This window comes from Amblyomma mixtum, chromosome 4 (genome assembly GCF_055824585.1).
Source record: "Amblyomma mixtum isolate Tamu chromosome 4, ASM5582458v1, whole genome shotgun sequence".
Lineage (NCBI taxonomy): Eukaryota > Metazoa > Arthropoda > Arachnida > Ixodida > Ixodidae > Amblyomma > Amblyomma mixtum.
This window is the reverse complement of record NC_143015.1, coordinates 54,485,995-54,625,372: the sequence shown is the minus strand read 5'-3', so window position 1 is coordinate 54,625,372 and position 139,378 is coordinate 54,485,995. Positions and strand designations below refer to the sequence as shown.

The 139,378-nt window shown below is 46.2% G+C and overlaps 4 protein-coding genes and 2 long non-coding RNA genes across 15 annotated transcripts; 4 read left to right on the top strand and 2 right to left on the bottom strand.

Annotated features, from left to right (window-relative positions):
* The first annotated feature begins 23,055 nt into the window (after positions 1 to 23,055).
* Positions 23,056 to 38,349, top strand: LOC149346517 (uncharacterized). Of its 3 annotated transcripts, none has more exons than XR_016292399.1 (5): positions 23,056 to 23,250; positions 23,930 to 24,007; positions 29,082 to 29,165; positions 34,464 to 34,595; positions 36,390 to 38,349. XR_016292399.1 is itself a non-coding variant. In XM_089586474.1 (3 exons), exons 1-3 carry the CDS (start codon positions 23,155 to 23,157, stop codon positions 26,093 to 26,095), a joined length of 354 nt encoding a protein of 117 aa, XP_089442600.1. In that variant the 5' UTR covers positions 23,056 to 23,154; the 3' UTR covers positions 26,096 to 26,442. The 3 variants fall into 3 exon arrangements, 1 of the variants encoding a protein (XP_089442600.1); XR_016292400.1 differs by lacking the exon at positions 36,390 to 38,349 and adding an exon at positions 36,125 to 36,358; XM_089586474.1 differs by lacking the exons at positions 29,082 to 29,165; positions 34,464 to 34,595; positions 36,390 to 38,349 and adding an exon at positions 25,916 to 26,442.
* A 3,620-nt stretch (positions 38,350 to 41,969) lies between these two features.
* Positions 41,970 to 87,075, top strand: LOC149346515 (uncharacterized). 8 transcript variants are annotated; one of them, XM_089586473.1, is made up of 6 exons: positions 41,970 to 43,601; positions 44,605 to 44,709; positions 46,743 to 46,824; positions 48,807 to 48,906; positions 53,968 to 54,055; positions 56,111 to 56,155. In XM_089586473.1, the coding sequence occupies exons 1-4, from the start codon at positions 43,597 to 43,599 to the stop codon at positions 48,828 to 48,830; spliced, it is 216 nt and encodes a 71-aa protein (XP_089442599.1). In that variant the 5' UTR covers positions 41,970 to 43,596; the 3' UTR covers positions 48,831 to 48,906; positions 53,968 to 54,055; positions 56,111 to 56,155. The 8 variants fall into 8 exon arrangements, with proteins under 8 accessions (XP_089442599.1, XP_089442597.1, XP_089442595.1 ...); XM_089586466.1 differs by lacking the exons at positions 41,970 to 43,601; positions 44,605 to 44,709; positions 46,743 to 46,824 and adding exons at positions 50,933 to 51,038; positions 60,546 to 60,684; positions 86,300 to 87,075 and having other exon boundaries at positions 56,111 to 56,216; XM_089586468.1 differs by lacking the exons at positions 41,970 to 43,601; positions 44,605 to 44,709; positions 46,743 to 46,824 and adding exons at positions 50,933 to 51,038; positions 57,988 to 58,090; positions 86,300 to 87,075 and having other exon boundaries at positions 56,111 to 56,216.
* LOC149346516 (uncharacterized) lies at positions 69,915 to 81,331 on the top strand. The gene is made up of 2 exons (XR_016292089.1): positions 69,915 to 70,168; positions 81,147 to 81,331. It is a non-coding gene; the product is annotated as an uncharacterized LOC149346516 (long non-coding RNA).
* A 2,450-nt stretch (positions 87,076 to 89,525) lies between the features above and the next one.
* LOC149346514 (uncharacterized) lies at positions 89,526 to 107,633 on the bottom strand. Its single transcript, XM_089541363.1, has 4 exons — positions 107,584 to 107,633; positions 104,469 to 104,613; positions 102,908 to 102,988; positions 89,526 to 89,705 (listed from the first exon to the last, which is right to left on the bottom strand). The coding sequence occupies exons 1-4, from the start codon at positions 107,631 to 107,633 to the stop codon at positions 89,526 to 89,528; spliced, it is 456 nt and encodes a 151-aa protein (XP_089397489.1).
* A 14,103-nt stretch (positions 107,634 to 121,736) lies between these two features.
* LOC149346513 (uncharacterized) lies at positions 121,737 to 132,738 on the top strand. The gene is made up of 7 exons (XM_089541362.1): positions 121,737 to 121,792; positions 122,697 to 122,847; positions 123,694 to 123,806; positions 125,686 to 125,836; positions 128,357 to 128,530; positions 130,159 to 130,284; positions 132,502 to 132,738. Exons 1-7 carry the CDS (start codon positions 121,737 to 121,739, stop codon positions 132,736 to 132,738), a joined length of 1,008 nt encoding a protein of 335 aa, XP_089397488.1.
* Positions 132,739 to 134,607: 1,869 nt separating this feature from the next.
* On the bottom strand, positions 134,608 to 137,092 carry LOC149346512 (uncharacterized). The gene is made up of 3 exons (XR_016292088.1): positions 136,953 to 137,092; positions 136,797 to 136,885; positions 134,608 to 134,882 (listed from the first exon to the last, which is right to left on the bottom strand). It is a non-coding gene; the product is annotated as an uncharacterized LOC149346512 (long non-coding RNA).
* Between the last annotated feature and the right edge of the window lie 2,286 nt (positions 137,093 to 139,378).

Sequence of the window (139,378 nt, the reverse complement as noted above, 5' to 3'; positions counted from 1 at the left end):
GCCAGAAAGGAAATGGCCAGAGAGCTGTTGTCGCCGCCTCAATGCATTTCCCTCTAACGCAACAAAAAAAAGTCCTCGCATCCGAAACTCAAATGCCGTCGCATTCTTAGGTGGTCGGGGAGAGGGTCCATCTCCGCTATAAAGGAAAGAACAAAGGCGGTCGAAGCACATCGCCAACCAAGCGTAAAGGTAAGCTTTCATCCAGCACTGAGCTGAGGGGCCTTCATGGCTCAGCCTTATTCACGCAATGTTGCGCATGCAGGAGGAATAGCTTCTAAGCACCTCCATGTACTCGGACACAGCCATTTTTAGAGCCTGATTTCTGACGTTTTGTTAAAATTAAAACTGGAGGAAATGGCGTGAGACCATTCTTTAGTGCGCCGTATAGAAGACAGGCACTATATATCTGCATGTTTTTGGCCATGACGTGAAAACTGTGAGATTTCACAATTTACTCACCGCCAATAATGACGATGCGAAAAATATAAAGAAAGCTTGATATTGATAAGGAAGCGAATGTGTATCTGTGACGGCGAAAACACGAGATGCCACCCTTTATCTTTGTTAATAAAACGCGTGACAAATTGAGGAGTTTTTTATAATGAGCCAAATCTCATTAAATATAAACGGTCAAAAACGTGAGTTTCAGTCCTCATACACCGGAGTTGTCACCAGTCTTTAATTGACGTGCTTTACATATAAGTTGAGGATAACGTACACCAATGATTAAAAATGTAGATATAATTCAGTCAATGTCAGCACGTAAAATTTGGATTTTGCTGTTTTAATTACGAAGCTTTAGAATTGATTCTCCTCATTCTGAAAAGTTTACATCTACTGCAGCAATTCAAGCTGAGTTTCTGAAAATATTGCCTAAAATGATTTAGCTGTGAATTAAGCACGAAACCAATGAGGACATTAATTGTATGCAATAAGGACCACTGCTCTTTCTCAACATCATTAGCATTTTTTTTACATGTCTGTTTTATGACGCGTATTAAGCCACGCACACCTTGAAAATGTGTTTTTAATACATTTTTATCTCTAGCTTATTCTATAGTCGCAGAGCAACTTATTACCTCAGTGCGAAACTATGAAACCTCACAAATATTGGCAGCATTTGGGCCAAAATACTTAAGGGCCCAGATATCCAACGACCTCTAAGGAAGACATGTGTATACGAGGGGCAGTGCCAGTTTGGTAAAAATTTCTTGAACCTTTTTCTGAGCTGAAACATTTGTCATTTGTGTGCAGCTCGGATCACGCACCGCTAGAAAATTGTTCTCTTTTGCGGGCTTTGCCCCGCCGCGGTGGCTCGGCGGTTACGGCGCTCGGCTGCTGACCCGAAAGACGCGAGTTCGATCCCGGCCGCGGCGGCCGAATTTCGATGGACGCGAAATTCTAGAGTCCCGTGTGCTATGCGATGTCAGTGCACGTTAAAGAACCCCAGGTGGTCGAAATTTCCGGAGCCCTTCGCTACGGCGTCTCTCATAGCCTGAGTCGCTTTGGGACGTTAAACCCCATAAACCAAACCAATCTTTTGCGGGCTTTGTACATTAAAATATATGAAGAAAATTCGAAGACAAGTTCTCGTCGGCGCATGGTGAAAAGAGCAGCTGATAGAGCTTCAGGTTGCAGAGCGATCGCTATCAAAGACGTGGTCGCTAAGAGAACGCACATCAAGCTCAAATAACTCTACTTCCTATCTGTATGTTCATTTCTTGCGTAACTAGAGAGAGAAGTAAGTCGATCAAAGCCTCTGATGAGGACTTGTTAAAAACCAGAAGCTTGCGTAGCAAGAAACACACTCGGAGTTTGCAACTAGTCGGTTTTCTCACACATTTTACCCCTTGATTGTGTTCAAAAATTATCAGAAAACTATTGAATAAACAACACCATGCTAGAAAAGCATTGACCCAATCCAGGAACGAAGCTAAACATATCGGAAATCGTATTTAATTACCATTTGTGTGTTGATGCATTCAAATGGGCCACAGAGGGAAACAAAGCACTGAGAGATATTATAAATAGGAAAGGTGGCGCAGGAAAAGGGCGCATAAGCAGTGCATAAGGTTTAATTACCCCGGAAGATAGAAGTCCGACGTGTGTGTACATAAATTTAGAACTAATATCACCATTTCATTCTACCATCAATTTAGCAAGAAGTGAAGTGAGTGTGATTATTAAAAACAAATTTCGTCTCAGTAGCTTTTAATTAGGTACAGCGCTGCTACACAGCAGTGAGGACAGAGATAAAGTCGAAAATGCATGCCTCGGCAGTCATCAGTATAAAGATCTTGAATACCAAGAACGTTACACATAATTTGACCATAATGAAGCCTATGGAACTTGTACTTATTAAACAGGCAAATAAGTAAACTTGCATTACCTGCAGAACCTTAGACTTAGACATTTGTTTTTTCTCCGTAATGTCCCGACGCATCGCAACTTACGCTACATTTCACAGAAAGGCCTTATTTTTCCCTGAACGAGAAACTGCGTTGTCGCACACAGACAAGTAGTTGTGCTTAATTTTATATCTACCAACTGGTCATTCAAACAGGTGCAGATTACAACAGAACGTAATCGGACGCACGACAAATGCTGGAACACAACACAGGAATGTGGCAAAAGTGTTTATTTTGTCAAAATGTTTCATTGTTTGTTTTATCTGGTTTTCCTGCGCTTCTGTGCGCAGTTTCTGGTAGCCAATTTAAAACCTGAACGGCATTACTACGCGGCAAGTTCGCGTCTCATTAAGCTGTTTCTGTGAACTAAAAATATAAAAATAACCTGAAAAATATCTGCCAGCCACAACACTCTCACCTTCTCTTTATAGCAGATATAGAACAACATGCCACAAATTTTTTCAGAATAATTGAAATCTTGGCCCCAAAGAATCAGGGGCTTTTAACTTCGAAACGTTTTTGTTCTTTAACGTAAACAGAACTCTCGGCACAAATGCGTTCTAGCTCCTCGCCTTGGTCAAAGTGCTGCTGCCGAGGCCAAAATCGGAATCACGAATCCGTGCTAAAAGGAAAACTCCGCAGCAAAGCTACCGGTTAAGAACTAAGAGGATAAAGAGGGTAGGGAGGGAGGAATGAGGGCCAGGTCAACTCAGAAGTAAACAAGCTACAGAGAATGCCATATACACTTCGACCATGTGCTCCACTGCGTAAATGAGCTTCGGGCCACACCGTTGTTTGGAACTATGGTTCGAGGCTGCAGAGCTGCCGGCGCATACATTCCCCAGATTTTCGGCCGGAGGAAGAATTCAGGTCAAACAAGGGAGCACCATTTGCGCAGTGCCGAATGGCGGAATAAGTCTTCCCACCCGAGCGTGTGGGTCATCCTCAGCCTTTCTTTCTTGTGCCTGGCTAAGCTGTCCTCGTTGCGAACCAGAAAGCATGCCTCTCATAAGATCAGTGCATCCCACCTCCGCACAACTACAGCGTCAACAACTGCTCATGAAAGATAATTCCTTGGTTCTCACTGCAACAATGTCTGGGTGGAGAAAACATCTCCATGTTCCCACAGTAGGAGAAAATGACGCTGGTTTTATCACCGCGTCAGCCGTAACCGAATAAGGCAAGTATTACCGCCAGGTAGAAGCACTTCATATACGCCCCACGGTCGAGATAAAGGAAGGACTGGTGCAACAGCGATAATCTAAACAGAACCGTGCTGCACGCTTCATTGCTCGCGATTATAACCGGCATTCCAGCGTCACTAAGATCAAGTTATCGCTATCACTTGAGTCTTTAGAATCACGTCGTACCGTAGCACTTCTTTGCTTACTTTATAAAACGGTTTTCAGTCTTCACAGTCACACACTACTACTACCTTTGTCACGGCTATGTCGCACATCTCATCGCCTCCATAATCATAGCAGCTTTACACGTATTTTTGGTCATACAAAAGCATTCAACAAGTCTGCTCTCCCACGGGCCATAAACTACTGGAACAGCCTTCCTGACGATGCTACTAATACCAGAAATCCTGCTACGTTTCGTGATAAAATAACCGCAATCCTCGCCTAGTGTCTCAGTTCTCTGAATTCTTGCGAAAAATCTCTTTTATTGCTGCTTAGTGTGAACTAACTTGTGCACTTTTCAGCCTCACTGTCAAATCGTGTTCCATTTCCATGTTGCCACATTTTGAAACATGCAATTATCGTGTATTCTATTACTTTATTTGTATTCTACTGAGTGCCTCTTGCTAACTATTGTATAACGCTTCTCTTCTGTCGTCATTTTTTTTTTTGCGCTGTTCTCTAACTTCTATGTACTGCCCCACTCACACAATGCTCCAATGTAAAGGAGCCTCTGATTAACTTGAATAAATAAATAAATAAATAAATGCGCGGTATATTTCTCAGCACAATACCTGAAAGAAGGATGTGGGCGTAGGGGGAGAAAAAAAGATAGTACGAGGACACTAATGAAAAGCATTCCCACATCACCGCCCACACTACGCATGAAATATTAAATCATATGCCTGTAGCGAAAACACAAACGCAGAACAGACACGTGTTTAACCTTATGAATGAGTTATTTCCTTCGGAGTATTGTGCGTCTTTATTGTGAAGAATTTTACAGTTTTTCCCAACTAAACCATTGCATCGTTACGGTTGAACTGCACTCGGAGTTTCGATATTCCAGTACCTTTTTTCGTAGTAAGTTTGACAAAAATACTCAACTGCTTCATTCGAGTATGACGTAAACCCGTAATCATGTACACCAGGATTGACGAACCGAAAGCAGCCAGTGCCATGTTTTCGCCGAAGTATGGTGGTGGCGCCATCTGTTGTCTGCACAGGAAAGTCCACTCCGCGAAAGGCACCGATGCGAGCGTTGGAAGGTGCGCGGGTTCTTTGGTGACGGCAGCGATGCCCTTCGGCGGCACCTCGACGCTGGCGGCTTTCAATTAGTTGGTCTCGGCGCAGAAGATTACGTTTCTTACATGTGTGGCTAAACCAAGGAACTTCTTTGTTAAACTTGCTACGATCCAAATGCTATCACAGTAAGCAAGCTCGCTCCGCTGTTTTACCACAAACCAGTTAGTGGTTGAGATAGAAAAATTTTTACGAATGTTCAGATTAAGGTGCACAGCACTGCATTAACCAAGAGAGACCATGCAGATATAACTGGTTTATTTCTGCGAGTATCATAGTAGTCGAAACGACCAGATATGGTGACCTGCAATGTAAACTCTTTACCCAAATGCTTCACAATTTGCAAGGTGTGGGTTTATTAATAGTTAGCGAGAGAGGAGCTGGATTGAAGCTTATTTTTAATATCTATCGATACCTAAGATGAAAGCGGTGTACTATAGAAAAGTTCTGTGTCTGGTGCATTTGAATCCGCGAGGTGCAATGGTTTGTCGCGTTGGCTGAAGTTGCTACCAAGGTGGAGCTATTGTTAAACCAGGGCTCACTGTGTCTTTTTTTGCTGAGGTTTTTTTTCTGACCTGTGATTGTGACCTGCGGTCTGACATGCGAACTGTGCTGAGCCGATTCCTTTAGTACGAAGAAGCTCGAGAAGGCAAGAAATTTTGCCGAGCGCTCCTACGGCCAATGGAAAAGCTCGAATGTTTCCTGGCAATCGATCCCCTTCTTTCGGCGTAATATCCCGACATCCTAGATATCTACCGAGAAACTTTACCCCATTTGTCTCGTCGTCTACGAAGAAACTGCACGCCTAACAACCTGGAGAAGGCAGGCTACCGTTGTCTAATCTACTCTGAGTGCACTGCAAAGAATAAAGATATTTTTCTTTTCAGTCACTGTTAAAATCACATGTAGCCTTAGCTTGCTGTTGTGAAGATGAGCTGTGGTTCGAGAGGAAATCGGATCCGCTGAGAACGTGACTTCTCCATATCTTGTTCTAGTTGTCTTTTGCGACACACGATGCCCGAAACAGTTATCAACATTTCGATCTTGCTTATAGAGCGTGTTCTCTTCGTTTCAGAGCCTCTCGGCCGCTTCCCCCAGATTTCCTGCACACCAATCAAGAAAAATAAAGGGTTCAAACTTTCCAGTTATTTCGGACTTTCACAGGGGTACAATTTGACATTTTCAGCACTCTGAAGAAATTGTCAAATTAAGTTACGTAGTTGCAACCCCTCGTTACAAAGCACACTTTTCTTCTGCCCTAATCCCGTAGCTGCTGAAATCACAAGTGTTCAAAACTTTCTTTTTCTCTGCCTGAAGCTTAGTAAAACATGGCTCTGAATGCGTCGGAATAAGGGCGTACATTTGCACGCACCTCTCATAAATCTTACTCAACACCAAACTACACTAAAACAGCGAGCTTGCTGAAGCCTTGTAGACAGATGTAAAAACAGCAAATAGAAATTCAGGCGAAGGGATCTAGAACGCAATAACCATAAAGGCTACCTCGGATTCAGCTACCTGTTGGCTCTAGAGGTTCCAAAACACTGCATGGATTGAGCAAGAGGCTCTTGCCCGTGGACAATCTCCTTCAAAATTTACGACTGAGCACCTGCCGGCTTCCCACGGTGTTGAGCATAACAAGACGAAGTACTGGTGGGTTAACGCGCCGACTACGAGCGCACACTTCGCCTTCCCCATCGTGAACACAGAGCCCAGGGATATGAGGGCCGGATAGAAATGACAGCAAAAGTCTGCAGTTGTGGGTGAAGAACAGACATATTTGTTACGCGCAGGACTCAGAGTAAGAATGGAGCTTCAGTGCGTAAAACTCGCTCCTAAGGGAGGCCGTTGTATTTTACAGTGCCTTCCAACGAACTGGTTCTTCAGTTCCGCTCTTTCAATGCGACCGCGCTAAAGCCAGAAACAATATGCTACGATGCAGTGTTCTCACAATTGGCAAACAGGCTTCTGGCTTTCGTATTCATAAAGGGTTTATTACTTTATAAAAAGCAGTGCTTGCAGGACACGGAGAGAAAGGAAGGCAAATGTACACTGCGCTGAAATGACAGCTGAATTTTATTCATGAAGTGATGCATAGCATATACAGCGCAGATGAAACAGTCGACAATCAGCCCCGTCACATGCTGCTTCGTACGCTCAACTTCCTTAATCCAGACATTCCCTGTCCTTCGCTAACAGTTAAAGAGGGGTGCTGCTCACGCATGTGTCTTTACACTCAGATTGTTTTTGCCTCAATCATTTCTTGTGTTCCTTCTGTTTCGATCAATTATCGCTGTATATTCATACCGAAGTTCTCACTTGCGCTCCCAGCAATGGATGATGAGGTTCCCATGTCCTTTTCAATTCTTAAGTTCTTTTATGCTCACTGATGTTTGAATAATCGGCGTTACGTATTTTCGCTTTCGTGGAAAAGTGTTCATTAATAATTGAAGAGTGGACGATGGTAGCAAGCGGCGTTTTGTACGTGCCATTCCCTCAGGACAGATGTGCTTGCTTCGTGAAGTTCTGCAATAGTTTTATTTTTTGTTGCCATTTCTTTGCGAGATATTTTTTAAAATTTTAGTTTTCTTGGTATCCTGTTTATTTTGCTGTGAAGCCGTAATTTGTTTCAGTAGTTTTAACGCATATTCGTCATGCGCGCATATAACAGTTGCTTCCGCTTCCTAGACTCCACAAGGCAACTTACCTACCGATGGAGGTTTGCTGATGGCGGTGTTTAAATTTTAATATTCCATAATTTTCCCGCTGTAATGGAGTGTATCTTTATAACTGTTTTAATGAACCGCTAGAAGGTCGGAATGCACAGAGGAAATATTTTGAGGTAAAATACAAACGTGGAAAGACTGCAAGGTCATTTTGTAAACCAATATTGCTCGTTTCGGAGGCTGAAATTTATTGCTGCAAACGTACAAATGCGTCTGTTGAGCATCCAACATTCAGAAACGTCAGCGAGGAAAAGTAAAACAGTTTCGTTTTTTGTACAGAAAGAAAACATCTGGACTTGAAAGAAAGCAGGCGAAGTCAGGAACAAATGAAGACTAGTGATCACGGTTGTATATAAGCAATGTTTCCACTGGCTTACTCTCTCCAGATGGGAGTCACGTTGTGTCTCAAGTAGACGCATGAGCGGCGACATTATTATTTGCAAAGTTTGGTGAGGCTTGACAAACTTGTGATTAGGAAGAACGCCTGCATAGTTGATTCCAGTACTAGAATCGCGGAAGGCGTGCCCGGGGTACCGTCGAACGCCCACAGTGTTATTCTAATCGCAGACGTAGCCTGCACTACTAACGTTAAGAATCGAATTACAGCCCCGTACAAGGAAAGGAGTACTGCAGTGTGATGATCTTGACCCTTCACTTTATTTGAGAGAGTCATTTGACCCTTGCACGTCTCGATATCGTAAGCGCTTTAACCAGAAACTCGTTCGCCTAAAACAGAAAGAGGTAGCATTGCTCAGTGCACAAATCGCCAGAGACAGCGCAATGGAAGGCTGCATAAATAGAGCGGTAAAAATGCCTCCGTTAAATTGGAATCGTCAATCTGTAACGAGTGGGAATGATCAGAGTTTGAGGAACCTCACATTGCATACCTCTTTTATCCCCTTTCCCTTTAACTTCCACTGGCAGAAATCAGGTGCTTGGAATTAGTACGTGGTGGTTACAGAAACCCCCCCCCCCCCCAACTTTTCCTTTTGACATAAAAATATTTTGAACATAAAGGCAGCGCTACATCAGAAGGCTTCTTCAGTTTCACCAGGGTGGAAATTTGGGCAAGTCGGTATTGATCCATAACGTAAGAATAGCGCAAAACCAGGACGACGGACACAACAATAATAACATGAAGACTTATACCGGCAGCAATCTAGCTTTGCACTGCAAAGATTGCAAGTGCGTGCCTTTTTTGGACAAATGCTCAGTCGTTGCTAAGAGTAGAGATAAGCTAACTCTCGAAATTGTGGAAGCTGCACAGATTGCGGCCTTACAAGATAACTGCGTTAGTACTCCGTCCATTTCCTTGTCTAAACGAGAGCTGGCCTTCTTGGGTCTTGGTCAAAGTGCTGCTGCCGAGGCCAAAATCGGAATCACGAATCCGTGCTAAAAGGAAAACTCCGCAGCAAAGCTACCGGTTAAGAACTAAGAGGATAAAGAGGGTAGGGAGGGAGGAATGAGGGCCAGGTCAACTCAGAAGTAAACAAGCTACAGAGAATGCCATATACACTTCGACCATGTGCTCCACTGCGTAAATGAGCTTCGGGCCACACCGTTGTTTGGAACTATGGTTCGAGGCTGCAGAGCTGCCGGCGCATACATTCCCCAGATTTTCGGCCGGAGGAAGAATTCAGGTCAAACAAGGGAGCACCATTTGCGCAGTGCCGAATGGCGGAATAAGTCTTCCCACCCGAGCGTGTGGGTCATCCTCAGCCTTTCTTTCTTGTGCCTGGCTAAGCTGTCCTCGTTGCGAACCAGAAAGCATGCCTCTCATAAGATCAGTGCATCCCACCTCCGCACAACTACAGCGTCAACAACTGCTCATGAAAGATAATTCCTTGGTTCTCACTGCAACAATGTCTGGGTGGAGAAAACATCTCCATGTTCCCACAGTAGGAGAAAATGACGCTGGTTTTATCACCGCGTCAGCCGTAACCGAATAAGGCAAGTATTACCGCCAGGTAGAAGCACTTCATATACGCCCCACGGTCGAGATAAAGGAAGGACTGGTGCAACAGCGATAATCTAAACAGAACCGTGCTGCACGCTTCATTGCTCGCGATTATAACCGGCATTCCAGCGTCACTAAGATCAAGTTATCGCTATCACTTGAGTCTTTAGAATCACGTCGTACCGTAGCACTTCTTTGCTTACTTTATAAAACGGTTTTCAGTCTTCACAGTCACACACTACTACTACCTTTGTCACGGCTATGTCGCACATCTCATCGCCTCCATAATCATAGCAGCTTTACACGTATTTTTGGTCATACAAAAGCATTCAACAAGTCTGCTCTCCCACGGGCCATAAACTACTGGAACAGCCTTCCTGACGATGCTACTAATACCAGAAATCCTGCTACGTTTCGTGATAAAATAACCGCAATCCTCGCCTAGTGTCTCAGTTCTCTGAATTCTTGCGAAAAATCTCTTTTATTGCTGCTTAGTGTGAACTAACTTGTGCACTTTTCAGCCTCACTGTCAAATCGTGTTCCATTTCCATGTTGCCACATTTTGAAACATGTAATTATCGTGTATTCTATTACTTTATTTGTATTCTACTGAGTGCCTCTTGCTAACTATTGTATAACGCTTCTCTTCTGTCGTCATTTTTTTTTTGGCGCTGTTCTCTAACTTCTATGTACTGCCCCACTCACACAATGCTCCAATGTAAAGGAGCCTCTGATTAACTTGAATAAATAAATAAATAAATAAATGCGCGGTATATTTCTCAGCACAATACCTGAAAGAAGGATGTGGGCGTAGGGGGAGAAAAAAAGATAGTACGAGGACACTAATGAAAAGCATTCCCACATCACCGCCCACACTACGCATGAAATATTAAATCATATGCCTGTAGCGAAAACACAAACGCAGAACAGACACGTGTTTAACCTTATGAATGAGTTATTTCCTTCGGAGTATTGTGCGTCTTTATTGTGAAGAATTTTACAGTTTTTCCCAACTAAACCATTGCATCGTTACGGTTGAACTGCACTCGGAGTTTCGATATTCCAGTACCTTTTTTCGTAGTAAGTTTGACAAAAATACTCAACTGCTTCATTCGAGTATGACGTAAACCCGTAATCATGTACACCAGGATTGACGAACCGAAAGCAGCCAATGCCATGTTTTCGCCGAAGTATGGTGGTGGCGCCATCTGTTGTCTGCACAGGAAAGTCCACTCCGCGAAAGGCACCGATGCGAGCGTTGGAAGGTGCGCGGGTTCTTTGGTGACGGCAGCGATGCCCTTCGGCGGCACCTCGACGCTGGCGGCTTTCAATTAGTTGGTCTCGGCGCAGAAGATTACGTTTCTTACATGTGTGGCTAAACCAAGGAACTTCTTTGTTAAACTTGCTACGATCCAAATGCTATCACAGTAAGCAAGCTCGCTCCGCTGTTTTACCACAAACCAGTTAGTGGTTGAGATAGAAAAATTTTTACGAATGTTCAGATTAAGGTGCACAGCACTGCATTAACCAAGAGAGACCATGCAGATATAACTGGTTTATTTCTGCGAGTATCATAGTAGTCGAAACGACCAGATATGGTGACCTGCAATGTAAACTCTTTACCCAAATGCTTCACAATTTGCAAGGTGTGGGTTTATTAATAGTTAGCGAGAGAGGAGCTGGATTGAAGCTTATTTTTAATATCTATCGATACCTAAGATGAAAGCGGTGTACTATAGAAAAGTTCTGTGTCTGGTGCATTTGAATCCGCGAGGTGCAATGGTTTGTCGCGTTGGCTGAAGTTGCTACCAAGGTGGAGCTATTGTTAAACCAGGGCTCACTGTGTCTTTTTTTGCTGAGGTTTTTTTTCTGACCTGTGATTGTGACCTGCGGTCTGACATGCGAACTGTGCTGAGCCGATTCCTTTAGTACGAAGAAGCTCGAGAAGGCAGGAAATTTTGCCGAGCGCTCCTACGGCCAATGGAAAAGCTCGAATGTTTCCTGGCAATCGATCCCCTTCTTTCGGCGTAATATCCCGACATCCTAGATATCTACCGAGAAACTTTACCCCATTTGTCTCGTCGTCTACGAAGAAACTGCACGCCTAACAACCTGGAGAAGGCAGGCTACCGTTGTCTAATCTACTCTGAGTGCACTGCAAAGAATAAAGATATTTTTCTTTTCAGTCACTGTTAAAATCACATGTAGCCTTAGCTTGCTGTTGTGAAGATGAGCTGTGGTTCGAGAGGAAATCGGATCCGCTGAGAACGTGACTTCTCCATATCTTGTTCTAGTTGTCTTTTGCGACACACGATGCCCGAAACAGTTATCAACATTTCGATCATGCTTATAGAGCGTGTTCTCTTCGTTTCAGAGCCTCTCGGCCGCTTCCCCCAGATTTCCTGCACACCAATCAAGAAAAATAAAGGGTTCAAACTTTCCAGTTATTTCGGACTTTCACAGGGGTACAATTTGACATTTTCAGCACTCTGAAGAAATTGTCAAATTAAGTTACGTAGTTGCAACCCCTCGTTACAAAGCACACTTTTCTTCTGCCCTAATCCCGTAGCTGCTGAAATCACAAGTGTTCAAAACTTTCTTTTTCTCTGCCTCAAGCTTAGTAAAACATGGCTCTGAATGCGTCGGAATAAGGGCGTACATTTGCACGCACCTCTCATAAATCTTACTCAACACCAAACTACACTAAAACAGCGAGCTTGCTGAAGCCTTGTAGACAGATGTAAAAACAGCAAATAGAAATTCAGGCGAAGGGATCTAGAACGCAATAACCATAAAGGCTACCTCGGATTCAGCTACCTGTTGGCTCTAGAGGTTCCAAAACACTGCATGGATTGAGCAAGAGGCTCTTGCCCGTGGACAATCTCCTTCAAAATTTACGACTGAGCACCTGCCGGCTTCCCACGGTGTTGAGCATAACAAGACGAAGTACTGGTGGGTTAACGCGCCGACTACGAGCGCACACTTCGCCTTCCCCATCGTGAACACAGAGCCCAGGGATATGAGGGCCGGATAGAAATGACAGCAAAAGTCTGCAGTTGTGGGTGAAGAACAGACATATTTGTTACGCGCAGGACTCAGAGTAAGAATGGAGCTTCAGTGCGTAAAACTCGCTCCTAAGGGAGGCCGTTGTATTTTACAGTGCCTTCCAACGAACTGGTTCTTCAGTTCCGCTCTTTCAATGCGACCGCGCTAAAGCCAGAAACAATATGCTACGATGCAGTGTTCTCACAATTGGCAAACAGGCTTCTGGTTTTCGTATTCATAAAGGGTTTATTACTTTATAAAAAGCAGTGCTTGCAGGACACGGAGAGAAAGGAAGACACATGTACACTGCGCTGAAATGACATCTGAATTTTATTCATGAAGTGATGCATAGCATATACAGCGCAGATGAAACAGTCGACAATCAGCCCCGTCACATGCTGCTTCGTACGCTCAACTTCCTTAATCCAAACATTCCTTGTCCTTCGCTAGCAGTTAAAGAGGGGTGCTGCTCACACATGTGTCTTTACACTCAGATTGTTTTTGCCTCAATCATTTCGTGCGTTGCTTCTGTTTCGATCAATTATCGCTGTATATTCATACCGAAGTTCTCACTTGCGGTCCCAGCAATGGATGATGAGGTTCCCATGTATTTTTCAATTCTTAAGTTCTTTTATGCTCACTGATGTTTGAATAATCGGCGTTACGTATTCTCGCTTTCGTGGAAAAGTGTTCATTATTAATTGAAGAGTGGACGATGGTAGCAAGCGGCGTTTTGTACGTGCCATTCCCTCAGGACAGATGTGCTTGCTTCGTGAAGTTCTGTAATAGTTTTGTTTTTTGCTGCCATTTCTTTGCGAGATAATTTTTAAAATTTTAGTTTTCTTGGTATCCTGTTTATTTTGCTGTGAAGCCGGAATTTGTTTCAGTAGTTTTAACGCATATTCGTCATGCGCGCATATAACAGTTGCTTCCGCTTCCTAGACTCCAAAAGGCAACTTACCTACCGATGGAGGTTTGTTGATGGCGGTGTTGATATTTTAATATTCCATAATTTTCCCGCTGTAATAGAGTGTATCTTCATAACTGTTTTAATGAACCGCTAGAAGGTCGGAATGCACAGAGGAAATATTTTGAGGTAAAATACAAACGTGGAAAGACTGCAAGGTCATTTTGTAAACCAATATTGCTCGTTTCGGAGGCTGAAATTTATTGCTGCAAACGTACAAATGCGTCTGTTGAGGATCCAACATTCAGAAACGTCAGCGAGGAAAAGTAAAACAGTTTCGTTTTTTGTACAGAAAGAAAACATCCGGACTTGAAAGAAAGCAGGCGAAGTCAGGAACAAATGAAGACTAGTGATCACGGTTGTATATAAGCAATGTTTCCACTGGCTTACTCTCTCCAGATGGGAGTCACGTTGTGTCTCAAGTAGACGCATGAGCGGCGACATTATTATTTGCAAAGTTTGGTGAGGCTTGACAAACTTGTGATTAGGACGAACGCCTGCATAGTTGATTCCAGTACTAGAATCGAGGAAGGCGTGCCCGGGGTACCGACGAACGCCCACAGTGTTATTCTAATCGCAGACGTGGCCTGCACTTCTAACGTTAAGAATTGAATTACAGCCCCGTACAAGGAAAGGAGTACTGCAGTGTGATGATCTTGACCCTTCACTTTATTTGACAGAGTCATTTGACCCTTGCACGTCTCGATATCGTAAGCGCTTTAACCAGAAACTCGTTCGCCTAAAACAGAAAGAGGTAGCATTGATCACTGCACAAATCGCCAGAGACAGCGCAATGGAAGGCTGCATAAATAGAGCGGTAAAAATGCCTCCTTTAAATTGGACTCGTCAATCTGTAACGAGTGGGAATGATCAGAGTTGGAGGAACCTCACATTGCATACCTCTTTTATCCCCTTTCCCTTTAACTTCCACTGGCAGAAATCAGGTGCTTGGAATTAGTACGTGGTGGTTACAGAAACCCCCACCCAACTTTTCCTTTTGACATAAAAATATTTTGAACATAAAGGCAGCGCTACATCAGAAGGCTTCTTCAGTTGCTCTCCTGACGATTAAAACAGACAGCATGTGTGCCAATTAAGAATGCTTTGTGTATTTTATAGCAGATTAGGTGCCTTAGAGAGAAGCTAAGTTTTCGCATACCATTGCGCTAACCACTAAAGCTCCCTTGTTTTGATAGCCGCAGCCCTTTCGCAGTATAAACCTTAATGAAGGTCTGTAACTGCTTTTTCTTCTTTCTCAACTTTCGTTTAATGATCTTTTTTTCTGCATCAAAAAATTAATATCATTAAAACTTCCATAGAAGGCTCAATAGAAATACTATATTTTTTATACCTTGCTCAACCAAATGGCTTCTTGTCGTAAAGTCCATGCTTTAGCTGAAGCTTAGCTGTTGGTGCGATGTATCAGGTGCAAATTAAAAGGTAACTTGCTATAGGTTTATTTTAGCCCTGTGGCTGTATTGAGGACTAAGGCGGGCACCAGGTCAGAGGCAGGATGCTTTAGTTAGTTAATAATTAGCAAAATACGTTAATCATCATTGCAATTGCGGCGGTTATGTTGCATTTGCAGACTTATGAATCGTCCTACTAAGAGTTTACAGCATGAGCATTTCAGTTTATTCTGCGACCTTTACATAGTTATTGACGTTGCACCATTCTATATAAAGTGAGCCTGCTGAGCATTTCTCTTAATTACGGCAGCGTTTCCTTTCCAAGCACATGTTAAAAAATAATTTGAAGGAACGCAAAAGTTGATCTGAAAAGCAGCTGCACCTACTCATAGATTTCAACCGTCTCAGAAAGCTGTTTATTGTCAACCTTTGGCATAGTATTGTGCAACGAGAACATACTCACAGTTATTTTATCTCCTGGACGGTACACAAGGCAGGGCATACAAGCAAAATGCAGCATCCCTCTCACACAAAGGCTGCTGTGCCCATTACACTCAGTGCAGAAAAAATAAATGTTTTATTGCTTTAACATTTCTGTTCACATACACATAAATAACCTCACCAAGAAAAATTTACAGAAGACTAGACACGAATACAAGGTCATTCCAGAATGTCCGAGTATGAAACTAGAAAAATGCGTCTCTAATGAAGGAATGCACTTTAACAAACTTCCTTACTTTTCTCGTACATGAAAACCGTAATTGATAAATGAATTACAGATGAAAAATTAAAGTTATTCTAAAGTATAAAACAATGGGGATATCACATAGTCACATAATCAACAATTACGTTTGTAAAATATTTCCTATATACAATAATAATTTGAAAAATATTTTACTTGCTTCTTAAGTCGCTGCACATAAAACTTAGTTGCGAGTATTTCTATACTTTAATAGAAACCGAGTTTTTCTGGTCTCCTAGTGTCTTCTTTACTTCGTTAGCGTAGCATTGGATTGATGAGCCTTATGTACCACCGAATGAAGCTAATCTTCCTCTTTGCGCTTGTATGAAAGATTTGTTCATCTATTACTTCCAGCAATTCCCGCAGTGGTCAGCTGGTAAAAAAATATGACAACTGCTCTCGCGGCGAAGGCGAAAAAGTATTTTTTTTCCCCTATAGATTCATCCTTCACGCAACGAAACAAAAATCAGAGGCCAAACTGCAACCTTCTTACTAGCTTGTGACTTAAGTTAACAGTCTTGCAACAGCACCCCGAAAATGTCGATTTGCGCTAGCCATAGAATTGGGGTGAGCCTCCTCAAAAAAAAAAAAAACGTTGGTGAAAGGAAAAGAAGCAACGTTTGAAAACCAGAAGAGGGACAGCAAGCGGTTGCAGCTTTGCAGAGGGATTTCGGCTGAAACGATGTTGGCAGGAATACACTGCGCACACCGCAAAGTTCGCGCCTTTTTCTCGTTCGCTGCTTACAGCCGGACTAGCATAGAAAACCTAGCCGCAAACTGTATACACCTACGCTCACGAAAGGAGCAGCCTGAGAGAAGAATCAAGAACCGAGTGTACGCGGAAAATTTTCCAGGTTGCCGGTCGCCGTGTTTGCGATGTGCGTAGCTCGTCTCACTGCTGTTCTTCGCATGTTGCCAGCCCTTGCACCGGACTTAGCGCACGTCGAAACAAGAATTCACTTAAAGTAAGTTTCTTTTGAGGTGCGAGAAACAGGCATTCGAAGGTTGCGCAGGAATTGTTACTGGACCGTGTGCTAATGCTTCGGCTTAGGTCAAACAACATATACAGGCCAATCGTTGAACTTGCTTCTAGAGCGAGAACTCTAATTCTCGGGATAAAACTTCCGATTTCGATGTGGATGAGCCAATGACCTTCAATGCCTCACAAGGTCAAACCGAACTTAACTGCTCGGTGGTATGACCCATGCTATGAAAGTATGACGATATGATCATATGGCTATGTTCATTGGGTACCTGACTTTGACCTTGACCTTTGATCTTGATATTTTACCTTGACACTTAATTTACGACAGTGGGCATCACATCGCCAATGACCTTCCGTGTCTCACAAGGTCAAACTTAACTACGTGGTGCTGTGGCCCACGATATGGTAGTATGTCTACGTGATCAGATGACTATCACCATTAGGTAACTGAACTTGATCTTTGACCATGACCTTGACATTTGATTTCAGAAAGTGGAGACCATGCTTAACAGAGCTTTCGCACGTACAAGTAGGTTCAAGCCTCGTTGAACCCCAGCCTTTTTGAAACAACAGCGCGAATAAGGACGGGGAGGAATGTAAGGACGAAACAAAGAAACGATTCCCACATTGTCAAGCACTGTCTTCAACACAGTAATAGTACTATACGAACACAGGGATAACACCACGAGGTTGGTTGTGGGCATATACCATATCGCAAAAAATCGGGGCAGGTGCATCAGCAAGGCCGCAATAGTTCTTACAGATAATGAGCTCGCATTCCTGTTCACAAGCTGAGGGCTCGGTGAATTGTATGTTGTTTCTTATCTATGACTGCACACTCCTCTTTTTCTTCCTTTCTTCCTTGTGCGTATATAAACTTCATTTCAAATCAAATGAAGTTAGTTAAGAGGCAGCGCTCATTCTGTCGTCTTTACATTCGTCCTCGTCCTTATTCGCACTGCTGTTTCATAATGGACCGATATCAACTCGCCCAACTCGCTCTTCTTCTCCAGATGTTTTATTCTTGTTGCAGCAGACGTGGTTTCATACTTATAAATCAAACCTAGTTGGAGGTTGCGATGCCGTTCACAGAGTTCATCATCGTGCCCTAGTGAGGAGAGGAATAAGCTTAGATGACGGTGCGCCTCGCTTTTTCGGCATACCTTTGATTATGTACGTCCGCCTTGCCACCCAACTGCCAAGACAAAAGCATCGTGCGTCTGCATTCTTGGATCATGTCGCCGGGGCCAAAAATAGGGAAACCGCCACTAAGGTTACCACATCTCACACTTAAGAATGTCTCGTGCGATGTTGCAAGGATTTAAGCTCAGCTATAGGGGCGCAATCACGGAAGAATGCAGGTGAAGCAAACATGTTCGCAACACGTGCTTCATCGTTATTGCCACGAGAATCGATTCCGCGGGTCTATCGGAATCATTTTAATTTGAGGATTCAAACAGAGAGAAACTGAAGTTTATACGAGTCATTCACGAAGTGGCTATTATGGAAACGTGACCGACGCAAACAGGCCCACATTCCACTCAGTGTGTTTCTCAGCGATATAGCCCTCAAGAGAGAGGGTTATTATAGGAGTCCCACCATTGCCCAGGCTAAGCTCACAGCCGCCACTGGGGAGTCGGAATTCGGCGTATCGTCCTGCTTTGCCTAATTGAATCCGTGTACGTACACTGCCTGAGGCGAAGCTTGGCGCGGCGTGATTACGTCTGTTTCGGTCGTAGCAGTTCCCACCTCGAGTTTCTCGGGGTTCGCTGCTTACCAGCGCGTAGTAAGGGGTCCCTGGACGACAGTTTACACAGCCGGCCATGTGGCAGCGCCGGGGAGCGTGGCGAACTACTTGCAGCTCATTTCTCAAGACGAGCGCAGTTGGGAATGTCACAACCACTCGTGTTGTTACTACCCCACGTTGTGTCTGCAGAGTGCATGCAGGATATTTTGTCTTACCGGTGTGCACCACAATTAAGAGGTACTAACGGAACAAAACTAAATGACTAAAGGTACTAAATGAACAAAACAACAATGAGAAACGTTTGCTCTTATCTTCCGCAAGATAGCAAAGTAGCAGTGTAAGCAAGTTTTCATAAGCTAATACTCACCTCTGGATAGAAAGATAGTAACTAAGTAGCACGACACAATCAATGTTTTAGTTCTTCTAACTGTGATTCTACGTAAGTGTGTTCAGCGGCAGTCTATTAAGAGCAGTTATAATATTTTATTAGACTCGTTTACTCTGTGTGTGTGTTCAGAAAACCGGGGATAGATTTACGTTTCATTATGGAAATCACTACATAACGTGACCACGAGGCCATGTAGGAAAGCAGCTCAAGTTGGCGCCGAATACCGACGCTTGTGCTCGGTTACCAGATAAGGGAGCTGCCCACCACCGGAAGCAGTGGACGAGGAACGCTGCCGTCTTTGTTGTCGGTTGTAGAATTGGCATCCACCCAATCAGTCTCGCTGGCGAGCCGCTCCACGAAAACCCGGGATTTTAGTTCTGAACGGTGAAGTGGTTGTATATGATATTAGGATTGCCATCAGCAGAGGAAGGAAGGACGTTTACATGATCATTTTGCATGTGGGTTCAGGCCCCATCCTGTATATGCATCTATCTAGAGCTCTGAAAGCTCTCGATAGATGCATCCAGTCAACAAGATTGCTCCTTAAGGCTGACGAGTGGCAAATGCTTATGCGCGGATGTAGTTTACGGCCACAGTTTGGTCCATCCAATATTTCTGTAGTAACTTTGCTTGTGCGATACCCGGCACTTGGTGCCAGTTCAAGCAATTCTGCATGGCTTGTTCTATGCTCTGCTTAACACGGAAATCTGGTATGTTCTTCGCACACTGAATCTTTTTCACTTGCGTACAGACATGGAGATAACGTGCAAATTTGTCTTTTTAAGCTTGTTTACTTTTTGAAGCGAAGCGCGTTGAGCAGAAGCAGCTGCCCGCCCCAACGAACCATTAGTATCTTAATTTTTCTATCCTGGAGATCAAGTTTTTACCTTGCTTAGACATATAGACTTTCTCACCTCCGAAAAGATTTCTACCTTCTGATAATTTCTTTTTGCTGCTCTTTCCGTTTCACAATAATAAACGGTTTACTTGAGCCTATCACGATTCTCAAGCTTATTGCGTGCCGATAAATTTAAAAATACGCTACTTTCAAATGAAAATGCAAACAATAGTGCCTTCGTGCGCTTTTTTCAATGTCTGTCATACCTGTCCACCGAAGAAATGAAGGGATTCATTACGCAGATAGATCTGGGCCGCAAACGTATCATTCGGAATTTTTATTGCGGAATGGACGACAGCGAACTATTAAACGAATTTCTTAGTTTTTTCTACAAAGTCACATTATACCTAAATCTTTCTAAGAAGGTAATTGACGCTGAGAAAAAAATACGACACAAGTTTGGAATGGCCCTTCTTGTAACTATCCCGGAAGAAAGAGAACGTGTTTGTGGCCAGTCAAATGCGAGGTTCTTTATTTATTGTGCCGGCCTTGAAACACCGCCAACAACCAGACGCGACGCACATGAAGTTTACTTCGATAGACCTCCATCGCATTTCACAGCACAGTTGTTAATGGGCCCTTTCATTCGTTAAGCTTCGGTGGCGAGTACGTTGCTATCGGGAGAGAAGAGGCAGGAAGAGCGAGATGGAACGGAAGATGAGACGACAATGGAGAGAGAAAAGACCCCTATGCGCTCTCGACCCTCTTTTCTCCAGTAGGCCTCGGCTTTACGGATGCGAAATCCCTACGAACACAAGAATGCCTTTCCAGGGATCGTTCGCTTTCGTTTTGGAAAGTTAACTTGAGGCGCAAGACCCATGAGCATAGGGTTGTCTCGTAAGTTGGCATCGTGGGCTGGGTCGCTACAGCCCCACTGCATCCTCCAACCACTCACGCTCAACTCCTCGAAGGGTGTACGACAACAGCACCACAGTGGATTGCCGAAAGCCAAGTCAGATGCTCTTTTCGATTGTTTCGCACAGAAACTGTACGACAAGAGAGGCCGAGTAGCTATCCTTCGGTCTAGAAGTGATGGGGGGCTACAAATCCAGGCGGTCGCTAACCTTCGTCAGTGAATCCCAAACGCCGTGCTGTAAGTTTATGAAAGGTAGAATAGGTCATTCCACACTCCGTGTACTCCTCGGAGCAGTAAGCAGCATCATAAATACAGAAAATAAACCCATTCAAAATACGATCGTGTGGGTACCGGGACTCGCAGGGGTGGCAGGGGACCAGGAGGCGGATAGGGTAGCTTGAGGTTATACTACGGGCCTAGCACCCAATGAACCCGACCTCTAGGTACTCGTGCCGGTCCCGTGCGAGAACTGTGTCCTAAAGCCTAGAATTCTCTTGCTAAATAAAGTTTTCCGTCCATACAGCATAGTGGAATATTAGGGAGTTAGCAGTATAGTGCTCATCATTCGCAGCATTAATTCCTCAGCAGGGAACACGCCATTGAATAGGTGCCGCATCAGACAGGCTATTATCCTAATTTGCGTATACAAAAGATGCGCCCTTCTGTATACGCCAGCCATACTCCATTGTGCCAGGCAAAAGTCACCTTATATCCCATTACATGCGAATGCCAAGACACTTAAGGTGTACCTAAGGTTACGAACTCTGCTGCAGAGCAGTCGGAAGCGCTGCTAGCCAGCGACCGCTGCGAGGACGAAATTTGTCCGGTGCAGCATGCTGAAAAGTCAGTACGGATACTCTGCTGCATTTTCTTTTCCTCAAAAGTCAAACCGCTCTCTGAGCAATGAATGGTGATATTGCAGCGCTGGACGCGCGTCGCGGTAAGCTTCTTCGACGCACCTCATGCAATCAAAAGCTTCTTGTCATACGACGAGAGGGATAGCTGCTCATTGAGTCTGCGGCCTACAGCGTGCCCCTCGCATCGGCTCCGAGGTGCTTCTTCGAGTGGGCCGCGACTGTCACAAAGCGCAACAGTTTCCCCGCTTGAGTCCCAAAGGGCTCTGGTGAAACGGGCGAGAGACGGGGCCTCGTCGTGCGGTGTCCCGGACTAGGGACGCCGACCATGTAGCGGGGCCACTCTGTGGCTCCCAAACTCTTTTTTTACAATATAAAAGTTTTCACCACCACCACCCCGGTACAATGACGTTCTCACCATGCTGTTATCCTGAGAGTCATTGCAGCCTCATGCACATGCATTCCCGACTGGGCCTATCGTTGTGAACCGTTTGTTTCGTCGAGTGTGCTTTAAAAAAATTCATAAAAAATTGCCAGCGAATATGTTACCTCCTAATGCGAAATTTGAGCGCAGCTCATCAGCTGTTCCAGCTTTCCGATAGATTGAGGCAAAAAATTCGATCAAGAGATGTTTCTACAATTACAGACCACTTGTTATTTTTGACACATATTCCTTCTTCAGGAAACACTCCAAAGTTCTTTATTGTCATGAAGGAAGCATTGTGGTCGGAGCAATAGATGGATATAAGCACGACTTGCAGCACTAATGCCTGGTTCTCAAAGACGAGGTCCGTGCAACTATTTCGAGAGCTTGCCACAGCAGTGGGAGGTGTTACGAGCGAGAGGAACAGGTTGTTCCCCCGCATATGGGGCAAGAAATTCTGTTTGTATTTATAACTGCATTGAAGTCCCCACCGACCCTGCCACCCTGGCAGGTAGCAGTTAATGGTTGATCGCGAGAGTTCCCTCATCGTTGTCAGTGCTAATGCATGCAGCACAAATCTCTCTCTTATCACTCCACGTGCCTATAAGCGCGATTCAGCCGTCCACTGACCCAGGGAGCCAGTTATGTGTGATTCCTTTCCTTAAAATGATCTCAGTGTAAAACGTTGCCAACGCCAATGAATGCAACGAACGCCGATGGCCTATAGCTTCTGCGCAACGTTTCTAGCACACCGTTGTCAATGCCAACGCTTGCAGCACACATCTCTCACTAGCGCCATGTAGCTTATAGCACGAATGAGGTGTCCGCTGCTCCAAGGGGGCAGTCATGCGTCTTCCCTCTGGTTCAGGTGTTGAACAAGATGTGTGACAGATACTCCATATTTCCTTTCCTCAAAATAAAATTTACCAATTTTACCCTCTGCTTTCCAAGTCCTCGCTCCATTGGTTTCGCAGCTTAAAGCGCGACTAAGGTGTCCACTGCTGGTTGCAACGGATAACGGCGACGGCCACGAAATGCAGAAACGGGCGCCAAATAAACCACGAGACAGCTGAGAGAAAGAGAGATGGAGAGCACGTGAGCAGGTGAGCACGACTTGTTCTGCTGACGTGGCAGTCCACCCAATCAGACGGAGTCGGGCCTGCGACATCAGTCCAGGAAGAGAAGCCATTGTGTTCGGGTCGTGTCGCTGGTGCAGCGTCTCGGAATGCACAAAAGGGACTGCTTGAAGACGCCGGCAAAACATGGAGGACTTTTCACAATTTTGTGGACTGATATTGACCGGCAGCAGCTTTCCACGACATCTGCCTCGGCGCGGGATCGGTACGTCATCGTGCATGGTGAGGATTACAGTGCCCTCTTAACAGCCCGAAGACATACCATTTTCCGGAACAGCGAGGGCGAGTAGGTAGATCCAAGCCTTTTGAGGACATCCCACGGGAAGTCTGCGGCAGAATAGTTTGCCCGGTAACAGGTCTTCAAGCCATCATTAGATGCTGCCGCATTTTCTTGTTTTCCTTGGCTGTCAAAGCGCTCTCTGCGCAATGCATGTAGGTGTCGTAGCGTTCGACGTGCGTCGGAGCGAGCTTCCTCGACGCACGTTGTGCATTCAAAGGCTTCTCGTCACATAACGAAAGGGTTGCCGTTCATTCCTCGTGCGGCTTACTGTATGCCACGCGCATCCTCCCGATGTACTACTTCTTCGAGAGTTCGCGACTATCACATAGCGCATCGACTTCCTCGGTTCGATCTTTTCAAGGTGACGGCGACGGACGTTCTCATCACCCTGTCAACCTGAGAGCCATTGCATACTCGCGCATTAGCATCCGCGAATAATCCTAGTACTGAGAACCGTTCACCCGACGAGTGTGCCTTAAAAAATATAAAATAACTTCGAATTTTGAGAGTGAGAAATGATTGAATGTCCTTTCGAACGCAGTGTCGGCAGTCCTTGTGGGGGCGTGAAATACTCTTTGAGTGTCCCAGAATCTTATCAGGCCTTTCCTTTTACACTTTTAGGAAGAAGGAATTCGCATCCATGTGAAAGAACCAGTGAAACACACGCAGCATGGCCGTCAGGAAGCGAGCGACGCCGACGTGAGTACAATTTCGACATCGTTAAAACGCATAGCCGGCAAAGCTGGTATCGGGCTCCTAAATTCATGATTACCATGGGAATACGAGACCGCATGACAGAGAATATTAGGACAACAAACTGTTGGTTCTCTGTTTGCTTGTATTTCTTGCCCTAATTTCTCTAATTCTGACACAAAACACTTGAGTTCGATCCCGGCCTTGGAGGTCGAATTTCGATAGAGGCGAACTTCCAGAGGTCAGTGTACTCTGCGATGTCAGTGCACGTTAAAGAGCCCCATGTTGTAGATATTTCCGGAGCCTTTCACTGCGGCGTCCCTCATAGCCTGAGTCGCTTTGGGACGTTAAACCCCCATGAACCCATAAACTGTTTATTTCTTGATCGTGTCTATTTTATTTTGCTCATGACCTGGACTTTAGGAACATTCTCTACATCGCGTCAGTTTTTGGAAAAGCGGCACCTGTTCCATACGCTGCGGCAATTACAAGTGTTCCGAACTCTCGTAACTCTTTTCTGAGACAGCTCATACACGCAGATTTGTGCCTTTATGAAAACAACTGCTTATGCACTTCGCCAAATTCTCTTTACCTCGAATGCTCCTGGAGAAACTTGGGCTGGTAGAAGTTTGCAACTAATTTCCACAGCCTCCGCCGTGGTGGCTCGGCTACTGAGCCGGAGTTCCTGTGTTCGAATGTGGCCGCGGCAACCGTGTTTCGATCGAGGTGATACGAAAGGGCGCCCTTGTGCTGCGCGATATCAGGTCGAAACAGTTGCGGAGCCCTCCACTACAGCACCTCTTCCTCTCTTTAAACTTCCACCTTCCACCAACAGTGCGTTCGGGCGCCCACCAAGGAGGGAAGCAGCTACTGCGACCTTGGGCTCGACCATCTGAAGTCGTAACCTGCAACACGCCCGCGGAATTAGTATACGTTTTGGTTTATTAGGGTTTAACGTCCCAAAGTGACTCAGGCTATGAGGGACGCCGTAGTGAAGGGCTCCGGAAATTTTGACCACCTAGAGTTTAACGTGCACTGACATCGCGCAGTACACGGGCCTCTAGAATATCGCCTTCGTCGAAATTCGGCCGCCGCGTCCGGGATCGAACCCGCGTCTTCCTGGTCAGCAACCGAGCTCCGTAACCACCGAGCCACCGCGGCGGGTGCGTAATTAGTGGTGTTTCAAGAAAATAAATGGCGCAATAACTGTCTCACATCACAGTGCAAGGAGAAAGAGAAAGAAACGCAGTAGTGGAGCGATTGCGAATAATTTGGACCACCTGGGGAAATATAACGTGCCCCGACATCACTTATAGAACTTCTAGCTGCACTCTCGGCGAAAGCCGTGGGATGAATGACGCACTCTTTCCGGGTAACATGACATAAACGCGCCACAGAATAGGCCACCACCAGTCATTGTCGTATTGGCATTGACAATGTTGCACAATCCGCTTATTGAGGAAAGGAAAGGCGCATAAATCGCTCCCTTGTTCAGTGGGCCCCTAAATCGCACTTTGAGGTAGATGGCTGTATTGTGCACCTAGAGAAAAAATTGAAGGCGCTCAATCTTCGCCTTAAGGAATGGAACGCTACAGCGTGTTGCAGCGCTGCCAGGAAGTCCACGTAGCGGAACGCCATAGCCCTTTCGGCAGGACGTCTTGCCCGTCGGAAACACTTTTGAACACCGTTTTTTTTATAATTAGATGGCGCAGTAGTTGCCTCACATATCGGTTAGCAACGCATGAGGCTGTATGTTAAACATAAAAAAATGCCTGCGTTCACCTTTCGGCAATAATTTTCACTACCTGCTCTTCTTTACAAGCGAAAACGTCCACCCACAACGTTACTAGAACCAGGTCTAGTAACGCTGATCCGCCCACACACGGATGCATTTTGCATTTCTTCTTCATCCAGTCGCGGCGACGAGTCCAGCTGCGTATTACAGCAGAGCAACCGAGTGTCCTGACCCTTGAACTAACACTGCGGGTGCGTAAGTCGGCCGACGAAGAGAGGATGAAAAACTTTTATGCGCAAACTGAAATTGTTAGAAGAGTTGGAGGTGTCGCCCAGATCTACGGCGTCTTGCGACCTTAAGCAAACCACAGTGCCTGGGGTGAGAGTGATTGCAAGGGGCTGTTTATTGTAACAATATTCTTGTATAATATTGCATCATTCCTGTGAACCCTGGCGTGAAAAAGGGTAGCTGCAATGTTAAAGGACAAAGGAATGAAATAGGAAAAAATTCGAAGACGCTTAAGCTTCGCGTTTAGGAGTGAAACGCGACAACGTGTTGCAGCGCTGCCAGGGAGACCATGGAATGCCATCGCCCGTCCAGCGTGATGCCTGGCCCGTTGCAAAGAGGCTTTGAATGCAGCGCATTTTTTATTGTTTGGTTTGGTTTACTGGGGTTTCACGTCCCAAAGTAACTCAGGCTATGAGGGACGCCGTAGTGAAGGGCTCCGGAAATTTCGACCACCTGGGGTTCTTTAACGGGCACTGACATTTTAAGGCGGAAGCCTTTAATGCCTCGTCTTTGTAAGCAGGAGCTGTCGACAGAAATGTCACGCTTTTCAGTTGGTCGAAACGGTCGTGACGTCATAGTGCGCGAATTTCAAACGGGCCCAATTGTACTTTGGCTGCTAACCATGCAACCAATTAAAGGGATCGTATTGTGATGCTTTAAGTAAGTTCGACTGAGTTTAGTTAATTGCTTACGTAGCGAATTAGACGAATTAACCTTTCTAGTCAGACCATTTAAATAAATAAAACCGAATAAGAAATTAGCCGAGCTTGGGAATCGAACCCCGGTCTCCGGAGTGCGAGTCGAGCACGCTACCACTCCGCCATGCCAGCTCGATGGTTTGGAATGAACAGAGGTGCGTCTAGTGAATACGATGCCTTCGTTCACTCCCATCTTCCTCCCTTCCCGTTACGGCGAGGTTTAGTTGTCCACCGAGATATGAGAGACAGATACATTTCCTTTCCTCAAGAACCAATTTACCGAAAAGCAAGGCGTATTTGTCCGCGTTTCAGATTGGTCCAAATTGTCGTGACGTCACCACGCGCGAATTTTGACGGGTGTCCACCGAAATATGTGACACAGTTAATGCGTAATTTCCTTTCCTCAAATACAATTTCCATTTTCTTCACTACGGCCCCTCTTCCTTCTTTCACTCACACTTCCTCCCTTACTGTACCGTGCGGCTCAAGTGTCCACCGAGACGACAGAGAATTACAGCCCCATTTCCTTTCCTTAAAAAGCGTTGCGTTCAAAGGGCAACGCATCGCGCCGAACGGATGGTGGCGTTCCGTGGACTCCCTGGCAGCGCTACAACACGCTGTCGCGTTCCCCTCCTAAAGGCGAAGCTTAAGCATCTTTAAGTGGCATTTAATTAATGCACCAACAAAATGTGAAGTGAACAATCGCGTAGCAGAATGCAGCACTCAGGCTTTCGCCTTTGACCACTTTAGCCGCTAAAGTTCCTCGTAATTTTTGAGGAGAGGAAACGGCTCACTAATTGCCTCACATCTCGGCGGATACCCGAACTCCGCCGTCAGGAAAGGCAGGTAGGTTGGAGTGAAATAAGAGAGAGAGAGAAAGAGGTGCCGTATCTCGGTGTCGTAATGAAGGACATGGAAATTGTATTTGATGAAATGAAGTGTCAGTAACTGCCTCACACATCTCGGTGGACACCCACAGCCCCGATTATAGGTTTCTGGTAAGAAATCCTGCCGCAAGCTCTCTAACAAAACCAGGAAGTTTATGCTGCTCGACACGCTGAATGATATTACATCGTCTGGAACATTCTGCGGCGAACGGTTGGCGTGATACTTTTTTTTCCATCGCGATGCCAGCAACTACAGCTACGACGCCGGCGGCTTTTCGACCAAACCCTAGTGCGTAAACGACTAGACGAGCGATACTGAAAAGAGCGCCATAGAACTACACAAACTTGCAGATGCACCCGGCGAACCCTGTAGCCGCACTTCCGTACCGACGAAAACCTGCATGACAAAGTTTTGCACACGTCAGGACGTCCTGGTCGTCAATACACTAGAACAAACCTTCTAGACTAATCCAAGCTATTACCCAAAAGACTGTTATGTATTAATGCTGCTGGAATTTTTCGCACACAGACAACGCCGGGGACGACGACGACACCGAAGAAAGGAGTAACAAAACGCTGCTTTCGTCTCATTTCACGTTATTTTCCTAGAAATACAACACTTAGGACACAAGCGCTTATCTCTGTTTTGACACTTCAGTGCAAAACCGTAAGCAATCGCAACGCAGGGTTAGTAAAATTAGTTTTAGCTGATGCCAGCACTGATGCAGTTTTCAATGCACTTCATCCCAGAGCACGTTATTATTAAATACGGGCAAGGTGTTCCAAAGTATGCCTCACTTGGCACAGACCGAAGCGGACATGTCCAAGACCCCGCCGCGATGGCTCACTGATTAGGGCTCTCTGCTGCTGAGCCGCTGTTCCCGGGTTCTAACCCGGCCAGCCGGCCGCGTTTCGATGGAGGCGAAACGCGAAAAGGTACCCGTGCCGTGCGATGCCAGGACACAGTCCTCCGCTACGGCAGTTCTTTCTTTAGAACTTCACCTCCACCAAAATTCTAATTTTCTATAGGCGGACAATTTGAGTGTACAGGGTCTGCCCTTTCCTGACTGAACAAGGTACGTCGTCTAGCGCGATTTGAAAGTGATCATTTCAGGCTTAACCTACTCAGAATAAACTGCTCTGACACAGTTATTTTCGCATGAACGCTGCAGCGAACATCTGAGCGTAGCTAGATGAAAGAGTCCCCTATCCTTCACCGTCGTGTTTGTTGCGGACTAAGTGACCGCCACGTCAGAAAAAAAAATTCCTGGTCCGTTTAAGCCGGAACGAATGTGATAAGCAACAAATCGCTCTAAACTACCAGCCACAACCTCGCCGTTGTTCGGGGTATTCGTCGGTGACCAACACTGACTTGGTTCCCGCCTTTTATTAGCGTTACGCGCCCCATGCTGCGGGAAGAAAACATTCGCCGTATTTTCTAACCAGCTTCCGAATTTCCGACGCATCCGCAGGTGTGGCTAAAGGACGCAGTTTCTTCGTTGTCACGGAAACAACTGACGACACCACCTGACGAGGATCGATAGTCAAGCTCACAGGTAAATACCTCAGTTTTTCTTGGTGAACACAAAAGTATTGTGTACTGCATGCTTTACGTGGTTAAGAAGGTATTCGTAGTTTGCGTAAGGTGGATGAAAATGCTTATAGTTAGTGGTAAGGGCGCTCGGCTACTAAGTCGGAGTACCCGGGTTCGAACCCAACTGCGGCGGCTGCGTTTCGATTGAGCGCGAAACGCAAAAGGCGCCCGTGTGCTGTGCGATGTAGGTGCACGTTAAAGATCCCCAGATGGTCCAAATTGTTCCGAAGACCTTCTCTACAACACCTCTTTCTCTCTTTCTTATTTACTACCTCCTTTATTCCTTCCGTTACGGTGTTCACCAGAATGGGACAGTTACTACGTCATTTTCTTTCCTCCAAACTAATTTTCAATTTTTTTTTCTCCGGGAAAATGAGGTCCTCAACCTATTGCACCTAACAGAATGCATCGAAATTCATTATTACCGGTCACCGCAACTATTAGCGTCAAAGAAAGCACAATAACTGAATCTCGAGAAGGGTAACAAAAAATTAGGAGACACTTTGGCGACTAAAGTGGTGCAAGTCGAAAGCCTGAGTACAGCATTCTGCCACGAATGTGGTTGCGAATGATGATTCAAGTGCTGCCAGCGAATGACACGTCCATTGGCTGTCTGCTTGTGTCACTGATGTGGGGTTAAGATGTTAAGCTTCGCCTGTAAGAGTGGAACGCGACAGCGTCTTGGAACGCTGCCAGGGAGTCCACAGAACGCCATCGCCCATTCGGTTCTACGCCTTGCTGAACTGTAAATTTATTTTTAAGGAAAGGAAATGTATATATTCTCTCTCTCTCTCGCATATCTGGGTGGACACCTGAACCTCGCCGTAAGGGAAGGTGGGAAGATGGGAGTGAACGAAGACGCCGTATTAGCTAGACGCGCCTTTGTTCATTCCAAACTATTCAGCTGGCATGGCGGAGTGACTAGCGTGGTCGTGTCGCACTCCAGAGACCCTGGTTCGATTCCCCAACTCGACCAATTTCGTGCTCAGTTTTATTGATTTATGTGGTCTGACTAGAAAGGTTAATTAGGCTATTTGATATTTACATTATTGCAATTCTATCCATCGTGTTCTGTCATTCACCTGTCAAATGTTGGAACTGTCTAGGATGTTCCACACAATGTATATGAAACGAGAAACAACGAAACGAGCAACGTCGAACTTGGGGGGGAAGTGGGTGGTGGTGGAGGTTTCGGCCGCTGATCTGTTCTTTCAGCAGCGGTTGTTGCTGCGACGCGCGTCTTTCATTTACTCTTTCTTCTGACCTCTTCGTTCTCCTCTATCTTAATTAGGCTAATTGATTAATTATGCAATTAACTAAACTCAGTCCCACTTAGTTGGAGCATCACTATACGATCCCTTTAATTGCTTGCATGGTTACTACCCAAAGTACAATTGGCCCCGTTTGAAATTCGCGCACTGTGACGTCACGAGCATTTTGACCAATTGAAAAGCGTGACATTTCTGTCGACAACTCCTGCTTACAACGATGAGGCATTAAAGGCATCCGCCTTAAAAAATAACAGCTGGTGGTCAGCTCAGCTCTACCAAGCTCTGTTCACACTTCTTAAGACATATTTGCGCCATCAAATTTTCAGGCAGAAGCCTTTAATGCCTCATCGTTGTAAGCAGGAGTTGTCGACAGAAATGTCACGCTTTTCAATTGGTCGAAATGGTCGTGACGTCACAGTGCGCGAATTTCAAACGGGGATAATTGTACTTTGGCTAGTAACCATGCAACCACTTAAAGGGATCGTATAGTGATGCTCCAAATAAGTGGGAATGAGTTTAGGGAATTGCTTAATCACCCACTTAGCCTAATTAACCTTTCTAATCAAGCCAGATAAATAAAACTGAGTAGGAAATTGGTCGAGTTCGGGAATCGAACCCCGGTCTCTGGAGTGCGTGACGAGCTTGCTAACCACTCCGCCATGCCAGCTTGATGTTTCGAATGAACAAAGGCGCGTCTAGTGCATACGGTGTCCTCGTTTACTCCCATCTCCCTCCCTTCCCTTACGGCGAGGTTCAGGTGTTCACCGAAGTATGCGAGACAGATACATTTCCTTTCCTCAAAACCCAATTTACCGACGAGCAAGGCATAGAACCCAACGGGCGATGGCGTTCTGTGGACTCCCTGGCAGCGTTGCAAGACGCTGTCGTGTTTCACTCGTAGATGCGAAGCCTAACATCTTAACAACGCATCAGTAACACAAGCAGCACCACTGCGCTTAAGGCTTCGGCCTCACAGGTCAACAAAGTGCCCCCCCCGAATTTTGAGTAACTGCTTAAGTGTCCAGTCTCCTTCTGCTAAAATATTTATTTCGTGTTTAATTTATGAGTTCGCATTTTATTTCATGTCTAGAGGAATTTAATATTTTCCGGTTGTTCTATGTCCATGAGAGCGCACGGACATAGCAGAAAGCGTCTCTCAAGCCTCTCAATATCCTCCTAGAATGAACGCTACTTCTTTCACGTTCTTACAATTGCGTATGCAAAACATTTTTGAGGCTGTCATTTAAAAAGGAAATGTGTTTTTTTTGTAAAAAAAAACTGGTTTTGGAAGACAGCAAATGGCGCAATAACTGTCTCTCACATCGATAGATAATCAAACCGCGCCGTAAGAAAAGGAAAGAAGGTGGAAGTGAAAGAAGAAAGAGACAGGTTTGGGATGGCGGACGGCTGGGTAATAATTTCGACCACCTGGAGATCGTTAGCGTGCACTGACATCGCAAAGCAAACGGGCGCCTTTTGCGGCTGGCCTTGGTCGAAACGCGGCTGCCGCGGACGTTATTATTTTTAAGGCATACAAGAAGAACAAAAACAGGGGTTTGTTCAATATAGTTTAAGAGCGTACGTTGTTGGGCTAGTCGGTCAATCATGGTGAATACAAGGGGGGGTACTGCGCACAAAAAGACAAGGACAAGAAGATAACACAACAAGCGCAGTTTTTTATAGGCTTGGTTAATGGCTGTTCCGATTATCCACGAATTATTAGCCACGAATTTCTCCCACCTACTCACCTGGCCGCGGCGGCTGAATTTCTTGAAGGCGAAATTCAAGAGGCCCGTGTGCTGTGCGATGTCAGTGCATGTTAAAGAACCCCAGGTGGTCGAAATTTCCGGAGCCCTTCAGTGCGGCGTCTCTCATAGCCTCAGTCGCTTTGGGACGTTAAACCCCCAATAAACCAAACCAATCTCCCACCTACTCGTAAACCTTAGCACAGCCCGCGGTAAACCACGGTCTAGCAAGGTCCAATGGGGGTAGCACTCTAGGAGTACAGGTGTATGCACCACGGATCGAATCGTATGAATAAGAGCATGTTCAAGAGGGGCTTTAATGATACGTGCTCCTTATATATCCGGAAAATGAGTTCTCCAGATTGGCCGCTTAGAAAAGTTCTTTATTAACGTGTTTTCTAATTCATATATGCTTGCTGAATGCGATATCTATCAGACAGCAAGCTTCAAAGGCTTCGATTAAACTGCTCGAAACCTCACAAAAGGTGGGGCAGAGAGACGGAAGGTATTCCTCGCAGCAACTAACCCAGCGGTAAGACCAATGCAACTAAATGCGCAGCGTCAAACTTCAATCTGAAGAGGTTCCCTCCAATACCCGGATTTTTACGGCGAAAGCCGTTTTGCGTAGTCTACCCTGTGCCGCTATCAGCGCAACCGAACGATGCAGCCAGCGGCACACCCGAGCTTATAGCTCATCCTTAGTAGGCTTGAACTATATAAGCAAAAGAAGATGGAATAGATGACAAGATTGGAGTGGACAATAAAGCACCGCCTTAAGTGTAAGATCATCATCATCATCATCAGCCTGACTATACCCACTGCAAGGCAAAGGCCTCTCCCATGTCTGTCCAATTAACCCTGTCCTTTGCCAGTTGCGGCCACTGTATCCGTCCACCTAACTTTCTGCCGTCCCCTGCTACGTTTGCTTTCTCTTGGAATCGACTCCGTTACCCTTAAGGAGCAGCGGTTATCTTGCCTTCGCATTACATGCCCTGCCCAAGCCCACTTCTTCCTCTTGATTTCAACTATGATGTCATTAACCTGCGTTTGTTCCCTCACCCACTCCGCCCTCTTCCGATCTCTTAACGTTACACCTATCATCATTCTTTCCATACCTCGCTGCGTTGTCCTTAACTTAAGCTGAACCCTCTTTGTTAGCCTCCACGTTTCAGCCCCATAGGTGAGTACCGTAAGATACAGCTGTTGTATACCTTTCTCTTGGGGGATATTGGCAAACTGCCATTCATGATCTGAGAGAACCTGCCATATGCGCTCCACCCCATTCTTATTCTTCTAGTTATTTCCCTCTCATGATCCTGATCTGCGGTCACTACCTGCCCTAAGTAGACATATTCTCTTACTACTTCCAGCAATTCGCTACCAACTGCGAGCTGCTGTTCCCCTGCTAGGTTGTTGAACATTCCTTTGGTTTTCTGCATGTTAATTTTTAGCCCCAACATTCTGCTCTGTCTGTCTAACATTGATCATGCTGTCTAGCATTGATCATGCTTTGCAGTTCTTGTCCTGAGTGGCTTAGCAAGGCAATGTCACCAGCGAATCGCAAATTACTCACGTATTCTCCATTAATTCCTATCCCCAACACTTCCCATTTCAGGCCCCGGGATACCTCCTGTAAGCAGGCGGTGAATAGCATTGGCGAGATCGTGTCTCCCTGGTTTGGTTTGGTTTATGGGGTTTAACGTCCCAAAGCGACTAAGGCTATGAGAGACGCCGTAGTGGAGGGCTCCGGAAATTTCGACCACCTGGGGTTCTTTAACGTCCCTGCTTGAAACCTTTCCGTATTACAATTTTATTGCTGACTTTATGGACAGCTATAACAGCTGTATAATCGTTAAAATATCTTCCATTATAAGACAAATGCGATAAGACAAGTGGGGTACTTCGCATATACGCAGAAGGTCATTCTCTGCATTCCATTCATATATCACTGGGAGTCCTCATACCCCTCTGGCGCAGTGGAGGAGCGGCTAAGCGATGCGCCACTGCCCTGCGACGGAAAGTGCTGCCATCTATGGGGCCTTGTGCTGGCCAGGTTGCTGTTCCCGAGTGACGAATCGTTAACTTCCACCTGCCTGTTCAATAGGTGACTGCGCAATGGCTCCCATCGGAAAGCGAATAATCTGACAAGCATTGATAAGGAAGGCAGCACTGCTTATATTTAACGCACACTCTTGACTGGGTTGTGATGGGCCGCGCCTTTTGAAGCTTCGCATAATCATGCAGGTATCAGCATCATGCAGCGGAGCTGATCCCGCGGTCGATGGCCATTGATTCGTGTGACATACCGGCATCGCGTAATAGCGGACTTTCCGGCGGCGGCGAGTCCTGTAGCATCTGTCGCACTACTATGACCCGGTGAGTTCCTTGTGACGTCCAGCTCCTTCGTTGTTCCAATGCAACACATGTCGCATTGTTTTTTTGTTTAGCTTGAATGTCGCGACTGACTCTAATTTTGTGTGGGGATCTGAGGCTAAAGCGTTTTGGCGGGGCTGTATTTGCGTGCACTGTCTGTCCGCTTTGTTGTCTACTTGAGCTCTGGAAGACGCATATCACGGAGCGAGTGGGCGAAAGGCAAAGGTAACGCATTTTTGGTGCTGTCGCATTCAAGAACAGGTTCGCGTGTAGTAATGAGTTTTTTTTGCCTCTCATGTTTAGAGAACGAAGCAAGAGCCTAAGCTTAATTTGTTCGAGCTTTTTGAATACACATCCTTGCAAGATTGAAGCATTCCAGTGGTTGAGTACATGCTTATTTGAGACTAGAATTGCGGCATCGACTAATAAGCAGCGGGTGGTATCTAAATGTTATAATAGCGGCTGAAATGAACGCCGGGCTCCATTGATTGTGCCTGCCCTATACATTACTCAGGTATAGACGCGCGCGCCAGAGCTCGCGTTTGCCATTTAAGACTCTAGAAGCAGTTATGAATGTTTATGGATAAATAAAGCACAGAAACTGCTTGACTGTGAGCCTAGGAAAAATTCCATATGCTCTTGTGCATTGCAGGGAGCCTTAAAACGCGCTGTACATCGCTGCTCTTATCATGGCGGGCGCTGCGGGAATGTGGGCAGGTTGGCATGAACTGAACTGCACAGGAGATAGTTGCACGCAGAGACGGTAGAAGTGGCCCCAAATTCAAAGCGTCTTAATGTAACCTGGAGCCACATATCTGGAATAAAACACAAGGCACGCCAGAAAATCTCAATGGACCATATGCGTTCGGCCTCGGAAAGCCCTCAGTACCACATCGGTGGACTTCGCGCCGCAACGCACCTCCCGCAAAACTAGTCCCTGGTCGCCTTATGTCACCTCCCACAGATAATGCACTTTTTATAGCGCTCCTGACTTTCTTAAAAGACTCGGGGTTGCATTCCCGCCTATAATCTTTTAGTTTTCAGTGCGCGCCCTATGTCCCTGTGACATGGTGGTCGCTGGACACTTAGAAAACTCATTTCCTTGCCGCTCTTTTTCCTTTTTTCCCCTTTGTTCCCCTCCCCAAGTGTAGGGTAGCCAACTGGGCATCGCCTGGTTAACCTCCCTGCCTTTCCGTCCTTTTCTCTCTCTCTCTCTCTCTCTTTTTTATTGCGAAAGCAACACTACTTGCACTTTCACGCCTTTGCCGTGCCGCGGCGGTGACCACCATTGACCTTCATTTGACCTTAGTTGCATTAGATTGGATTAGTTTGAAATGGACTGAACTGGACTGGACTGGACTGGACTGGATTGGATTGGATTGGAGTGGATTGGATTAGATTATATTACATTAGATTAGAGTAGATTACATTGGATTGGATTGGACTGGATAGGAGTGGATTAGATTCGATTGGAGTGGATTGGATTGAAGTGGATTGAATTGGATTGTATTGGAATGGAATTGAATTGGTAGGACTGGATTGGAGTGGATTGGATTCGATTGGAGTAGATTGGATTGGATTGTATAACCGATGCATCAACACAAGTCTAACCACAAGCACCACCACCAACTACACTACCAGCTGTACCATGGCGTAGGTACGGATATTGCTTTCGCAATTACCGGGCTTAACGAAGCTAATCCACAGCGATTTTTTTTTGCTGATTTCGTTTTACCTTTTCTATGAAACTTATTGTAGTACTTATTCCTCACTTCTTTGCATCTTTTTCTTTTTCAGAGATTCCAGGTAAAGAATTCACCTTTCTTCCATCTTGTAACCAAGTGAAGTTTTGGACACCGGCCCCTTGTTTCGGTATATTTGTTGTTTGTCAGCGCTTTCTCCTCCTGAGAGAATTTATCGTTGAAGTGAGTACGTTGTATGATAACGTTTGAACGCGCTTATGGCTGATCTGCTATTGAGGCCTCTGCGAGGTCTCGTTCCTTCGCTCTAAGGGCCTAGCGCTAAACTACGAACTCTGACACGTATGATTTTGGCCTGTGAAACGACTGCCCAATCAGTTTCATAGTTTCCAGTAGCCTTCACCTTTCATTAACATGGGTTGCCTTCGCCAGATATGAACTGTTAACACCAAATTCAGTTCTCAGTGAGCTCTGAAACTTCCTTGGACGTCCTGTGGATGTTTAGGACGTTGATGGGACGTCCAAGAGAATACCAGCGTTCATTGGGTTGTCCATTGTGCCAATGCAAACCCGGTTTTCTTTCCTGCAGATCGACCAGCCACTGAGCAACCCATTACAGCCGCCGCACTGGGCGCTTTCCGTGTTGTCTGGTACGTGTCTGGGAGCTATGCGTCACGCGCGCACAGCACCCGTTAAAATAAATTCAAAGTGCAAGAAATTGATGAGGGTGAGCTTGAGTACCCTGGTTATCAATGTGCGTTTAAAGGTATGGAAAAGCGAAGGCAGCTTGTGCCACAAAGCACAGAACCAGTGTATTCGAGTTAAAATTTTCATTACTTTTCACTAGTACACTTTTTTTCTAATATGAGCACCGGTCACCTGGTAAAGGTGTATGGGTGGGCCTGAAGTGGCCAAGTAAAAGGTTTTCTAAGGGAAGAGTTTGCTTTAATCCAGCGGCCATGTTGGCTGAAAGTTTAAAAGTTAAGGAATGATTCAAATGCGGTGCGCCTTTGCACCTCAGATAGTATTAAAATTGAATTTTACTCGAGTTATTGCACTCACATATCCGACATATTGCTCGCCTGCTAGACCGCGCTATCTTCTATTCAGTGTTACGCTTCATGCAGAGCTCAAAACACATTCATAATAACGGTTCAAGAGCGCAAACAGACACAGACCAAGAAAAAGACAAGACACACACACCAGCGCTGAACTTGCAACATATTTTTCATTAGGAAGAAGCACGTCATAATATACACACACGAAAAAACATCGCACATGCGAAAGTCAACTAACTCGTGCTCACATAATTGTTGACACAGAGGAACAGCGTTTACGCCGACCGGCGTAAAATGGGAAACCCAGGGATATGTATATCCCCTGTAGGATTTGTGTTTCATCCTTACGCCATACGTTTGCGTAAAACTCACTGCCAGTGAAAGATACAAAATGGTTAGTTAATTGTTTTTCTTTCTGGAAATCACCAACTATATCTCAATTACGCTTGTTCTCTTTTCTTCATTTGAACATTGTTTATTCATGTGACTGGTCTTCAACAACACTCGGCTCCGGCAAGGCTCGATGTGCGCCCGTTTTCCTGTAATAATTCCTGTTCTCTCAATAAGCTGCGAATGTAGTTCTTTATTTTTCCCCATTGATTTCACAACATACCAAAATAGAAATTAACAAGGGTGTATTTTGACGGCAAAAGGACCTTGCATTTCATATATTGCAATTTTTGAAGATTGGCAAGTGAAGGGGTAAGAAACTGTGAAGAAAACGAAAGAAAAATCATTAAAAATTACAAATTTATATAGGTATTCTTTTCTGCATACTGACCGGGATTGACGAGGAAGTTCAACCAATGCTTGGGAACTCAGTATGCATTGTCCTTGAAGTATTTATGATTGAAATATTGTTGTGCTGCATGATCAAACGCGTGATGCCTTGTCCGCTCTGCGACTTTCCACGCCGCACGCAATGCTAAGTGATATCTGTACTCAGTCAGCCCTTAACGTAGCAGGAGCTCTAGAGAGCGCAATATTCGCAGTCAGTCATCCAATCAAGGATCACGGTGCGATTGCAAGAGATGAACGTACTAAAAATGGGATATTACTAAAAAAACTGACAATTTCCCACTGCATTTTGCTGGTGTTCCGTACTAAAGATATCTCATTGCCACAGTCGAGAAAAGCATATCGACCAAATTGCCCCTTGGCCATTTTTACCGCGACCATTGTTCGATTTCCATATTACCGAGGCATATATGCATTGAAAACGTTTGGGTCCTTGCCGGTGAGGCAAGAACGCTCGCATCAGCCATTTTCGTCAGGGCTGATAACTGAGCAAGTTGGTAAGCATAAATTGTGAAGGACGCAAGCGCTACAGACAGACACAAAGGGCGGAACAAAGCGTTCACTCGCAACTAGACGGGTTCTTAAGACACAAAAGGAGTGATACCTCAAGCAATTAGGTAGCACATTGTTGAAACTACAGCAACACAAAGGGGAAAAAGAACGTTCTCCGCTACTTTCGAGAACGAGCGGTCTGTTGGGTCACCGAGATCGAACTGCACTGGAAATAGTGGAAGCGCTTTTCATATCAAAATACAAGACTTATTTTTGCATTAGTGATCCATGTGTCTCACTTTCAGCAAGAAAGATTTTTTAGATACGCGATTTTTATATTCCAGTATCCGATTGTTTTTTACTCATCCTTGGGCTTCGGAAAATATAGTTTTCAACATTACATGCATGGAGTAAGTAATTAGCACTTCACAAGCACTGACACATAATAAAAAGAATTCGGTGACGGGAGGCTGGCATGAGCCTGTCGTCTGGATAGCATTAGAACTTGACCTTTCCGAATGTACAACAGCCCCCTTGATGCGTAACTGAAACTGAACTGTGTGTTATTAGTAAATATGATCAGGACAGTGGCAAGTGAACCGCCAGATTTATTCACCCTCAATTCCATGCAGAGCAACATAAAGAGTGAAAGTAGTCCTTCTTTGTTTGGATCGAATTCTGTGTATTCTTTGCATTTTCTTGTGCTGTTCCCCTCTAACCATATAAAATGAAATTGCACGTAGCATTGTTTCCCTTTGCCTGCACTGTTGGCGGCCACGTGATGAAAACAGGAAACCAGTCCACGGTGGCGGAGTGGCTATGGCACGCGGGTTCTATCGCAGCCGCGGCGGTGGAAATTTCGATGGAGACGAAATTCTAAAGGTCCGTGTGGTGTCCGATGTTGATTCACGTTAAAGAACACCAAGTAGTCGAAATACCCGGAGCCCTTCACTTTGGCGTCCCTCTAGCCTGAGTCGCTTAGGGACGTTAAACGCCCATAAACCGAACCAAACCAACTTGGAAAAGAGGAAGGTTCCGCTGTTCGTTTTGACCTCGAATGCTTCTGATCTGATCAAACCAAATGTTTTAGCATTCGAGATGACATGCCAAAGTTAAGCATAAGATCAGGTCATTCTTACGGAGTTTCCACTCGTGATCCTACTTAGGACTGGCGTGTTATCAACAAACGGTATTTGGTGCTTTCTTCGCGGTTTCTGAGAACAACATATGAATGGTTGTATTGCGGAGTTCGCAAGAAGCTTTTAGCATTTTGCATTTGGAATATGCTTCTGAACTTTGAGACTCCGTCCGTGTTCTTCTCTCTTGTGTAACCTCTACTTTGCCTTTGCACCGTCCTGTGTGCAACGCGGTGTGCGGCGTCTCTCATAGCCTGAGTCGCTTTGCGACGTTAAACCCCATAAACCAAACCAAACCAAACAATCTTGAGTAAAAGTAAAACATTGTGTCATGGCGCTCTTTGGCCACAGATTCCCTTGCACAAAAAAATTATCATCATCATCAAGAAGACTAATTTCAGGCTTTTTGCAGATCGCCCGCTTGTGTCATCTGTGGGTGTCGGCAGCAAACGCCTAGTAACTCTAGAGCGATGGGCGGGTTTTCAACCGCGGTGAAAATTGAAATGGTTCCTGGTCTACACAATGAAGGGCGAGGGCGACTTGCCGCATGACTGAATATACTGCGCCGTAACGAAGCCAACACAAGAACGAAAGTGACAACACAAGCACACACTATCATCTGATTATTGGAAGGAGCACAATTATAACCTCACTCACTCTGTAAAAACGCTCCACCACTCTGAGCCCAGCCTGTAACAAGTGGAAACGTCTTTACAAAGGCCTGTACAACCAACAATAAGTCTTCCTTATTTGGTCTCCTACGCCCGAACCTGAGTGGTATTTTTGTTTTTTCATATGGTACTTATTTTTTGCAATGTCTTTGTTATTTTACTTACTTTTTTCAGCATTTGCGTTTAAGGTGATAACTGCTTTCCCTTCAAATGCATGACACTGCTTCTGTTGAGATTGTCAGACACTGCCATTGCAAATATTTTCTGTTCTTTTCAAGTGTTTCTTATAAACAAGAGCTTTAATTGCAAGAACCATTGTGCGATTTACGTTAAGCCTTGTCATTTGCAGATTACTTGTTACTGACAGGGCTCAGAGCGATACAGGGGACATACATGCTGAGTAAAGGGTTCCAAATATACCCTTTTACTTTTAATAAACAGTTAGCAGTGTGCGCATATGTTCCTTGTTTCTTTGTTGTGCTGTCGTGCTAACGGCGCAGAATTTTCAGCCAATATTGCTGTACTCGTCGCGGCTGTACCCTACCTCCCAATAACTTCACTGTAACACACCCGGAACTCATAATAACCCCACAAATTGCTGAAACTCAAGTGATTTTTTCAGATCTTCAAGGCTTCTGTGGGCATATTGTGCCAACGTACTTTCCGTGTGAGATTGTCTGTGCTCTCAGCGCACATATCTTGTGCGAAGAGTCTTTTTAGACTTAAACCGTCGATCATGCACTTTTTTTAATTCACCTAAATGTTACATATTTTTCATTCTTTTCTAGATGCCGCTTGGACGAGGCTTTTTCTTCAGCCGCTGGTGAGAAACAAATTTGTTTGCTACGTTTACAGTGTAGACTTCGCGCATCTGTGGATAAAAATGTAATTGATTGAGGCGATCAGTAGATGTTTCTCTTCTTATCGTGAGGACATGTTGGAAAAAATCCAACCAGGGCCCGCTAGGCAACTCGTCTACAATGTTTAAATAAAAACAGATGGTGCTACTTGGCACGTTATTGACGCTTCGTCAAGCAATTGATCGTATGCTTCACCTTCGCAGGGCACCTCTGGCGTTTTGGATGTGGTAACGCACTTCGAGCTGCGAATCTCGGCTTGTCAGCACCGAGCTTCGCGGCCTCACCCTTATTGCTGCGTCTGGAGTCGGCATGGCGTGAGTGAGAGGGGAGCGATCTCCGACTGAAGTTAAAGTTTGTTGCTCAGACAGCTGCATATAATGCTGCACATATAATGCTTCTTATACTGCTTCCACATTAACTTTCTTTAGCAACTCTGGGGTAATTCGAGCTCACAATCTCTATAGATATCACTTAAGCCATGTATATAAACTGGAAATCCACATGAATATCAACAATATACGTAACTATCCAAATTGCAGGACAGAACTCCAAGTTACCTTAAAAAACACATCGAGGATTGGTCAGTACCGATGTCACGTTCAAGTTACGGGAAATTCAAAAGCTGTTACACCACCGCCATAGCCGATGCGGGCGGGTTCACTGCAAAGCATCGGTTGCGCTGGATGGAGGACAAAATAAGGTGCTTCTAGGCGGACAGCTTCGCAGCGTACCAGAAAGTCTTAGTGGATGTGAGGGGTACAGGCCTAGGTACTACGCTGAGCTATAAACACTGTCTCAGGTACATGTCGCTGGACAGTTGAGAGCTAACTTATTGCCTGAAGAGAAGCTTAAAATGCTATCTGGGATTTCCGTGTTGGTACGTTCGCCTTCCTTTTTACATTAGCTTTATTTCTGAGAGTTCAGCGAAGACTATCGTGCTCAGTTTGGTCTAATTCGCGTTCAGTCATCATTTGCGTGAGCTGCTGTGTTCGAGCCACGCTGAAGACAAATTTCAGGACCCCCTACGGTGGCCTAGTCGTTTGAGCATCCGCGTCGCATTCGGGATGTGCAGGGTGCGATCCCCAGTGTTGCGTGGTACCCCTTGGTAATACAAAGGATGCAAGCTTTCCCCTGCCTTGTCCTGATATTTCTTGCGGTTAAATGCTTGGGAAATGGGTCTTTAACTCCACTTGCGTTCTTGCGCCATAAAATTTCATCATCATCATTATTCAGACGGTGTTCAGCTGTCGTGCACATCGCCAACTTTTGTCATCTGTCGGTGTGGTGTCACAAGCAAACACCACGTAACTAAACAGCAATTGGTGAGTTTTCATCAGTGCCGAAAAATCTAATAGCTCCTGCTCTACAGATTGACGAGATGTGGGGCGAGATGGTACATGACTGAAAATGCAAGAAAGAGGAAGAACACATGCGCACACTACAAATTGTTGAATGAACGAAAAGGGGCATATTTATAGCCCTAACTCACCATGTACCAAAGCTCTATCGTTCTTAGTCCGGTCAGTAACTACTTAAGTAAAGGTGGAACCCAGAATCCCGTCTTATTTGGCGTCCTTTACTCAAACCCAAGTGGTGTTGTCGCTTTTTTATTTTACTGATACTGCTATTGCTTATATCTATTTCTTTTCTAACGTACGCTATAAGCTAGTGCTTTAAGGGCAGGGTAGAAGAAGCGCTCTGCGATTTGAATTTAGGCGTTTCATTTGCAGATTACTTGCTAATGATTGTGCTGGGAGCGATAGAGCGTTGTTACATTGTGAGTGTGGCTCATAAATCTGCTCTTTTTCTTCCTATAAACAGTTGGTACTTTGCGGATGTGTTGGCTTTTTCTTTCTTTTGGTCATCTTTTCCCGGATTTTCAAGGCTTCTGTGTGCACATTATACAAAAATACTTTCAGTGTTTGATTGTATGCGCCTCTCAGTGCGCACATTTTTAGCCCAGAGTCTTTTAGACTTAAAGCTTCGATCACACGTTTGTTTTGAAAACTAGAGATTTGTGGGATCATAAGAGGTTTCTCTTCGTATCGTGAGGATATGTAGAAGCAAATACTACCAGTGGCGGCTAGACAACTCGTCAACAATTGTTAAACGAAAATAAATGGTGCTATTTAGCGCATTATTCATGCTTCGTAACGGCACTGATCGTAGGCTTCTCCGTCGCAGGGTACCTCTGGCGTTTCAGATGTGGCAACCCGCTTCGAGCTCTGGATGTCGCCCTGTCTGCACTGAGCTTGGCGGTGCTCTTTCACTGGTGCATCTCTAGTCGGCATGACGTGAGTGAAGGGGAGCCATCTCCAACTGAAGTTCAAACTTGTCATTCAGAGAACTCCATACCAGACAGTTGAGGATGGAGCGATTCAGTGCTCCCACTTCATACAGAGCGAATTCGACGCCCGGGTTTCGCCGGCTGCCGTAACAGCTTGTTGAAACAAGGGGCGTTGAATAAGTAGCTCGTCCAGGGAACTAAGAACTGAAAGATTATATTTTGAAAGTAGAAAACACAGGGAAGGGAGAAGGCGCAAGGGTTTCTATTAAGTACGACAGGAGAACAGAAGAGACACCATCGGCATACAATGTCGAAGTCGCCCCTTACGTGATTGGTAAGGCGCTTAAAAGTTCAGCAGAGATTGATTCCACTGCTCCTCAAGATAAAACGCGCTGTTTCCTACATCTCGGGAACATTGCGCACAAGCAGTTAGTGAAAGAATAGTTGCGTCTAATCTACATAGAGACCACTGATTAGAGATTAAGGGAAAAAGTCACCTCTGAACGATGTTATTTGTCGACATTTTCATTCGCTCAGCTTCAGACTGACATAATAGCGACCAGCGCGTGTTAGAGAGAGCAGTCCTTTGTAGAGAGAGGTATGCTGACCGCTCAAATGAATCAGGAGTGGGATAATTCCCCATCCGGTAGGTTGGGTGCGATGTCGGTCCAGCTCTTGTTCTGGCGACGGAAACCCCACGCCTGGTACGTGGTTAAGCTCTTATCCCAGGGGTTGGTGTCGGAACTGCCCATCTGCAGACTTGGATCCAGCCACACCGTATATCGAAAGGTAGGTTGTTGAGCTATTATCCCATGGGTTGGTGTCATAACTTGCCACTGTGCAGACTTGGATCCAGCGACACCGTATATCGAAAGGCAAACAAGCAATAAGATTGGTGTCCTTTCTTATTTCGAAAGCGCATGAAAGCGCCCGAAATTACGATTCACAGTGATTGCAGTACTGCAGCCGAGGTGCCTGTAATACTCAAAGTCCACCTTGTCTTTTCGCAGGCCCCATCCGTTTGGCGGGTCTCGTCGCAGGCGCTCTGATGGCTTTAAGGCGATGCCTAATGATGGGTGCCCTACGGCGCGCCAGTTCCACAATCCAGTGAGCGGGTGAGCAGGTTTTAGTATTGCAGCAGCCTTCAATCGGGTGCAGGAAGGATCGAGAATCAAATTTCTGTATTTTCGAATAAGTGGATGGTGTCATTATTTCCTACATGTGAGGGTACCGTTGTGGCTCATTTCTGGCGAAACTACCTCGTTCCATCTGCGCGCTTCTTCCTTACCGTGGCGCTGTACCCTTTCAACGAACTTTTCAGGCAATGGATAGAAGTAGTCACATCAATTCAACAGATTAGCATTGCTTTACCTCTTTTCATTGTTTGTGAAGCGCTAAAAACTTAATGAGCTTAGTTGAATACACTGAAGGTTCCAGCTTGACTTTGTTTGGTCTTTCGATTCGTATAACCTGGAAATATTTTCGGTAAGGCTTCCGCGGAAATTTCCGCTGTAAGAGGGAAGAGTGATATTTGTATTTTAAGAAGGAGTACATCATCGTGTCTCTTTCTTAATGCAGCTTTGACCCATAAATCAAAGCAAAAAGCTTTGTGAAAATAGAACACCTGACTTGCATGACATTACTTCTTTAAAGTCTCATACTTGCTGGCGTACACCCCTGGATGAGCACGACGACTAGTGGATAGGGCTGTTGGTACCTAGCGCGCCTCTTTTTAACCATGGTTGCGCGGTTGTCACCACCACGACGCCTATATTCGCATGTTTCCTGTCAGCACCGCCTGAATGCATAGCGAAAATACAACGGAATTTCGGGCCTGCCTAGCAGGCAGTCAGCCTACTGAGCAAATAAAATGGCCGTTGCCTCTGCCACTCATTGCGAAATGCGGAAACTCACATAGAATATTTTGTTCCTTGCCCAGGCAAAAGAAATCAAGTACAAATTTCCCGCTGCCATATCTTTCACAGACTTCTGGAGACTATTTGAAAGCTGTTACACCACCGCAATAGCCGATGCCGGCGGGTTCACTGCAAAGCAGCGGTCGCGCTGGATGGAGGAGAAATCATGGTGCTACTCGGCGGACAGGTTCGGAGCCTACCAGAAAGCCTTAGTGGATGCGAGGGGTGCAGGCCTAGCTACTACGCTCAGCTATATAACACGAATTGTCTCATGTACATGTCACTGGACACTCAATAGCTAACTTCTTACTGAAAAGACGCTTGGAATGCTATCGGCGAATACCCAGGGGAAACGTTCACCTTCTCTTTTGCATTACCTTTATTTCTGAGAGTTCAGCAAAGATTGTCCGACTCCGTTTGGTCCAGTTTGCGATCAGTCACCACTTTCGTGAGCCGCTGAGCTGATGAGCCGTGCCGAGGACAAATTTCCAGACCGCCACTGCGGCCCAGTTGTTTGGGCATCCGCGTCGCAGGCGGGAGGTGCGGGGTTCGACCCCCAGTGCCTCCGTGTGCCCACCGCTGATACAATGGCTACAAGCTTTCCCCTATGTGTTGCTCAGCATTTTTAGGGGGGAATGCTTGGGGAATCGGTTCTTGACCCAACCTCGAGTGAGAGAGAAACCTATTGCCATGGCGCTCTTCGGCCACAGACGCCCTTGCGCGATAAAAATTCACCATCATCATCATAAGGACAAAGTTCAGTCTTCGTGCAAATCGCCCACTTGTGTCATCTGTCAGTGGAAGCATCAAACGTGACGTAACTCAACAGCGATGATTGAGATTTCATCCGCCGCGGGCTCTACTTATTTCCGTGCTCTGGGGCGAGTTGGTGTATGCCTGAAAATACTGCTGCGCAACCACAACAAAACAAGAAAAAGACAGCACATATGAATAGTACCAACTGCTTACTGGAAGGGGCACATGTATATCCTCATTAAGCAAGTAACAAGGCTCTATGGTTCTCAGCCCAGCTAGTAACCAGTAAAAAGTGGAAACGTTTTTATAAAGACTTGTACCGCGAAAATTCCGTCTTCCCTATTTGCGCATCCGACGCCTACACCTAGGCGGTGTTGTTCTTACTTTTTATGTTCTTTCGTTTTCTGCGCGTCTAATATGAAGTTATTTTACATGCAAAGCTCGCTATACTAAAACTCCCTATTGTTGACTTACAGTTGCTGCGGAAAAAACCCTGAAAGGCGCTTGGCTACAAGTGAGAAAGATGCTGAAGATGTCAAGAAGCAGGCTTTTTTCAGAGTAGGTCGATGCTTTCGCACATCTCTTGTTTTGCTTCACTCTTGCACTGAAGCTTTTATTGTTCAAAGTTAGTCTACCTCTCTCCGCTTAGCTATTAAGGTATTGACTGCTTTTGTTTACAATCCGACACTGCTTCTGCTACGACTGACTGGCACTGCTACTGCTAATTTTTTTTTATTTTCTAACCTTTGTTATACGCTAGTGCTATAAGTGCAGGATTGAAGAAGCGCTCTGGGGTTTGTATTTAGCCTTGTCATTTGCCGATTACTTGTTACTGGCTGGGCTTAGACCGATAGGGCGCTTTTACATGCCGAGCAAGGCTTATAAGTATTGCCATTTTCTTCTAATAAGCAGTTCGCAGTGTGTGCATGCGTTGCCTTTTTTTTCTTGTGTTGTCATCATTGCGCCGCAATATTTTCATTCATTGATTTTCCATCTGCGGCGGCTGCGCCCTGCCCCCCAATAAATTCAGAATAACGCACCTTGCATACAAAATAAGCACGCGAATTTCCATAGGACATGCTGCTACTACAGAAATTGAAAGTTTTTTAAAGATTTTCTAGGTTATAGTGGGCAAAATGTATCAATGTACTTTCCATGTGTAATTGTCTGCGTGTTCTCCTTGTATCCTGAGAATATTTTGAAAATATCCCAACAGGTGGCCGCTGGACTCCTCGTCCACAATGCTTAAACGCAGACAAATGATTCTATTCGGCACATTTATTCTTCGTCATGCAAATGATTGTATGCTTCAACTTTGCACGGCAGCTCTGGCATTTCGGATGTGTCAACCAGCTTCGGGCTGTCAGTGTCGCTTTGTCTGCAAGGAGCTTGGTGGCCTGCTCTATTGCTTCATCGCGGGTCGGCATGGCCTGAGTGAAAGGGGAGGTATCTCTGGCTAAAGTTCAGGTTTGCAATTCACGCAGCTGCATGACAAAGTTGCGGATGGCGCGATTAGGTGTGTGTGAGAGGTGGCCAGTTCATTCAGAAAGAATGCGACGCCCGGGTGTTGCCGGCTGCCGTAATAGCTTGTTGCAACAAGTGGCGTTGAATAAGCGGCTACTACAGGAAGTAAAAACTCATATATTGAAGTATTGTATTCTGATAGTAGGAAACACAGAAGGAGGAGGGTGGGGGGATGGGACGCTGTTGAAAATTTCAGGAAAGATTTAGTGCCCTATTCCCAAGTATAAGAAGCGATGCTTCCTATAAACACCTGGGTAACACTGCGAACAAATTGTTAGGGCAAGATAAATTGCGTCCAAGTTAACTAGAGACCACTGACTAGGGATTAGGCTTGGTTTCGTTTCTGGGGTTTAACGTCCCAAAGTGACTCAGGATATGAGAGACGCCGTAGTGAAGGGCTCCGGAAATTTCGACCACCTGGGATTCTTTATCGTGCACTCACATCGCACAGTACACGGGCCTCTAGAATTTCTCCTCCCAAAGAAATTCGGCCGCCGCGGCCGGGATCGAACCCGCGTCTTTCGGGTCAGCAGCCGAGCACCATAACACTAAGTCACCGCGGCGCCTCACTAGGGATTAAAAAAAAGGACATCTTTGATTATTACCTATTATAGACATTGTTGCTCGCACTGCTTCAGACTGACATCACACTGGCCATTGCGTATTAGAGAGTCTAGTGCGTAGTAAAGAGAGGTACGCTGACCGCTCACATGAATCTGGAGTGGGGTGATTTCCCAGCCCAAACGTTGGGCGCTGTGTCGATCTAGATCTTGTTCTGGTGATGAAATCCCTGTAACGGGTAGGTGGTTAGCATAGTACCCGGAGGTTAGTGTCATAACTGCGGGCGCAGCATTTCTGTACTCTTTGATCTCGCGACATCGTATATCCACAGGTAAACAAGCAATCAGATAGGTTGCCTTTCTTATTTCGGAAACGCGTGAAAGCGGACGAACTTAAGATTTAGTGAGACTGCATTACTGCCTCTAATCCTCAAACTCCACCTTGCTTTTTCGCAGGCAGCACCCGGGTTCTGGTCGTAGGCACCCTGATGGCTTTTCCGCGACGGGTACAGTGCCCGCCCCGTACAGCGAGCCAGTTCCACAATCTGGTCAGCTGGTGAGTAGTGTTTTGTACCGCAGCTGCCTTGGGTTGGTTGCAGGGAGGATCGAGAGTCAAATTTCGGTATTTCAGAATAAATTACTGGGGCAAATGTTTCTGAAATTTGGGAGCGCCGTTCTGCCTCAGTTCCGGAGAACCTCACGCATTCCGCCTGCGCGCTCCTTGCTTGTCGGGACGATGTTTTGTTTGAACGAACTTTTCAGACAATGGATACAGGGCACTGATATTATTGCTACAGCTTAACAGGGTTTTGCCACTCTTCATTGTTTGCGAAGTGCTATAATATTATTAAGTATAGCATAATACACTAAGTGTTCCAGCATGGATTTGGTCTTTCGATTGGTAAATTCTGAGAATATTTTTGGTTAGGCTTCCACGGAAATTTCTGCGGCGAAGAGAGAAAAGTAATTCTAGTATGTTAGGCAAGAGAATACAGAAGCGAAAAACTTGCTCCCAACGTAGCTGTTTGCCCCATGCATAAATCGAAGAACCAAGCGTTTTAAAAATGAAACACCTGACATGCATGACCGTTTTTTGTTAAAATGCTGGCGTACACCTCTCGAGGAACGTAGCGCCTAGTGGATAATGCTGTTGGTATCTAACGCGCCAATTTTCAACAGTGGCTTCGCGGTTACCGCCACCACGGCACTCATATTCACATGTCTTGTCAGCGCCGCATCAATGGTTAGCGAAAATACAACGGAATTTCAGGCCTGGGTAGGAGGCAGTCAGTGTGCTGAGCAAATAAAATGGCCTTCGCCTCATCCACTAGTTGCGATATGCGGAGACTAACATCAACTATTTTCCTTCCTTGCCCAGGCAAAAGCACTCGCGTACGTATATCCCAAAGCCATACCTCAAACAGACTCATGGACACAATTCAAAAGCTGTTACCTCACTATGCAGAAATATTAAACATGAAGTGTCTGAAGTATACGTGAATGGGCCCGCGAGAGCTAACTCCTTACTAGAAAATACACTTAGAACGCTATCGGGGGATATCCAGCGGAGTCGTTCACCTTCACTTTTGCATCAGCTTCTTTTCATTCTCAAAGTTGGGGAAAGATTGTCTGGCTCAGTTTGGCCCAATTGGAGTTCAGTCATCATTTGCATGGCCGAAGACAAATTTCAAGACCGCAGCGGTGGCCTAGTCATTTGAACGTCCGCCTGGCTTGCGGAAGATGCGGGGTTCTATCCCCAGGACCGCCGGGAACCCAGAGGTGATACAGTGGGTACAAGTTTCCCCTGCCTGGTGTTCGGCTTTTTAAGGGTGATGTTCTTAGCAAATGGGTCTTTCACCCCACCTTAAGTAAAGGAAAAATCCGGTGCCATGGCGCTCTTCAGCCTAAGACGCCCTTACACCATAAAAATGTATCATCATCATCATGAGGACACTGTCCGTCTTTCGTGCACATTTCCCGCTTGTGTCATCTGTCGGTATCAGCAGCAAACACCACGTATCTCAACAGTGATGGGTGAGTTTACATCCAAAGTGAAAACTGAAATAGTTCCGGCTCTATAAAATGTCGGGCAGTACGTCGAGTTGGTGCATGACTGAAAATACTAAGGCGCAACAAAAACAACCCAAGAAAGAACAAGGTTACATATGCGCCCACTACCAACTGTTAAGTGGAAGAAAAGAAGCACATTTACAACCCTCGCTAACCATTTAACAACCCTCTATCGCTCTCAGCGATACTGTCTTGTTAGATGGAGAGGACTTAGAGTAGAGAGAGACATGCTGACACAAATATAGATCTGGAGTGGGGTGATTCCCCAGCCGGTACGTTGGGTGCTATGTCGGTCAAGATCAAGATCTTGTTCTGGGGACGAAAACCCCACGCCGGGTAGGTGGTTAACAAGTTGCCCGGTGGTTGATGTCATGACTGCCCCCTCTGCAGTATGAGATGGGTGTCCTTTATTTCGAAAACGCGCGACTGCGTGCAAACTTACGATTCAGTGTGATTGCAATACTGCAGAAGAGGTTCCTCTAATCCTAAAACTCCACCATGTCTTTTCGCAGGCAACGCCTGTTTCGAGGTTCTGGTCGGAGGCGCTGTGATGGCTTTAGAGCGATGCCTACAGGCGTATGCCCAGACGGAGCGCGAGCACCACTATCCACTTAGCGGGTGAGTAGTCTTAAGTAAGCAGCAGCCTTGTACCGGTTGCAGGGGGGGGGGGGGGGGGGGAAGGATTGAGAATTAAATTTCTGCATTTGTGGATGTGTGGCTGGTCTAATTATTTGTGAAAACTGAGGGCTGCGTTCTGGCTCAGTTCTCGCGAACCTACCTTGTTCCATCTGCACGCTTCTTGGCCCGCGCGGCGCAAAAGTCCCTTTCAACGAATTTTTAACTCAGGCAATACAGTGACATTATTTCTACCAATTAACATGGTTTTTGACCCTCTTTGTTTGTTGAGAAGTGCTACAAGCTTACGGCGTTTAGCACAAAACACTGGAGGCTCCAGCATGACATCGGCCTTTCGACTGGTACATTCTGGGCGTATTTTTGGCCAGGCTTTCCCGGAAATTTCTTTGGAGAAAAGGAAAAAGCAATTTTAATATTTTTAGCCAGGGGTTATATAAACAAAAGTATTGCTTTTTCGCAGCTTTGCCTAATAATGCAAAGCACCAATCGTTGTAAAAATGGAACACCTGATATGCATGAACCTTTTTCGATAAGCTGTTAGACTTGCTGGCGTACACCTCTTGATTAATGTGGCTACTAATGGATAGTGCTGTTGGTATCCAGCATACCAATTTTCAACCGCGGTTTGGACAAGGGCTCGCACGTATGAATTGCATGCAGCCATATCTGATACGAAACTATTCCAAAGCTCTTACGCCACTGGCGCAGGTAATGCCGGCGGTTGCACTGGAACGCACGGCCTGGGTTAGATGCAGGAGAAAATGCGACGCTTCTCGGCGGACTGCCTCGCAGCGCGTCAGAAAGCATTGGTGGATGTGAGGGGCGCAGGGCTGGCTGCTACGCAGAGCTATTAAACACGAAGTGTCTCATGTGGATTCACTGGGCCCACTAGAGCTAACTTCCTACCTCAAAAGACGCTTAGAATGCTATCGAAGTATACCCTACTGGAACATACAACTAACTTTTGTATCAGCTTCATTTCTGAGCGTTCAGCAAAGATTGTTGTGTTCAGTTTGATCCAGTTCTGTTCAGTCATCATTTGCGTGAGCCCCTGAATTTGTGAGACAGGCTGAAGACAAATTTCAAGACCGCAGCGGTGGCTTAGTTAGTCGTTCGAGCATGAGCCTGGGATGTGGGGGGTGCCTGGGGCGATACCCAGGAGGCGGGGACACGCCCATGGCACAACAGATAGCTTTCCCTGCCTGGTGCCGGGCATTTTGTGGTGAAATGCTTGAGAAGTAGCTCTTTCACCCCACCTTAAGTCTCTGTCTCACTTTTTTTGTGGGCTCTTATCCATCGACGTTTCATCATAGCAATCAGTATATCCACTGTCACCCGAGTGCTGGCGACATGGCCGCCATGTTAAGCATAACCATAAGTAAATATTGACCTAATTGGACAATATTGGTGTCCAACATGTCGTACTCATCGAGCCAGTTATGAATATCCATTAGGTACGTCAGAACCTTAGCGGTTAGTAAATGTAGCAAATAAATATAATCATAACCTTAACTAAAAATTAACTTCATTAGTTAATTTCGGGCTGTAACCTGTTGTACTTATATAGAGGATTCAAAATATCTAATTCGTTTTATGATGTCTTATTAATTACTGTGTTAAAAGCAGTTAAACATTAGTAATTTGACCAGTTAATTATAGCAACACCAATCAATCAAAAATTAGGGTCTCTGTCCTTTTACTGTGGGGACCGCAATTTTGAATTCCTCGGACAGAAAATTGCACAAAAAATTTTGCGCTGACAGAAAAGTTGACAGAAAATTTCACTTCGAAGGAAGCTGGTAGCAGACCCCAAGAAATCGAGAAACGTTATGAATAAGAGCTATCACTGTTAAAGTCGAATAATGCCTGTTCTATACAGAATGACAGGCACTGGGTAGTTGGTGCATGACTGAAAATATAGGGGCAAAACTACGACTGCGAAAAAAAGACATGCACAAACTATCAACTGATTATTGCAAGAACATGTGCATATTTATAACCCTCACTCACCATGTAAAAATCCTCTACTGCTCTCGGCCTAGCCAGTCACGATTACAAGTGGAAACATTTTTATAAAAGCCTGTAGCACGGACAATCACGATGGTGTCCGATGCCCAAATCCCGATGGTAGTGTTTTTTTCATTTCTTATCTTAGTTTTTGTTATTTCTTTCTTATTTTATTTTCCTATTGAGCGCTTTCATAGGTGGCACTCCTTTTCCTACGATTGCGTGACACTGATATTGCGAGATTTATTTTCTTTCGTAACGTTTGTGATAAACCAGAGCTGTAAGTGCAGGGTAGCAGAAGCGTTCTGCGATATGTGTTCAGCCTTGTCATCTACATCTACATCTGTCATCTACACCTGCCTACTACATCTCCGGAACACTGCGAACAACCAATTATGTGAAAAAATAATTGCGTCTGAGCCACATAGAGAATACTGATTAGAGATGGAGAAAAAAAATACTCACCTTTTATTATTCTTATCGACACTGTCGTTCGCACTGCATCACACTGACATCACACTGACCAGTGCGTATTGGAGAGACCAGTGCGTAGCAGAGAGAGGTATGCTGACCGCTCACATAAATCAGGAATCAGGAGTGGGGTAATTACCCAGACTATAGGTTGGGCGCTATGCATGATCTAGACCTCGTCCTGGCGACGAAAACTCCGCACCGGATAGGTGGTTAACGCATTTCCGGCTAGTTGGTGTCATAACTGCGGCCGCAGCATCTCTGCAGACTTGGATCCGGCGACACCTTATATCGAGAGGTAAACAAGCAATGAAAGGGGCGTCCTTTCTCATTTCCAAAACGAATGAAAGCATGCAAACTTACTTTTCAATGTGACTACAGCACCGCAGGAAGGTTGCCTGTAATCCTAAAATTCCGCCTTGCCTTCTCGCAGCCACCAGCCGTCTGACGAGGGTCGTCGCATGCGCTCTGATGGCTTTTGCGCGACGGGTGCGGCGCTGGTTCCAGAACCCAGTCTGCGGGTGAGTAGTATTTAGTATAGCAGCAGCCTTGTATCGGGTGCAGGGAGGATCGAGAATCAAATTTTTCTATGTCCGATTAGGTGGCCAATGTATATATTTCTGAAATGAAAAGGAAGCATTCTGGCTCAGTTCTGGCGAACCTGACTCGTTCGGTCTTCTTGCTTGCCACGACACTGTTTCCTTTGAATGACCTTTTCAGTTGATGGATAGAGGGCAGTGACATTATTTTTACAGGTTAATTCGTGTTCACCCCTCCTTATTGTTTGTAAAGCCTTACAAGCTTACTGAGTTCTGTACAAGACACATAAGGTTCCGGAATAACTTCGGCCTTTGAATAGATATACTGTGGGAATATTTTCAGGTAAGGCTCCACGGAAATAAAAGCAATATTCGTATTTTAAGCAAGGGGATACATAAACGAGTCTTCCTACTAATGCAGCTTTGTCCCGTAAACGAAGAACAAAGCGTTATGAAAATGGAACACCTGACATGCATGACCTTTCTTCATTATTCTCTTAAACTTGCTGGCGTAAAACTCTGGATGAACGTGGCGACTAAAGGAGAGCGCTGATGGTATCTAACGCGGTAATTTTTAACCGTGGTTTTCCCCACATTTGCGCTCGCATTCGAATGTGTCCTGTCAGCGCCGCATGAATGGTTAGAGAAAATACTTCGGACGTTCAGGCCTACGTAGCAGCCAGTCAGCCTACTCAGAAAAGAAAATGACCATCCCCAAACCCACTAGGTGCGAAATGCGGACACATACATGAACTATACCTTTCCTTATGAAGACAGAAGCATGCACTTGAGAATTTCGCGCAGCCGTATCTTATATTACGCGATTAGAAACCTGTTAAGCCACTGGTGCAGGACAAACCAACGTCTACAATCCTACACAACGCTAGGGTTGCATCGTGGAGAAATTGTGTCGCTACTAGACGGACGGTGTCAGAAAGCCTTAAGGTGAGGGGTTTCGTCAAGCTAATGATTGTATGCTTCACCTTTGCAGGGTACCACAGGCGTTCCAGCCGCTTTGTACTATGAATGTCGCCTTGTCTGCCCCGAGCTTGGTGGTGCTCCTGTATATCTGCATCTGGAGTCGGCATGGTGTGATTCAAAGGGCAGCCATCTCTGACTAAAGTCCAAGTTTGTCGTTCAGACAGCTGCATGACAGACAGTTGCGAATGGTGCGATTAAATGCTCGTCAGAAGTGACCACTGCTTTCAGAAAGAATGCGACGCCCGGGTGTCGCTGCCTGCCGCAATAGTTTGTTGAAACAAGTGGCGTTATATAAGCGGCTTGTTGAGGTAGTAAAAACTGAAGTATTGTATTTTGAAAGTAGGAAACACAACAGGAAAATGTGGTGGGGAGAGGGGTCGCGGGGAGGAAGGGGGGGGGGGGTGGCTGTCGTGTCTCTTGTGTACGACCGGAGGACAGGAGAGATGCTATCGCCATATAATGTCTAGTATTGCCTGTATTGCCGCCGGAAAATTCAAGAGAGATTGAGTGCAGTATTGCAAAGATACTAAGCGCTGTTTCCTACAACATCGCGGGAACACTGCGAACAAGCGGTTCGCAGTGGTAGTTCGCAGCTTGGTGGAGCACCACCAAGCTCGGGGCAGACAAGGCGACATTCATAGTACAAAGCGGCTGGAACGGCTGTGGTACCCTGCAAAGGTGAAGCATACAATCAGTGTGTATTAGAGAGACCAGTCCGTAGCAGAGAAAGATATGCTGACCGCTCGCATGAATCTGGAGTGCAGTGAATCTACAGCTGGTAGATTGGGTGCTATGCCGGTCTACATCTTGTTCTGCTCATGGAAACCCCACGCTGGGTAGATTGATAACATCCTGCCTGGTGGATGGTGTAATAACTGCTCTCCGTGGAGACTTGGATCCAGCGGCACCGTATATCGACAGGTAAACAAGCAATGAGACGGGTGTCCTATCCTATTCCGAAAGCGTGTGAATGCTTGCGAACTGAGGATTCGGTGTTATTCTAGCACTGTAGTAGAGGAGCCTGTAATCCTAAAACTCCACGTTGTCTTTTCGCAGGCCGGAACCGTTACGCGGTGCTCGTCGGAGGCGCTGTGATGGCTTTAAGGCAATGCCTACAGCCGAGTGCCCAGATGGCGCGTCAGTTCCACAGTCCACTTATCGGGTGAGTAGCTTTAATTAAGCAACCAGCCTTGTACCGGTTCCAGGGAGGATTGAGAATCAAATTTCTGTGTTTCCGAATAAGTGGTTGGCGTAAATATTTCTGAACTGTCAGAGCTCCGTTCTGGCTCAGTTCTGGCGATCCTCACTGCACGCTTCCTTGCTTACCACGAGGCTGTTTCCTTTGAACAAAATTTTTCAGGCAATGAATGGAGGGCAGTGGCATTATTTCTTCAGCCCAACTCTGTTTGACCCCTGTTCATTCTTTTTGAAGCGCTACAAGCTAGCCGCGTTTAGAACAATGCACTGAAAGTTCCAGCATGATTTAGGCCTTTGGATTGGTACATTCTTGGCATATTTTCAGCTAGGTTTCCAAGGAAATTTCAGCGAGAAAACGAGAAAAGTAATTAGTGCATTTTCAGCAGGAGAATACGTAAACGAAAGTCTTGGTGCTGACGCCGTTTTTTTTTTTTCATTAATCGAAGCCCTAAGCGTTGCGAAAATGGAAGTCCTTACATACATGACCCCTTGATTACAATGTGAAACTTGTAAAATGCTGGCGTGCGCCTCTGGATGAACGTGGCGACTTGTGGATAGTGCTGTTGGTGTACCTAGTGCGCCACATCTCACGGGGGCTCGCAGCTACTGCCACCAAGGCGCTCGCATTCGCATTTGTCCTGTCAGCGCCGCATGAATGGTCAGCGAAAATGCATTGGACGTTCGGGCCTACGTAGCAGGCAGTCAGCCTACTGAGGAAATAAAAAGACCGTCCCTAAACCCGCTAGGTGCACAATGCGGACACGCACATCGACTACATCTTTCCTTATGAAGACCAAAGCAGGTACATGCGAATTGCCTACAGCCATATCTTATACGAAACTATTCCAAATTTGTTACGCCACCGGTGTAGGACAGGCTGGCGCTACTCGTGACGCAACTAGTGACGCTACCCGTGACGCTATGACGCTACTCTTGACGCTACGCAGCGCCGCGTGTGGCGCTACTCGTCGGACAGCTTCGCAGCGCGCCCGAAAGCATTAGGGGATGAGAGGGTTTCAAAGCTAGCTACTGCGCACAGCTATTAAACCAGGAGAGTACTCTAACATGCAACTAGGCATGGAATGCTATGGCGAAACATGCAGCGGAAATGTTCGTTGTAACTGTTGCATTACCCTTATTCGTGAGAGTTCAGCAAAGATTGTCGGGCTCAGTTTAATCTTATTCGCGTTCATACATTGGCTTGAGCTGCTCTGCTGGTGAACCGTGCCGAGGATGAAGTTCAGTTTTTTGTGCCCATCGCGAACTTTTGCCAGCTCTTGGTGTCAGCAGCAAGCGCCACGTACCTTAAAAGTTAAGGATTAAGCAACTCGTGCCTATCATCCAATAAAATGAACGGAGTCCACCAAGCATTAAAAAAGCGCTAATTCTCACAGTACGCTCTGGCAGCCGCTGAAATGAAAGGTTTTCTAGATTTTCTAGAATTCTGTACGCACATTCTACAGATGCACTTTCTATGTGCACTTCTCTATGTGGAACCCACTACCCGTATTTTGTGCACCTCCTCCATTTTGGCTTCAATCACGCAATTGTATAGAGACCCTTAGATTCGTTGGATAGCTAGGTGTATCTCTTTGTATTCTGAGGATATTTGGCAAAATATCGAACCAGTGTTCGCTACGCAAACTGTATACAATGTTCAAGCATGGACGAATGGTGCTATTCATAACGTTATTTATGTTTCATCATGCAAATGAGTGCATGGTTCACCTTCGCAGGGTGCCTCTGGCGGCTCGGATGTGGAGCCAAGGTGCGGTCTACGATCGCCTTCTTTGCCCTGATCTTGGCGGGCTGCTCTACTCCTTCATCCAAGTCCGCATGGTATGAGTGAAAGGGGAGACATCTCCGACTAAAGCTGAAGTTAGTCATTCAGGCAGCTACGTGAGAGGCAGTTGAGGATGGTGCGATTCAGTGCTCGTGAGAAATGAAAACTTTATGCATAAAGAATACGTCACCGGGTTTCACCGGCTGCCATAATAACTTGTTATAACTAGAGCGTCGAATAAGTTGCTCGTCCAGAAAAGTATAAACTGAAGTACTTTGTTTGAAAAGTAGGAAAAGAAAGGTGGGTGGGTGCTATGAAGCATCAAGTTATGCACGGCTTGAGTCACTGAAGGACATTAGAAATGTCATCGCCATATGCTGTCCAATGTCTGTCCTTATGGGATTCTTTTGCCGCCACAAAGTTGTCCAATGTCTGTCCTTATGGGATTCTTTTGCCGCCACAAAGTTCAAGAGAAAATCAGCGCAGTACTCCCCAGGGCAAAAAAGTCGTTTTCTGTACAACATCTCAAGAATACTTCGAACAAACAGTTAGTAAAAGAAAAATTGCATCTAAATCATCTAGAGAGCACTGAACAGATATTAGGAAAAAATTGTCACCTTTACTTATTAGTTCTTATGGATATCGTCGTTCAGACTCTTAAGGATACATTATTTACGTGCTCCATGGATCTCGGCGTCAGCGCTAAAAGGAGATTTTCGCGCGGCAGTACCATTTTAAAGGGCTGAGGAAGTGGAATTTGTTCCTGTACACCCCGAGCGGTCTACACTAGAGCCGGCCGTTTGGCCAAAAACAAAAAATGATAATGAAAGAAATAACTGTCGCTAGCAATGACCTAACTGCTTTGTCCTTGGCCTGTTACAGTTTACGGTTTATGTGGGCTTAACGCTCCAAAGCAACTCTTCTATGAGGAACGCTATACAGGACAGCTAAAGAAATTTCGACCACCTGCGGTTCTTTAACCTGCATTGACATCGCACAGCACACGGGCCTCTAGAATTTCACCTACAAAAAAATTCGACCGCCACGACCCCGACCGAACCCACGTCTTTCGGGTCAGCAGCCACCACGGCGGCTACAGTGCTGCACCGATGGGTTTTGATTTATAGGGACACCAGAGCATTTCCTTATCAATAAAAACCCGAGACCAAGCAGGCAATTTTTTCTTCGGTGTTATTTGCGGAGAGTATTAATGGTCAAAGGACGATAAAGGTGAACTAGACAGGCACTAAAAAGTGAAGTTCTTACACCTTCACCGTCTGGCCTCCGCACTATTCTTTTCTGTTCTGTCAAACCAACTACCCAACAAGAACCCACTTGCATTTATTGCCTGTTTTGAATGTTTGGTTGCTTTCTTTGCATTGTCAGTTCCCCGCTGATCTGTTCTGTTTATCACTCACTATAATGAAATGTAATGAAAATAAATTTCGCGGAGTGTGAATTTTAAAAACATTAGCTGAGAAGGGATTTTCCTAATATTGGTATCGCCAAATGATAACGTTTTCTGGTAGTGCGGTTGCATGTCAACTGCTGCCTCTTGAGCTTTGTGACATTTTTCCCCGCCGCATTAATACCGACTCATTCGTCACATTTCAGAGAAAGTCACTTCACAAAAAACTATCTCCGTTCGATCACGATGTATTTTTGCAGCAGAAGCTCTTAATGATAAATCACTGTCTAAAGTTGTAGTTTGGCGTCCATAGAGAGAAGGAAGAGGCGAGGATATGCACACAAGGGAAGGAGACCAGTCAGCGTGAGCCCTTTAGTTAAAAGGGAAGGTGACCAGGACCAAGTCGGCATGTGCCTTTTAGCCGCTCTATAGCGCTTTGCTTTAAGCGGTGACTTGTCGCTCCTATGAACGCGCTAGATATTCCGCCGCACAGCTAAAGCCAGTGGTGTATTCGGGACGCTGCCAGCAAGCGGGCGACAAGATCATACCGACATGCTGCGGGGAAAATGCAGGAGGATGAACATGTTTTGCGCGCTTCCTGCAAGCACTAACACAGACGATTTGTTTTTACCTAAAGACTGTGCAAACTAGACCACAAATTCTGACCCTTCCATAACATAAACACAATTGTCGTAACGTTATTTCCTGGCGTCATTATTGTGCTAATGAAATCGCAAACAAGCTAGCGAGGGCATCACTCGTACGAAAACGCGGGCAACTTTATAACTTCATTCCGCAACTGTAGTTTGGCCGCCTTGTCAGCGCCTTATCACGGCGCGGAATGACGAAACAATGACGCTTAATCTCGTCGTAGCGCGTTACTCCTAAAGATGGGCCATGTGCACATTACGGAGTGCGCTGGTTAATTTTTTTCTTCGCGATGTCTGCGCAAGTTCCCGCGTACGGGTCGCCTAAATTAGTCGGGAGCCTACCACTGCCGTGTCATTCATACCACAAGAGTCGCTTCAGTGCTTTAAACACTTACGAATTAGGGTTTTTTGTAAAACAGCTTGATTTCTAACACTAATGGTCATGATTTGCAGGCTGGCCAGCCTCGCCACAATTTTTGGGGCAGTCTGCCCGCGGAGCGGATTGGATGGACGAGACTGTGCACATCACAGCACCATCGAAGCCTGCCACACTCGAGGCAGCTTCACAGCCTTCAGCACACTACGATGCACTGTGAGCGACTTTTGAGAACCGAGTCCCATATGACCCATTCGACATTCAAATTCAAATTTAGTTTATTTCCGGTCAAAACAATGCGTTCGGTAATCAGGATAGAAGGGCTCTTCTCACAGAGAATAGTAGTGGCTATCGTCACAGCCTTCAGCACACTGCGATGCCTTGTGAGCGACATTTGAGAACCGAGTTTTAAATGACCCATTCGACATTCAAGTTCATGTTGAGTTTGTTTCCGTTCAAAGCAATGCGTTCGGTAATCAGGATAGACGGGCTCTTCTCACAGAGAATAGTAGTGGCTATTTTACTGATTCGTTTGGTGGCATGCCCTGAAGAAATTTCGATGGAAGCAAACATTTAGAGGCCCGTGTACTGTGCGATGTCAGTGCGCGTCAAAGAACCACAGATGGTCGAAATTTCCGGAGCCCTTCACTACGGCATCTCTCATAACCTGAGTCGCTTTGGGACGTCAAACCCCATAAACCAAACCAAACGAATTTTGATGCCAGGTTTCGAGCTACAAAGAAAGTTTTCTTAAGGGCTCGTCGGACATTACGGTATACGACGGCAATATTTCTCACACATATTTGTTTATAAATCTTTCTGTTTATTCCGATTCTTGCGCACCCGTTGATGGCCTTTTTGTAAGGGGGATACGAGAGGAAATTTACCTTGTAATACAGATAACCACAGTAAAAAAGAGAGCGAAAGGAAAATAAACTACTTCCAATTTGAAAACAAAATGGGAGCTAAAAGAGGGTAAAGACGAAGCAAGCCGTGGTAAAAATAAAAATCGCCATATCGATATCCTGTGCAACACCCAGAACAAGAAAGCATGTATTATATGGCAGAAAAACTGTTTATACAAAAGGCGCACTGTATAAAACAAAGAAGACTATGACGCATTCTTATGTAAGAACAATAAAGTGCAAATGGCGCAAACACGATTTCACTCGTAAAATGGGAAATGTTCTGTTCAGTTCAGTGCATTTATTTCAGTCATGTACAATGGCTGAGGAGAAAGGAAAAAAAGCCGCGCACGCGGCTTGACAAAGCTCCCATCTCCCTTAGCGGCTTGGCACGGCGATGACAGACAGCAGTAAAACAATAACAAGAGAATGCATGAAATAACAAATATGTACAATATCTTCATAACAGATCACCAGAATAGTCTCGGTACTGTTACACACACGCAAATGATAGTTTAATCACAGCACATGGACACTTTGTTTATTTTACAGTTGGATATGATTCATTCTTTTGTAAGAACATATTTCTGACAGCGTTATATGAAACGGAAAGAATGGATTGATTAGTGAAAGCGTTACTATTAAGGAAAGATGGCAACACATACCTGAGAGTTTGAAAACCGTAATTTGTGCGTGGACAAGGTACATACCAATATTCGTAGTGTCTTGTGTTGTGAACAGCGGTATTTTCCCGTAGATTCGCAAGGTCAGCAAGAAATGTGGTGTCACTATGTACCTGAGATTTGTACTGCTGAATTACACGGTACTGATGAATAACCCTTGCATCCATAATGCGGTATTTTGCAAACAGAGCACTCGTATCCCTTACGAAAATGGCAGATATGGGCCAGATATATTTTATATATGGCTGTATATACTCATATATGGGATCATATACAGTTAAATAGGTCCATATATGGTCGTATATACGGCCAGATATGACCATGGGAAACCTGATATGCCGCAATATACGGCTATATATGGGTGTATAAGACCACAAATACGGGCAGATACGGCCATAAGGTACCTTATATAGTGCCATATACTGCTATATATAGTCGTATTTGCGTCCTTATATAGATGCTCTTTCTTTATATGGGGACCTTCAAATCCTTATATGGAAACAATCTCGCATATATGGAACATATCCGACCTCATATATGGGATTCTTGTGCCATATACTTCCGAACTTAAATAATTAACTTTGTGTCAAACATGATATTATTGGTTAATTAAGATGGTGAAACACCGCACAACAAGATACTAAGCATTTTATGATTGCGGCTTCAATCAAATTAGACTGCTATTACGTAGTGGCGTTTAATTAATGTGAATTAAAGTACAGTGCTATAAATCACATTAAACTTTGCTATGATTTAAATGCACTAATACATGCATATATGCGCTTTCTATCTTCGGTGGACTTCGAACCTTCCTGACGAACTGAACCTTCCTGACTGGGTCTAAATAAGCGGATTACAAGTCCAGCGAGTTGGTTGCGATCGAAATCATAGTTTCTAGGAACATTGATAGATTATAGAGTCCCGAAAGTACAACAAGCGCTTGGGGATCGAACTCAGCCCTTTCGCAAACATGATGAATACTCAAACCATCAAGCCGGTGGTGCGGTGTACGTTCCTTCTTTGGGCGCTGTTCCCCAAAACTATGTCGTTCTTAAGAAAGGGGAAACCTGCATTGTTTGCGGTAATGCCAGACAATAAACGTTTGCAAAACCGCTGCAGCATACAGGCATTTCTTGTCCAGGAGCCTAAATAACACATCGCTGCTTGCGGCACAGGGATGAAGATTAAAACGATCTGGTATAATTGTCAGAGAAAAAATACAAAATGTTTGGAAATTCATCTATCTAGAGTTGCCAGCAAAACGTTTACAATGCAGACGAGAAAAACTCAACAGCTGCACGCAAATCTTTTACCCATCGCCTGTTCCGCGCCGCCGAGTCTCCGTGGTGTACTGACCAAGCTCGCCATTCTACTCCGACTGTTGTGCCACAGCTGAACAGTTTGTAAAAAATCTTCTGCAAATAGTTTTTGATACTATGCGCGTTGGTCTGTTTCTTTTCACCTCAACTTTTTCTTCCCTTCATAATCCACCCTCCCCTGCCGGCCGATATTCAGATGCCAGTTCTGAGACCGGCAGTCACGGGGAAGCAAGACATACTTTATTTGCGTAATAAATGAGTCGCCGCTGTGTCCACGGTCAGCCACCACTCACGGCAAAATGTTCCTTACCCTACTGAGCGAGAGATGGCGCTGCTGAGGCGGTGAAAAAGCGGACCCTCGAGAACCCCCCTCCCAGAACAGCAGAAAGCGACACATTGCCGCCTTCGGCAGTGCTGCGACCCACATGGAGCGAACTTGCGCTGCGGATTTTGAGCGGCGCGGCGGAACGCGGACGCACAGCCGCTCTGCCGCACCACAAGAGGCGGAAAACGGGCGGCTGCCGCCAAACCGCTGCCGACAAATACAAAAAAAAGATTTGTAAGCTTACTCTAAAGCCATTGTTTATTGGAAGGCGCACTCTCACTTTTTAGTTCAGCGTATGCTATCTCCCCTCTCCACTCGACCCCCACTCGGTTTCACCCTGCGCGCCGAGCCACCGGCAGCTGCTGCTAGCAAAGACGCAAAAATAGACAGCCTATAGTGGCGCCATCTGGTTCTCGGGACAGGAACCATTATTGTAAACAAACCGGCTCTCCTCTTAAGCCTAGAAGTGGGAGATTCGTCACTCTAAATAAAAAAATAAGGCAAATTTATCACTTATAAGTTTTATTATAGGCAAGGCGAGACGAAGCGAAAGACCGGTGCTCCATTTACGGCCAGTGAACGCAGTGAAAAAGGCAGCAACAACGAGAATTCAGTCCAAAGCGAGGGGTCCGGCTTCGAAAGGCAATGTTTGTCGCCGGCGGAAGCTAGATGCGGGAAGAGAGCGCCCTCATTGGTCCGCGCTGACAGCTCGCATTCGCCGCTTCCGGTGAGCGGCTGACCGCCGGGCGAACGTATCTAGCACTGCTTGGTCGGCGGCGAACGGCCGCCGGCGGCCAAGCGGCCGCCGCCGGGCGGCCGTACGCAGGTTTTCCGCGAGAAAACCGCTCCATGTGGGTCGGGCTTAGAAGATAGCTGGCGGGTGGCTAGTCCAGCTCCGTGTCACTTTCTCTCTTTCTTTCGCTCCGGAAGGCACGCCGAGGGAACCAGAGCTTGGCAGAAGGGCGCTACAAGCGCGAGTGAAAAGCAGCGTCTCCCGCGACTCCCCACAATTGACCGGGCAGACCTGTCACCCCTCCCATTGAGCCCTTTCTATTGAAAAAAGACCAGTTCCGCACATGCTTTACACGTGTTGGACTGCCTGGAAATCTGTTTGCGCTGACGCTTGCTTTTTCCTTCGTGCTAGAACGCAGACGAAATTAAGAGGACTAGGAAAATGTACAAGGGCGATAGAAAATAATGTGAACAGCATGTTGCCTACGCACTGCGAAACTGGAATTCATGTCTGTAGCGTACTTATGTTCGAATTAGGCGCCGCGCTGTTCGCATTTCCTTCTATCGCGACAGTACCCTCTCAGGTGTAGGTTTCAAGAAAGAGTGGTCAGCGATTTTTTTTTCTGCGCCGACTTGAAAAAAAAAATAGAACTGACAGTGCATCAGGTCCACTTCGTGGAGCAGATTGTTGACGAAACCGCCGTTACCGTTGCGGCGAAATGTGTCGCAAGAAAATGGCAAGTTTATTTATGACGCGGAATTCGAGCTTAATACCTTTTTTTTATGGCAGGGAAATTTTCCCAAAATACTTAATTTTGTTGGGTAGCTGAGCAGTTCGATGTACGCAACTTTCTTTGCCAAATAGTTCGAATTTCATTACGTTTTTCGCTGAATAATAACGAGTATGTGTTTATTTGGACGTAAAATAAAGATAGGCGAGGCTGAAAAGAAAAACAAAACACGCGCGAAATGCGTTTACCAGATGCTGGCTGACGGCTAACAGAAAAAATGCTCAAGTTTGGTCAATCACTACGCAGTGGTTGTTACATTTAATGTAATGCCGATTGCAGCGCACGTGCATTCCCAAAAGAATTTATTTGCAGAGCCATCTCTCATATTCAAACGCTCGCTCATGTGCAAGCTAATATCTTTACTACTTTTACTTTGAGACATTTTTTACATCTAGCAAAATAACTTCGGAAATTGAGCCGGGCGTCACACAAAGGAACAATGAGGCGATCACTGACCTTGCCTCACACGCGTCTGCCTAACGCAGCTGTTGATGTCAGCCTCCAAAATATTTGTTTGAGTTACCTGACCGGCGGAGGGCTTTACTGGCAAAAAAAAAAATTGTTTCCTTAGCGCGAGCTGTACGACTAAACACTGCATGCTTAGTGAATTACAATGAAAATTCGTCAGAAATAATACACACGCGCAACATACCAAACCAATTTAGCAAGAGAAAACCGCCTACTTCAGCTTGCGCACAGAAGTTATCCAGGCTTGCCGTCTCGTTCTCAATCATTTCACAGACAACAATTCCAAGGAAAACCATTTTTGAATGGGAAAAAGTGTATGAACGCATTTTTTTTATACACTGGAAGATTTCACTATACCAACCTCCCGTCGACATGCTTGCATTGTTTTTGTTTTTTTCTGTCTTGCTATTAAGGTTTTTGTTATCGCTCGATGCGAGCGATGGAAAAGTTCTGCAAGATTTTGCTACACATCGAAAAGATTCACCATTACCTCCAAAATTTCCTCGGCAGTAGATTACAAATTTCGAGTATTGAATTTTTTTTTCAGGAATTTGGGACATATGTCCAGGAAATCTATAGAGTTCCATGGGCTGCTCTTGACCGTTGATGTTGTGAGAACTATTGTGGCAGCACCCGACACAACAATACGTTTCTTCACTCCCTCAACGTCGCGGCATTCCAGTCATGACTCACAACGAGCGGCAACCCCTCTTTTGTGCACCCACGAGCAGGACGGCACGTGCTCACAATGAAAGAGAGTGTCAGCAGCGCGAGCAGCACGGGTACCAGTCGAGGCGTTGCTGACTCCATGCGCTCCGCCGGCGACGTGCCCACACAGAATTTCGAAAATGGAAATGACAAGCAGGCATGAAAAAAGTGCAATATAATCGCTGTTTTACATTAGTTACAAGTCCGGATAGTGAAGCTGGCTGACTGGTTTCAGCATTGTAGTGAATTAAAACGAGGACGCAGCGATTATATCGCAGTTTTTCATGCCTCACTCACTGACGTCCCACTCATAGTTGAGTTATTGAACTTTAAACAGCAAGAGAAAAAATCGGTAATAAATTATTTAGCAGTTGTAGGAACACCACGTGGTACTCCATGTATAATAATGCCTCACGCATCATTACAAAGAAGAAAACACGCACCCAAAAGTTAGGTGTCCACACTCCTTTAAGTGCCCTTGCAGATTGAAGGACAGGTGTCTAATTCACTCAAATAATGAAATCAGCCGCATACCTAACATCCACATACATAACATGGTCGGCTGGAATTGCGAAAAACGCATCGTTACTACACACAGACAATGGTAGTGCTATATACTAGATGTCTTCAGGATGAACACTGCTTTGTTTTATGTACATGTATTCCGCTCAGAGAAGCATTGGTGTAAGTAAACAAAAAAACTAAGCATTTCTTGCTGAGTATGTTACAGGACTTTTGTGTTAGGTATTTCCTCAGGGCATTAATTTAATTAGGGACAGCAAAGGAATTTGGCCGTGATGTATCGCAGTGTGATGGTAAACTTCAGGAAGGGTTTAGCGATGTAAAATTCAATAAATTACGTTACAAAATGTAATGTATTTTCTAGTTTTTATCTATTGATCCAGAAAAGGATTTTAGATGGCGGGAATTCACCGGTATCAATATAAAAATTTTAAATCCGCTCTATGCAACGTGATACAAACCCATACAGAAAAACTTATAAGCGAAACATCGTGAAAAACTGCATAAGCACGCTCAGAAAAACTACATCGTACCCACAACGCGCACGCACGCATGTAAAAAAAACTGCCCTAACCCGCTGAACCACACAGATGTATAAAAAACCGTAGTCTGAAACTAAAGATGTCCTCTCCAAGAACGCCCCCAAAAACCACTGCCTATTATTCAGCGCATTCCCTCTCTTTACACAAAGAAACAAAACAACTCCTAGGACTCCTACCAGTGATGGCACCTTGAAAACACCCCAGATTATGTAAATCCGCTCCCAGTTTGCACTCATGAATTTAGCTCCAAAATAGACTCCGTTCCAGTGGACCCTCATATGCATGCGCAAGCATGCATGGTCTCCATGAAAAGAGATGAAATTTTAATTTTGATATATAAACACAGCAGTAGGTCGAGCCTCCCATCATTAGCGAAATTTGTTTACGGTTTGGGAGGGAATATCTGGGCGCTCTCCTAGCTGACTGCAAACTGAACGAGAGAGCAACGTCCACCTCCCCCCCCCCTTCCCTGTTACCCAGATGACGTCACTCGTGCTCGCCAAACTGCAGCGCATGGTGCCTATACTTAACATCGACATCCCAGCCGGCTATTAAAACCCCATTCGAAACACCATCACAGAAAAAAAAATGCAATGTATATTATTACTGGTCACATGTTAATAGCCCATTTTGTTCCGTCTACAGCATGGCAAGCGAACAGCGCATGTGAAAAAAACAAAATATTTTGCCTGTCTACTTTCAACTGTAGTGCAGAACTAGCCTGATTCCTGTGTCTGGGTGAAGGGTCTACCGAAGTACATATTTTTAAACTGGCTGCAAGTGAACACCTCTCTGCAATGTAGAAAAAGAAGGCGATATGCGTGTTCGCGTTTCATTCCGGCTGGATTGTACAGCCTGAACCTTATAATGAACCTGACGCTCACGATCCTTCTGTTTGCTTCTTAGTATGATGACTCCCCATATTACTGCAAAAAATACTAAATCAGAGAAAGATAGCTTTTGTCTCTAGAATTGAACTCCATAGTGCACGCAACCAGACCATATCACGGCGCTTTCCGAGCTCTCCAGCGCCGTCATTAGCCGCTTCGATGAGACCCTTGCTTTCGACGAATAAGCGCTAGTCGGCATTGTTCGCGTATGTGGTCTCGGCTTTTGTGGAGAGCGAATACACAAGTTTGGCGAATGCAAATGGTCATAAGTGAAGTTTTGGAAACTGCAACCCTTAGCGGAGGATTGCTGATATCGCAGGACGAATAGAACGAGCGGGAAGCACCGGTGTCACCCGGCATGCCGAGCATTGCTTTAGGGAGCCGTCAACAGTCGACCACTGGCGCCGCTCGTGGATAACAAATGAGATCATTTTCGTCGATGGGATTAATCGTCGAACATGCTTCTGGATAAAGCAGTTCAGCACCGAATATTTGTGGTATGGAAGAAAGCGGATCTACCACGACCGGAAAGCGCCAGTTCTCCGGCTATCAAGTGTTTCGTCGCAAACATCCGGTCTTTTTGCAGTGATCATGCTCTGTAAACAAGTACAGTTACAATCCGCGCATCAGAAAGGGAATATTTAACATAGCTTGCGTTTTATGCCATACAAACGATCACAGGTATGCAGACAACGGTGGTACTGCAGTGCAGTCGACATTTGGTGTATTACCGCTGAAATTTCACGCGCACGCTGTAAATGCTGAATGACGAGTCATTAACTTGAAGCACTAAATTAGCGACAACGCAAGCAGTGTGCTAAACAAAGAGGAGAAGAAACAAGTGAGCAGCAGATGTCGAAATCAAGAGGGCCGAAGCAGTTGCGGGACGCGGCTCTGAGGCAAGATAACGGCCACCGCCAATCACAGGGGCGGTCTCTGTTCGCATTTCGTAAGCATTTGAAACCGTCGAATGTCGGCCGGACGCCGAAGAGTGCTCAACTTTCCGCTAAGATATCTTTTTCTCAATTTCCGCAAAGCTCCGTCGACTCGAGTGGCGATCGGTTCGACGGGATTTCAAGCAACGACGCAGCAGGGGTATCGTTAGTTATATTTATTTTGATAAAGATACAGGCGATATAAAGCCCCATCTCGATGTACACTTCTAAGGCATACACGCGAAGCGCCTGCGCGCCCAGCACGTGCCGCGACGGGCGTCGAAAAGTGGCATGAACCTCCATGCTCCTGGTGCTGGCTCGCTCCCCCTCGGGAGCCGACTGAAAAAAATGTCAAGCCGTGAACAAGAGATGGTTGGGGATCTGCAAGGATTCCAAGAAAATTTAGGGGAGGCTGAAAGAGCTTCAAGCCATGAAGAAAAAGAGTCCCCGAGAGCCCCCGCGGTCCTCCCATTGTTGTAAACCGGACCCCGCTTCTGACGCGCGCGTGAGCGCCCGTGCGCAGGTGCCGATGTCTGACATGCACAGATATGCACAGATATCTGCTAAGGAAGGCATTGGTGGCGCCACCCTTGGCTGTCGTCTGTTGCACAGAGCTAGAAGCCGGAATCTGCAGTGTGCTACGCACTTTCCTGCCGGGCGAGCAATTTCCGGTTATACCCGTTGTTGCATCCACTTGTTTTCCCTTTGAAATCATGGTACAGCGCCACACTTGTGCGTTTTGAGGAAGAAGACACTTTTGACGGCGTTAAAATGACCTGCGCCAAGCATGCATGGGATGATGAGCCATCGGAAGGATCCAGGGTGCAAGTGAGCGGGAAATACCAAGGTTTCTGTGAACCTGCAATCATCAATATTTCAGGTAAGCGTGAACAACCATTTACTGTTTTTCCCGTATTGCTTTGTTGTTTACCTTTGCCAATGCTGTCGGCAGTTTTCGATGATAGGGCTATAAATTAAGCTAAATGGTATCATAATGCATGATTTATTTGTAAGCTGGGCTATGTGCAGTCGGAGAGTAATGTCTCATTTTTCAGTAGCGAAATATTTACCGCCACCGAGTTGCGTTCCTGCCAGCGGTAGTTCAAGTGCATGACATGAATTGTGTAACGCAAAAAACATAGACTAACCTCACTAAGCACATTGCGGGGCTAGTTAGGGATGTATATTCTAAGTAACGAGACGTAGAGAGCAAGCTGTAATGGATTCTCTCATATGCACGTGTCAGGAACTGAACCCTTTTAATTGTCGTAAGTAATAGTGCTAATTCTATTTTAACACGTGATCAGCATTGCTGCGTTCTGCGTATCCAATTAGGTTACAGTGGCCCATTACATTTGTCACAAGGCTTGCGCTCTACAGCTAAGCAGGAGCAGTGGAATGAAGAGCTGGTACGCGTTTTATTTCGGGTGGTTAGTGCGAACGAACGTGTTTCAGAAACAATTGGCGTATACCTGTTTCTGTTCGCGGTTGTGCCAGGAAACTTTAATGGTAAAGCCCGAAAAAGGGGCATCGCGATGATTTGCTCTGTACCAGTTGATATTATTAAATAGATTCATCATGCGTTCCAGAGACCAGAGCAAAACGAATTATTGAAATCGGGGCATGCAAGCGAAAGTTATTCCACTGTGAAAATTCGAAATGAAAACCTCAGACGAAAACGCATTTCACTCTCCCATTTCACTCACCCAGTACCGACATTGGGCGCTACAAATCAGAACCGCGCCTAGCGCCCACGCAGCGGAAGCGTGCATGCAGTTGTTGCTTTGTCGGGGCTGTAGACAGCCGCGCATTTTGACGGCGTCTTCCCCCCGTGTACGCGACGCTGTAGTAAGGGCAGGGGCGACTAACGACAAAGGAAGCTCCCCGAATTTACTTTTTTAGTCGGACTGTAAAGGCCGTTGTACGATCGCTTTTGAGCGGATCCGCCAGGCAGGCGGACTGGCGGACCGAACGACCAGACAATAGGCATTCGCCCCGTTCGGCAGGCGAAAGGAAAGTTGGTGAATTTCAACTTTGGGGCGGACGAGCGAACCGCCCGGCGACCGAATTGCAGCGATTGGCTGCTTTTTACGTGACGTAGGCATCCGCTCCTGCCGGGGCAAGATGGCCGTCCGTCGACTGAACTGGGGAGCGAGGCATAGGTCGTGGCTGTAGAGATGGCACCTATGCCGCGAGGCATACTTCTCCGCGTGCAGCAGCGGCGAGCAGCGACAGTTTCCCGAGTTGAAATCGACGCTGATGTAGTTGACAGAGCGCCTCTTCAAACAGACGCAAGACCTACGCGTTGGCGGTGTCACGAAGTGTTTATATGGAGCTGTTTGTGGTTGCTGCAAGCGTTCCTAATTCCTGCGAGGATCATCACGCACAGCGGCGAGCAAAAGCTGCTCACGGTGAACTTCTGTGCGTGCATGAGCTGCCTAGCACAGTGACTAGTGTCCGCGTAGTGAAAGTGATTGCGATCGAAGCGAGTGCTTTTACGTCAAGGCAGTGAAATGTGCATCTTCGAGAGCTCACTACGCACGCCGTGCTTTCCGAATGCTGAAATGAACGTGGCGTTGTGCAGCTAGTCGCATTCGTTGCGATGGTTGCAGTGATCGCGACCGAAGCGTGCACACGACGTTGTTGCTGGCTACGCATTCGTTACCATTTTGTTCGCGATTCGTGTTGGCACTGTGCTTGAGAATTGCCGTGTGTGCGACGTGACGCGACGCGAGCTTGGCTGCACGGCCGTAGGACTGTTTTGCGGCGACAACAGCGATGTCGCCATCCTCTGCGCTTTGGTGCTCCATTCAGTACGTTTTGTGATGCTGGGTGCTCGGGTTACGACTCGCCGGAGAAACTGTGCAACCTGTGTTAAAACATCGGTGCAGTGCAAATGTATCTTCGGGAGCGTCATTTCTTTTTATTTCCTGCCGGCTGTGCGCACATTTGCCTGCAATAAACATATCGGCGTGATGAATGGGTGACTGAACACTTCCGCTAGCCATTTCGGTTTAGGTTGTAACAACATGGAAACAAGAATCATTGCCGCTTTTGAATCGCGACTGATTGACAGTGTACAAATCTCTAATATGTGCCAACTCATAAGTCTGTTTTTCATGAGCATTTCAATTGATGTAGCGCAGAAAAAAAAAAAAGTGTGGCAGCAGCTTATGCAATCAAAACTGACCACAGAGCAAGTTGAGCATAACGAGTCTTGATGAAAAAGAAAAAATAGTGAGAAAACCTTTGCCATTGCTTTTTTTCTCTTTTTGCATAGCAGTGTTAAGTCAATATTGACAAATACTTGGCAGTATTCAGTTCAAGTGGGATGTTGGTTTCCACTGCAATCAGAAAAATACAGTGGTCTTGAAGCACCTCATAGGCAATGACAGTGTCTGTTGTTGATTTTGCTCATGGTCCTTTTCGATCCGGGGATCAGTGGTACGAAACTGGATGTGTTCGCAATGCTATTGTTGCAGAGCTGCTTGCGAAATCGGCCTTATTGGTGTTAAGTGGTTGTTCAGCGGTGCTTCCTGGGTCAGCCGCAGCACTTTGTTTAACAAGCCATTCTCAAAGCTTTGAGAAGATCTCGTCGATGCACTTGCATATGTCTGTCTGCTACCACCTTCATTTGCCTGTGACTGTTTGCTACAGACATGACTACTTGCAGACTGCAAAATAAGCCCTGTGGAGCTGGTAAAGCTACGCTAGGAACAAAGACGATGGTAACAACATCACTGCACAGGGTAGCAATTCTTGCTCTGTCGTCGTCCCTTAGCACAGTTTCGACATGCCAACTTGCCACCGGTGCACCCCACAGTACGCTATGATCAAGTTCTGTGAAATTTACAGAAAGCAACAACGGGAGAGGAAGTAGGTTGTATAGGCATATCTAGTGCATGCTGTACAGATAGCTTCCTGCCTTATTATAGCCTGGCCCCTCTGTTTATAATCCTTCATCACCCAGCACCTATGGCCCTATTTGTGTTATTGGCATGTGCTGCAAATCACCAAACACATTTCATACTCTTGACCCTGCTAGATTGTTTTGGCCCATTAAGTTGTTTGATTCAAATCGGCAAGCTTTTAGAAGACATTTCTGCAATAGCCAACTTTTTCTTGTTCTTCACGACATGCACCGTGACTGCAACATCCCCCTATGATGCTTTTGTTCTTTGCTTTGAAAAAGCATGCATTTCCCCTATTTATGTGAGGCTGGTTTTCTCGTGCTTTAACTTGCATCCAATAGCTCTAAACTGGATCCAAGCTTAAACAGCCAGCCTTCGGCAAATTTCCCTTGCCAATTCTTATGTATCTTGCCTTTTCCTGCAATCTCGGACGTCCGCCAAGGCACTCCTTTGGGCCTCAGCTTTTCATTACTTGCATTATTACCATCCCTTCAGTGTTTTGTCATATGCCTTCACTGACAGCCATATGGTGTGTGCCATATTGCAATCAATACCAGCATTTCAGTTCAAAACAACAATTAGCATGCCCTGGATTGTCCTGTTTGCTAATGTTACTAAGAATGCCGTAATATTGTTTTTTATTTATTTATTTATTTATTTATTTATTGTACACCTCAAATGCCCCTGAATAGGGGTATTACATGAGGGGAAACAGTACAAAAAAAAAATGAATCTGAAATGAATGACATGGGGTTTAAGACAGAACATTTTCAATGGCTTTTTTAAAATGGACGGGGCTGGTGTGGAGTGCGGCATCGGCAGGCAGGCCATTCCAGTCTACTGCAGTCTGGGAAAAGAAGGAATGAAGGTGCGCAGTGGTGCGTGCGCGGGGGGGATAAACGGCTTTGCTGTGACTGGTGCGAGGAGACACGTGATGAGCTGGTTTTAGATCTGCAAGGGATGAATGATAAAACTTGTGGAAAAGGATTAGTCGGCAGATTTTGCGTCGCAGCTCGAGGTCAGGCAGGTTAGCTCTTGATTTCATGGCAGTCACACTAGAATGATAAGAGTAGTCTGAATGGATGAATCTAGCAGCACGGTTTTGCACTGATTCAAGTGCTTTAGTTAGATAAGAAATGTGAGGGTCCCAAACTGCGCATGCATATTCCAGCTTGGGACGAACCAACGTTATGTAGGCGAGAGTTTTAATAGACGAAGAAGCTACTGACAAATTACGTCGTAAGTAAGACAGGACACGATTAGCTTCATTAGTAATGGCAGTGATATGGGTGGACCAAGAAAGATCATGCGATATGTTAATTCCCAGGTACTTACATGTTGATGTCGGAGAAATAACGGAACCGCAAAGTACGTAGCAAGGAGTTGGGTAAGTGCGTCGCCGATGAAAAGAAATTAACGAAGTTTTTTTCACATTCAAGGACATTAACCATGTTTTGCACCAAGTTTCTATGTGTGAAAGGTCAGTTTGGAGGGCATGAGCATCGGCTTGATGGTTAATAGGACGGTAAATAATGCAATCGTCGGCAAATAGGCGAATGGAAGATGAGATGTTTGAAGCAATGTCATTTATATATATTAGAAAGAGTAGAGGACCAAGGACAGTACCCTGAGGCACACCTGAAAGTACGGGAGACCTGGAAGAGGCGGTATTGTTAGCATACACAAACTGCTGGCGGTTAGTTAAGAAATCACATATCCATTCATATATGCGCATATCAAGGTTAAGACACGAAAGTTTTAAAAAGAGCCGTTTGTGAGGAACCTTGTCAAAAGCCTTTTCAAAGTCTAAAAATATGGCATCAACGGGAATGTTATTATCGAGGCTAGAACTAAGATCATCAATGAATAAAGCTAGCTGAGTGTCACAAGAGCGACCCTTACGAAACCCATGTTGGTTGGGATGAAAGAAATTATTAGATAATAAAAAGTTTACGACATGCGAGTGAATTACATGTTCCATTAGTTTAGAACAAACGCAAGTGAGAGATATAGGACGATAATTACTGGGTGACTGTGAAGGGCCTTTTTTCGGGACTGGAATGACCTTGCCTACCTTCCAATCCTGTGGAACAGTGCTTGAAGAAAGGGACTGTTGGAAGATATGAGCTAAAATGATACTTGAGATGTGCTTGGTATTAACTAATATTTTGGCATTAATTCCATCCACACCAGCAGAAGAAGTAAGTTTGAGTGATTCAATTAGTTTCAGGATTCCGCGAGGTTCAAATATTAAGTCAGGCATTAAAGGGTGATCAAAACACGGAAAAACTGGTAAGGTGGTATCGGGTTCACGCGTAAACACAGAGCAGAATGTTGAATTCAAAACTCGGGCAGCGTCCTGGTCTGGTACAGTGGTTCCATCATGGTCGAGCAGAGACAAGGGCTTGGAATAAGTGGGGTTAATAAGTTTCCAGCATTACATTGTCAGCATTACATTTTGCCAACTTATAAGGCCTTCCGATAAAGGTATATTCACTGTATACTGGTTCAAATACCTTATAATCCTCATACACCCACCCACAACCTAGGATATTTACACCATGACGTGTTGTTAGTATCACCGTCTTCCAAGTTACTTGCATTCAATTCCCCTGTGTGTCATCAACTTGGGTATTCTAATGGCACATGGCACAAATCTAACTTAACTAGAATCCTTGAATTAGTTCAGTCTTCAGTCCTGAGCCGCTTGTTTTATTTTCTCAGGCCATTTTTGAAGGTCCAGTGTGACAGCACCAAAAGTGCATATTTGAATGTCTTCATCTTATGCAGGTTTTTTTTGCTCCTTACCAACACGTCCCCAACTAATCAGTCCCAACTTGTAGTCTCTCGTGCACTAGGTGCACTAACACTCTTGTGCCTCGTTTAGCTCATATGCCACTGAATTTCAAGATTCGTTTTTGTTCGTGCCACAGAAGGCTGTAACGGTCTTGCATCCCACAAGGCTGTGTATCTTACTGTCCTGCGAAGTGGTTACTACAGAAATCATGCTATAAATTACGAACTCACTGAGCTCCTACCTGGCACACCATTTTAAAGCTCGCTACTAAAGTAACGTCATTTAGGACCATTGAGGTGTGATAAATATGAAAACAAATAGATCTGATATAGTGCTCAGTCACTCGGTCACCTCGGCAAACCAGTACAATGCTCTCTTATGCATAACGTGTTCATTGAGAACTATCGGGGCAGATTTACACAATAGTAGCATTTGGGCTAACTTTGCGCAAGCTAGCTCTAGCTACCTACATTCGCTCACTGCAAAGCTAAACATGCATTAGTGCACCCACCTGTTGTTGACCAGGCTTCTTTTTGTGTTTGTCTGTTCTGCTCAGCTGAGCAACACACTGACTTCATGATGTGGCTCAGTGAGAATTCTACATCTGTATGCTTATGCATGTAACTTGTATATAGTCACATGTACTAAGGATAGTATTAACTGGGCAATTGGTTCAGCTTAAAAGCTCTCATCATCAGATTGCAGCAAAGAGATAGCAATAAAAGACAAAAGTCATCACTGCCTTTCTGTTTTTCTTCGTCATCCTTCAGCCGGACTTCAACTTGGTTTTTTTCCAACTTCCTTATGACTACTGATGGTTCAGTTAATTCGTTTCCTTGCAACCCAGACTGGCAGTGGAATAAGGATATTTTGCTAAGAAATTGGTAATTAGTAACTAGTACGACATCATTCTATATATAACAAGTGGTGCGGATATCGATTAACAAATACAGATTCTCTCTTTTGCTTGCTGCTTTGGGAATCATAGTTGCCCTTAAAATTTCTCATATTATTTTTTACTGATCAGAAAGGACGTACCTTCAAGATTGCTGTAGAGCTTTACTGGAGAACTTAAGCATCTATGGCCCACACATACTTCAATGGCTTATTTTTCAATTCATTCTGTCCTGAGACATCATAGCTCTTATTTCTGAAAATTAACTTTTTCGCATTCTGCTTGATATGATTGTGTTTGTTTGAGGTAACTGCAAAATATGAAGCAGTTCTCGTTCCCTTGACTATACAACGCATTCTATCCTAGTCTCCGCCAATATTTGCTATGTAAACTTTCCAAATCGGTTCTTGCATTTCCTTAACCTCTAGGCCAGTGTACTTACTCCCTTATCTAATTATGTATGGATTAATGAGGATGGCACATGTATACTTTTCTGAAATATGAAGCAACCACTTTGTTTTAAATTCATGGGACAGTTATGAATGCTTTGTGGTCGTACTCACAATACGCCACCTTGTTTCTGTGCATGTCAACATTGATTGGCTCTCAACAGAACTTTCCACACTTGTTTACTATGCTGCATACTGGTTTGCACAATGTTCACTGCAATGTCACCTCAGGAAGCACTGGTAAAAGGAAGCGGCCTGCCCACTGTCACTGCAGAACAAAATCGTGCACTTCAGTACAGTGATGCGCACCATATCCGCTTTGAAGCCACTGAGCGGTATTTCTATTTCGATTTTCGTAATGGTGTGAAAAACATGACGAAAAAAAATCAGAAAAGAAATCAGTATTATTGCGTCGTCATTTTTCTGTGATATTGTAAACACCTGCAGTTAACACTGATCTTCCATATTAGTAAAGGTTGGGAACATTGTAATTTCCTCATGTATAGATGCATTCATATCTGATGGTAACATGCTAAAATATGCTGATTTTTTCATGCATGCGTAATACACACATACACCTTTTCTTTAATGAGAGACAGTGGCGTGTTTGATGTCATTTGACCACACATACTATGATGTGGATAGAGTTGAAGTGCGGCGGGAGTGAACAGGGACACAAGAAGAATGATATACAGGTGATGCTGGATTTCCCACAGCTGAAGAACCAAGCTGGGCAAAAATGATCTGGTTTGGTTTGGTTTATGGGGTTTAACGTCCCAAAGCGACTAAGGCTATGAGAGACGCCGTAGTGGAGGGCTCCGGAAATTTCGACCACCTGGGGTTCTTTAACGTGCTATGACAGAGCATTGTTAAAGGCTGTGAACAAGCAGTCCACATCAGCAGCAGCAGATGCCCTCTTTACAGATGCAACAACCAATCTTGTCAAGGTCACCTTGACGTCAGAAGCAGTAGCATGGACTAAGCCTCGGTACTATTCCCTTTTATCTAAGAGCACACAGAGGCATCTGCTCTACGTCACCTCTTGTGTAGGACAGTCCAACATACACTGTTCGTGATATCGCTTTGGACAGTTGGCAGTATCTGTGAGGTGTTTGTTGCGGGTTGTCTCTTTTTGTTTCATGTTAACTATGCGTATCTATTCCTACAACAAATATTTTTGTTTGCATTGAATTGGCATCTAAGCTCAGTCAACAACCAATGTTCAGTTTTGGTTTTTGGCTGTCAGAACATGTTATCACCGAACACTATAGTCAGATTCAATTTAAGTCTGCAGTGAAGCTCTGCCATCTGGACCGCCGCACAGAATTCTTCTGCGCCAAGAAAAGTAGTCCGCTGTTAAAACTTTTATTGTATACTACCATAAGAAGCTTATTACAAGAAAAAATGATAACTTCTAGAATTCTGATACCTGGATAGATTAATAAAGTCAAGCATCGAACAACTAATTTTGTTTACTGTTATTGGTTAGTGGAGTAATACAGGATGCCTCGGGCCATGACCGAGTGCTAACAACTGCTGTTTCTTTTAAGTTTTATCCTACTATACATGAGGTACGCGGTATGTGAACCAGAATCATAAAATTTCAGTCACAGCAATTTCATCTTGCTCAGATGTTTGATGTGGGTTCCACAAGGTCACCATCCTCAAATCCAGCAAACCATTGTCATGAAATGCACCATTATTTTTTTACTTGCAGTTATGTTGTAGGTAGGTATACGTCTGTGTTAAGGTACTCCACTCAGGATGTCGGTTTGCTTCTGCAAACAATGGAAACTCACTAAAAGCATGTGTTTGATTGCACAGACGGTTACCAGTTGAAAATAATAACAGTCATATTCACCCGACATCACTGCTATCATTCAGCAGCACAGAGAACCCTATGCAACAATTTGTGGCAACAAACGACAGAGTGCAGGAACCACTGTGTATGCGCATGTATGGAGTGCATGCTGCACGTACTGTTTCTTACTTCAGAATGCTGGCCTTTGCCAGTTACCACCCAGCAGCTATTGCCCCATTTCCATCACTATGCAAGATCAATGCTCAAATGCATGTGCGGTAATTAGTATCCAACTGTACAGCACTGCATACAAGAATTCCCAGTAAGTGTCAGTTCACCCATGATGGCTATCATTAATCCTGCTTTTCAATTATAACCTCAGGAATGCCTTCAGGTACTTTCCCTGGGCCTTTTCACACCTCTGTCCCATTATGGGGACAGTGCTTCTAATTAGCCCCCTCAGTTCATCCATCAATCACTGTTCCCTCTTGAGGCTGTTCACTGGTACATATGTTCCTCCATAATGTCATTTTCCGCCTGTCTTAGTTGTTTTTTGGGCTTCTCCCAATAAATGCAGACTTCATAATCTCTTTTGTCAGTTAAATTGTTATCCTTTGTCATTGTATGACCGTCGGAGCATTCCTTTCTGAAAATTTGACATCCTTCATTTTAAATGCCCCTAGTATGCGGTCTTGACATTGCGCGCATCCATCCCGGCATCCGTGGGATTGGTACGCGTTACAGATTCCGCAAATATGTGCTTCCGAATTCGCTCACGCGGATATGTACAGGTCACAGCCTGCCTTAATTTCGAGTGCTACCATACTGTACATGCGCCCGTTTCTTCGCCCTCCATCACGTGCCCCAGTAGTACGGAAGCTCTTTCGCAGCGGCTCAATGCGCGGGCACAGCGGGGAATCAAGGCATCAACCCACAAGACGATTCACTTTGAAACCGGTTCGCATCTCCGTGGTTCGCCGCGTGGCGTCACCTTTGCGTGTGCAAAGTTCTTCGCCCTGTTGCCGGCTGAACTTCGGCACGCCATGGCTATGCCGAAGTTCAGCCTAGGTGCCGGTCGCCGAGGAGCAAAAAAAGACCACGTTTTCGCGCCGTCTAGGTTGCCAACAGGAGCATGCTATTGGACAGACGGCAATCCCGGGCGCGCCAATCGGAACGCTTTAAACCATCCGCCTCGTCCGCCAGCTCCAAAATGATCGTACAACACCCATTCCGCCCCACGCACGAGCGAAGGCCGAAAGCGAGCGGTTCGCTCGCTGGCGGATCCGCCCAAAAACGATCGTACAACGGCCTTAAGGCTGTCAGCGGTAGCCCCCCTCCCGCCCAAACTCGACTCCCGTCTCCTGTCCGGCCTTTCTCCACATTTTGGGCAAGGTGTGTCGACTGGCTTTTTTTCGCTGCCGTCTTGGTATGGTCACGGCCGGTCTCGACGCGCGCGCTTTCTGGTCTGAGCCAACGTTTTTTGAACAGCGCTGGCCGCCAGGAAGGTTTGAAGCGGAATCGAAAGTGTCGCCCCTAGCTGTATTCTTGTTAGTTTTCGTTCGCTTTCCCTGCTTCTTTCCAGTTTTTGTGGCATGCGAAAAAGCTTGCAGTACTCAGAGACATAATATTTTGGATCCATTTCGCAAGTATGAAGGAACAATATGCAAACTGGACGCCCAACCAGTGAGAAAGGCAGCACCCTATCTAGATGCCACCTCATTTCCGCTGCCGCAAATGGCCGCCGCGTTGCGACGCCATCGGCTCGAAACAAGCATTTCTAGCGAAGATTAAAATATCAAATATTATGATTTCGGTGATCTCATTGCGCGTTCGGGACTCACAATGTCCCTTACTCTGCATACAAAGATTAAAGAACCCATGCTTTATGTACGTCGCAGGGCACCTTTAATAGCCCACAATGGATTTTACGGTAGGCTGTCTCAGATTCAGTGCATAATTCTGCGCAGATTTATATCATGATCGCTCTAAATTATCTCCCACGCAGCCTACACAACGGCCCTGCCGACCAAGAAGGGGCGGGAGCTCTCCGGAAAGCTGCTGTTGCTGGCCGTGGGCACTAAACTCAGCGAAATAAGGAGCGAGAAAGAAAAGCATCGACGATAAGAAGCATACAGAACTATAGAACCACAAGAGCATTAAATGTACCCCAATAAAATTTCCTGCGCAATTTCTGTGTGGTATTTGTGTTACTTGTGTTACCTATGCTATATGATTATCAGGAGCTTTAGAGCAGTATAAAACCGAGTGGTTTTTCAATTTAAAGCAGCGCTTAGAGATGTATTGGATGACATTTTTTAACGTTTACAGATTTTTATTTTACAAATTGCGAGAGATATGTTGGTTTGGTCAGTGAAGGTGGACCGTACAGCAAGACGGGCATTATGTACGTAATAGAGCTCAATAATCTGAAAAATGATTAATTGTATTTAACTAATCAGCTTTCATAATTTTGATTTTGGGACGTAAGTCTGTATCGCGAAAATGAAGGCCGTCAGTAAAGAAAGATAACCTTAGCTTTTAAATTTTCGTAATCGTTAATGTGGTTCGAAATACTGAACATACACACTTGCAAGCTCAGTGAATTGCCTTGTCCGCTTCGCATATTCATAAACGCGTCGATGCGCGTCGTATCATCGCCGAATTCAAAGAAACTTTTTCTACATCATAAAATACACAAACGGTGTCCGTGTTTGATGCATAAAAAAAGTGACCGACAGTTTTATGCATTTTCAATGCGGGTAAACCAACTCAGCGAGCTTTGAAATGCGCAAAATCTGGCGCTCGATATTTCAAACTCCTATACCAATTAAAAAAAAAAGTTAGAAACTGGGCTCACCTTTTACGATGACGGCCTTTAATTTCGCAACATAATATCGCCCCTTAGAATCAAAATAAAATGTTCATTAGCTAATGTTAGTTAATTAATTGTCTATTAAATCAAGTTTATCGCTTACATAATGTTAACCATCCCGTATAACCCCCCTACACAGCACCAACATATCTCTCAAAGTTTTAAAATAAAAATCTACGTCAAAAATTTAAGCTGTATTACATATCTGAAGTAGTAGCGGTAAGGACGTACTGCACAGTCGCTCACGTCTGCATGTGGCGAAAACGGCATATGTATGACAGCATTCTGCAATGGTTGTAACTAATTTCATTACATCTTTTGTTTGGCCGCCCTCCATCACTGTTTGGAGACGCCACGCCCCAGGTTCACTCTTTATTGGCTAATGTGATAGTAGCAGCCTGCAACATTGGAGAAGGGGAGCCTAGGTGCTTGCAGATATTGCAGATGAAGCGCGCCGCAAATCGTTGGATTTCTTCAAATTTTTTTTTGTACCGTCTCCTTCGGTAGATCTCGCCGTATGAGGGCACATATACATAGGCTGTCATTTATTATATATTTCCGTATGAAAGCTTATAAGGTTTTAATAAGGGAGTAATCACTCATTTTCATTCCGCCAAGCAGTCACACGGCTACAAAGGGACCTGACACAGCTTCCACAGAAACTTTTGCTCTTTCTTAAAAAGATTCGTCCTGGTCTGGGGACATGGTGTATGACTGTGCTTGGATGGATGCGAATAAGTAATTAATACCTTAATGGAAGTCTGCTCCGCCTTAGGGGAAATTTCCTCTCAACATTTAACCAAAAGTATATAAGGTTATGTGCACATCTGTCAGTATATGTTCGTATATAGAACTAGCTCCATATATAAGCTCCAGCCAAATATGGACATTACAGATTTATCTATATTTGGCCATATATGGCCCATATAAGTATATTCATCCATATATGACTGTTCGCAGATATGGCTATATACGGATTTGGCCGTATCTGGGTATATAAAGACCATATATAGAAATCCCATATATGGGCTCCATCAGATATGGTCATATAAGGATAGGACATATCTGGCTATATAAGGACCATATATACATATATTTCCATATATAAGTTCAATCCATATATGAATATATAGGGAATTGGGCATATCAGGCTATATATGCCAGATATATCCATATATGAGTTCAATCATGATATGGATATATAGGGAATGGAGCATATTAGGCCATATATGCCAGATATATCCATATATGAGTTCAATCATGATATGGATATATAGGGAATTGGGCATATAAGGCCATATATGCCAGATATATCCTTATATGAGTTCAATCATGATATGATTATATAGGGAATTGGGCATATCAGACCATATATGCCAGATATATTCATATATTGTCATATATGAGTTCAGTCATGATATGGATATATAGGGAATTGGGCATATCAGGACGTATACGACCATATGCACATATATGAGTTCCATTCACATAATGGTATATAGGGAATTGGGCATATCAGGCTATATACGCCCGTATATTCATATAAGACCTTATATGCCCAATTCCCTATTTGTTCATATCTGGATTTTTTCATATCGAACCAGATATGACATTTCCGTACGGGATGTGCTAAGTATGTGGCACCGGCAATTGCTCTGACTGCATTTTTTTGTAATGTCAAAACCTTCTGAATATTAGTTTGCGTCGTTGTACCCCAGACCAAGTGGCAATATTTAACATGAGAATCAAAGAGGGCATGGTATATAACAAGTTTTGTCCTAGTAGGTATCATGCACTTTAACCTTCTGAGTATGCCGACAACGCGAGCTAGCTTACTCTCCATTTGCTCGATGTGGTAGTCCCATAGCATAAATTCATTGAAGTGAACGCCAAGTGTTTTTACAACATTAGTTATTTCTATCATATTACCACCCAATACTAAATCTGTATGTACAGCCCATTTGACATTTTTAGCTCTAAAAAATATCGCCTTTGTTTTCCGTGTGTTTATTAGTAGGGAATTTTTTTCAGACCATGAGTTAAGTTTGTCCAACACGCTGTTAGCCTTTTCTACTATATCATTCGCGTTGGTGCCAGACAGAAATAAAGTAGTGTCGTCAGCGTAAATTACGTATTCTGTTTCGGGGTCGATCTGTACTAAGTCATTAATATATACATTAAATAATAAGGGACCAAGGATACTTCCTTGAGGTACACCATGCTTTATTTTATTATAAGTAGAGCGATGATTATCTATAGAAACGTACTGATATCGGTCAGTTAAATAGCTGGTGATAAGAGATAGTGCCTTGTTCCGGACACCGTATGCAGAAAGTTTAAGAAGAAGAGTTTCGTGATGAATCCTATCGAAGGCTTTGGAGAAGTCTATGTATATTCCAAGGGTTATTTGTTTACATTCAGTGTTATTTAAGATTATTTTTTTTTGCTTCAGGAGAGCCATTTCAGTAGAGGACTTAGGTCTAAATCCAAACTGTCTTGGAGTTATCACGTTGTATTTTTCAAGAAAATTGGAAAGTCGTAAATGTATTGTTTTTTCCAAGCCCTTAGAAAAAATAGGCAATATAGACACTGGTCTATAATTACCAAGATCGTTTTTCGAACCACCTTTATAAAGAACAACTACTTTTGCTATTTTCATGTCCGAGGGGAAAATGCCGGTAGTCAAAGACAAGTTATAAATATAAGTTAAAATTGGGCAGATAATGTCCAAGACGTACATAACAGGTTTCATTTTCAGTCCAAAAGCATCTTCACTGTTTGTATTGTTCATGCCTTTATATATATTAAGCACCTCATTTTCGTCACAACATGTTATAAATATACTGTTACTTGTATGATTCGTAATGTAATCCAATGCCATATTATTGTGTTCACTATCAACAAGTCCACTGAAATAGCTATTAAACTTGTTTGCGAGTGCGAGTCCGCTATAACTAATGCCTTCCATTGTAATACTTTCAATTGTATTTGTAGAGTTAGGGCTCAGAAATTTCGCAACAGGATGAATGCGCAGAAAAGCAGTTATCGCAAGAAAATTTAAGGCATACTCTTTTGAAAAGATGGCGGGGCTGACTTCTCTCCTGCAGTTTTTTCTAATCAAGCACTGTTTTAGAAAAAAAAAGTAGAATTTTTTAAATATATCCTCAACCTTTGACAGAATGCTTGAAACAAGATGGTATAGAGCTGGCGATCTTTCGTATATGTATCTTTTGTAGAACATCTCGTGTCTATAACATTGTGAAACAGCTCCAGCCATAGATACTTACATCTCTTTGTAAGACAGGCCACCATACACTTTCCCACATCTGAGAGGATCAGTTGCAAAGTCATAGTTTGAGGGCACAAACCGTGTCGCACCCTCCTAAATCCCTTCAAGCTAATAAGTGCTTCTGTGTCGGGATTCGTAGTCTCACAAAAATATTGTAGGATGAGACACACATTTGTCTAGTGGGGAGTTTTTTCTCTTACCAATACCTGTTGGAAAATTCGTTTCAATGATATCGAAGAAGACTAACATTAAAAGCAATATTATTAAGCTGATCGTTCCAATAAAGATTGTTAGTGAGGGCTGCACCCAAACTGTAGTTCTTGACAAATGGTATGTTTGGGTCAGTAGAAATTATCGGGTAGTTAAAGGTTGCCTTTTTGTAAATTGGAGATTTGTAAAAATTATGAAAAATTTAATGTCGTGTACCACGTATTGCACCATGTTAAGACTTACGTTAGGCCACGTTGCAGCTGATTAGCTGATTGACAGGTGCCACACAGGTGACAGCACGGTAAATGCAACAGTCCGCGTACGATCTCACCCGACTAGATACTCAATTAACTATAAGACTGCTAAATGTTAAGAAAAGACGGCACAGAAATGTTCGCACTCTTTCTAGAAGAACACGTTGCTTTCTGCTGAAAAGATACGCTTCGAGCCATGTCAACGGGGAAGGTATAATTTTGAATGTAGGCAAATTCACCACCAAAAACGTGTGCGCAACCGAGTTAAAGGTTCTTGGAAGTCCAAGAGTGTACAGTTAACCTGGTTATCATTGTTAACTCAGAGGGCTAATTTGTGACCACATTCTATCAGTTGTGTCTCGTAGAAAAGTCCCGTTCTTAAGGCGTGTTGCATTTGCCCAAAAAAAGTTGCCTTCTTCGATGAGGGTAGAGCATTCATGTAAATGATGTTTTACATTAATTTGCAAAAGACATTCTGAGGAAGATGTCTGTAGTTTATAGCTATTGTTTCGTTTTCCTCTTTTTATGTGGAGCGCGCCGCACACAAGGCGAAGAGGCACCAGAGAGTGCCAGGCAGAAGGAACAGAAAGAATCGCCCCCTGCCGGAGGTCTTCTCCCCTGACCTGCATTTTTCTCCGCAACATTTCGGTGACAACGGTGGGATGATGCTCAATCGCGCCCAAAACCAAGCGCCGGACTCGGCTGACAGCCTAGTTCCACCACCGGCTGATGAAGCGAACGGTGACATTGGCCACCGCCGTTCTGACGGCCTCGACCTCTTCCGGATGCTGGACGCCGCCTTCCACCGCATCGCGGGGACCGTGTCGACCAGCCGATGGACCCGCTGGACGCTCACTTGGCTGCAGACACGCTGGGGTTGCGAAGGTCAGCCGCCCTGCGCCCGGATGATGCACGGCGCCACAATCGTTCCGAAAAATATGGAACAATGGATCGTCTAGAATAAAACATGCTCAAAATTTTTTGAAGGAACTTGAACACTATCAGCATCTGCTTTCCATCGAGTGATTTACTTTCCCTTCATTCACACATTAGATAGCAAACTTTCGATATTTTGTTTACTTCGTCACAATGTCACGCATAAAACTGTTCTCAAAGCAACGTAGAATGTTCGCTGTTTACTACTATTCTGGTTCATGCCACTCCTTGTACCTCTTATTTCTTTCGTTTTCTTGTGTACTGGATGACAGCGCATAACATGATTTCTTTTCCGACGCCGAAGCAAATTTGAGAGTGACGCTGATATGTGCGGTTTATTTGACAAAAATAAAGCGAAGCTATTGGAAGTAGAACAGCCTTAACGTTACTATGGTGAAATCCGTCCTTCAGAGGGTTCTTTGTTAGCGTTTATGATCCAGTTCTGCCCCACACATATGATGTCGCATCACTGAACCGCGAAGAGGTCGACATTTCAGCAAAGAATTGCGGGGGGGGGGGGGGGGGGGGGGGGCACTTTGTTGACCTAAAGTGCAGTGAGGCGAAATCTTTAAGCGTGGTGTTGCTGCTTGTCTCAATGATGTGTGGTTGTTAAGCTTCGCCTCAAAGAGTGGAATGCGACAGCGTCTTGCAACGCTGCCAGTGTGTCCACAGAACGCCATCGCCCGTTCGGCTCTACGCCTTGCTCGCCGGTAAATTTGTTTTGAGGAAAGGAAATATATCTGCCTCGCATATCTCGATAGACACCTGAACCTTGCCGTAACCGGAAGGGAGGAAGATGGGAGTAAACGAAGACACCTTATTCACTAGACGAGCCTTTCTTTCCAAACCATCGAGCTGGCATGGCGGAGTGGTTAGCGTGCTGGTCTCGCACTCCGGAGTGCCTGGTTCGATTCCCCAATACGACCAATTTCCTACTCGATTTTATTTGTCTGGTCTGACTGAAAAGGTTAGTAAGGCTAATTGGTTAATTAAACTTAATCCCACTTACATGAAGCATCACTGTACTAATTAACTAAACTTAGTCCCACTTACTTGAAGCATCACTATTCAATCCCTTTAATTGGTTGCATGGTTACTAGCCAAAGTACAATTGGCCCCGTTTTAAATTCGCCCAGACGGATACATAAGGTGTACAGACGGTTCCATGCTTATGCGTTAAACGCGTACTAGATTATTGAACAAAGTTTCACACAAGGAAGATATAGCCGATTTAAGCTACTGATAATTTGTCACTGGTCCTCTGCAAATGTCTAGAAATGGGGGTCATATGACGTCTTCAGATTTCACAACGAAAGTAAACAAGAACGATAGTAACCGAGTCTAAATTTCAGATGTGCTTACTGTCGTCCTTTATTGGCGCCTTCCTTTTTATAATAGTGTTCTGAAGCTTTCTTGTATGCATTTAAGGCGTCAAATTCGCCCTTGTTCATTTGAACTTCTTTAATGCACTCATAGAACATGCACATCGATGTCAACGAGTATGCATATTTGTGAAACGATACGAAGTAATCCAAGGCGAGAAGTGAAAGTGACGGTAAGGAAATATCTCGATGCTTCTTAATTAAGACTACATCTGTGATCAAGTTGCCACTGCTTTTTAAAAAACGCAGAAAACAGCTTATGTTGTGTTATCAACAATATAGAATTCGCAATTTAAACAAGGTTATCGAAATATTTTAGGACAGAGGTACGTACAGAATGCAAAAAGCCTCTATTACAGCGCCTAGACCTGCCCTCTACACCTCAACCACATCCCAAAAAAGAGGTTGCGACAATGACCAGCTCGATTCGGTAAGACCAGCTCCAACTGAAAGATCGGACTAGTTATAGAGCGCAACCAGTCGAAATCCTAGACTAGCAGTTGAAATCCTAGAAATCCTAGACCCGCTAAAATCAGTTACCGTTTTTGGACTCGACTCGCCCTGCGTCCATTAGTTGGCTCTTGCCGGCTTAATGGATAAGTATATCTATGGCCCTAACTTAGCCATAAATAAAATGTTACCTTAAAGCTAAAGGACGGTGGAAGTGTGCTCTCAAAAGGAAAAGAATTAGTGTAATTTTGAGAGACACAAACTGAGCAGAGAGGATCAAGCAACAAACACGGGGTGGTGCAATGCTACCCGAAATCGAAAAAGAATAATAGAAATGCAATCTACAAGTACTGGGAATGGAAGATAACCGATGACTCCGCCGGGGCTACAAAGTCAACTAGGCGAAAAGGATGAGGAAAATTAAGGGGCTATGACGCCGGCTGGTTTTAAGATCATCGTGAAATGCATTTCTCCTGTCTTAATTGCTTTTCATGGCGATTAAAAAATCAAATAAAAATATTATAGGAAACGAAAATGCATCCGCGTGACTTCGAGTCCTGCCTATTTATTGTCCTCGTTTACTTTAACTGTTAAATTGTGCTGTGAGCCAAGTCGCCCTCAGAGATATTTAGTTAAGATCTACACCTTTTTGACACAAAATTCCGTAGCCTTTTAGGTTTTTCTTTCTAAGCAGTGTAAGCTCTAGCATTTAAATCAAAAATAAAACTGCCGCCGCGGTGGCTCAGCGGTTATGGTGCTCGGCTGCTGACCCAAAAGACGCGGGTTCGATCCCGGCCGCGGCGGCTAGAATTTCTTTGGAGGAGAAATTCTAGAGGCCCGTGTACTGTGCAATGTCAGTGCACGTTAAAGAACCCCAGGTGGTCGAAATTTCCGGAGCCCTCCACTACGGCGTCTCTCATAGCCTTAGTCGCTTTGGGACGTTAAACCCAATGAACCAAACCAAACCAAAAATAAAACTAACGGCGATTTCTTAATGCCCCCGCCGTTCAGGGTGGCCCTTCGAAGACTTGCGCATCTGCCTTGTTGGTACCTTCATCTCTTTCTTCGTTGTGTCAGGCGGCGCTTGTGTGGAATCCATGTCAGTTGGTTTTCTGGCCGTCGGCGAACATTCAGCGGCTGCCCGCGCTTTTGGAGTCTTTCCGGTTGATGTCTGCGGGCATTAAATGAGTCTCCAGTGGGAATTCTGCTTCAACGGTTGGCTTTTAACGCGAGAGCGTTAAAGACCTCGTTACGCAGGAGATCCGGCGTCGGCGATGTCGGCGTTGTGACCGATAAACAGGGTGGCAGAGGGTGGCCCACATAACCCGCCCCGGAGAAGCAACTTAGGTAGACAGCATAGGTCGCGTGACTTTGTGGAGTCATCATAAGCTACCCGCCAGATTGTGGGAATACTAACCACACTGGGAGGTGAGAGAAGTCAACAGCCTCAGAAACCAAGGGACATGAGGGATTTTTTTAAAATCAATTTATTTATTTTGTGCTGTTGTTCGATTAATAATATTACTGAATAAGTTACCGCTTAAAGCTAATTGATTAGAAAAGCAAAAGAAAAAACAACCACATGCCACCGGTGGGATCCGAACCCACGACCTCCGAATTACGCGTCCGGTGCTCTACCGCTGAACTGCGGCGACTGCTGTCAATTCTTCTGCTTTCGGGGGTATTTATGTTTACAAATAACCTAACCTTTAGAGTGTTCACCAGCGCCACCCACGCTCTTGAGCGGCGGACGTAGCACGTCCTGAGTTACCGGTGATGTGACGTAGAACGTCATCGAACGGCGAAAGTGGAAGCTGTGTGAGAACCCTCATCCCCCCCCTCTTGTTTGCTTAATTGTTTAGCGAGGGCCTCGGTTCTGGCAGCCTTGACGCCATAGGAAGCATAAGAGGGTTCTCACACAGCTTCCACTTTCGCCGTTCGATGATGTTCTACGTCACATCAGCGGTAACTCAGGACGTGCTACGTGCGCCGCTTAAGAGCGTGGGTGGCGCTGGTGAACACTCTAAAGGTTAGGTTATTTGTAAACATAAATACCCCGAAAGCAGAAGAATTGACAGCCGTCGCCGTAGCTCAGCGGTAGAGCACCGGCCGCGTAATTCGGAGGTCGTGGGTTCGGATCCCACCGGCGGCATGTGGTTGTTTTTTCTTCTGTTTTTCTAATCAATTAGCTTTAAGCGGTAACATATTCAGTAATATTATTAATCGAACAACATCACAAAATAAATAAATTAATTAAAAACATCCTCAGTGCTCCTTGGTTTCTACGGCTGTTGGCTTCTCTCATATTTATAACGAGCCCCTCATCCCCCGTCTCTTGTTCAAACTGACAGGTGGCAGTTAAATTACTGGTTGATCGCGGGAGGTTGCTTGGGAAGAGCAACTCGGATCGCCCAAGTCCCACGGTGGTAGCATCTCCCATTGCAGGCCAGAGGCGGATCACTTAACCGATGCCACATTGCGCAAAGGGTGATATGAGGACTGCAAGGGACATATGAATGTAAAGTTGAGCCCCGCCGCGGTAGCTCAGTGGTTACGGCTCGGCTGCTGGCCCGAAAGACACGGGTTTGGTCCCGGCCGCGGCGGCTGAATTTCGATGGAGGCGAAATTCTTGAGGCCCGTGTACTGTGCGATGTCAGTGCACGTTAAAGAACCCCAGGTGGTCGAAATTTCCGTAGCCCTTCACTACGGCGTACCTCATAACCTGAGTTGCTATGGGACGTTACAGCCCCAATAAATATAAACCTGAATGTAAATACCAGCCGCGGTGGCTCAGTGCGTATGGTGCTCAAATGCTGACCCGAAAGACATGGGTTCGATCCCGGCCGCGGTGGTTGAATTTCCATGAAGGCGAAATTCTAGAGGCCCGTGTACTGTGCGATGTCAGTGCACGTTAAAGAACCCCACGTGGTCGAAATTTCCGTAGCCCTTCACTACGGCGTACCTCATAACCTGAGTTGCTATGGGACGTTACAGCCCCAATAAATATAAACCTGAATGTAAATACCAGCCGCGGTGGCTCAGTGCGTATGGTGCTCAAATGCTGACCCGAAAGACACGGGTTTGGTCCCGGCCGCGGCGGCCAAATTTCGATGGAGGCGAAATTCTTGAGGCCCGTGTACTGTGCGATGTCAGTGCACGTTAAAGAACCCCAGGTGGTCGAAATTTCCGTAGCCCTTCACTACGGCGTACCTGATAACCTGAGTTGCTATGGGACGTTACAGCCCCAATAAATATAAACCTGAATGTAAATACCAGCCGCGGTGGCTCAGTGCGTATGGTGCTCAAATGCTGACCCGAAAGACGCGGGTTCGATCCCGGCCGCGGTGGTTGAATTTTAAATGAAGGCGAAATTCTAGAGGCCCGTGTACTGTGCGATGTCAGTGCACGTTAAAGAACCCCAGGTGGTCGAAATTTCCGTAGCCCTTCACTACGGCGTACCTCATAACCTGAGTTGCTATGGGACGTTACAGCCCCAATAAATATAAACCTGAATGTAAATACCAGCCGCGGTGGCTCAGTGCGTATGGTGCTCAAATGCTGACCCGAAAGACGCGGGTTCGATCCCGGCAGCGGTGGTTGAATTTCCATGAAGGCGAAATTCTAGAGGCCCGTGTACTGTGCGTTGTCAGTGCACGTTAAAGAACCCAAGGGGGTCGAAATTTCCGTAGCCCTTCACTACGGCGTACCTCATAACCTGAGTTGCTATGGGACGTTACAGCCCCAATAAATATAAACCTGAATGTAAATACCAGCCGCGGTGGCTCAGTGCGTATGGTGCTCAAATGCTGACCCGAAAGACGCGGGTTCGATCCCGGCCGCGGTGGTTGCATTTCCATGAAGGCGAAATTCTAGAGGCCCGTGTACTGTGCGATGTCAGTGCACGTTAAAGAACCCTAGGTGGTCGAAATTTCCGTAGCCCTTCACTACGGCGTACCTCATAACCTGAGTTGCTATGGGACGTTACAGCCCCAATAAATATAAACCTGAATGTAAATACCAGCCGCGGTGGCTCAGTGCGTATGGTGCTCAAATGCTGACCCGAAAGACGCGGGTTCGATCCCGGCCGCGGTGGTTGCATTTCCATGAAGGCGAAATTCTAGAGGCCCGTGTACTGTGCGATGTCAGTGCACGTTAAAGAACCCTAGGTGGTCGAAATTTCCGTAGCCCTTCACTACGGCGCACCTCATAACCTGAGTTGCTATGGGACGTTACAGCCCCAATAAATATAAACCTGAATGTAAATACCAGCCGCGGTGGCTCAGTGCGTATGGTGCTCAAATGCTGACCCGAAAGACGCGGGTTCGATCCCGGCCGCGGTGGTTGAATTTCCATGAAGGCGAAATTCTAGAGGCCCGTGTACTGTGCGTTGTCAGTGCACGTTAAAGAACCCAAGGGGGTCGAAATTTCCGTAGCCCTTCACTACGGCGTACCTCATAACCTGAGTTGCTATGGGACGTTACAGCCCCAAGAAATATAAACCTGAATGTAAATACCAGCCGCGGTGGCTCAGTGCGTATGGTGCTCAAATGCTGACCCGAAAGACGCGGGTTCGATCCTGGCCGCGGTGGTTGAATTTCCATGAAGGCGAAATTCTAGAGGCCCGTGTACTGTGCGTTGTCAGTGCACGTTAAAGAACCCAAGGGGGTCGAAATTTCCGTAGCCCTTCACTACGGCGTACCTCATAACCTGAGTTGCTATGGGACGTTACAGCCCCAATAAATATAAACCTGAATGTAAATACCAGCCGCGGTGGCTCAGTGCGTATGGTGCTCAAATGCTGACCCGAAAGACGCGGGTTCGATCCCGGCCGCGGTGGTTGAATTTCCATGAAGGCGAAATTCTAGAGGCCCGTGTACTGTGCGTTGTCAGTGCACGTTAAAGAACCCAAGGGGGTCGAAATTTCCGGAGCCCTTCACTACGGCGTACCTCATAACCTGAGTTGCTATGGGACGTTACAGCCCCAATAAATATAAACCTGAATGTAAATACCAGCCGCGGTGGCTCAGTGCGTATGGTGCTCAAATGCTGACCCGAAAGACGCGGGTTCGATCCCGGCCGCGGTGGTTGAATTTCCATGAAGGCGAAATTCTAGAGGCCCGTGTACTGTGCGATGTCAGTGCACGTTAAAGAACCCCAGGTGGTCGAAATTTCCGTAGCCCTTCACTACGGCGTACCTCATAACCTGAGTTGCTATGGGACGTTACAGCCCCAATAAATATAAACCTGAATGTAAATACCAGCCGCGGTGGCTCAGTGCGTATGGTGCTCAAATGCTGACCCGAAAGACGCGGGTTCGATCCCGGCCGCGGTGGTTGAATTTCCATGAAGGCGAAATTCTAGAGGCCCGTGTACTGTGCGTTGTCAGTGCACGTTAAAGAACCCAAGGGGGTCGAAATTTCCGTAGCCCTTCACTACGGCGTACCTCATAACCTGAGTTGCTATGGGACGTTACAGCCCCAATAAATATAAACCTGAATGTAAATAACAGCCGCGGTGGCTCAGTGCGTATGGTGCTCAAATGCTGACCCGAAAGACGCGGGTTCGATCCCGGCCGCGGTGGTTGAATTTCCATGAAGGCGAAATTCTTGAGGCCCGTATACTGTGCGATGTCAGTGCACGTTAAAGAACCCCAGGTGGTCGAAATTTCCGTAGCCCTTCACTACGGCGTACCTCATAACCTGAGTTGCTATGGGACGTTACAGCCCCAATAAATATAAACCTGAATGTAAATACCAGCCGCGGTGGCTCAGTGCGTATGGTGCTCAAATGCTGACCCGAAAGACGCGGGTTCGATCCCGGCCGCGGTGGTTGAATTTCCATGAAGGCGAAATTCTAGAGGCCCGTGTACTGTGCGTTGTCAGTGCACGTTAAAGAACCCAAGGGGGTCGAAATTTCCGTAGCCCTTCACTACGGCGTACCTCATAACCTGAGTTGCTATGGGACGTTACAGCCCCAATAAATATAAACCTGAATGTAAATACCAGCCGCGGTGGCTCAGTGCGTATGGTGCTCAAATGCTGACCCGAAAGACGCGGGTTCGATCCCGGCCGCGGTGGTTGAATTTCCATGAAGGCGAAATTCTTGAGGCCCGTGTACTGTGCGATGTCAGTGCACGTTAAAGAACCCCAGGTGGTCGAAATTTCCGTAGCCCTTCACTACGGCGTACCTCATAACCTGAGTTGCTATGGGACGTTACAGCCCCAATAAATATAAACCTGAATGTAAATACCAGCCGCGGTGGCTCAGTGCGTATGGTGCTCAAATGCTGACCCGAAAGACGCGGGTTCGATCCCGGCCGCGGTGGTTGAATTTCCATGAAGGCGAAATTCTAGAGGCCCGTGTACTGTGCGATGTCAGTGCACGTTAAAGAACCCCAGGTGGTCGAAATTTCCGTAGCCCTTCACTACGGCGTACCTCATAACCTGAGTTGCTATGGGACGTTACAGCCCCAATAAATATAAACCTGAATGTAAATACCAGCCGCGGTGGCTCAGTGCGTATGGTGCTCAAATGCTGACCCGAAAGACGCGGGTTCGATCCCGGCCGCGGTGGTTGAATTTCCATGAAGGCGAAATTCTAGAGGCCCGTGTACTGTGCGTTGTCAGTGGACGTTAAAGAACCCAAGGGGGTCGAAATTTCCGTAGCCCTTCACTACGGCGTACCTCATAACCTGAGTTGCTATGGGACGTTACAGCCCCAATAAATATAAACCTGAATGTAAATACCAGCCGCGGTGGCTGAGTGCGTATGGTGCTCAAATGCTGACCCGAAAGACGCGGGTTCGATCCCGGCTGCGGTGGTTGAATTTCCATGAAGGCGAAATTCTAGAGGCCCGTGTACTGTGCGTTGTCAGTGCACGTTAAAGAACCCAAGGGGGTCGAAATTTCCATAGCCCTTCACTACGGCGTACCTCATAACCTGAGTTGCTATGGGACGTTACAGCCCCAATAAATATAAACCTGAATGTAAATACCAGCCGCGGTGGCTCAGTGCGTATGGTGCTCAAATGCTGACCCGAAAGACGCGGGTTCGATCCCGGCCGCGGTGGTTGAATTTCCATGAAGGCGAAATTCTAGAGGCCCGTGTACTGTGCGATGTCAGTGCACGTTAAAGAACCCCAGGTGGTCGAAATTTCCGTAGCCCTTCACTACGGCGTACCTCATAACCTGAGTTGCTATGGGACGTTACAGCCCCAATAAATATAAACCTGAATGTAAATACCAGCCGCGGTGGCTCAGTGCGTATGGTGCTCAAATGCTGACCCGAAAGACGCGGGTTCGATCCCGGCCGCGGTGGTTGAATTTCCATGAAGGCGAAATTCTAGAGGCCCGTGTACTGTGCGTTGTCAGTGCACGTTAAAGAACCCAAGGGGGTCGAAATTTCCGTAGCCCTTCACTACGGCGTACCTCATAACCTGAGTTGCTATGGGACGTTACAGCCCCAATAAATATAAACCTGAATGTAAATACCAGCCGCGGTGGCTCAGTGCGTATGGTGCTCAAATGCTGACCGGAAAGACTCGGGTTCGATCCCGGCCGCGGTGGTTGCATTTCCATGAAGGCGAAATTCTAGAGGCCCGTGTACTGTGCGATGTCAGTGCACGTTAAAGAACCCCAGGTGGTCGAAATTTCCGTAGCCCTTCACTACGGCGTACCTCATAACCTGAGTTGCTATGGGACGTTACAGCCCCAATAAATATAAACCTGAATGTAAATACCAGCCGCGGTGGCTCAGTGCGTATGGTGCTCAAATGCTGACCCGAAAGACGCGGGTTCGATCCCGGCCGCGGTGGTTGAATTTCCATGAAGGCGAAATTCTAGAGGCCCGTGTACTGTGCGTTGTCAGTGCACGTTAAAGAACCCAAGGGGGTCGAAATTTCCGTAGCCCTTCACTACGGCGTACCTCATAACCTGAGTTGCTATGGGACGTTACAGCCCCAATAAATATAAACCTGAATGTAAATACCAGCCGCGGTGGCTCAGTGCGTATGGTGCTCAAATGCTGACCCGAAAGACGCGGGTTCGATCCTGGCCGCGGTGGTTGAATTTCCATGAAGGCGAAATTCTAGAGGCCCGTGTACTGTGCGTTGTCAGTGCACGTTAAAGAACCCAAGGGGGTCGAAATTTCCGTAGCCCTTCACTACGGCGTACCTCATAACCTGAGTTGCTATGGGACGTTACAGCCCCAATAAATATAAACCTGAATGTAAATACCAGCCGCGGTGGCTCAGTGCGTATGGTGCTCAAATGCTGACCCGAAAGACGCGGGTTCGATCCCGGCCGCGGTGGTTGAATTTCCATGAAGGCGAAATTCTAGAGGCCCGTGTACTGTGCGTTGTCAGTGCACGTTAAAGAACCCAAGGGGGTCGAAATTTCCGGAGCCCTTCACTACGGCGTACCTCATAACCTGAGTTGCTATGGGACGTTACAGCCCCAATAAATATAAACCTGAATGTAAATACCAGCCGCGGTGGCTCAGTGCGTATGGTGCTCAAATGCTGACCCGAAAGACGCGGGTTCGATCCCGGCCGCGGTGGTTGAATTTCCATGAAGGCGAAATTCTAGAGGCCCGCGTACTGTGCGATGTCAGTGCACGTTAAAGAACCCCAGGTGGTCGAAATTTCCGTAGCCCTTCACTTCGGCGTACCTCATAACCTGAGTTGCTATGGGACGTTACAGCCCCAATAAATATAAACCTGAATGTAAATACCAGCCGCGGTGGCTCAGTGCGTATGGTGCTCAAATGCTGACCCGAAAGACGCGGGTTCGATCCCGGCCGCGGTGGTTGAATTTCCATGAAGGCGAAATTCTAGAGGCCCGTGTACTGTGCGTTGTCAGTGCACGTTAAAGAACCCAAGGGGGTCGAAATTTCCGTAGCCCTTCACTACGGCGTACCTCATAACCTGAGTTGCTATGGGACGTTACAGCCCCAATAAATATAAACCTGAATGTAAATACCAGCCGCGGTGGCTCAGTGCGTATGGTGCTCAAATGCTGACCCGAAAGACGCGGGTTCGATCCCGGCCGCGGTGGTTGAATTTCCATGAAGGCGAAATTCTTGAGGCCCGTATACTGTGCGATGTCAGTGCACGTTAAAGAACCCCAGGTGGTCGAAATTTCCGTAGCCCTTCACTACGGCGTACCTCATAACCTGAGTTGCTATGGGACGTTACAGCCCCAATAAATATAAACCTGAATGTAAATACCAGCCGCGGTGGCTCAGTGCGTATGGTGCTCAAATGCTGACCCGAAAGACGCGGGTTCGATCCCGGCCGCGGTGGTTGAATTTCCATGAAGGCGAAATTCTAGAGGCCCGTGTACTGTGCGTTGTCAGTGCACGTTAAAGAACCCAAGGGGGTCGAAATTTCCGTAGCCCTTCACTACGGCGTACCTCATAACCTGAGTTGCTATGGGACGTTACAGCCCCAATAAATATAAACCTGAATGTAAATACCAGCCGCGGTGGCTCAGTGCGTATGGTGCTCAAATGCTGACCCGAAAGACGCGGGTTCGATCCCGGCCGCGGTGGTTGAATTTCCATGAAGGCGAAATTCTTGAGGCCCGTGTACTGTGCGATGTCAGTGCACGTTAAAGAACCCCAGGTGGTCGAAATGTCCGTAGCCCTTCACTACGGCGTACCTCATAACCTGAGTTGCTATGGGACGTTACAGCCCCAATAAATATAAACCTGAATGTAAATACCAGCCGCGGTGGCTCAGTGCGTATGGTGCTCAAATGCTGACCCGAAAGACGCGGGTTCGATCCCGGCCGCGGTGGTTGAATTTCCATGAAGGCGAAATTCTAGAGGCCCGTGTACTGTGCGATGTCAGTGCACGTTAAAGAACCCCAGGTGGTCGAAATTTCCGTAGCCCTTCACTACGGCGTACCTCATAACCTGAGTTGCTATGGGACGTTACAGCCCCAATAAATATAAACCTGAATGTAAATACCAGCCGCGGTGGCTCAGTGCGTATGGTGCTCAAATGCTGACCCGAAAGACGCGGGTTCGATCCCGGCCGCGGTGGTTGAATTTCCATGAAGGCGAAATTCTAGAGGCCCGTGTACTGTGCGTTGTCAGTGGACGTTAAAGAACCCAAGGGGGTCGAAATTTCCGTAGCCCTTCACTACGGCGTACCTCATAACCTGAGTTGCTATGGGACGTTACAGCCCCAATAAATATAAACCTGAATGTAAATACCAGCCGCGGTGGCTCAGTGCGTATGGTGCTCAAATGCTGACCCGAAAGACGCGGGTTCGATCCCGGCTGCGGTGGTTGAATTTCCATGAAGGCGAAATTCTAGAGGCCCGTGTACTGTGCGTTGTCAGTGCACGTTAAAGAACCCAAGGGGGTCGAAATTTCCGTAGCCCTTCACTACGGCGTACCTCATAACCTGAGTTGCTATGGGACGTTACAGCCCCAATAAATATAAACCTGAATGTAAATACCAGCCGCGGTGGCTCAGTGCGTATGGTGCTCAAATGCTGACCCGAAAGACGCGGGTTCGATCCCGGCCGCGGTGGTTGAATTTCCATGAAGGCGAAATTCTAGAGGCCCGTGTACTGTGCGTTGTCAGTGCACGTTAAAGAACCCAAGGGGGTCGAAATTTCCGTAGCCCTTCACTACGGCGTACCTCATAACCTGAGTTGCTATGGGACGTTACAGCCCCAATAAATATAAACCTGAATGTAAATACCAGCCGCGGTGGCTCAGTGCGTATGGTGCTCAAATGCTGACCCGAAAGACGCGGGTTCGATCCCGGCCGCGGTGGTTGAATTTCCATGAAGGCGAAATTCTAGAGGCCCGTGTACTGTGCGTTGTCAGTGCAGGTTAAAGAACCCAAGGGGGTCGAAATTTCCGTAGCCCTTCACTACGGCGTACCTCATAACCTGAGTTGCTATGGGACGTTACAGCCCCAATAAATATAAACCTGAATGTAAATACCAGCCGCGGTGGCTCAGTGCGTATGGTGCTCAAATGCTGACCCGAAAGACGCGGGTTCGATCCCGGCCGCGGTGGTTGAATTTCCATGAAGGCGAAATTCTAGAGGCCCGTGTACTGTGCGTTGTCAGTGCACGTTAAAGAACCCAAGGGGGTCGAAATTTCCGTAGCCCTTCACTACGGCGTACCTCATAACCTGAGTTGCTATGGGACGTTACAGCCCCAATAAATATAAACCTGAATGTAAATACCAGCCGCGGTGGCTCAGTGCGTATGGTGCTCAAATGCTGACCCGAAAGACGCGGGTTCGATCCCGGCCGCGGTGGTTGAATTTCCATGAAGGCGAAATTCTAGAGGCCCGTGTACTGTGCGTTGTCAGTGCACGTTAAAGAACCCAAGGGGGTCGAAATTTCCGTAGCCCTTCACTACGGCGTACCTCATAACCTGAGTTGCTATGGGACGTTACAGCCCCAATAAATATAAACCTGAATGTAAATACCAGCCGCGGTGGCTCAGTGCGTATGGTGCTCAAATGCTGACCCGAAAGACGCGGGTTCGATCCCGGCCGCGGTGGTTGAATTTCCATGAAGGCGAAATTCTAGAGGCCCGTGTACTGTGCGTTGTCAGTGCACGTTAAAGAACCCAAGGGGGTCGAAATTTCCGTAGCCCTTCACTACGGCGTACCTCATAACCTGAGTTGCTATGGGACGTTACAGCCCCAATAAATATAAACCTGAATGTAAATACCAGCCGCGGTGGCTCAGTGCGTATGGTGCTCAAATGCTGACCCGAAAGACGCGGGTTCGATCCCGGCCGCGGTGGTTGAATTTCCATGAAGGCGAAATTCTAGAGGCCTGTGTACTGTGCGTTGTCAGTGCACGTTAAAGAACCCAAGGGGGTCGAAATTTCCGTAGCCCTTCACTACGGCGTACCTCATAACCTGAGTTGCTATGGGACGTTACAGCCCCAATAAATATAAACCTGAATGTAAATACCAGCCGCGGTGGCTCAGTGCGTATGGTGCTCAAATGCTGACCCGAAAGACGCGGGTTCGATCCCGGCCGCGGTGGTTGAATTTCCATGAAGGCGAAATTCTAGAGGCCCGTGTACTGTGCGTTGTCAGTGCACGTTAAAGAACCCAAGGGGGTCGAAATTTCCGTAGCCCTTCACTACGGCGTACCTCATAACCTGAGTTGCTATGGGACGTTACAGCCCCAATAAATATAAACCTGAATGTAAATACCAGCCGCGGTGGCTCAGTGCGTATGGTGCTCAAATGCTGACCCAAAAGACGCGGGTTCGATCCCGGCCGCGGTGGTTGAATTTCCATGAAGGCGAAATTCTAGAGGCCCGTGTACTGTGCGTTGTCAGTGCACGTTAAAGAACCCAAGGGGGTCGAAATTTCCGTAGCCCTTCACTACGGCGTACCTCATAACCTGAGTTGCTATGGGACGTTACAGCCCCAATAAATATAAACCTGAATGTAAATACCAGCCGCGGTGGCTCAGTGCGTATGGTGCTCAAATGCTGACCCGAAAGACGCGGGTTCGATCCCGGCCGCGGTGGTTGAATTTCCATGAAGGCGAAATTCTAGAGGCCCGTGTACTGTGCGTTGTCAGTGCACGTTAAAGAACCCAAGGGGGTCGAAATTTCCGTAGCCCTTCACTACGGCGTACCTCATAACCTGAGTTGCTATGGGACGTTACAGCCCCAATAAATATAAACCTGAATGTAAATACCAGCCGCGGTGGCTCAGTGCGTATGGTGCTCAAATGCTGACCCGAAAGACGCGGGTTCGATCCCGGCCGCGGTGGTTGAATTTCCATGAAGGCGAAATTCTAGAGGCCCGTGTACTGTGCGTTGTCAGTGCACGTTAAAGAACCCAAGGGGGTCGAAATTTCCGTAGCCCTTCACTACGGCGTACCTCATAACCTGAGTTGCTATGGGACGTTACAGCCCCAATAAATATAAACCTGAATGTAAATACCAGCCGCGGTGGCTCAGTGCGTATGGTGCTCAAATGCTGACCCGAAAGACGCGGGTTCGATCCCGGCCGCGGTGGTTGAATTTCCATGAAGGCGAAATTCTAGAGGCCCGTGTACTGTGCGTTGTCAGTGCACGTTAAAGAACCCAAGGGGGTCGAAATTTCCGGAGCCCTTCACTACGGCGTACCTCATAACCTGAGTTGCTATGGGACGTTACAGCCCCAATAAATATAAACCTGAATGTAAATACCAGCCGCGGTGGCTCAGTGCGTATGGTGCTCAAATGCTGACCCGAAAGACGCGGGTTCGATCCCGGCCGCGGTGGTTGAATTTCCATGAAGGCGAAATTCTAGAGGCCCGTGTACTGTGCGTTGTCAGTGCACGTTAAAGAACCCAAGGGGGTCGAAATTTCCGGAGCCCTCCACTACGGCGTCTCTCATGGCCTCAGTCGCTTTTGGACGTTAAACTCCATACACCAAAGTAGAAAATGACTAATTCCGTATTTATGGGCCATAACTGATCAACGCTACCGCGTCATTTCCTTGAGGTGGATGTTAAGTGTCCTTGTAATGTTTGCAAAATGGGATCGATGGAAACTGATTTGCCCCTTTTTGTACCGCTAGTGATTACACATGTTTTGCCTAAGTAAACATCGCTCAACAAAAATGGCCAATCAGAGGCTGACCTTCGTATACACAATTAGTGTTCGTAGCGTTCCTAAACACATATTTCGCAATACTGAAAATTGCACGAATGGGGTGTACCTGAACCCTGAACAATTTGCTCTCCTCCTTTTAACGCAAGGATACTTCTAGGGTCCAAATTTTTCCTGTAAGGTAACGGATAACCGCTTTAAATATAGCGCAGTTATACAAGGACACAAAAAAGGTACCTGGGAGCAGGTGTGCGCGGCCTATTTCTTGTTCGCTTTTTTCGAGTAATTTCCTTGTAAGTTGTGCCGTGAAGCAGCGACTCTCATTAGTTTCTTCAGTATTGACTTCTTCACGAAAATAAAATTCTGCCTCCGCGGTTGCTCAGAGGTTATGGTGCTCGACCACGGACCCGAAAGACGTGGGTGCGATCCCGGCGCGGCGGTCGCATTTTGATTGAGGCGAAACGCTTGAAGCCCGTGTACTGTGTCATGGCAGTGCCCATTTACCAACCCAAGGGGGACGAAATTATCCAGTGCCCTTCACTGTGGCGTGCCTCATAGCATGAGTCGATTTGGGTTGTTAAACTCTATAAAACCAAATTCAAACAAATAAAATTACGTAGCCTGTATAGACTTTAATAGCAGCATTAGTGTCTGTAATAATATTCCTAAAAGCGTAATGTGGCAATTGTTTGCTTGCTCTATGCTTTTTGTGGTTATAACTGGCACTCTAGTGTCTATATCAAGAGCACACACCCTTAACATAAGGTGGCTTACCGTTTCCACAGTGTCGGGTGCTCTTTGCTCAGGAAGACCGAATTCTTTCTGGGCACTGCCCTTCACGTCCTCTCCCCCTGGCTGGGGAGAAAAACGACAGGTTAAACTGCTCCTCATGAAAGACTACAGAACGTACAAGCCTAGAGGCATTCACGAAGCGCACTTTTATTGCGCAAATATGTTCTTAAAGAATTTTTTTACGCAAGCATGACAGGAGGTTTTGGGTCTGAAAGCCGCCGCGCTAGCTTAGTGGTTATGGCGCTCGGATGGTGACCCGAAACACGCGGGTTCGAATCCCGGCCGCGGCGGTCAAATTTCGATGGAGGCACAATTCCAGAGGCCAGTGTACTGTTCGATGTCAGTGCACATTAAAGAACCACAAGTAGTCGAAATTTTCGGAGCCCTCCACTACGGCGTTCCTCGTTGCCGCAGTCGCTTTGGGACGTTAAACTCCCACAAAAGAACACATCGGATAGACTGATACTCATTACGGCTGACTTGTCCCTGCCACTTCGTGACCCCCCCACCCCCCCCTTTAGTGGTTTCATAATTAGTACCGCAGGGCCAGGACACCTTTTTTTTGCCATTTTTTTCTGCCACCATAGTATTACAGTACCGCAGAAGACGCGACGTGTACTTATTGTCTTTCTCTGTCAAGCACAACGCGCAGTTTAGTTTCGGCGCCGCATCACTGGAGTGGATTACACTTCGAGCGCAGTGGTTATAAGCAATGAGTATAGTCAGTTGAGTATGAATATAGTTAGGTAACCAGGAGGGCACGTATTCGAACGACAGTTTTCATTGTCAATGTCCAAGCTAATAAATTCATTTGACATTGCCATTGCGTACTATTGTATTTTTACATTGGAAAATTAGAGGCAGTCGTGGTTGTTGACTAAAGCATTCGATATAACTCACTTATCCTGCTCATATATCATCCCTCCTTTGCTTCTAATTCAGCCAGCGAGAAAGCTAGAATCAACGCGAAAAATCCCCGTGATTACTCGCAGCTTTCAAGGATCGAGTAGTCTTTTCCACTTCGCTCGCCCTAAGTTAGGAGAGCTATTACCAGTTTCTGCCATCGCTCTGTATTCATGGCATAAAAACAAAAACGCCATACGCAGGAGCTGCTTGAAACCGGGAAGAGTTTTAAGCCAATAATCACAGCTATTACGCTACTACGCTCCTGCGCTACTACGCGGTTGTAGCTAAAAATTCCCAGGCTACTATCCGTAAAACCAAGAATACTACGGGAATCCTATCGAATCAAAAGATTTTAGGTCTAGGATCGCCACTAGTTTTTCAATATAAGCATGCAGGCTAATTACAGCGGGGAAAGCGTTTAGTAATTCACTTCAAGTAATAACATACTTCCGAAGAAATTTAATTCGTTATTTTGTGTCCACTTGTTCCTTTGAGCAAAGTGCACAAATGGCATTTGTTCACGGTTCTTTGTTTGCCTTGAGAATTGAATTGCGAAAGACTAAATTTTCGATACCCTGTTCAGTACGAAGGCTAGAGATTCCTTTAAAATTTCAGAGGGTAGGAATACATGCCGTACGGTGGTTCTCATTAGGCCGAAGATCAGCAACGCCGCGATGATGAAGCCGAGGAGGACGAACGCAGACAAAATTTCCTGACGGTACTGCATTGTCGGGTTGGGCTGCTGGATGTTCTGCGGCTGGTAGATTTTGTTCTGAGGAGCGCTGGGGGAAACATAATTACAGTAGAAGATAGGAAGGCTGAGAGCTAGACGAGTCAGCTGATGCATGGCACCAAACAAAACAATGGTGTGGATTGGCATGGTATCGTGCGGTATGGTATTGTAGAGTATGGTAATATGTGGTACGGTACAGCAACGTATTGCTATGGTATGCTCTGAGATTGCATAGTTTGGTATGGTATGGTATGGTATGGTATGGTATGGTATGGCATGGTATGGTATGGTATGGTATGGTATGGTATGGTATGGTATGGTATGGTTTGTGGTATGGTATGGTATGGTATAATATGGTATGGTATATGGTATGGCATTGTATGGACTTTTAAAGTTCCGAGAGTTGCGCACAGGCTGTCATAGATGGCGTAGCGGCGGGCTCGCATCGCATTTCCCCTTTAGATTTTTTAACGTGCTCTGACATCGCACAGCACACGGGCGAGGTCAAGAAGGCACATGTAGGCGATGCCCATCTGATACAACATCAGATTTTTTAAACAGAATCCATTCAAGGGCTGGTTCCTGAGGTACTCTGTCTTCAGGTTTTCAAGAAAGATGTCAGATGTTCCAAAATATGCACGCACCTTGAACTATCTTAATCATCACCATCATCACCACCAACCTAACTACGCCCACTCCAAGTCCTGTGCCAAATCCAGCCACCTTATCCCCGCAAACTTTCTACTCTCCCTCGCATAAAAAACTTTCTGCCGCCACCTGCTGCACCATAAAGTCATACGTCCGCATTATTTAAGGCGGTAATTTTGAATTTTTAGCTTAAGTGATAAGAGGTGGTATATTTTTCATAATACCGTATTTTTTATTACGCCTTGAAATAAACATAGACGTTTCGAAGAAACCATCGACAACTTAAACACTCTTAATAAACAGAAGAAATGCACCTAGCGCAAGTCAGAATCTGCATAATGTACAGTGTTTGCCGAAAGTAACCAGGCTGCATGGTTTACTTTCATTCGTAAAGCTGGGCCCTCACGGCTTCCTTAAAGATAAAAAAAACTATTTGTAGGTGAGGACAGGGGTACTCCTTACCATAGAGAGATTTAGAGCTCGAGGGCTGGCATAATAGCTCTACTATACGACTGAGAAGCAAAATGTGCAGCCTGGTTACCTTTGGCAAAGACTGTACATTCGTGTCACTGTATTAGAATGCAATTTGTTAATTCAGCTATAATTAGGTTACAATGAACAGCGAAATAATTCCTGGTGATAATAGAGGAAATACATTCTTCCAGACCCTTCGGGTGTCAGGATATCACTTATAGCTTTGAGAGTTTGAGTATGACAGAATGTTATGCATAATGTAACAGTAAAATGCATGGGGAACGACAGGTTTGGTCGTTCGGTCTATTTTTTTTTTTCATAAGGTACGCCGTTCTTTAAGTCAATATGCATTCATGTAGAGTTAGGCAGGTGAAGTCGTAGGTTGTCAACATCATCACTTTTTAATGGAATTTATTAAAGTACGAAAGCAAAGTGAACGTCAAGAAAGAAAACAACGCTAAGGCTACTTAATTTTGAATTACATTAACTGCAGAACTATGCTTACTTTGGCATTTTGCCTTTCCTTCGTTTATAAATTTAGGATGCATGTTTGCATTCTGTTTGCATTAGAACGTCTAGTAATACGTTTTCAGCATTAGGAACCGTGAAAAAAATCGAGCGCCAAACGCTGCAATCCAGTTTTTGAAAATAGAAACTATGTTTGCGCTGACCCAAAAGACGCGGGTTCGATCCCGGCCATGTAGGTCGCATTTAGATGGATCGAAATTCTAGAGGCCCGTGTACTGTGCGATGTCACTGCACATTAAAGACCTCAGGTGATCGAAATTTCCGGAGCCCTCCACTAGGGCGTCCCTCATAGCCTGAGATGCCTTGGAACGCTAAACCCGCATAATCCAAACCGAAAGCTATACAGGATAGCTTACTGAGGACGCCGTCTATCTGCGTGTTGCCTGTAGTCACTGCACCTTACCGCTCGCACAGTACAAGGAAAGGCCCCTATACAAAAATATGACTACAAAGAGCCAGGCAGCGGCAGACCAATAGAGGTTTGAAAATCCGTTTCAGTCTTGAGCTCAATACAGCAGAAAGGTTTTGTATGAATTCAATCGTCGCGCAAGATATTTGCACCATCTTCTTCCCGAACTTCATTACAGACTCAGCAGACTGAATGCACAGAGTCGGTAGAATTCATTGTCCTGAGGAGCACTCGAGCATGCAATAAGTACATGTGGAGAACACAGTTTGTGCCGAGTTGGGCACAGTTTGTACAGAATCTTTACGTGCCAAAATTGCATCTCCTCTCTTTTTGTGACAACAATGAGAATAGCGATGAGGCTTCTGCCATGCAAAATATGGCACACGCGTTCGTGTGTACACAAGATCCCCTTTCCTAACCGCCATTCTTTGAAAACGCCTTCAGATACATTGAATGCTAACCACCGGCGCAACGAACCGAACGAAAGGCAGGTGAAGAGGGACACAAACACTGATTCTCTCTTCCTTCTCTCCTGAAACCAATTTTTTTTCACTTCATGCACATGAGCCGCCGCGGTGGCTCAGTGGCTATGGTGCTCGGCTGCTGGCCCGAAAGACGCGGGTTCGATCCCGGCCGCGGCGGCTGAATTTCTTTGGAGGAGAAATTCGAGGCCCGTGTACTGTGCGATGTCAGTGCACGTTAAAGAACCCCAGGTGGTCGAAATTTCCGGAGCCCTCCACTACGGCGTCTCTCATAGCCTTAGTCGCTTTGGGACGTTAAACCCCATAAACCAACCAACTTCATGCACAAGCCTCATATTAATTTCGGTGCCAACTCATCAGCTGACTCGGCATTGATTTCGGCGTGAACGGTTGATAAGAGTCGCCTTCTGCCCACTAGAGGCTGCACACAAGGGTTGTTGCTTCGACAGAAACTGCCATAGTCAGTGGGTGGTCTTACCTGAGTGATGCCAAGGAGGGCTGGCGAGTCTGCCTGAACACTTGTGCCATGGCTGCCCAAGGCAATCAGCGGGCCGAGAGACTCACGGAGAACAGGATTCGCGTCTTGAAGAGCGGCGTCGCAAGAGTTGCTTGAAGCTTCGGTAGATTTCAGCTGCACGAACGGCGCTATTGTTGTTGTTGTCCTCTAGATAATGGCTCGTACCCACTGCGGGGGATTGGCCGAGACGCAGGCGGCAACTGATAGGTGCACAAAATGTTAAACAAGAAAATAATGGTGGTGAAAAAAAATACTTATGATAATAATAGCAATTAGGAAATAAATGAAAGGTTCTCAGATGTGTAATTGAAATAGGCTAAACAAATGCTGTGAGATCGGTGACTGAAATAGAGAACGGGGCTAAATATTCCACGTTTCTGAAAGCTTTCGTTCCAGAGAAATATTGATCATGAGAAAGAGCAGAGCTTAAGACGGCAGCCGTTTAGTGTCTGTAAGGAAGTTTTGCATGGCGGAGAGCACATTCCAGCCCAAGGGAGGAAGCGCCAAGAGACAGAGCAACCCCGGCTGACAGACTTAGACCAAGCTGTCGTAACGGAAGCTCCAGCAGGCGGCTCCGTAAAGATGAGAAACGGTGGCAGGTCAACAAGAAATGATCTATCGTTCCGGGTTCTCCGCAGAACGGGCACAATGGGGAGACCGCTAGACCAGATCTATAAAGGTAGAAGTTTAAGTGAGGCACGCGACAATGTAGACGCGTGAAGGAAACCTCAAGCTTGCGTGATCGCCATCCTTTACTGCACCACGGGTAAAGGAGATGCCGGAATTCGGGAGAGGAGGTCAGAGCTGCATGATGCTGCGAATTCTTTCAAGAGGAGATACCTGCGAAACCTGGCGCTATTGATTAGTTGGCCTCGACTTCCTTTACTACAGCCAACCCCAAAGCACTCGCCTAGTGGCCTACTAGTTTCGTCACACTATTTGGTCCTACTAGTTTGCGCATTAGACCAACTTACACCTTATTAAGCAGGTAAATATTTTGATTTTTATGCGTAGCATATTGCAATCACTCTGTTCAGCCCTTCGGCGCGGCCGGGCAGCCATCAAACCACGTGACGTGACGTCACCAAGCCACGCAAAAATACAGAAAAAAAAGAAAACAAAAACAGAACAAAAAAAAACCGACTGAGCATGGTGGCGGTTGCCACCGCCCCGTTTCAAAGGGGGCGCTCCTATCCATCCATCCATCCATCCATCCATAAGTCACGGAGGAAAAGCTGCTAAGAAAATCGAGTGCCGCCAAGCAATACCTCGTGCAAAAAGACCGCGCAATATGCAACGCATTCTTGGCTTAACCACGCTAAGCCTGGGCATCTTTATTTAATGTGTCCCGTACCACCTTTTTTTAGAATATCGCCAGAGCCTGCAATAAATCTAATTTCAAGCTTCTCATTGTCCTGAAGTCAGTGCATGACACGTTACTGCTGGCAGCATGTGCTGGCTTTGTGCTTTCCTTATGAGGCGTGTTGTTGTGCCTAGATTATGACTGATAAGCGTTTAAATACTGACGCGCACAGTACGTCAAGCGGCTGCATTCTGCATCTCGCCTCCATTGAAACGCTCCTGCCTTCACTCTTCCCTCGCAGCGCCTTAGGGGTGTTCACTGAGAGTTAAGCAGTTGCTGCGATTTTTTTTTTCTTAATAAATATATTAAGGTGAAAGCCTTCAATGCCTCATCGTTGTCAGCAGAAGGTTGTCAGCAGATGCTTCATGTTTTTTCTAGTAAGACCAAGAAAAAACCTTTGTTCACGATGGGATTTGAACCACCATCTTTTCGTTCCGCAGCCGAGCGTGCTAATAGTTACGCTACTTCCTGCCAACGCATATGTAGTTCTTGTCTAGGACGCTGGAGTGTTTGCAGAAAGGCGTCGAATCAGACGGATGCCTCCCAAGCGCTCTCCAGTGTCTCCAGCATTTAAGATTCCCAAACAATTGTGTACCTAAATAACATCTTAACCACACATCAGTGACACAAGCAGCAACACCGCACTAAAGGCTTTCGCCCCACCTCATTTTAGGTTAACAAAGTGCCCCCCTGATTTTTTTTTTTGGTTTCTGCCTTTATAGTGCGCTGTTGAAACGCCCAATATTTCCTGAAACTTGAAAGTCTACTTAGTCGCCAATTCGCCAAAGAAGAAGTACAGCTGAGCGCCACGAGCCTCGAGCTGTGCGCGCTCTGCTCTTCAGCGAGGCCTACGTCCTGCGCCGTAATTCTTTGTGCTGCTGCTTCGAGGGACCACTTCGTTCTCCGCTCCGTGAGAGTCTGTTCCTCCACTCGTCGGCTCGGTGAGTGAATTCGTCGTTCGTTGCTTTCGGCTGCGCAGCCCCAGATTACGGTCTCTAGTGCCGGTTACGGTGGCGGCTTCTTGATGCTTTGTGGAGTCAGCGCACGGTAGCAAACCTCAGGTGATAGAAATTGATCAGGATCTGTTTTCTACGGCGTCCTTCACATCTCGGGTGTCGAGCGGGGAGCTTAGGCCCTACACCGCCCACCGTAGGCTCTTTGTTGCTTGGATACTCCGATAAGCGAGCAGCACGTCTTTCACCTCCTCTTCAAATGACAAGACATGTTCGAAGATCAGGCTCTTGACCGCTTAGGCGATCCATGAATTTAATAGCTTCGACTTGATAAACGCCCTAGCAGAAAGAGTTGCTTATTGGTACCTTCGGAAGAGAAAGCGCAACGTTGCTCACGTTGAGGTTTAGCTCCTACCATGCGTAATTCATCGTATTACATTACATTAAGCTCTGGCTGAACATAGCGTCTCAGAGTGACCGCAAAGACAGCCGACACGTGGTATGTGAGCTTCATAAATAGAGATATAGAGACCTTAAGCCAGCCTCATTGCTGTCCCTGAACATTTGAACCCCTTTTCTCCGCGAGAATTGCTCTGTAAGCTTAAATCTTTGCAGTTCGAACTTTATAGCGACGCGGACAAAAAATTTCTCTTGAGGGAGCCGCTTGTCGCATACCGTCGTCACTTGAGTGTAGCCCGAAGCTGTATATATTGAAATTTTAGTCGGCGGAAAAGCGAGCTTTTAATATCGCAGACTTCAAATATCATTAAACTGAACTTCAGTACAAACAAGAAAGCAAAGCACTGGAACCGCTTTGCCAGTGAGTGCAATCCGTAGCCATGTACTTAACGGAAACATCCACCTTGGTGCAGAGAACTACCATTGAGGTCACTGCGATGTTTGAATACAGACAACCGAGATACCGCTCCCTGTAATACAGGCGGCGAATGTGCAGAAGCGGCACGTTTCATTTGCAGGTCATCTGCTTCCTAGTCAACGTCATGTTCAACACTGCCTACGTCCCGGCTGCTCCGGCCCCGGCATACGGTCAGCCGGGCTACGACCCTGCTTCGCATGCAGAAGCGCCGTACGGACAGACGCACCTGGACCAAACAACTGCGCCGTCCGAACTGGCGACCTCGGCTTTTCAGTCGACCGCGACCACTTCGGCAGGTAGGGAACTGCAGCGGCTGGAGCACGTTTTAAGGCGAAAGCCTTTAATGGCTCATACTGTCGTCCGTTAGCAGAGGGTGTCACACCTTAGGCAGCGCGTTAAATCGGGAACAAAAAAGACACCGGAAAACGAATGGCTGCTTCAGATATACGAGGAAAAAATGAACCTAGAATCCATGTTTGATGACTGCAGAGTGATTAGTTAATTAATTATTGTCAAAAATGTCAAAACTAAATTGAGATAACGCAGAGGCCGATATATCCACGGGAACAGTGGGACGTCCCATCCATCGGAAGTCGTCACGGTGTAGTGTCCCCGGCTTCCGCCTCTGAACACTTTAGTTGCCAAAGTGGCCTCGCAATTTTCACTTGATGTTCTCAAACAGTAGGTCTCCTGTGTTTCGCCACCTTCATGATGCTCCAGATTGCTTCACTTCCACATTTATTTCAATATCACCCGCAAAAGTCCATCGAATGCGAGTTTTGAAACAAAAAAATTGCAGCTCTATCCCACGACTCAGCCACTTGGTATTTTTGTAAGCCGATAGAGCATTTGCAGGTCGATATGTATTTTTGTAAGCCGATAAGCCGATAGAGCATAGAGATATGAATGAAGGTCTCTTCAGACCTTCATACATATCAGGGGGCTTCATTTTGTCGTCATCATCATCACCAGCTTTACTACACCCACTGCAGGGCAAAGTCTCTCCCATTTCTCTCCAATTAACCCGGTCCTTCGCCTGTTGCGGCGACCGTATTCCAGCAAATTTCTTAATCTCATCCGCCCGCCTAACTTTCTGCCGCGCCCTGCTACGCTTGCCTTCTCTTGGAACCCACTCAGTTACCCTTAAGCACCAGCGGTTATCTTTCCTTCGCATTACATGCCCTGCCTGTCGTGTCCGGTCGCTGTGTTGAATGCAGCGAAGACGCACACGGTACTTTTAGACTTCGTTTATTTAAAGCTGAAGAGGGTGCGACCAGCGTCGACCGAGGCAGGAGCCGAACTGGCCGCCCGAAGAAAGGAGGGAGTGGAGAAGCGTCCACGGAAGGGAGTGGCTTCCCAGAACAGGAGGAGGGTGCGGGGGCGCACCGTGGGGGGGCCTCTGGCGACAGCGTGCGACGAAGGGCAAGCGGTCGTTAGGAGGAGGATTGAGTGGTCGTTAGGAGGAGGATGCGAACTGTCGTTAGGAGGGGAATGCGAGTGGTCGTTAGGAGGGGGCGCACACACACAAAAACGATAAGGGGACACAACACTTCCTTCCCCCTTAGAAAGTTGCCTGGTATCGTGCAGGGGGTCGGCGCTCACGCGTGGAGGCGCGCTGGCTTTGTGCGCTCGGGGGAGAAACACTTGTAGGCTGGCTGTTGTTCGCTGTGTCTCCTAGGTCTGTCCTGGGCGAAGTCTCTTCTTCCTGGAAGAGGTGCCAGGCTATGTGGAAAGATGGTGCACGTGTTCTCTCCGCTGGCGGACAGCTCTCAGACGGCGTCGTAAATCTACGCAGCTGGTTGAGATGTCGGCGTGCTACTGTGCCATGTATGTTGACGAGCCAAGAGCGCAGGCCTATGCGTCTGACAATTGTAGCTTCCTCCCAGCGTGGCTTTTTCAGAAACTGTCGGGCGAGGACGCGCTGCCCCTCATTAAGCGTGCCGCAGCGCGGAATTGCTTTTTCTTCCCGGAACGTCTCTGCCTTTGGCTCGGGGAGGATGGCTGTGAGCTGGGTTCGCATTTCACGCTCGAACATCATTTTCGAGGGGGTCTCGCCTGTTGTGCTCTGAACCGTCGTGTACTGCTTGAAGAGAAAGCGCGCAAGGCGGCGCTGCAGCGAGCCTGTCTGATCTCTTTCAAGGGCGCGTTTTAGCTCGGCTACGTAGCGCTCGGCTTGTCCGTTTGTCGCTGGGTGGTAGGGGGCCGATGTAACTGATGAGATCCCGTTGTCGCGATAAAACTTGAGGATCTCCGCAGACACAAACGGTGTTCCGTTGTCCGACACTACCTTGCGCGGCAGGCCGAACGTTGCAAATAGTGATCGGAGGTTGTCAATGACTGCTGCCGAAGTCGTCTGTCCCATTTGCCTTATCTCAAGCCACTTTGTGTAGGCATCTACGACCACAAGGAAAGTGCAGCCCTCAATTGGTCCTGCAAAATCAATGTGCAGTGTGTGCCATGGTGTGTCTGGCTTTTCCCATTCTGGGACAGGAGCTTTCGGCGGGGCGCTCCGGCTGCTCTGGCAAGGCTTGCATTCTCGCACCACTGTTTCGATGTCGTTGTCAATGCCAGGCCACCACATGTAGCTTCTGGCACACTTTTTCATTGCAACGATGCCCCGATGTCCGGCGTGGATGAGAGACATAGCTTGTGCGCGTAGTTCTCTCGGCATCACAACTCGGGACCCAAATATGATGCAGCCGCGATGGGTGCTCAACTCTGTAGCTCGCCTGCGGTAAGCGTCGAAGTTGTCCCCTTTGAGTTTATGCACGTTGCCTTGTTGAACAGCTGTGTAAACTAGCCGGAGAGCTGCGCACTTCTGCGTAGATGCTGCAACTGTGCCTGCTGTAAGCGGAGGTTCTGGCAGTGCTTCGAACATCAGAACGTCTCCTGGTGGAAATGGTTCGTCAACAGTTGCGTCTAGTGGCAGACGGCTTAGCGCATCGGCGTTTTGATGTTTGCCGCATATCATCACGCCTAGTGGAGAAAACCAGTTTCTCCCTAGAAGGCTTGATCCTGTGCCCTTCACAACAAGCAGAGGTAGCGTATGGGTCTGGCCGTTGTAGTTAACCTGCACGTTGGCAGAGCCCAATAGTGGCAGATTCTGTCCTGACCACGTTCGCAGGTGCGTGTCGTCTTGTTGCAGGGCGGGTGCGTCAGATGGCCATGAAGTTCGGAACGTGTCCTCACTGATCAGAGTACAGGCTGCGCCGGAGTCCACCTCGAACTTAATCAGCTGGTGATGTACGCTTACTTCTGTAAAAATCTTCGGTCGCGTGCCGAGATTCATGGTGTTCAGGTCGTACAACACAGATGGTGTTGCTGATGTTGTTCCATGGAGATCAGATAGCGGCGTATTCTCTGAGGCGTTGACGCTGTGATTAGGCTGGGAAGGTGACTTTATCTTGGCAAGTCTCCGTTTCGTAATGCATGCTCTTTCGATATGCCCTCGCTTGTGGCAAAAATTACACGTGGCTGACTGGAATCGACATCCCTGGGGGTTGTGTTGGTCGTCACACCGCCAGCAGCGTTGTGCCTTTTTGACCGATTTTACAACAACAGAAGGCTTGCGCACCTGGTTGCTTGTCTGGTGTACCGGCTCGGTGTTCCGGCGAATCCCTCTCTGCTGGTGACCGGCGCTCTCCGCTCGAACGGCGATGTCGTAAGCTTTGCTGAATGTGAGGTCCTTCTCAGCGAACAGGCGCTGCTGCAGTGACTCGTCACTCAGTCCGCACACAAATCTGTCGCGTAACATCACGTCCAAGGGAAGCATGGTGGTGTTAGCAGAAGAAGCTGCGTCTCCCTCCTGCCCGGTAGCTGTTGTCGACAGCGTTCCAAAATTGCAGTCGGCAGTGAGCTTCTTGAGCGCGGCTACGTAGGCGCTCACAGTTTCTCCTCCCAGTTGATCTCGTCGTTGGAAGCGAGCCCGGCTGTAGACCTCGGATGGCCTTGGGTCGTAGTGCTTTTGCAGCGCTTTTACAATGTCGTCGTAAGACACTGCCGCTGGTGTGCTTGGCTGAATAAGGGCGCAGACAGTATCGTAGGTCTGCTCCCCGCACAGCGTCAGCAGGTTGGCCCTCTTCAAGGCTGGGTCTGTGATGTTGTTAGCTTCAAAGTAGAACTGAAGGCGTCCAACCCACGATGACCACGATGAGCCGTTGAATTCTGGTATCTGATTGGGAAACCCTCGCGTAGCCATGGCTTGTCAATAGCGTTGCGTAGCGCGGGTCGAATCCACTTTCTCGTCGCCACTGTCGTGTCCGGTCGCTGTGTTGAATGCAGCGAAGACGCACACGGTACTTTTAGACTTCGTTTATTTAAAGCTGAAGAGGGTGCGACCAGCGTCGACCGAGGCAGGAGCCGAACTGGCCGCCCGAAGAAAGGAGGGAGTGGAGAAGCGTCCACGGAAGGGAGTGGCTTCCCAGAACAGGAGGAGGGTGCGGGGGCGCACCGTGGGGGGGCCTCTGGCGACAGCGTGCGACGAAGGGCAAGCGGTCGTTAGGAGGAGGATTGAGTGGTCGTTAGGAGGAGGATGCGAACTGTCGTTAGGAGGGGAATGCGAGTGGTCGTTAGGAGGGGGCGCACACACACAAAAACGATAAGGGGACACAACACTTCGATAAGGGGACACAACACTGCCCAAGCCCACTTCTTCCTCTTGAATTTAACTAGGATGTCATTCATTATGTTACCACATCGCAATAATTTTTTATGCGCAGTCGCGTCCTGTAGACTTTTTCCAGGCGATAGTACACGTCTCCTTTCATTTCTTTTTACAAGGAGAGTTGGTCGTTGATACGCCAACTTACCACTAAATCTGCCCCGTTAAAATGAAAATCACAAACTTCCCAGCATACTTACCCGCCGCTTTACTGACAGCTGCTCGAAAGTGCTTAAATTGCACCCTTTTTGCCTCTTTGACTTATGGCGAAATACTGTTGTTATATTAAGTGAGCGCTATCGATTGTAGGCAAGCATTTCCTGTACTGATGACCTGAGTGACTGAAGAAGCTGGCAAGATTTCCTAGGTCACTGAAAAGCCTAGATCACACTCAGGTTCTGCCGAGACGTTGGTCTGAGCGGAACTTTTTTTCTGGCACCCCATTAAAATTTGGTAAAAAAAGGGGAAAGAAACCTGTAATAAGACCAACGCAGAGCTACACTGTAATAGCCAGGTTGCTACAGTGGTGTCTTTTGGTGCAAAGGGCACTGACCACTTAAGGTATTTTCTAAAGGATGCAGAAAAGCTTGAAAAAATTGCTGATGGTTTAGCTTGGTTATACCTAGCCTGTACGAGAAAGCTATTTAGCGGCTGTAAGTTTGGCGGCATGGCCGGGTAACGATAGCCATAGATTAGGCTGAAAAGGGCAACCTTCGATTAAGGCAAACTGTCCTTGCACGTTGGGCACTCGCTGGCCTTATGAACTGTCTCTGCGCCCCTTTCGGGGAAGCCATACTCAGAGTTCGATACATGCTTTCACTCACCAAACTCAAGTCGTTCTTGGGCCATAGTCTTTCGCACACGCCACACACGCTGCCGAACGGGTTGTCCGTGAAACTGCGTCTAGTGAAACTGCGTCGATGCAGTCCCAAATTCACAGAGAGGAATGAAGTGATTAATCAGTCTCTGTGACGCGGTTTCCATCGCGTTTTGCTGGGGAGACATCGAGGCCGCGGCTTTATTCGTGGCCCGTTGTCGTCGCTTGTCCCTTTCTTGTAATCGTCGTTTAGCGAGCCGTTCTTCCTGTTCTTCGGGCACCTCAGCCACACGCTTGGCCTTCCTCGCTTCTTTCTCGCGTTGTCAGCCGTCCTTGCGCCATGCTACGACTTCGGGATCCGCCGACATCGCTTCTCTTAGCCTTTGCTGATGCCGTAATGAGTGCGTACTCTTACAATCCGCCTCTTCATCCACTGCGCATCTGAGAAGCGAGCGCACGCTCACGATCATAGTCCGTTCAACTACAGGACTTGCGGTTCCATGCAGTGCAGAGGTGAAGGCTGTTTTCGGCCACGTAAACTACCTGCTCTAAGAAGTGTTTCTGCGATACCTGAAAACGCCCCGATTACGCAATCAGCTTTGAGCGCATATTACGCTACCCTTGCGGGCGTCAGTTCCGTAGCTGCTGCAAAACTAGCGGACCCAAAGCAAACGGCCGTGTAAGAGAAGTTTTGCAGTATAAAGGGCAAACGAACGTGTCACTACTCTCCGCAGCACGATACGAACATTTCGTGAATTTTTATTTATATTTTGCTTGCTTTTGTGGCATTCAGGCGACGTTGTATTTTCCTGCCCTCTGCATTCATTTCTTTACCGTAAGTGAGCGTTAGTCATGCAAAAGCACTCAAACAACAAGAGTTCCAAATATCGATGAAAGCAAAATGTTACAGATTTGCTATTTCAGTACTTGACCAAAACGCAATTCCTACATAGCCCGCTTTCTATATTTCTTCTCTCTCCTGAAGGCTTTAACTTGTATATTACAACCTGAGTACAATTTTCCTGTTCCAATGATACCGTTTCATTTGTTCAAGTCCTACTGAGTTTACTGTCCGCATGTCGAAGCGCCTAATCAACGGGTTCTATTCAATTTTCCTTTCCTTGCAGTGCCTAAGAGCAAAGGGTAAGTAAAATAAAAAAACAGCTCTTTCCTCAATAAATCATGCTGTTAAAAACAAAAGTAAGCGTGAACCTTTGCTGATTTTTTTTTCTGAGAACATCAATTGCATACAAATTTATTATCTATTCCATGCAGGCGCTTGTCGAATTGTGCAGTCAGCCTAGCGATGAAAGCGACAAACAAGTAGAATACGCAATGTTTCGTTTAATAGAAGCTGCAATAGATGCGGTCAGAAGTTGCACGCACTGCAGGGGCTCAATGTACAAAAATTAAAGGCGTCAAGTGCGATTGGTCACCAAGGAGAGCTGGCACCAGTGGCCGTCTATAACCGGAGCTGAGTCACATAACACCAATCGGCGGAATTGTTAGATATAGGTAAAAGGAAGCTGCCCATCGCTATGGATGCATGTACTCCTGTCCTTTGCGCTACATGGAGTGTTGCTATTTCGGAACATGAAAACAAGATAGGGGTTAAGTCTTCCTAATTAGTTACATACGATTTGTTTGCTTCTTTTATTACCATGGAATTAACAGCGTATCGGCACGAGCTATTCACGGTGTCACAGTGCTATCTGGATAAGGGCAAATGCGAAGAATTTCTGACTGTACTCACAAGGTCATTTGGCCTTCCATAATCAAGCAGTACTATGCACGATATATGCAGCACAGTAGTAAAAAACAACTTCGAAAGCAACACGACGCATTAAAAAATGGGGCGTTGTTAAATACTTTTCAGCTTCAGACATAAAGTAATTGATAGACGCTGACCAAGGAACATGGTTCAACGCTGACATGGAAGTTTTCAAAGTAAATTACAGAGGGAACTTAAGATTACCTACATGCTATGAACGTGAAAGCATTTGCTTGTTTTAAATTTTTATTTCCTTATTATTTTTCTTTTTTTTTCTCTTTCATTCTAATCACACTACCTACTCATTAGTATGAAGCCGTAACGCTTAGTAAACACTTGGATAACCTTTGTTCCCCAATAAGTAACACGATACCGCGGTTCTTCGATACCGCGGTGACGTAATCTGCGCTTTTTTCGGAACCACTGCTAGTGGTCAACGCCGACGCCACGTGTCACTGCCGATGAGCATACATAATGCTATCGCATCAAGACACCCGAGGTTGAGAAAGTGGTTTTCGCGCCTTCCTAACACGCTTTTGTTCCACTGGTGCAGGGAGAGCAGCGACAAGCCCGCCATGCTGCTGATGTGCGCGCTGCTCTCTTTCTTGGCCGCAACTACGGCCACCGCGGCTTTCATTCTGTGGGCAGGTAAGCCACTGGAGGGTCTGAACAGATTCGCACCAAGAGCCAATTAAAGAACTGTATTTAGACAAGCGAAATCCCCTGGTACTTTTTCGAATACTGCCTTATTGAAAAAGGCACGCCAATATTGGAGTCACCTGACACGCGTCATGTGATCTTTCACACTGTCTTTGTTTTCTTAGCCAATAAGGTGCACAAAGAGGCGCACCACAATCCGCGTGCGTCTTAATTGGCAACTTGGTGAAAGCAGTGTTGGCACACCACAGTCAAACCATTACACGCCGGAGGATTACAAGGTCTTGTCTTCTAACGCAAGCCATAACATCCCTAATGATTTCTCGCTCACGCCTACAACGCCAGCTGCGCCGCAGTTTGCCCAGGACAGCCTTCACCTGAATCAAATTTCCATTCAGTATGCAATTGAAATATACAGCGTGTTTCCGGACTTAAAAATTGGCGTTATGAGTTAAAATAGCGCTTTTTTTCGCATAGCATTGTCAGCGGTGTAGTTCATCAGAATGCAGCCAAGACGAGCTAACTCTATAAGCAGGCTAGTTAACAATAATTGAATAGTTTACTTTTTAACTACTACTGTTAGTCTCCTTAACTACTGACAGACGTGTAGCCCACTGTAAGTAATATCTATATCAGTTTTAGAATTTCGAATACGCGCGTACCTTCGGCGCTCTGGTCTAACAAATTCTGGCTATTTCGACGAGATGCGTGCACTGGAAAGATTGCTTTACCTCCAAGCTTGTCTAAAGTGCATGTATTTTGGCGCGATGTAGCCAAAAGTCGTCGAGACACAGCGCCGAGGGTAACCACATTTTCAAAATTCTAAAAACTGATATGGATATTACTTACCGTGGGCTACACGCCTGTCAATAATTAAGGAACATAACGGTTATAGTTAAAAGCTATCTATTCAATATTATTTAACTAGCCTCCTAGTTAGCACGTCTTAGTAGTATTCCTATGTAGTTCACCGTTGTGCAATGATATGCCGAAAAATCCCACTTCTAACTCAAAAAGCCTATTTTTAAACATTGTGTAAAGTATTAGATAAACACCTTCTGTAACTTGATATTGTTGTCCTCGATTCATAAAAACAGGCGCCGAACAGCCACTGATATCTTACCGCGGATTACACCTTGACCCTTTGTTAGGCTGTATCGTTCTCATAAAGGGACTTCTTATAACTGATATACGCTGATCTCACTTATACCCAGCTTTTGTGGACATCGCCAATTAGTACCATTTGTCGACCCTAAGTACCATGCGCCGAGTAGATCGATAAAAATGCGTTTATTTGTAATTCAGAGAGAGAGAGAGAGCTCAAAGTGCAGTCAGATGGCGGGCGAGGACGTTGCCACCAATGAGCTACTCTTCCTAGGGGTTGCAAAATGTGACTTGCAAAGTGCTTCATCCTCTTGCACTAGTTTGTTTGACCACCTTGAGAAATCATTGGGGTCTGCAAAAGATTAAAAATCTCTGCAATTTGTAATATTCAATGCAATCCAGCGCTTCGTAGCAGCCGCGCTAAGTCGAAGCGTTTGTCACGATTATTGCAGCCTGGAATATTTTTTGTATGAAGTTACAGGCACGGGCACGACATGTAATGCGAACTCAAGATAACCGATGCTCTCTTAAAGTAAAGGATTGGTTAAAAGAGACTACAAGCGTAGCACGGGCCGGTGCACTGTTCGCGGGATGAGGGGGGGGGGGGGGAGGGGGGGGGGGGAGGGGGGTTATATATCAGGAAGTTTGCTTGTATAGAGCAATGCAACTGCACATCGCAGGGCGAATAGTAGCTGTATACGAGGCGAGCATTTTTTCTGCAGTGGGCGTAATTCGGTTTATTATGGTGATTATCATGACGATAATAAATTCACCCTTTTCCAGTTTATTTCACAGCTAGCTTTAGCACCTACAGTTCGGAGCATTGCATAGGCACTGGGTGGAAACTTCTACGCGCGACCACGCAGCTTCCCCGGACCTTTCAACAACGACGGAGGATGACAGCACCGCGTACAGCGGGTATCCGCAGGTCGTCTACCGCGGAAGTGTCCAGGTCCGCGTAGCGGCCACTGCCGGCACTGACACGACGGATGTTACGCCTTTGAAAAGTGAGTGTAACACCCAGTTATGCTTGCGTACAGTGCCTGCCACCTTTCGCTTAACGATGCGGCTCGGTTGCTCTTTGTGAAAGTCGTTCGGCAAGTCAGAACTGGGGCCCCGATCAAATGCCAGGTTTCGTGACAGCTTTACCACGGACGCGAATTAAAATGGTACCAGTATGAAGTGGGATGCAAGTGCAGGTTAAATAAACACAGTTTTTGGAGATTAACCAGCAGACCTTAACTACGACACTTATTTCTGTCTGAGCCGCCGAGGATGCTCAGAAGGCATGGCACTCGGCTGCTGACCCGAAAGACCCGTGTGCGATCCCGGCTGCTGCGGTCGAATTTTGTTGGAGGCGAAATTCTAGAGGCCCGTGTAGTGTGCGATGTCAGTGCAGGTTAAAGAAGCCCAGCAGGTCAGAATTTCCGGAGCCCTTCACTACGGCGTCCCTCACGGCCTGAGTCGCTTTGGGACGCTAAACCTCCATAAACCATAAGCCTTACTTCTCTCTGCCCTCCACCCGCCTTTAAGCTTATATTTTAGTCATAGTTCTCTTTAAGGAACCCGATATAGAAAGGCCAAATGTTTTTCGGATAGTTTCAGGCAAGTTTGGCACGGCACTCTTTGGACATCCTGCCCTCGGCCTAATAAAATTAAACAGCATCATTAGCATTGTTGCGTTTCCTGCAATCCTTAGCACGAGGCACGCGCTTCGACTAAGTATTTGACGCGCCCGTCTGCAGACGTAGGGCCGGAAAAGCTGTTCTGCACGTACGGCCGAAGGACGACGTCAGATGCTGTGATGGCGAGCGACGGCCTTTGCGATGTCGCCTTCTACGACTCCGTCTACGCCAACAACACGAACCTCCTCTACGGTGGCGGGCCATTCGAACCAGATCTCATGACATTCATGCGGGCTGCAACCAGATACACTGAGACAACTCTGGGTGTGGCATTTGCGTTTCAGTGAGTGCACCTGCATTTTTGTGAGGCGTTAGAGCATTCGAAAGTTCTCGATTTAGTATAAGATGTGCTCCAAGAGCAACGTTTTTCATAGCATGTAGACTCATGCAATGAACTCCAGATCGTACTTTTGTTACCTTTATCCTAATTATTCTTTTCAGGACAACCTTGTTGCCGCCAATTATTTAATTATTTATGAAATTTCTTCATAAGAGGTGCCCTGATGGTTTTTAACCGTGGAGCCTCCTTCTCTATTTTTATGTAAATGAAATAAAGTGCAGTCGTAAAAGGTCCCTATAAATGAACAAATGAGGTTCTTAGCTCAAGTTCTTTCTTTGAATCCGCTTCACCAGTAGGCCTATCTTTCCAAAACATTCGTGTGGTCGCTTGTCCCACAGAAGAAGCAAAAGGTAATTGAACTCAACCAAATTCCGTTACATTTGTTCACACTTCCTTATAAGCCAAGCACCCTAGGATGATGCGCTTGGCGTTCCTCAACACTTGTCTGTGTGTGGTAGAAAGAATGGCTTTGATGCTTTGTCTAACCTGCGTCAAACACGAAGATTATAAGGACATGTTTTACATTTCGCCGCCCAAAAGAGGTTGCCTGCAATTTTGGCCTTAAGCAAGAATGCGCTTCGTTATTCTTGCGGGACACATGACGCCTTTTTGCTGGTAATGTTAGGGATCTCATGACAAGAAGTGGTATTAAAATCATCGCTGGCACTGTGCATTTCTTCGCGATTCATAATAATTACATGCCACCTGTTTCGGCTACATTGCGATGACACTGGATGTACCCGCTATACAATGAACGCAACACGTAATGTTGCCAAGAAAGCGTTTTTCCCTTTTGTGCCCTCTTATTCCACCTGTGCTCCCGTTTCGCCACACCTTATCTGTGCAGGCACATGGATCGCCTAGCAAACGATCTCAGGAGAACCAATCCGGGTCCCCTCGAGGTGTTCTGGCAGGGCGCCATCTACCACACCGGAATACTGGACACGCCCTCAGACGCGTCGAGAACTCAAATGACGACGGCCATGTACCGCCTCAGGGTACCGTTGAGTGTCGCATGGGTATCTGAGTGTCCGATAACCATTATATCGCCATATCCTGTCCAATGATCCCTCTCTGGCGTCAGTGTTGCTCACCTAATCTTCCTCATAGAGCGACACCACCCAGCAGGTATCTCTTCCACTTGAATCCACGTCACGGGTGCTCTCCATGACAAGTAAAGGCCGAATCATTTATATACCTATTTATGTACGTGCACATATATACATTTCTCTACATAGGTGTATCAATAATTAACGATGCGTAGTCAGGTGCTCCCTATAATCTGAAAACTGTGGTCAAACTCTTCCTGGCACCAGAAGCAGATGCAATCCTGCTGACCGAACATTCTAGATAGAAAAATGGTCTCATGTCGATCCATCGATCGCTATGAAGGCAAAATACCTAAGCTTCATTAGTCACACATGACGAGAACTGAATAATCAGCTGAATAGCAGTAGTCGTCTGCTGAATACCTTTCAAGAATTTTTAGACAGCAGTAATTAAAACTAAAAGATGTTATGCGGCTATGTTATATCCCGATACTTGCTGAAAGTTTACTGCGATCAACGTAATTTTACAAGGGTAGACGTGCAGGCTAGTTGGTGAACCACGATTCTTTAAAACAGCGCAAAAGACAGGGACACAGATAGAAATCTTTCGAGATTTCTACACCGCTGTGTGTGTCTTTTCTATCTGTGTCCCTGTCTTTTGCGCTGTTTTAAAGAATCAACGCAATTTTGTCGAACAGGACTCTTGTTCTCGAAAAACTTTCTAAGCACACGGTGGAATTAAATGAGTTGCTAATAAGGACGGAGCCGGCTTCTCTCTCATTTTCTCCCTCACAGGAACTCGACCACCTTGGCCAGTCCCAGACGGCGTCAGGTATTCACCCGCTCACAGTTCTCGCAGTGCCAGCTCCCAGCAGGCAGTGGATGTACTTCTTGGACGAAGAGTTCAAGTGAGTTCAGTTCGATATGTTGCGAACACGTTATTCCAGGCGTAGCTTTTAAGCCTGAGGCCCGAGGTACAAAGGAGGAGCGTGGAGAACGCGTGGTAGAATTTGTTAGCAGCGCTCTAGAAAGAATTTTTTTTCAACACCTCATATTTGTAGCGCACTTCCTGTGCCCTTCACTAGTGCGTTCATAGCTCTGTATACACTATACCTCAAAGATGCCGCACCGTGGTGAAGCCTGCAACGTTCCTCGGCAGATAGCCCCCGAAACTGACGCACTTAAGATCTACCTGTGATAGACTGGTGCCGTGAACATTTCACGTAGGCCTACTGTGTTTGCTTTCAGCGCAACCAGCACGAACTAGGCGCGAAAGGTTCTTTCGTACTTTCGTAACATCACAGGCCTGGTGTCGAAGCAAGAGAAGCAGTTCGTAATTATTAACGAACGAATTATCGACAAAATAACGAACGATTTAACATAAAAATTAACGAACAACCAGGACACAGAAACAACGAGACCAAATGCTGAGGCGCAACTAGAAAAAATAGCAAATTCAGCGAAAGTCAAACGGCGGAGTACACTTCGCGAAAGTTGAAGAGAAAACAAAAACTCTAAGCTAAAAGCGCTTCAAAGGCAACTACGGATCGTTAGAGATTACTTTCACGGGGTGTGAGACACAGAAGATATATATGGTTGCCAGTACCTCGAATCAGATCTAAAGACCGCAACAGGAAAATTGACGATGTTGTTAATAGAGAGAGGTAGCGTATCGCTACCGTGTTTACGTTAGCGTTTACCAGCTAGGCTAGCGACGTCTGCGAATTGGCGCCCATTTCCGGACCGCTTGCACTTTACGGAATCTATATTAGCGTTCCGGAGAGGTGAAGCGTTCGCTCGTAAAAAAACGTGCGGCGATGCTGTATTTGATCCGAACGGGTCATGAATTGGTTGGTTTGTTTTTGGTTCTTGAGGAAAGGAAATGGCGCAGTGTCTGTCTCTCATATATCGGCGGACACGTGAACCGTGCCGTAATGGAAGGGAGGAAGGTGGGAGTGAAAGAAGAAAGAGAGAAAGAGGTGCCGTAGTGGAGGTCTCCGGAATAATTTCAACCACCTGGGAATCACTCACATCGCACAGCACACGGGCGCCTTTTGCGTTTCGTCTCCATCGAAACGCGGCTGCCGCGGTTGGGTGCGAACCCGACCGCGGCGGCCGCGTTTATAGGTGCGTGGGCTGATGCGCTGACAAAGGTGAGCGAACTTTCGCGATCCACCATTAACTGCCACCTGCAAGGGTGGCAGGGTGGGTGGGGACTTCAATGTACGTGTAAAGACAAAGAGAAATTTCTCAACTCTTATGCGGGAGAACATCCCGTTCCGGCCACCGCCATTGGGGTCCCTAACTAGGGACCTCCACCTATCGATTGTAAGGATCGGTTCCTTTAAGGCTGATCCCAACATACCAGCTGTCCCTTCCTAATAAATATTTTCACCACCACCATCCGGTTCCTCTCGCTTGCTCAAATGTCTTGCTCGAATTCTATGCCTCAGTCTATCGAAAAGCTGAAACAGCCGATGAGCTCAAACTTCGCATTAGGAAGTATCTTAATCAGCGGCATTTTTTTTCGGCTACTGCGTTGTATTTTTGATAACAATATTCTCAGCAGCGGTGAATATTAGAAAGCTACTCCTTCGCGATAAATAGCGGGGTGATTGTAATGCATTGTCTGCAGATCATTTCTAGTCATATATATAGCTATTCTCAAAAGATACAGATATCCAGCATAACCACGTTTAAGCCCCTCAAGAGAGACACTAAAATGTCTATGCGAAATGTCTTGACACAATATTTGCGGCAGGACTAACTAGTTGCCTTCATATGCAGGCGACTCCAGTTTGTTCCCAACTACATAGTTGTGTACGGCCACTACCCGTTCGGCGACAACACTGTTGACAACTGCGCTGTGATGCCTCCCACGCGTTTATCGGAGGTGCCCTTGCCATCTCAGCACCGGGGGACCTACCTTTACGAACTGGTGAGTCGGCGCACCTGACCGAGGGCAAATGTGATTCTCCTTTGCATAGGATTAACATGTAGGCTCGTATCCAGAAGGCAGGAGACGAAGCAGCCTCTCTGGGCCGTTTTTACGATTGGTGTATGCTAATTGTTTTATTGTTGCAATCGCTATGCGTCCGATCAAAATGCTCTCTGCCTAGTAGTGTTCCGACAATAGAGTGTTTGCAACGGGGCTGCCACAATGCCACAAAGGTTGGGCTCCTACGTGCAGGAAGAATATCATGAGGCACCGCTCAATACGTGGGGCATTAAACGTTGAGGTTAAATAGACTGTCGCAATGGGCAGCTTCTTACAAGTTAACGATATGGAATTATGCGTTGGAATGTAGGCTAGAATCAAAATCATGATGTTCTTCGCCAGTACGCTGCCACTTCTATCACATCCGGTAGTGTCAAAAGTTGAATGTGAAATGTAGTGTTGACACGCTTTCACATTTCACATTTCATTTATTGGTTTTGTTTGGCCAGTACAGAGACTGCAAACAAGGGAGAGCAAGCTAAAGGCGCCTAGTAGCGCCTGTAATTTCATTGGTAATTTCGGAGAAACATGAAATGGGGATGGCCTTCTCAGTTCAAAATCATGTCAAATGCTTTCTCGCGATACAAAATAATTGGTAGGGCAGGCCAGAAGGTGGGCTCGTCGAATGTGTCGCTTCTGGTGATTGGAGTGCGGGTGGGAAGATTGGTGATGGTTCTGGAGGGATAAGGGTTCACTTCTTGACAACAAACTCGACGCGGGAACATTTCCGAGTGCCACTCGCACTGCTGTCGCTGCAAAAGAAGTGTCAAGTCTTCTCTATGGTTGCACAACTCTAATTGCAGAAATGAAACTCTAACCACAGCATAGCATTTACCTAAGTACCCCACCACCCTTGTTTGGTCGCGAGATTCTCTTAAATTCAGAAAATAAGCAAGACACAGGATAAGCTCTCTTCTCATAATAGGAGCTTGCGCAAGACCACGCCAAATACTGTCGGTAAGACAGATATTTGTCATTACAAATGTGTGTACAGTACCATATTGACAGTAAAGCAACGTAAGGTCACTTCATCATATTGGTAGACACATGAACCGGCTTGGGCGCGGCGCCCCAAATAGCATAAATACAGGAGCTCAGGAGAAGTGAAGGTACAAGGCGTGGCAAGGGTTCTCACGAAATACGATCCGCTTTTAGAGCCATCTATAGGGGATTTACGATAACCCCGAGCCCCAAATTGTTCGCAGTTTACAGAGAAGAGTTTTAATATGGCATATCAGAACCCGGATAAATTATACAACGGAGGAGTATTATGCTCACACTTTAGACCAATGATAAGTTCATAGCTTTTGAAATATCAAAATATGGTAGAGAAAAGCAGACCTTGTGCACCAGAAATCTTTTGCAACCTATATACATAACAGGTACGGTACGCGATAGGACGTGTGTTTCAGAATGGGTCGCTAAAATAATACAGCAATTTTCCAGAGCCCCTTTTGCTGTTCTTGCCACTAAATGAGGCAAACAGGAAATCAAACGTAACGAATTGCAGCTAAAATCGAGCTTGCATCACACTGTTACGAATTTGAGCTTTTGCAGCGTGCACGAAAAAAGATTGCCACAAAGCGCTCACACAAACGCAGGCCCACAAAGCGCGGAGTCGAAATTGTGTGCGCGAATTTGTTTGACCTTACCTTTACCAGGATTTGAACCACTCTGTAGCAGCATTGCCTGTGTGCCGTGGCGAAAGGCGGACAACAGAACTACGTGCCAAAATGTGATTTTCTTGCTATCTTGAACACCCAGTTTTTTAGGAGTTTTTCAAGTGCTCGCTGAAACAATTGGTATAGCGTTCATTGTAGTTTCCGCACCAAAAGGTATTACAGCGCTGAGGCATGTGTTTTGCTGGCCACAATTTTATTGGAACGTGGTTATCGCCCCATTGAACAGAAGCAAAACAATCTTCCGCCATTTCTAAACCCAAACCTCCGTGCAGTTAATGCTCAATTCCAAGGAAGCATCACTTTACTAAAAAGGGCGCGCTTCGGACAGCGTAAACTATAATATATTTTGACAAATACCACGGAAAGCAAAAATAAATTCTTGCAGCAATACATCAGTACAGTTTTTCTCAGAACTGATGCCGTTGTGAGATACACCAATAATCAAGGTTCAAACGCGAGATTTCGCTTCAGATTGTTTGATGCAATATCCGATGCCAAAATGATATTGAAATTTCTGGTTTTTTCTGTACACCAAACAGTTCCTAAAATATGAGGCAACAGATTTAATTTTGTTCAGTCTCATGAAACGGTTTGGCCTGTTGCCAATCCGTTTATTTAGCGCTGTAATTTTTTATAACAAAATGCTCTCGTCCCTCTAACTATGCCGATAAATCCATCTGTGCACTACGCCCACTTTTTTTAATTTACTGGCCCGATACACTGGAAATTCTAGTACCACTCCTGAGATGAAATCTGCTGAACATCTTCTGTCACCCAGACGGCTGGCCCACAAGCTCTCCGAGAGCTCGAGAGGCAGCAGGTGCCGACCCATGCGCTGCTTTCTGTTACCATGAAGGGGCGCTGGACGACAACCTCTCCGGGACAGCCACTGGATTTCTTCTCCCGGTGTGAGCTCAACCCCGCAGCAACGTCGTTCGGCAGCTACGCCGAGGTTAGTAGGCGCAACCGCACGATCTGCAGCTCTAGTATCTGGTGTAGATATCGTAAGAAGATGCCGACGTTCCTGCGGATTGTACGTCCTTTTAAAGTTTCCGCATGTGTGAACGATTGTAGATTCAGGGATGCGCGGGTAAGATGTACTGTTGGAGACAAAAGTGATATACTCCACGGGGCGGCACTGGGAGCAACAGAAAACTGCGTTGCAACGCCATTTACAGGCGGCATCTGGGATCGAGACAGCCAACGCGTCACCTTTATTATCAGCAGGCATGCTGCTTGGCTGGTTTCAATGATTCGTGCTTTAGCTCGAAAAAATGCCGCAGTTGTCCGTTGCTCCGGCTCCCGCCGCGTGGAGCATACCACTTTTGTCCCCTATAGTGCATGCATATGGTCACGTAAGATAGGACGACATGTGACTGACAAGCAGAATGTGGCACGTAGCCAAACACTTGAATGTCGTCATTTTCATGCTCCATCCGAGGCGGATCAATAGGTTGGAGTAAACCAGCGAGCTTTAGAGGGGCGCCTCAAGACGTTGGCACTAGCGGCCGCCTCTGACGTAACGTTGGACGGCGTGAGAAAGTTTGGGCCAATAATAAGCCGGGCGCACGCATGCAAGAGTGCGATCAAAGCCCAAGTGGCCTTAGGTGGGCTCATCGTGACAAGCAAGAAGAATATCGGCGAGGTATAGGAGGTCTGCCGGAACGACTAGGAGGTGCGCTCGGTCAACAGTGCTGGAGTTTTCCTTAAACAAAATGCAGTTCTGGAGGCTGCAGGCCAACAGCTTCCTAGAAAATTGTCGAGGTATGTCAGAAGCCCGGCCCTCCAGATAATAATAGGTCGCAGGTCTGGGTCAGCTCGCTGTTGGGTCATTACGTCTAAGTCGCTGACAACTCCAAGAATACCATGTTAATTCTCCATGCTCTCATCGGCTGACCCCACGGATGCGCGAGAGAGTGCGTCAGCGCCTTCGTGCGTCAGGCCTAATTTATACTCAATAGTGTAGTCGAATTCTTGGAGGCGGAGGTTCCGTCAGGCTAGGCGCCCCAATGGTCCCTTTCATGCGCCAACTGAGAATATGAGGTGGCAATATATACATTCGATGCTTCCAGCCTATTAGCGATTAGCGCAGATAGTGTATGTAAACAAAACTGAGCAGCAGAAAGAAAGAAGTTTGTCGGATGAAAAAGAAAATTGACTAAAAGATATCACACTCAAGACATTAGCGCTTTCATAAACAAAGGCAAAAACTACGTCACACTTAAGTAAAAAGCATCGCGTTAAGTGTGCGGCAATCTCTCTGGAAAGTGGAAAGCCGAATTACTTTAAAGAACTGGGCCGTTAATTTGACTGCTCCTGCAGTGCCAGTAAAGTTTTCTCCTCTCCTCCCTCAAAACCAATACTGCACTGCAGCAAATGTCGTTCTATTAACAACTAGCAGATGTAGGGCATATGATGGCAGCTGTGCTTCACGGCCCCTTGGGCAAGGTGATGTTTCGCCCGCAAAGCTTTTTTTAAAGAATACTAATTAAAAACGCTTGGTGCAAGTTGAAACGCAGTTCGCGCAGCTGTACCACCGCTACCACTGCTTATTTAAAGCTTCAAATGTTTTTCTTCCAGGTGTGCAAGGACCGAAATTACGAGTCCAACTTAAGGTACAAACCCCAGCACTACGCCATGCTGACTTACGAAAGCACAAACCGGTCTGTGTTCGCCTACGACAACGAAGGTGGACTGGCTGCCAAAGTATGTAGCTGCCGACACATCCTCCTTAAGATCCAGTTAGCTTCTGTGCGAAGACATTGTGCACAGCTGAGATTGTTTATGGCACGCCTGCACCATCAGTCCGCAATGAAATGGAGAATTGTACAGATTTTAGGTTGCACTCCTTCGAAACCGTCTTGAAACTCATGTTGTAACATCATTCGTGTAGCACCGTTCTTAATACTTCCTGGTGGAAGCGCTCGCTTGCTCTCCCGTAGCCTAACTCAGACTCACTCCCTCACTCACTCATTCAGCCGAAATATTTCCAGGGAGGCGAAGCCAATTCCTGTTGTAGAGCTTTTCTAAATTTGTACACTCTTTGCCCTACTGTATAGACGTTTGCGGAGGCATTACAAAGCTGCCTCTAACAGGGTTCTACTCAAATTATAAATGACACAATATTTGTAGAATCTTGTATTCATAACATTGAATAAAATTCACTATTTGAGTTTGATGCTCAAGACAGAACTCTTTCATACCTACTTCAGTGTTACCGATACCATAGCGGATACAAGCCAGATAGTGTGTAAATACTCTTTCGTTGATAACCAGTGTAAAGCAGATGTTGCTGGAAATGCTTGAGCCCTTCTTTCTTAATAGAAACCGAAGTCCGAGCGAAATCATCGGGAATGTCTTGCACTACATGTAAATTCATTTCTACGACGGCACCGGCTCGGGCTTTTAAAATAGACGAGACATAATAACGCTGCGTTTACCTTACACTACAATTTATTTTGGCTGGCTAGTTCTTTTTTTGCTTTCTTATTCGCCTCACATTATGGAAACCTGTACATCATATCAATGCAATAAAATGTGTAATGCATATGTGAGTCTGGGCGGAAATTTCGAGGTTATGTTGCGAGAATTAGGAATTAAATAAATGAGCTCGCTCTCACCGACAATTTCAGACTTTTTCCGTCAGAATAGTAGCCACTAGAAAAAAGCATAATCGCAAACAGGATTCGAACAACCGCCGGGTCTAAGTCGTCGGCGGAAGGCTTTCACCAGTTTTGTATCAGCGCAGCCTCTTGCCCGGTGTTTCTAATCTACAGCTTCTCGCTATAAATGTTGTAAATAGTCGTCTTCCTCTTCTTCCCTTCGTCTGGTAAAATTTGTAAATTTTTGGGGGGGACAAGGAAATGCCGCAGTATGTCTCACCAATCTCGGCGGACACCTGCACCGCGCCGTAAGGGAAGGGACGAAGGTGGGAGTAAACGAAGAGAGAGAAAGAGGTGCCGTAGTGGAAGTAGAGGTTTCCGGTGTGATTTCGACCACCTGGGGATCCTTAACGTGCACTGACATCGCACAGCACAGGGGCGCCTTTCGCGTTCTGCCACCATCGAAACGCGGCCGCTCCCAAGCACCTGAAGAGAGTTCATAAGCCACCGTCTCCCTCCAGTCCAGTCAGTTGTGCCAAACTTGAAATTCTCTACGCGTGGCCAGGGGCGGGTTTTCGTAACCGCCCAAGAAGGTTACAGGGCGGCCTCGGTGGCCAAACAGTTTTCTATAGCGGACGAAGAGCGAACAGTCTCTGTTGCGCGTCAATATCGAAAGCAACGGGAAACACTGAGTGCACAGCCCATACCAAAAGGAAAAGCGGCTGAGTGCGGCGGCACGTAAAACAAAAGTGGTGTTGTATGCCCAGCACTGTTTACAATTAAGGAAAACCGGTCATGGCGGAGGCTCCTCAAGCAAGGAACGGCAGCATCGCTCAACATAGTACGAAGATCTCCGGCGGGCGGTGAAAGAGGCTTGTTGAAAAGCGAAATGCCCTTGACTATGGCACTGAGGTTGCCACTATCGAGGCCTGTTCTAGTACGTGATATACCTACTGAGCGGTGCATTCTATGCTTACACTCACTACGGACATCAAGATAGACTAACAGTTTTGTGTAGTTTGTCAATATGGCTGCTCTACATCACCTCCAGAGAGCCGTTACAGGCTCTGTAAAGGTTCTGGCCGAGGATGTTTTGCCAAGTACACATTTTGTTAGCTCAGCAGAAAAATTCTTCCATGTGAATCTCGATAGGATATTTCATCACGCGCCCTCACGGAGCAACTGCATTGCGCGCTACTCCATCGTATCTTATTCCAACTTTCAAAAATTAAACCTTCTCTACGTAAAGAAAATTTCACTTTGGAATCTGACGTACGGAAATGCGAATAACATTTTCGTTTCCCTTGTTGTCTAAATGCAGCTGTGCAAGGTGAAGAACCTTGAACGGGATGTAATATTCGGCATCGCTGCCTACGACGTTGACTACGACGACTACGCCAACGAGTGTCGGGCGATAAACAAGTTTGGAGAAAACAGCCGCTTGAAGGCGCTGAGAAAAATCGTGGACTACTACAAAAGTCAGGGCAGCCAGATGTTCAACGAGACATCGTGCAAGCATGCTGCTTCCCCTGGCTACTCGGGGCCTTCTCCCAATTAAAGGACACTCGATGAGAGAAGAAAGTATGCAGCAGTGGCTTGAACTTGACATCTGACAAGACCGGCGAGCTTTGATATATTGCCGCTATGGAAATAAAAAAACAGAATCACGGAATTCTTCTTGCAATAGAATGAGAACGCACACATAACAAGTCCTGCATTCTTGAGCAAAAATTTTGAATATTAGAACGCACTAAGGTACTGTAAAATAAATATTGAACGTAATAGTCCATTCTTTGGATACCTAGCAACATATTTCTATTGAAGTTTTCCTGTGGCTTGCATCGAGGCTGTTACCACTGCCATAAAAACCAATAGGGAATGTTCTTAACGATAGCAAAAGCGTTAATAGAAAGAAAACAAGCCCTTCGATGACAGATCTGCATTTGTAATTACTTTTTTCGGAAATCTCATAATTCACAAAGGTTCATAACCTCTTTTCTGTTGAGAAATTGGCGCTGGCTTAGCTCAGCTATGCCAGGATATACGTAGCGAAAGCGAGTGAAACGACGAGGCAAGCGGCGTGACGTCATACCAAACGGCGGGAGCTCAGCGGCGAGGCGTGCGGTGTGACGTCATGCCAGATGGCGCGGTGAGCATACGGCCTCCGCCAGCTGCCGCGGTTGCTAGGCAACGGCTCAAGGTCGGTCTCTGTGCCTCCTCGGAGCACCGCCACAGCGAAATCGCAAGTTCATGTACAATGTAGCTTTCGCTACAAAATCCTTTTGTCTAGAATTACTGGGTATATCTCTGTCCTTCCTACTCAATTCTTTTACCAACACATGCGATGTTTGGGAGTATTTCATTACAAAAATCAATTGATGTTAGTCTGTGGTGTAGACGGTTTCCGTCCAAAATTTTATATCAGTATACGAAATACAGTGCTACTAAGGCCGAAATATTGTATTTCGGCAAGCACAGCCGCCTGAAGGCGCTCCAGAAAATCGCCGACTATTGCAAAACTCTGACCAGCGATTTTTTGAACCAGACATCGTGTACGAAGGTCGTGTCCTGAGGCCGCGATGCTGGCCTTTTCGGACCAAACCCTGACAAAGAGCTCCGCACGATTCTACGCGATCCCCTAAAAATGAACGAACCATGGTGCACTAAAAAAGCTGTGATAGTATGAACTGAATACGTAGCAGTTCCGGATGCACTCTTCAATTACAGTGTTGCGGACCGCACACCCTCCGTGTGTCTCATCTGTGCCTACGAGCAAAACAGCAGTCTTGGTTTTCGATATAGTGCGCTATCGGCAACACGTTTGTCGCAGAGGAGCCTTTCTCCAAGTATTCTCTTAAAAATCGTGCAAGGGATTAAATAACCTTGTGTACGTGTTGGATGGATGGAAACAACTTTATTACAAAAAAAAAAATCTTTCAGGGTGGTCCCCTACACTGCAAACCGGAAAACTCCCAAAAAGGAGTAAATGGCTCATCGCGTAGCGCACTCCCGAAAAGGGGTTTTGATACTCCTCAGAATAGGAGTGTATCGTCTACTCCTCTGTTTGAAGGGGTACTTTCGGAGTGCTGGAAGGAGTAAAGTGTTCCCACTCTCTAGACGGGAGTTTATTTAGGAGTAAATTTGCGATCACAAAGGAGTTAGCATGGCAATTAACAGAAGTATTATATACTCATTTGCAGCTACTTTTATAGTACATTTCAGGAGTACGTGCCTGTTCCTGTTAAGTAGTTTTGACAGGAAATTTTTTTAGCAATTTCCCTTACTATAAGGTAACATTCATGATGCCCAGACGAGTTTATTATTACACTTGATGAGGAAGCCCATTTGAAATGAAGTATTCCTATGGAAGGCTCATTTTAAAGCCTTCCCAGGAAAAATGCGTCGATGAACTTGCAGTGATTTATTTCAAACAATATTTTATTGTGTACAAAACATTTGAACCAAGTGTTCGGCAGCTTGCTTTCGATGGTTACAGAGAACCAATGTCTTGGCCCCTGTAGAAAAGAAGAAGAGTGCCTTAACCCGCGCTGTCTTTGGGTGCAGAGTTGAAATATCCCAAGGAATGAAAATAGAGATGCCACACTTGAAAGCAAGGAGGGAACCTTGAAATGCTTTGCTGTCAACATACGGGCATGTCATGCTATCGCTGGTTAAAAGGCACGACGTCAAAGGAGGCTCCTTCTGAAAGAAAGATTAGAAAAAAAAAGTGCATCAGAGGAATTACACCTCTAAGCTTGAAGTATGATGTGCTTCAAGTGTAGAAGTCAAGTTCCCAAAGCAGTTCAGAGTGCACTTTTCAATAAAGTAGGTGTTGTTGAAGTTTAAACGTTTCTCGTGACAAAAGATTAGCTAGTAGAACATAGTAGGTAATCAACTAGCTATAATACATATCTGTACCCTGTCGCATGACAGCGGCTAAACGCGTTTTTCAGGGAATCAAAAATTCCAGAGAGCCGCTTTCGTAAACGTTAAGGCAATACGGCGAATGGGAAGCAGCGTCGATGGGGAACATTTTTCCCGTAAAGAATAAAACTAAAAATATAAAATGGTCTTTCCGAAGCACTTGCGCATTCGCGCTGCCTTTGTCTGCGTTCCGGCACTGCAAGAAGCAATGCGATATAATTTTCTTTTTCACTTGTCAGAAGGTTCCCCACACGTTCCAGGCACCATATCAGGACCAATTATTGAAATCAGAACATGCAAACAAAAGACTGCATGTGAGCTTCCACTGCGTGTATGCAAAGCGCTATTTCCTTGATGGGAGAACCCGCAGCCGTGCAATTTGAGGGCGTCGTCATTCTGTGTAGAGGCACGGCCGCTTGATACAAAGCGCAAAGCTTGGTACAGGTCAAAGACAGGGCAAGGGTGACTAACGTAGCAGGCACTGTTAGGAATAGAAAGCTACCACCAGACCCACCCTTCACCGCCACCTGTCGTCTGTTATGCTTTGCCCTCACATTCGTTGCCAGGATTCAAAAGAAAACATTCTAAACAGGTCTATCTGGCTGGGAAAGGAATTTAAGTAGGAAAGAACGCCAACCAAAAAAAAGCGAAAAAAAAAACACGACGGAACCTTCTTGGTTCTTACCAGGTGTGACTGCGAGCGAGTCAAAACGCGTTTTTTAAGCCTTCGATTAGTCATCCGCCGGGTCACTGCTCGTAGACAGTTGATGCAAGAGGGGGATAGGGTTTCTAGGGAGAGTATAAGATTTCCTTGCGTCTGCTGAATGCGCCGTGACTCAAGTAAGAGCGTCCTGCGCGGGTGCGGCTCAGTGTCCAGCACATGAGTTCCCTTGAAGTCAGTCTTGTCAACCCTAGCTTCTTTCCTTCATTTGTTTGACATCCGCTTTGTGCTGCTTCAATTTTTCGGGGAAGTGCTTGGTTTCGCCAATGTACTATGTCCAGCTCGAGCAGGAGATCTTGTATTCTAGCGTATGCTTTATTTTTTTTTCTTTCGCTACCTTCCCGGGATCAGCAGTCCGAACCGGAACGCTTGCCTCCACGAGTTTCACATAATGGAATGTGTTCGGAAACTGCACGCGAAGAGGAAACTTCTTTTCACATTTTTCAAATGCGAAGAGCTTACGAGATACCACATTTTGGAACTAGACGCCTAACGATCCAGAAAGGCAACGCTCAGTATGGTTGCCACCTCATGTCCGCTGCCGACAATCGCTGCTACGGTAAGACGCCACCAACTCGGAAAATGTAACAATTTAGGCAATCTGCTTGAGCGCTAAGGCTTCGCCATGTCCTGTGCTATGACTGAAAAGAAAAAAATCGCTTGCATTCTTTGCATAACAAGGCCCTCTTAAAACACAGGAAAGGAAGCAACACATTAGGGCAGGCAATGTTTTGTTCTCAGCACTGTTCGTAATAACGTGACAAAAATTTCCGGACCCCAAGGCTGTGCATTTTCACCTGTTCATTGCCTGTACAGCTTTTCCATATTCATGGGGCGTGAACGCATGGAGAAAATTTGGTCCCTAGAAGAATTGACCCTACTTCCAGTCGTACATATTGACGTAAACAGCCACGACTGCAGTGCCACACTCTTTTTCAGCCGCATGCAACAACAAATTTCAAGATGCTTACTTAATGACCTCTGTGTGAGCTGGCGCCTCCGGACGACGATGAAGCCTTTCGTCTCCGTGCACCCGGGGTTCACAGCAAGCCTTCGCACACTGAAAAGGGAGCGGCGTTAAGTGCATGCGCGTATGTGGCATCAAAGGAGAGTTTAATACTGCTTACCGCTATACACGACGATGATAATCCGGTCTTTTGTATTCTTGCTGTAATACAGCGAAAGAACGAGGGGCCGTCGGTGTCGAGAAAACTGATGCGTCACACACACACCGCCATGTCGGCGCGGCGAAACGGCAGCAGCCAACTCTTGTACGCTGCGTAGACAATGAACGACCAGCCGCTGCTTCTGCACATATTACTGGCTTGAGTGAGACGTTCATTGCAGCATCTTGCTGCTAAGGTCGATGATGTCCAGTCTCTTATGTCCCGACAAGCGCGCGAAAAGGAGCGGGCGGCAAGCTGGCGGCACCATGCTGGCAGCTGCGGGCAGGTCGACGCGTCACACACCGCCATGTTGGTTCGACTGAGCTAAGCTGGCTAAGCCTCTCGCGGATTGCGTCGTAGGCGATGCAACACCAAGCGTCCTCCGAACACACTGCAGACTTCACAGGCACTGTCTGTGCAGAGCACACTGCTGCGCAAGGCTGCGACGATCCGGTGTCTTGTAACATGACAAACGGGCTTGAAGCAGAAAAAGCAGAAGCGAGCAGGCAGCGACGAGCGAGCAGGCGTCGTCACCTGCAAGTGCAGCGAACCGGCAGCTGCCACTAGGCGGCGGGCAGACACTAAGGAGTGCATAAAGGGTCTGAAGGAGTATTGAAGCCGATATACTCCTGCTTGGAAAAGTAGTAAAATCATGTGAATACTTTATTTTACTCCTCCATTTCGCGACAGCGGTAAAAAAGGAGGATTTCCTCATTTTTACTACTTAAAGTCGATTGCGCAATTTTCAATAAGGAGTTTAAAAGCGGACACAAGCTATTTACCGCCTGTTCCGTATTTATCTGTCCATGTTAGAAAAAATTCTCCTGCGCAAACTACTGGACTATATGGGCTGAAACGCCGACTACAAGGTAGCTTATGATAGTCTTCGTCTTTCGATATGTAATTTAACATCTAAACTTGCCTACATTTTCGGGAATCGGCGAAAAACTGCATTCGGCTGCGGCAGAACTTTTCGTCCAGTCGAGCAAAGAAGCCAGTGTGACAGACTGCGCCATCTGGCGAGCGGTGTTAATTTCAAGGAGCAGACGACACGCACATCCCAAGAAACCGCGCTTCCAGCCCCAAGCCGTGACATCGGTTGCCTCACCACTCGCCAGATGGCGCAACCTGTCAAAGTGGCTTCTTTGCTCGCTTGGACGAAAAGTTCTGCCGCAGCTGAATGCAGTTTTTCGCCGATTCCCGAAAATGCAGGCAATTTTAGGTGTTAAATTACTTATCGAAAGACGAAGACCATCATAAGGTACCTTGTAGTCGGCGTTTTGAGCCCATATTGTTCAGTAGATTGCGCAGTGGAATTTTTCGTAACAGGGACAGATAAATACGGAACACGCGGTATACTTCTATTTGGGCTTATTTGAGTTTGCAGTGTACTGGTCCTGGAGTCCACGGGCTAGTGCTTCACGTAAAGCCCGATCCACTAGCCATTTCTGGCCGGCGGGCTGAGCGGTCCGTAAAGCAGCCTCCCAGGAAGAATGAGTGGGATTGGGGATGGGGTATGGCGGATTGTCCCTGTCCCTGTGGTGCCACACCAGTATGAATTCGTACCAACTCGCCCAATTTTCAACCCTTTTGACCTTAGTCTTCTTAGTGCATTCTGGGCAATGGTCCGGGATATGGGAGCCTGTCTTCTTTAAAGAGTTCTTGTGCTCCAGAAGGCGCTTGTTGAGGCAACGTCCAGTTTGCGCAACGTAAACCTTCCCGCAAGTGAGCGGGAACTCATATACAACTCCTTTTTTGCAGGTTACGTGGGGCTTACGGTGTTTTACGCCACACTCTTGCCGTTTTTCTTTTCTTGTTATGCGTGCGCACAGACCGGACAACTTTCGCGGAGCAGAAAAAACTACTGCTACTCGGTACTTCTTGGCCACCTTCTTGATGTAGTGGGAAGTTCTGTGTACGTATGCTACCACCTCCGGCTATGAACACTTCGTTGGGTCTTTCGCATTGCTCCGCTTGCTGCCCTTCAATTTTTTGACCAAGGACTGCGTCACAGCAAGAATGAGGGAATCAGGGAAGCCTGCCTTTTCCAGCCTTGAGACCTGCGACAAGAAGCCATCGTGCACAGCGTGGTGACATGACTTCGTTAGTGCAGACGAAATACATTGTAAAGCGATAGCCCCTCGGTCAAAAGGGCTATAGCTTTGCAATATATTTCGTCGGCACTAAAGAAGTCATGTCACCACGCTGTGGACGATGGCTTCTTGTCACAGGTCTCAAGGCTGGAAAAGGCAGGCTTCCCTGATTCCCTCATTCTTGCTGTGACGCAGTCCTTGGTCAAAAAATTGAAGGGCAGCAAGCGGAGCAATGCGAAAGACCCAACGAAGTTTTCAAGGCCGGAGGTGGTACCATACGTACACAGAACTTCC

Bases quoted from the DNA above. Each gene is read 5' to 3' on its own strand.
- LOC149346517 (XM_089586474.1), top strand. From the start codon at position 23,155: ATGGAGGACTTTTCACAATTTTGTGGACTGATATTGACCGGCAGCAGC. The intron at 23,251-23,929 runs GTGAGGATTACA...TTACACTTTTAG, and splicing joins TCGGTACGTCATCGTGCATG to GAAGAAGGAATTCGCATCCA. The intron at 24,008-25,915 runs GTGAGTACAATT...TTCTTCATCCAG, and splicing joins AGGAAGCGAGCGACGCCGAC to TCGCGGCGACGAGTCCAGCT.
- LOC149346515 (XM_089586465.1), top strand. From the start codon at position 50,999: ATGCCCAGACGGAGCGCGAGCACCACTATCCACTTAGCGG. The intron at 51,039-53,967 runs GTGAGTAGTCTT...GCCTTCTCGCAG, and splicing joins CACCACTATCCACTTAGCGG to CCACCAGCCGTCTGACGAGG. The intron at 54,056-56,110 runs GTGAGTAGTATT...GTCTTTTCGCAG, and splicing joins TTCCAGAACCCAGTCTGCGG to GCCGGAACCGTTACGCGGTG.
- LOC149346514 (XM_089541363.1), bottom strand. From the start codon at position 107,633: ATGGCACAAGTGTTCAGGCAGACTCGCCAGCCCTCCTTGGCATCACTC. The intron at 104,614-107,583 runs GTAAGACCACCC...TGTTTCCCCCAG, and splicing joins CCCTCCTTGGCATCACTCAG to CGCTCCTCAGAACAAAATCT. The intron at 89,706-102,907 runs GTAAGCCACCTT...TAATGCCCGCAG, and splicing joins CACCCGACACTGTGGAAACG to ACATCAACCGGAAAGACTCC.
- LOC149346513 (XM_089541362.1), top strand. From the start codon at position 121,737: ATGCGGGCTGCAACCAGATACACTGAGACAACTCTGGGTGTGGCATTT. The intron at 122,848-123,693 runs GTACCGTTGAGT...TCTCCCTCACAG, and splicing joins CGGCCATGTACCGCCTCAGG to GAACTCGACCACCTTGGCCA. The intron at 130,285-132,501 runs GTATGTAGCTGC...GTCTAAATGCAG, and splicing joins AAGGTGGACTGGCTGCCAAA to CTGTGCAAGGTGAAGAACCT.